Source organism: Nematostella vectensis, chromosome 3 (genome assembly GCF_932526225.1).
Source record: "Nematostella vectensis chromosome 3, jaNemVect1.1, whole genome shotgun sequence".
Classification (NCBI taxonomy): domain Eukaryota; kingdom Metazoa; phylum Cnidaria; class Anthozoa; order Actiniaria; family Edwardsiidae; genus Nematostella; species Nematostella vectensis.
This window is the reverse complement of record NC_064036.1, coordinates 20,035,685-20,179,863: the sequence shown is the minus strand read 5'-3', so window position 1 is coordinate 20,179,863 and position 144,179 is coordinate 20,035,685. Positions and strand designations below refer to the sequence as shown.

At 39.8% G+C, this 144,179-nt stretch overlaps 7 protein-coding genes and 2 long non-coding RNA genes across 14 annotated transcripts; 4 read left to right on the top strand and 5 right to left on the bottom strand.

Moving 5' to 3' along the window:
- Nucleotides 1–11,369: 11,369 nt before the first annotated feature.
- Nucleotides 11,370–21,130, bottom strand: LOC5505298 (tumor protein p63-regulated gene 1-like protein). Of its 2 annotated transcripts, none has more exons than XM_032373727.2 (4): nt 20,802–21,130; nt 19,575–19,666; nt 18,786–18,962; nt 11,370–12,268 (listed from the first exon to the last, which is right to left on the bottom strand). In XM_032373727.2, the coding sequence occupies exons 1-4, from the start codon at nt 21,081–21,083 to the stop codon at nt 11,893–11,895; spliced, it is 927 nt and encodes a 308-aa protein (XP_032229618.1). In that variant the 5' UTR covers nt 21,084–21,130; the 3' UTR covers nt 11,370–11,892. The 2 variants fall into 2 exon arrangements, with proteins under 2 accessions (XP_032229618.1, XP_001626129.2); XM_001626079.3 differs by lacking the exon at nt 11,370–12,268 and adding an exon at nt 17,250–18,187.
- LOC116613107 lies at nt 13,460–16,270 on the bottom strand. The gene is made up of 2 exons (XR_007307268.1): nt 15,325–16,270; nt 13,460–15,273 (listed from the first exon to the last, which is right to left on the bottom strand). It is a non-coding gene; the product is annotated as an uncharacterized LOC116613107 (long non-coding RNA).
- A 1,743-nt stretch (nt 21,131–22,873) lies between the features above and the next one.
- Nucleotides 22,874–30,226, bottom strand: LOC5505282 (acetyl-coenzyme A transporter 1). Its single transcript, XM_032373732.2, has 6 exons — nt 29,599–30,226; nt 26,913–27,404; nt 26,610–26,751; nt 25,751–25,917; nt 24,617–24,841; nt 22,874–24,005 (listed from the first exon to the last, which is right to left on the bottom strand). The coding sequence occupies exons 1-6, from the start codon at nt 30,034–30,036 to the stop codon at nt 23,847–23,849; spliced, it is 1,623 nt and encodes a 540-aa protein (XP_032229623.2). The 5' UTR covers nt 30,037–30,226; the 3' UTR covers nt 22,874–23,846.
- A 6,501-nt stretch (nt 30,227–36,727) lies between these two features.
- On the bottom strand, nt 36,728–78,903 carry LOC5505300 (piwi-like protein 1). The gene is made up of 26 exons (XM_048724979.1): nt 78,721–78,903; nt 76,726–76,776; nt 73,063–73,420; nt 63,579–63,743; nt 63,233–63,337; nt 62,420–62,517; nt 61,416–61,474; nt 61,137–61,169; nt 60,912–60,986; nt 60,381–60,501; nt 60,146–60,267; nt 53,998–54,125; nt 53,732–53,798; nt 53,545–53,625; nt 53,258–53,365; nt 53,009–53,093; nt 52,597–52,689; nt 52,330–52,416; nt 52,167–52,220; nt 51,530–52,045; nt 49,486–49,680; nt 47,055–47,246; nt 41,910–41,986; nt 40,654–40,761; nt 40,439–40,508; nt 36,728–39,330 (listed from the first exon to the last, which is right to left on the bottom strand). The coding sequence occupies exons 1-26, from the start codon at nt 78,757–78,759 to the stop codon at nt 39,244–39,246; spliced, it is 3,174 nt and encodes a 1,057-aa protein (XP_048580936.1). The 5' UTR covers nt 78,760–78,903; the 3' UTR covers nt 36,728–39,243.
- A 145-nt stretch (nt 78,904–79,048) lies between these two features.
- Nucleotides 79,049–82,234, top strand: LOC5505289 (UPF0561 protein C2orf68 homolog). Its single transcript, XM_001626091.3, has 3 exons — nt 79,049–79,331; nt 80,331–80,422; nt 81,867–82,234. Exons 1-3 carry the CDS (start codon nt 79,103–79,105, stop codon nt 81,975–81,977), a joined length of 432 nt encoding a protein of 143 aa, XP_001626141.2. The 5' UTR covers nt 79,049–79,102; the 3' UTR covers nt 81,978–82,234.
- A 222-nt stretch (nt 82,235–82,456) lies between these two features.
- LOC5505290 lies at nt 82,457–94,744 on the top strand. 2 transcript variants are annotated; one of them, XM_001626090.3, is made up of 10 exons: nt 82,457–82,716; nt 83,731–84,943; nt 85,709–85,894; nt 86,778–86,912; nt 87,067–87,516; nt 88,354–88,456; nt 88,703–88,837; nt 91,007–91,093; nt 91,457–91,555; nt 93,169–94,744. In XM_001626090.3, exons 2-10 carry the CDS (start codon nt 83,779–83,781, stop codon nt 93,203–93,205), a joined length of 2,397 nt encoding a protein of 798 aa, XP_001626140.3. In that variant the 5' UTR covers nt 82,457–82,716; nt 83,731–83,778; the 3' UTR covers nt 93,206–94,744. The 2 variants fall into 2 exon arrangements, with proteins under 2 accessions (XP_001626140.3, XP_032229600.2); XM_032373709.2 differs by having other exon boundaries at nt 91,457–91,575.
- A 1,146-nt stretch (nt 94,745–95,890) lies between these two features.
- Nucleotides 95,891–114,220, bottom strand: LOC125561232. 2 transcript variants are annotated; one of them, XM_048725068.1, is made up of 13 exons: nt 113,794–114,220; nt 113,356–113,476; nt 113,038–113,130; nt 105,768–105,989; nt 104,638–104,792; nt 104,367–104,552; nt 103,813–104,026; nt 101,180–101,331; nt 100,470–100,671; nt 100,050–100,210; nt 99,463–99,626; nt 97,064–97,244; nt 95,891–96,076 (listed from the first exon to the last, which is right to left on the bottom strand). In XM_048725068.1, exons 2-12 carry the CDS (start codon nt 113,468–113,470, stop codon nt 97,064–97,066), a joined length of 1,845 nt encoding a protein of 614 aa, XP_048581025.1. In that variant the 5' UTR covers nt 113,471–113,476; nt 113,794–114,220; the 3' UTR covers nt 95,891–96,076. The 2 variants fall into 2 exon arrangements, with proteins under 2 accessions (XP_048581025.1, XP_048581026.1); XM_048725069.1 differs by lacking the exon at nt 113,794–114,220 and having other exon boundaries at nt 113,356–113,670.
- A 1,055-nt stretch (nt 114,221–115,275) lies between these two features.
- On the top strand, nt 115,276–126,789 carry LOC116613108 (galaxin-2). 3 transcript variants are annotated; one of them, XM_032373730.2, is made up of 5 exons: nt 115,277–115,620; nt 119,844–119,973; nt 121,510–121,777; nt 122,353–122,423; nt 125,456–125,594. In XM_032373730.2, the coding sequence occupies exons 1-4, from the start codon at nt 115,518–115,520 to the stop codon at nt 122,377–122,379; spliced, it is 528 nt and encodes a 175-aa protein (XP_032229621.1). In that variant the 5' UTR covers nt 115,277–115,517; the 3' UTR covers nt 122,380–122,423; nt 125,456–125,594. The 3 variants fall into 3 exon arrangements, with proteins under 3 accessions (XP_032229619.1, XP_032229621.1, XP_032229620.1); XM_032373728.2 differs by lacking the exon at nt 122,353–122,423 and having other exon boundaries at nt 115,276–115,620; nt 125,456–126,789; XM_032373729.2 differs by lacking the exon at nt 125,456–125,594 and having other exon boundaries at nt 122,353–123,728.
- Nucleotides 115,629–119,738, top strand: LOC125561296. Its single transcript, XR_007307326.1, has 2 exons — nt 115,629–118,478; nt 118,632–119,738. It is a non-coding gene; the product is annotated as an uncharacterized LOC125561296 (long non-coding RNA).
- Nucleotides 126,790–144,179: the final 17,390 nt, after the last annotated feature.

The window sequence follows — 144,179 nt, the reverse complement described above, 5'->3', positions numbered from 1 at the left end:
TGTAGGGCTGAATTAGGACGATTCCCTCTCAGAACAAAAGCAAAGTGTAGAGCGATCAAACTTTGGCTTAAACTTTCAAACAACAATGGGAATAACGAAAAACTCTCCCGCAAAGCATTCGCCACCATATCTAATTATGAAAACAAGAACTTTTGGCATAGTAAAATTAAACAAATACTAGACCTTGCGGGTAGGAGCGATATTTGGCTGACTGACACAAACACTCCCGAAGCAACTTACAGTTTTCTTCAACAAAGGCTTTATGACATTGAACAACAGACATGGCTTAGCTCTATTCAAAATGACAACAGAAAAGACCAAGCCCAAAAGAACAAATTGCGTACGCTCAGAAAGTTTAAACTGTCCAACAATTTAGAAGATTATCTAACAGACGTAAAAAATATTGACCATAGGATTTCCCTTACTAAATTCAGGCTAAGCAATCACAAGCTAGCAATTAAAACTGGAAGGTATGAAAAGCCATATGAAAACGAAAGAAAATGCTTAGTATGCCAGACAGGTAAAGTGGAGGATGAAGAGCATTTTCTGTTAGAATGTCCGGCCTATAAAGATGATCGGGATAATTTACTGGATTTCCTTAAAACGCATGCAGGTATCAATGTTAGACACCATGCCAACAAAGAAAATAACTCCGTCAGAATTATGGGATTGAGCCGGAATGAAAACGTGAATCGGCGCTCAGCGAAACATATTTTTGAATGTATGAAGGCAAGAAATGTGAAGCTTGATGACGACGTACGGTGACGTCACCTAATCATTCGAAACAAGAAAAAAATGCAAAAGGCAAAGTAAGAAAAACATATTATTTGTGGATTTACGCCGATGTAAATGTTTTATAAGGTGCCATGAATAAAATCTATCTATCTATCTGTGTGGGAGGGGTGGTGTGGGGTGGGAGGGGAGGGGGAGTGGTGTGATGGGGGGAGTGGTGTGATGTTTGTGGGGGGGATGGGGGTGGTGTGTGTTGGGGGATGGCGGTGGTGTGTGTGGGGGAATGGGGGTGATGTGATGGGGGGGTGTAATGTTGGGAGGGGGAGTGGGGCGTGCAAGAAAGTGTTGAGGTACCTCTATGCAGCTATCGTATTGTAATCCCTCCCAGGGATCACAGTCTATCTCCTCCTCGCTTTCCTTGCAACTGTCCTCGTCCGTTGGTGGCCAACACAGCTTGCACGATATCGATAACGCTGTAAAATGTCAAGAGATATTACAAGAGGGAAACAAAAAACAATATTTTCTTCGTGATTTGAATTATTTTTCTTGCAGTGGAGCAGGGGGCACCGGCTTCCCCGTACCCCTCCCCCCTCAGACAGACATTTGTATTGATTTAAGATGCCAGGGCCGTAGCTGGGTCTGTTTTCGGCTCAAAAGGAGGAGGGAAATACAGACAAGAAACTGACATATTAACTTTTTTCAAGATATATGACACCGTACTTGCGGATTGACCCAAGCAGACCCAGGTGGATAAAGTAATATGATTATCCCCACTTTTTAATTTTGATAAGTTTGAAAGCAAAATCCCCTATCGTATTGTAGAGGGGTTCGTGTCCACCAGAGAGCCGAGTCCACCACCTGACTGATATGTTTTTCCTTTCTGAACTTCCACTTTAACATGATAAGCGCTCCACTGGGTTGATATTATTACATGCACCATTACTTAGACTCTTAGGCGTAATATAGCATATCGAATCTCTAAAATCTTTGTGCATTTGTTTGTAATTAACTCAAACTTTCAAGGTGGAAGTAACGTTACTTGATGCACAAAACAACCATAAATATTTTTGATAAAAAACAACTTTAGGCAAATTATTAGCAAATAGATCTCGTCGTTTTACGTGCGTCTTTCTTCTAATATGATGACGTCACAGCGTGTCATGAATATAAAAGTACGCAGCGAGGCTCAGTCTATCTCAGGTCTCGTTTATTGCCAGCTCACAATTTTATGTTGGTTTTTTAGGGACAGGTTCTTATTTTTCATCGTTCTCACACTTTCCCCTCGATATATTAATATTTTGATGTCGTCGTCGATGACGTCACACATCACGTGACCATTTTGTTTTACCATTGTGTCTCACACTCGCATGACATCTTTTATTAAGTTTGACTGCCTGTCGATGTGCCTATTATGACATTTTTTGGGTTTATCTTTCTTTTATATCCCAGTGATGAATTTTCACGCGCGCCCATCGCGAGAATGTTTGACTTCTTTTATAGAATTATCAGAAATATATGTCTTTATAATTTATCCGAATTTATCGCGAAAAAAAAAGCAATGACAAAAAAAACCTCACAACAGCGCGCGCTCGCGGCCTCATTCCCGTGCACGTCAGCGCGCGCGCAGAAGACTTTTTAAAATTGATAACTTTTGCTTCAATTTAATTTCTCTCTCAATTTCCAGCTCTCAGCTTGTAGTTTTTGTTCTAATGAAAAAAACTGTTGCATGGACTTTTATCTTTCGCGAGCCATTTCATCCTTGGCCATTATCCGCCGATATCCGCCAGAAGGGGTTTATTTACTAAATATTTTAATGATCTCATAAATGACGTCACAAATCACATGACCATCCCGTTGCACCCTCCCCCTAAACCTTATTACAAATGTGGCCGTTATTACAAATGTGGCCGTTATTACAAATGTGGCAGGTTATTACAAATGTGGCAGGTTATTACAAATGTGGCAGGTTATTACAAATGTGGCAGGTTATTACTAATGTGGCAGGTTATTACAAATGTGGCAGATTACTACAAATGTGGCAGATTATTACAAATGTGGCCGTTATTACAAATGTGGCCGTTATTACAAATGTGGCCGTTATTACAAATGTGGCCGTTATTACAAATATGGCAGGTTATTACAAATGTGGCAGATTATTACAAATGTGGCAGGTTATTACAAATGTGGCAGATTATTACAAATGTGGCCGTTATTACAAATGTGGCCTTAACAAGGGGCAGACAATGGGAGTCGGAAATACTTTGAGACCCTGGCCCCGCCCACACATCATTCCCAAAATGCTAATCGACTACGTGTTGATTTGAGGCATTATTCAAACATCGGTCAGAAAATCCAAAGAGCGTCACTAATTTAATGCTAGCGTAAATTGTTATTGTCTTGATCAATTGATGCGACAAGAGAAAAAATATTATGTGTTTTAACTTAAAAAATCACTTGCAACTTTGATCAAGTTTATCTAGAAGAACATTATAATTAACATGTAAAGTCAGCTTAACAAAACTTGACACAAGTATTAGCCGATGAAACAGCAATGCTCATTCATTTTTCATATAAGATTCAAGATCTCGAAAGAACATCAAAACAGTATGCGAGATCTAATGAAATGAATAGACACGAAACGTGTATTTTATGCAACAATTCGTTTAAAGCCTAATTCCACAAGTAAGTAGTATCGAAGTACTTGACGTAAACAAGCTACTTGTGCTAATTATTTTTTCTATTTTTTCTATTCAACGATTTTTCTATTCATGGCGGGAGTGTTTAGTAACATTTCGAACTTGTTTCTCAACTGATCAGTGGGAGGTAAAATCTGCTCTTATTGTCACCCATAGGATAACGCTACTTTATTCTAAACTTACAGCCTTTTGACATGGAGTTTAGCAGAATAAAGCAGCAATTGTGATTTCAAGTGTAATATTCAGCCATTTAATTAAGTGATTCTCACTTAAACAATGTGCGCAAGCAAGCACTAAATCCTGTACTCCTTTCTTGGTCAAAATTACACAGTATGTATTTTTGCAGTTGTACTGCAAGAATGTGAAAAATAAGCAAATATTTAGACAATGATTGTCTTTTTTTCTAGAAATCTCACCTGAAATGACCATGGCACTGATGATCAAGCATGCAAATACGATTCGTGTCGCAGTCATCTCCTTGTGTAGGCTCGAGGTGTTTGACTAACAAGTGTCTTTTGGCTGTTGAACGAGTCTTTTGCTCTATCGTTGCTATGTTTTGAACAGTTATAGCTAGTTATGATAAGACGATGGGCGAGATTGGCAAAGACTTGTTTGGCCTGTATAGAGTGGATGTCGCTGTGGGGTACCTTAATCAAATTTACCTATGCGGCTATGTCTCCAATGATTCGCCGGCGAACAATGCTTTCCTATCGCATGACTGCGCTGCAGACAATGCCATAGAATCAAAGAATCAACACAGACAGGCAAACAAACCAGCGAAGCATGTACTTTAGCTTGCATAGCAAGCTTTTCTTTTCTTTTGCTGATATAGAAATATTTGTGACGGACCCAACGCTTTTTTTTGGAAAAAAAACCCGCCTGACTAGTCCCAGGCCCTCTCTAGCTTACGACTTCCGCCTATCTCAATGGCCAGAACTACATATTCGTCTCCTGATATATCTTTACGTAGTAAAGAATACAAGATTGATCAGGGGCGTAGCCAGGGGAGGGGGTGGGTGGCCCACGGGCACAGTAAATGTATGAGACAACTAAAATACAGGAGAAATTGACTTAAACGGGCCCCCTTCTGTTAATAAATTCTGTCTACGCCGCTGTTAACCGTCTCAGGGGAATTGTGGGTTGGGGGGGGGGGGGGGGGGAAATAGCCCATAAAAATAGTCACATATGGTCTATTTGGGTAGAAAACAATAAAATGCTCTCTTAGGGTCTTTTCATGGGTCCGCTATATTCTAGTGTGTTTCGAGCGAATTTTATACAAGAAATAAATCATTCGCTAACCGAATATCCCTTTTGTATCAAGAATACTCTGAAATAGGTCATCGCAAAGTCCAGAAAATTCTAGAAAACCCCAAAAATCGCAGATCAAGGGCTGGTTGAAGTTTTTACTACGCTTCGTTTTGCTTTAGGGGTCGAAATTTCTGCCTGCAACATCTGTTTTGCTATCCCTTGGCTGCTAGGGCAAAAATCTATTTTCTCGACGATCACGCGACTATTTTAGGGGAACCCCATCCTCCACCTCCACCACAGCCCCCTCACCCCAGCCCCCTCCACCCCAGCCCCCTCACCCCAGCCTCCTCCACTCCAGCCCCCTCACCCCAGCCCCCTCACCCCAGCCCCCTCACCCCAGCCTCCTCCACTCCAGCCCCCTCACCCCAGCCCCCTCACCCCAGTCCCCTCACCCCAGCCCCCTCCACCACAGCCCCCTCACCCCAGCCCCCTCACCAGAGCCCCATCACCCCAGCCCCCGGGATAGCCGTCCATCCATGCGCTTCCTGCCGCACTTGCGTACTTGCCTCTAAAAATTATAGGGAGGAAAAGGGGAGAGGGGGGGCCCGAAGACCTCCCCCTCTTGGGCAGCCAAAAGTTAATAAGCAAAACACCGATGCATTTCAAACTTATTTTGTAAATTATGCTTTTTTCCAGTCAGCAAATCCTAGACTTATGTTCGATAACAATAATGATGTGAGGCGAGGAAAGGTAGGGGGAGGTTAAATAGGTTTTTAGATTAGGTATTTTGATTAGGTATTTTGTCAGATTTTGGATATCGACAAAAAATCGCGGGTCTACTGAAAATTAGACTATGGATTACTAATCAGCAAAATGACCGCAAAGTGCACTGATTGTTGAGTGAGAAAAAAAAAAGGCTAGATGTCACCAAATACCATCGCGAATATGGCGAAAAACATGATTGCCAGTGATTGCATACATACATACAATTTATTTAGACACGGTAAAAACACTCAGTACAATTTGTTAATTACATTAAAATATATATAATTAACTACGGTTTTACAGGTTTATCCAACCCTATCTTGAATTGAGAGAGCTGTGCCTCTATCAATAAAGGGTCTTATACGTTAAAGCTCCGATTTCTTCAATATCCTTTATCGTTGCCGATACACCTATTTCACAGAAGGTTGTCAGTGCAAATGTGCGAATGGCAAATGGTAAATGGCTAATGGGTACTAATTATTCAGTAAAATTAAAGGTGTTAAATAAAGTCCAGCAATGTCAGAGCCGAGCATTGGTAAACTTTAAAGGTTAGTTGTTTTTTATTTATCCATATTCTCCGAGACGCATGGTTACTTTCAGTCATAGAAAAAATAGCGAAATGAAAATTGTAAGGAGAGGTTACTATTTTCAAAAATTATAAGGAAATGACAAGTAGGGGCGTGACTGTGCCCCCCCCCCTCCAATACTTTTTTAATGTTTTTGTATTTTGCTTCTCCAAAATTTCGAGGCCTGCTACGGCACTGACAAGACAGCTAAATAAGAGGTTTTTTTCTTTTTTTAAGGCTTGCGTTTTACATATTTATCTATCAGTGTTTTTAGGACAAATATATTGTCGGTGGGACCGTTCTTTTTGCGAAAACCAACTTGTTCTTTTGACGTTACATTGTTTATCTCAAGATAAAAATACAACCTTCCGTTAGCCTACGTAGCGGCTCAAGGGAAAGGAAGGGGGACTGGGGGGAGGGGAAGTCCCCCTCGGCCGCGCGCTCGCTTTTTCTTATCTCGCCCCCTCTCCCCCGTCCCCTCCCTTGAGCCGCTGCACAGGCTACCTTTTCTTTAAGATAGAAGCAAAGCTTGGAAATAGTTATTTACCTAGTCGGAGCTCCCCTTTTTGTGGAGGGGTATAATAAGTGCCATGCCCCGAATTTTTGGCCAATATCCTCCCCTCAGGATTTCATTGAAGATTTTTGTAAGAGGGGCTATTAAATTATTTTGACTATAATAATAATTTCATTTAATATGGTGAAGAACCATGGTGCTTTTCCGTTTTTCAGTTTGCCAAGCGCACAAGTGTCTCAATTTCGTAGTCAAGCAGCCGAGCCTGTTGTTGTGTGTGGCTAAGGGCCTTTTCTTGTATGTATGAGGCATGCCGGATACGGCGCGGGGCTTTAAAGAATCTATGAAATGCATCTAAGGATGGTTGGTTGGTTATCTTATGTGAAGTGTGGTTAAAGGTGTGTTTGATTTTCCGACACGTTTGCGAAATCCAAATGCTCTATTATTTTCGCGTTATATTCATATTTCTTCTTTCTACTTAAGAATTTGAATTTCTTTTTTCTGCTATGAATCGTGTTTCTCAGATCGGAGTTTTCGAGGTCAAGCCGAAAAGCAAGGGTAATCAAAAGAGTTTTCTGTTGCTTGCATTCTTAATCAGGCTCGTACCCAGGGGTTGCGTTCGCACCCCCCCCCCCCCCCCCCCCCCACCACCACAAGGGCCGAAAGTCCACTTTCGGTTCGCAATAGACGTGTTTTTTGTAGACAAAACTATAACAAACATAAGCGAATTAATAAATCTATAAATCAACTCATAAGCTTAAACTTGAACTCAGGAAGTTAAACATGACTTTTTTTTGTTGTTGTTGCCAAATGCGATAGTAAACGTCCAGTGAAATACTGCAATGCCATAAAGAAACGTTTTTTGTTGTCACGGGGTGATCAGATTTTTATCATAAAACTTTAATCTACTCCTTGGTGACGGGAAGAGACGTATCATAGAGCGAAACAAGCATATAATCAAATGTGTTGGAAAGCTGTGCTGTTTTGGGGCCGCCAGTGCATTGCCTTGCGGGACGAGGGACAGTCCAGTGTCAACAGCAAAGCCGATAAGCATGCACATGACAGCTCAATGGAAATGTGATGGGGAACATTGTGAAAGCTCTTAAAAAAACAAATAACAGATCGTGCATAGAGCAAGAGAGGATATGGGCATTTGCTCTTATCCAATGTCACTACTCACTACAACACAGACTTCGACCTAGACGAAACAGACTTCTCACTGCTTAAAAATGGATATCGGTCAGAAGATAAGAATTCAGAAGCATATAGAGTAACAGTCAAGGATGTGTATAGATGTGTTAGAAATTAAATGGAACAGCTTCCCCCCCCCCTTCTCCAGGAGAGGGGGGAGTGGGCTTGGTAGGTCCATTTTTTTGGATCCCCCCCCCCAAGAAAGATCCTGGGTGCGGGCCTGGTTATCCACGTTGAATGGTTTCTATAATTTTTCTTTGGAGTTTTCCGTACTCTAGTAATAAATTAGTAACATCGTGGATCATGTTATCCACATCTTGATATTCGCAATTTATATAATACAATTTATGCCACTATTTTTCTATATCTATCTGTCTCCAAAAGTGAATAAGCTTTCTCCCTAGCAGCTTCCTTCCATGTGAGCCGTCTAAACGGTTGTTTCGAGCATGCGGCGGGCTGCGTCCTATCAGAACGTATTGGTTTTGTTTTTATACGGAGAATAAATTATATGGAGCAGTGGTCAGATAGATATGGTATTAGGTCATTCACTTTGCAGTGACGGAAGCTCGTTAATAAGGACTCGTCGCTTATGATATAATCTACCGTGCTACTGCCATTGTTATTCTACCATTGAAAATCCTAAACCTTAGCTGCACATTTCGATCAATGCTTTGCCTCTCAGTTTTGTTGTCGAACGAAGATCTACTAATCTATTAGAATTTAGGACGTCGGACAAATAATCTTCTGGTAGATCTAGAAACTGGTCGTTGTCATCGGTGACGAAGTCTCGAGAAGTCCTTCAATCCACCCGTTCTCGCGTTTAGATCACCGTAAGATTATTTTTCCTTTGACTGAAAAATCGAGCACTTCTCGCTCTAGGCGTCTAGTATGCATTGCTTGTTGCCTTTGTGATTTTTGTGGCTCAGGTATGTCATTCCTAGAAAGATATTCTTGTCAAGGGAAAAATAATCCTTGATAATTTTGCACCAAATCATGTTGTTATTTGTGGACGGTTTGTATTTTACGCCGTCTGCAATTGATATAAATTGAAATGTCCCCCGCATATCCACTTCCCGTTTATTCCCTGTGCTTAGAGAAGACTTTAAACCTCTCGACTTCTAGATCCCCCGAGTCTGCACCAGTATGAGTCTCAGCAATCCCGAGTATGTCGTGATTGCTGAAAAAAAATGTCTTACTTTTTGCAATTCCAACTTGTTCACGAGCTCCTTACTTTTAACCCCATGTAAATTCCATACGCAGCAGCGTAGGGCGCGCCATTTTTTCGCAACGATCCCGGCATTGTGTCGTGGCTAGAACTACGAACAGAGCAGCTCAGCAGTAGAGACCTTAACGACCTTTTGTGTATCTGTAAGCGCACGAAGCGCCTTAAGAATTGTACTATCTACTTGATATATGTTCGGCGTGCTGTTACTACCTCTGACTTGGTTCAGTCCCATCCTCGGTGCTGGCTCACTGTAGTGACCTCTGTACTGGTTGGGTGCTAAAAGATTTCTCGTCTGTCTGGATCTGAGTGGATTTATGCCGAGGTGTATCTTTAGGCTCGCGGCTAGCTTTCGAATGCCCTTGTCTCCAAGATGCCGCTCATCAAATAGAGCCTCTTCATCTATCCTACCATCTTTGCGCCTGGTCCGGTGGGTATTGTCCATAAAGTAAACTCCGCCGAGTTCATGAGCATGTTATTTTTGTCTGCGCATAAACTGCCTCAATGTTTTTATTTAGCGGCGAAAAGTTATCTCTTTAATTCTTAAGTCCGCTTAATGTTATCTTCGCCGAGGGCCATTTTAGTTGCCCTTCCACCGAGATCCTTAGAGTGTTTTCCTATATAGAGCAATTGATGTCAAAAACCCCGATCTCATTGTTCCTGGTGTGTAAAACCTCATGCTCATATGTAGCATCGTTTTCGTTAGTCATTGTGTTCAAATTTGCAGTAATTCCCGCGTGCCCCCTTGAACATACTCCTTATGATTATTATGCTGACAATTACGGTCAAGTTTCTCAATCAAAATCCTTTGATAGATTGAGTCAGACAGGATAAGAATTGCTTTATCCGTTGTATTATTCCCGCCCTCTTTCTGGGGTTGGGGTTGTCCCGTTGGACTGTTAGGCGTTTTGGCATTTTCGGTAGTATGCGTTCTTGTTGTGTCGGTGGACTGTTAGGCGTTTTGGCATTTTCGGTAGTATGCGTTCTTGTTGTGTCGGTGGACTGTTAGGCGTTTCGGCATTTTCGGTAGTATGCGTTCTTGTTGTGTCGGTGGCCTGTTAGGCGTTTCGGCATTTTCGGTAGCATGCGTTCTTGTTGTGTCGTTGGCCTGTTAGGCGTTTCGGCATTTTCGGTAGTATGCGTTCTTGTTGCGTCGGTGGCCTGTTAGGCGTTTCGTCATTTTCTGTAGTATGCGTTCTTGTTGTGTCGGTGGCCTGCTAGGCGTTTCGGCATTTTCGGTAGTATGCGTTCTTGTTGTGTCGGTGGCCTGTTAGGCGTTTCGGCATTTTCGGTAGTATGCGTTCTTGTTGCGTCGGTGGACTGTTAGGCGTTTTGGCATTTTCGGTAGCATGCGTTCTTGTTGTGTCGGTGGCCTGTTAGGCGTTTCGGCATTTTCGGTAGCATGCGTTCTTGTTGTGTCGGTGGACTGTTAGGCGTTTCGGCATTTTCGGTAGTATGCGTTCTTGTTGCGTCGGTGGCCTGTTAGGCGTTTTGTCATTTTCTGTAGTATGCGTTCTTGTTATGTCGTTGGCCTGTTAGGCGTTTCGGCATTTTCGGTAGTATGCGTTCTTGTTGCGTCGGTGGCTCCTGCGTTTTGTTGTTTTTGGGAACAGTTATTCGTATCACTTCTCTCTTCCTCGGGAACGTCGTTCGCCAGCGGTTCAAATCTATTTGACGTCTCAACGATAAAAAAATTGCAAAGTATCGATGACGGTGTATGTATATGGGCCTCTGCATTCTGGAGCTTTTTCTTTATGCCTAAACTTCTTTTAGCTGATTTTTACAAATATGGGAGAGATAATCAATCTTTTGCAGAGCACCTAACATTTGCGTCAATTTTGTCATCGAGACTTTTAACAGAAGATGACGGTTGAGAGTCGTCTTCCATCTCCTAGTCGCCGTCTTGTCCGCTCGCTTCTTGTCGTAAGCAGCTTTTTCTGGAGGCTGGACTTCTTTTTTGTTAGCTTCCTCGTCCAATATTATCTCTTCCGCGTCAATCACATGAATCCCGAGTTCTCTTCTCTTTTCAATCAGGAAATTGAGACGCTCCGTCTTTAACATTGAAGCTCTGGTGTTGGCCACCAAGTTGTCCTTTGTAGTGATAACTAGATAACTAGCCATTATCCCAGCGTCGGAGTTTGTGTACCGACATAATATTTGTTAACTTTTTTGGTCTTAGTCATTTCGTCTCTACTGCGTGAGTGCCGGCGAACGCTCTTCAACCTTCAGCCATGTTGCTCAGTTATCTCACAATTGTGCTGATAGACTATACATGATAGACTTGCGTTTTTGGAAAGGTCGTGGGGGGGGGGGGGGGGGGGGCAAGAAACGCTTGTACCATCTTTAGTAACATTGCTCAAACAACACCGCACTCATGATTGTTAACTTCGCGGAACATGCCACAGTCAAAAGGGTGTTCAGGATTGTAACTATTGTAGTGAGCTGTAAGTTTTTTTTTTATTTATTCATACGATATTCATAAATCATATATAGTAAATATAATAGTTTTTGTGCGGACCATTTATGCCACAAGTTAATGTCTTATCACCCAATTATCACCAATTAAATTTTTTTTAGTAAATTACCTTTTTTGTGGACAGTATTAATAAAAATGCAAATCACTGTAATTCAATAAATTCTATTTGTCGTAAAATGCATGTGCAAGGGCCGTAGCGGGCCTCGAAATACTGGAACACAGAACTGAAAACTAACGAGCACAGGCACGTATCGACTGTTTATCAATAATCGAATAAATCTAAAATAGTTTTAATTAATGCGACCTAACATCAATAATGACATGCTAACATATTATTTCGCGCAGTATAGCACTATAGCGCTTAGCAGAACAAATTGCCACGGTCGATAGACGGCACTTAGCGTCGATGGAAAATATTTCCGATATCACCACGGTCAATGGAAATTATTTCCGATATCACCACTGTCGATGGAATGCTACATCGGTTAATAGAAAACATTGCCACGGTCTTTACAAAAGCCGAGTTTACTTTGGTTGACCACCATGGCAGACAGGCCGACGTATATCTGAATAGGGAGATCCTCTTCCGTCACCTCGAAGTTGTGCAGTAGCTCTTTGTTGGGTTCAGCTACGCGTGCAGCATTAATACTATCGATAAAATGCCGCTGGAAGTTCGCGATACTGAGGTGGCTCGGGGCGTCCTCGAGTAGTGTTACGGACTGGTGGTCTGTGAACGAGATGAATGGCATGTCGCTGTTGAATGGGTTCCAGTTCTGGAACAGCGTGGGCTCCATGCGGCATAAGTGGATACGGACGCCATGTTGGATCACGCGAGGGTTGTTGTCGGCGTACCCCGTCAGCCTGTAAATCGTACCAGATAAATCACGCGTCAATCTCGCGCTAATAATCGTACCAGATAAATCACGCGTCAATCTCGCGCTAATAATCGTACCAGATAAATCACGCGTCAATCTCGCGCTAATAATCGTACCAGATAAATCACGCGTCAATCTCGCGCTAATAGCGGGGCCAGCGCGGCCGTAGGCTGTGCGCGGAGCTCCATAGGTATAGAAATATGGTATAGCTGTGACTTGGTTTTTGTGGTCATCGCGCGGGTACCCTGTGGTGTTACAATCCATCCAATGCAACTCCCAGGCCCCCATTCGGTCTTACGCTTTTATGTGTTTTACCGCCTCACTTTAGTGCTTCAAAGTTCGAAGAAAAAAGGCAGTTAGAAAATAATATTCAATGAGAAAATCTACGGATTCAAATGGGCTGACTGTGGTCGAGGGAACCATTTTGTCTGAAGAAACTGAGAAGCCTACGTACGAGCCGACAGTAAAATCTACCCTCGAGTGTTCCGGGAGTGAATCCCTCCTTTCGCGTTCTTTTATGACTATGGAGAGGCTCTACATTACTATTATCTTTAAGATGTCACGAAGCAAAATCAAAACAGAGTATTAATGTTATAATATATATTATTTAACAAGATAATTTTTCATCGGCAACCGAGAAAACACCAGTTTGTTCCGCACGATAATTTGAATTCAATGTAAGAAAACGTATAAATTAAATAAGCAGTTTCCTTATATTTATTATATTTGTCTAGTTTTTTCGCTTCAAAATTAATGTGAAAATTTTCACCAAAACAAAATGTTTTCTGGCCGTAGCTTCACATTGTGACCACAACTTTATGATTTTGCCGGTTGTCATTGATTTATCACGTACTTCCACCGTGATTTTGATTGGCTAAGAAAGCAAATCCTTGAACGCTGATTGGTTGCATGCAGTTTATTGGCTTCCATGTCTGTGTGGATCGTGAAAAACATCTCAAAATAATTCTTTCTTCAAATAAAGGCTTATTTTGCTAAGGTAAGGAAGAGTTTAACGGCTAAAATGCTCAGTTACATTGGAGAAATTATGTACTGTTTGGCATAGTCGATTGAGAACTCTATCCGGCTACTTATATTCAGTAGCAAGCGAATGTTTTCGAGATACCACAACATAATTTCGAAATCAGTAGACATCTAAAAAGTATTTTCTTTTTTTTTCTAGTTTTCATCTTATTTTCAAGGGGGTTCTTGGGCTCTAAAATGGGGTTCTATCACTTCTCTATAAAAATATCTATGTTTAGATTTATTATTTGGTACCTATTATAATTTGTTTTTATTTTCTTGTCTCTTTTATACCAAGCTATGGTGAGATAAAAAGTGCTTGCCTATGTACATGCTAAGTAATGACATTAATATAGCTAGTATTAGCTATGAAATGACAAGGTGAATAAAGCAAGGAATTTAGTATATCAAAATTCATTATCCCTGTGGTACGCACTATGAATGTAAGGACTCGAGTTTGAAAGCATGGCTGAAGTAAATCAGTTGTTTTTGAACTACTGGCGTGTTTGCTTAGCCTAAATTACCCCCACAACGATACATGGTGTCAGAATAAGCCGGACCAGCCTCTGGAGAACAGTTTTGGGAGATTCCTGGCGAAATTTGGAGCAAAATAGAGCCGTTTGGAGCAGAGTTTCATTCAGTGACTGACGAGGAAACAAACATGCCGGATCCCGAGCAACCTACAAATCCTCCACCTCCGCAGCAGCAGATCTGTACGTCGAATATCCCCCTCCCCCTCCCACAACCTTTAAACCTGACAGGTGATCTTGCAAAGAATTGGGGGAATTGGCAACAAACCTGGAAAGCCTTTGAGGTAATAACGAATTTATCCTCTTGCCCACAAAAATACCAAGTAGCTGTGGTACGCGCTATGAATGTAGGGACACGAGGTTGAAAGCATGGCTGAAGTAAATCAGTTGTTTTTGAAACTACTGGCGTGTTTGCTTAGCCTAAATTACCCCCACAACGATACACCTGAAAGCATATGTAAAAAATGTTTTTCATATTATTTTATTGTTTAGTATAATTATATTCAATCAACCCACATTCTTTCCCTATAAGCCAACATAATCTGCTCTGAATATTGTTGATACTTCCCATATGGTTTCTGATGCTTGAAGACCAGAGGTATTCTGTACTTAACTTAATGACTGTTATTGCAAATGAACCAGCAAACTGATTGTATTATTCTCATGTGCATTGATTTGCATAGGTAACAGCAGTCTTTTTTCTTGTAAATTGTCCTATGGATTTTTTCAATAATAACTTTATAATAGGAATAATAGGAAAGGTAATAAGCCATGCATTTTTGTGCATTTAGATAGGGCTCATTTTAGGAATACCTGGAGCATAGTCAAAGTGTAGAATCCTGGGTGTGTCTCTCGCTTAAGTTTGGTCTTCGTAGGGGTTGGGAGGAGGGGGGGGGGGGGAATGGGATGGGGACAAAACCCTAGTTAAGAGTGGCAAATAAAGTTGGCTCAGCTTTTAGGCCGTGCCTAAATCTATATATTAATCTAACAAGATATGTCATAACACAGGGAGTTTGAAGATGATTTTCCATAAAGACAACTAATCTAAATGAAATAACATAAAAAAGAGGGTTTCCTGTGAAGATCGGTAAAAATCGCCGTAAAAAGCAAGTTTTCGATGGTCATTTAACAAATCGACTCGTTATTTTGAGCTTTGGAGTTGAGCACTCGTGGCTTGTAAATCCAGAAACGGTTCCTTCTTTCACTTCAGCATAAGTTTTCCTTTTTGTACAAATATTTAAAAGAGCCATGTAATAAATAACTTATTAACCTCGATTGCTCGGTCCGTACTGAGAAATTATAGCCCTTGGTCCCGCGGGCTGAGATTTCCCAGTACGGACCTCGCCCTCGGTTAATAAGTAGTATTTATTGCTCGATGAAACGTAGACCTATTTTGCTCGATGTACATGAATACCTATCATCGCTCAATGTACCTGAAGACCTATCATTGCTCGTTGGACCTTAAGACCTATCCTTCGATAGACCTGAAGACCTATCATTGCTCGTTGGACCTTAAGACCTATCCTTCGATAGACCTGAAGACCTATCATTGCTCGATGGACCTGAAGACCTATCATTCGATGTACCTGAAGACCTGTCATTGTTCGTTGGACCTGAAGACCTATTCTTCGATGCCTATCATTGCTCGTTGGACCTGAAGACCTATCATTGTTCGATGGACCTGAAGACCTATCATTGCTCGTTCGACTCGAAAAACTTCGAGAGAAAGAGGATACCTAGCTTGTCGTGGTAAGGCTTAGAACTGTGCATGACAAGCTTGTACTATTAAAAGTAATCTCACTCCTATCTATCATCATCAAAGTGGTCTGACTCCTCCCAATTATCAGCAAAGTGATCTCCCTCCTATGTATTATCAGCAAAGTGAGCTTACTCCTATCTATTACAGCAAAGTGATCTCACTCCTATGTATTATCAGCAAAGCGTTCTGACCCCTCCCTGTTATCAGCAAAGTGATCTTACCCCTCCCTATTATCAGCAAAGTGATCTCACTCCTCCCTATTACAGCAAAGTGATCTCACTTCTATGTATTATCAGCAAAGTGATCTTACTCCTCTATTATCAGCAAAGTGATCTTACTCCTCTATTATCAGCAAAGTGATCTTACTCCTCTATTATCAGCAAAGTGATCTCACTCCTCCCTATTATCAGCAAAGTGATCTCACTCCTCTCTATTACAGCAAAGTGATCTCACTCCTCTCTATTACAGCAAAGTGATCTCCTCTCTATTACAGCAAAGTGATCTCACTCCTCTCTATTACAGCAAAGTGATCTCACACCTCTCTATTATCAGAAAAGTGATCTCACTCCTCTTTATTACAGCAAAGTGATCTCACTCCTCCCTATTATCAGCAAAGTGATCTCACTCCTCCCTATTATCAGCAAAATGATCTCACTCCTCTCTATTACAGCAAAGTGATCTCACTCCTCCCTATTATAAAGTGATCTCACTCCTCCCTATTATCAGCAAAGTGATCTCACTCCTCTCTATTATCAGCAAAGTGATCTCACTCCTCCCTATTATCAGCAAAGTGATCTCACCCCTCTCTATTTCAGCAAAGTGATCTCACTCCTCCCTATTATCAGCAAAGTGATCTCACCCCTCTCTATTACAGCAAAGTGATCTCACTCCTCCCTATTATCAGCAAAGTGATCTCACTCCTCTCTATTACAGCAAAGTGATCTCACTCCTATGTATTATCAGCAAAGTGATCTCACTCCTCTCTATTATCAGCAAAGTGATCTCACTTTTATGTATTATCAGCAAAGTGATCTCACTCCTATGTATTATCAGCAAAGTGATCTCACTCCTCCCTATTATCAGCAAAGTGATCTCACCCCTCTCTATTACAGCAAAGTGATCTCACTCCTATGTATTATCAGCAAAGTGATCTCACTCCTCTCTATTATCAGCAAAGTGATCTCACTCCTATGTATTATCAGCAAAGTGATCTCACTCCTATGTATTATCAGCAAAGTGATCTCACTCCTCTCTATTATCAACAAAGTGATCTCACTCCTCTCTATTATCAGCAAAGTGATCTCACTCCTCTCTATTACAGCAAAGTGATCTCACTCCTCTCTATTATCAGCAAAGTGATCTCACTCCTCTCTAATATCAGCAAAGTGATCTCACTCCTCTCTATTATCAGCAAAGTGATCTCACTCCTCTCTATTATCAGCAAAGTGATCTCACTCCTCTCTATTATCAGCAAAGTGATCTCACTCCTATGTATTATCAGCAAAGTGAGAAACCGCTCCAGCATTACTCAGATTTTAGATGTTCTTCAAGAATTTGGTCAAGCCTTATAAAAGAACATCCAAACAGACATGGTGTACCTTGACTTTGGGAAGGTTTTCGCCTGTCAACCATTGCATCCTACCAAGCAAAACACGTTCTTTAAAGCATCTTATCACTACATTTGACATTGAACATCTAACAGGTGGTGCTTCCCCTTTGGGTAGACTTCTCTGTTTTATATGTATTACATTGTTTCTGATTCTTAGGAACTAATTGTTGTTGACTCATTTGTTGAAAGAAAATTGTTTTATGAATAAAAATGCACGAACTTATTAAATGGCATTTGTATATTTTTAAGAGACATGACAAAACTGGCTGGTTAACTGATGACAGAATCGTAGGTCCTTGTTTAGTATTAAGTAAAACATTACAATCCTGGTGAGTTTATAAAAGGACAACAACTAAACTTTAAATTTTTCTAGGTAGAGTTTTCCTACTCCTGTTTGTATAATCTTCAGTGACAACAGACAGCTTGATCATATACTCTTCAATACTTACAAAGCCTGATACAACAACATCTCGGATCTAACCACGAATCAAATTTATGCTAAACCCTCTATCTATTTATAAAAAATGCATTATCTTACACCTTAATAATCTGAGATTAGTAATTATCTCGTTTGTAAACTGGATTCACCCAGTAAGCCTTATATTATTAGTGTTTACAGTCTCTTTGTAGGACTAATAGCCAAATGACCCCCTGTCCCTCCTATATCCCAGCAGGCCCCAATTATGGAACATGGGTGAGGCCCCGCAGTACACCTCGATTAGAATAGGGTCACTACTGAACTCCAAGGAGTTCTCTGCAGCACCAGGATGCAGCTCATTTTGAGCTGCCTTGATTGCACTAAGCACTTCCTGCTCAAAATAGTTAAGCTCCATGTAGCGAGGAATTCTGTCCATCAACTCTGAGCCCTTGTGCCTGCCGAATGTCACATGCGGGAGAGCTTTGAACCAGGGATTCCAGTTTTGCAGGGTAGAGAGGGTTTCGTTTTTGCCTGCATAAATTCTCAAGCCAACTTGGAAGTGCCTCGGTCTGAAAACCAAAACAGTTCGCATGTTCAGACATTCAAGGCACCAGGACCCAGAGAGTTGAACAAGTGCGCTACCAGCTTGTCTATTGTGATGCATGTGAGAAACATCATCTACAAATACTATACTGCATGTTTAAGGGCTTTTATAAGCTGCTACTAGTATTTGCTTGAAGCATATAATATCAACTAAACATACTGACATATTACCAGCAAGCTATAGTTTTCTGCCAGTTTAAATTTTATTTGTTCATCTTTTGTCCACTCTCTACTATTAGTTTACTGCTAGCTCAAAATTTACACAAGTTATCTTTCGGTCAAGGGTCAAGGGTAGTAATTAGAGGGTCAAGCATATATATGGTCAAGGATCAAAGGTATATGGTCAAGGGTAGTACATTGAGGATAAAGGGTCAAGTTTATATGTTGAAGGTCTAATAGACTCCCAATAATATGGAAAAGTCTAATTGATAAAGGAATAGCCTATTTGTCAGAGACATTTATACCATCTTACCATCATGTCCTCTGTATGCAACTGCATCATGTAAAGTGACCTCATGTCACACTTATAAACAAAACCAAATCAATTTTCTTACAGATACTCACATCATCATAGTATTCTTAGGGTAGACGAACCGTCCTGTCTGGATTTTGTCACATTTAATTAGAGGGATCTTGCGATGATCATCTACCCTCAGTCCAATAAAATTGTACTTAACGATGACAAGCTGCTTCTCTGTGATGATGACAACACGTTCTTTCTCATGATCCCAGTGGTCAATTCTAATTTTTAAAGGAACCAAACAAATAATACATGTCAGAGTGTAGAAATAGAGTATAAAATTACCTAGTACTAGTGAGTTCATAATAATTGTAATCTAAATTGATTTAGATACATCATCTTCTAGGCATAAAAAATTCTTATTTCTCCCCAATTTTTGAGGAGTTATTAGGAGATTGCAACTCAAAAGAGGGACTTTTTTCTCCATCCTTCACATCTTCTCTTGTGATGCCTGACAGGGTCAGAAAGACCAGCATTAAACTATGAAAGATAGCAAGGAGTAGTTGTATTCATTTGACAAGTAAAGTTACATTAAGTCATAACCCAATACAGAATAAAACCCTAACTATCTCAAGTTATAATTAAAATTTCATGAGTTTCAGATGAGAATGAGAAGGACAATCCCCTTTATTTTGGTTAGATTCTAAATTCATGGCAAAGTCAACCTTGCAACTAATTGGCAAATATCCTTGCCACATAATCTTTCTTATAATTATAGCCAGACTCTGTCCACTTAATTTGAAATTGTGGGGCTATTTGAAAAAAAAAGTCCCTTTCTTAGATTATAAGCTAATTACTAAAGGCAATAAAATAGACTAATGGACATATCTTACTCTGTTAAGAGGTATCCATTTATTATTTTTCCATCTTTTTCAGGGTGAAGAATCTTTTTGCATTCTTCCAGGGCAGACTCAAACTGGCCCTCCTGTAAAAGAATATAAATAAGTATATATACATGGACATCAAAATGGTTTAAGTGATGATATAAGTAAAATAAAGATTTACTTCCATTTCTGTAAATCTGATTTAAAAAAAAAACTGGGCTTTAAAAAGATGGGCTTTACTTAAACATTAAAACGTATTTTTTTCTTGGGATACATTGATTTTCCCATCTATGAAAACATAGAAAGCAAGAATATAGATGGGAAGAAAATGGGTGATTAATAGGAAAGATCCAAATAATATCAGCGAAATAGGAAATAATGTTTAGTATCCTAGGGGAGAAGCTGATATCAAAAATTCTAGAAAAGGAGAAATATGGATTAGCCTAATGAAGTATTCAGACATCGTAGTACTGCTTAAAACTTATAATCATCGATTTATCAGTCTTAATCTGTATAGCTTATCTGTGGCTTGGGGAAAAAGAAATGAAATAGCATGCAATAAATATAATTTATTTCCACCTCTGCTTAATCTAAGATAGCTTTTTATGGGAAATAAACTAACTTTTTATGGAATCAGCCTTGATATTAAAACAAAATTGCATTCCTTTAAGAAACAGCACAATGAGTTGCAGACTATGCTAAAACATATCAATTTGAAAATGTACAAACGCAATTTTGCACACAAATTGTTCAACAATTAGTGAATGGTAGATTAAAAATATGATTCACTTTACAACGACAGAGTCATTCATTTTTTTTAAGCGAGTACGTAAGCGGTCAAATTTCTAAACAAAGAGAGGTAGCTTTTGCATAAAGTTCCTGTCGCAATCTGACGACCGGAGCCATAAATAAATAATGATGTAAGAATTATCAAGTTCTCGATACGAAATGGAACTCAGTTTAGTTGTTAAAGATTAAGTTGCGAAAAGATAGTACTTGCTTACTAGTGCACATAATCCTAAAGTTTGTGCAGTATTGATATAAATATATACCTCTCATTAGTTAAACTGAAAAGAAAATCTGAATTTACGTTCATGTAAACAGTTTAAAATATTTTTCCGCCCTTTTATAAATGTCCCATGTACTTAAGTATATTTTTAATATGCCAACAATTTTCTAACAATTGGTACTTGAATCGTACCTCTGCTTTATATACTACAACAATAAATCACTTACCCTAAGAGAGAAGTACTTCTTTGCTTGCTCTCTCTTTGTCTTTTCTTGTAACTCTTTTAGCTCTTCTGAAGTGAGCCCGCTCGTATCTCCTAGGTGCACTTCGCTGTGGATCGGGTTTCCTCGCACTTCCACGTTTGGAAGATGGTCTGCTCTTTCCTCTGATTGCTGCGTGGACCCTCTGTCGCTAGATTCCTTGTATTGTGGTGGTGTTTGAGTATCCATAGCGGGATGATCGTGTAAGCTCTGTTCGTAGCTTGGTGGTCGAATAACGCCTTCTGCCATTTGAAAACATCGACACGAAAGCCTGGGTACTAACCGGTTGTGATGTACATAGGAAGCCCACACGGACCATCACACAGTGGATGTCAAAACTGACCATACCGTATTATCTAAAACGCCCCCTATCTAAAGTACTCCTCCTAGCTAGTGGGCGCCACCCCCGTTAGCTTGCAAGTTTGTATTAAACGCTCTCCCTACCCTTCCTCCCAGCAAACGGCACAGGGGTTCCGGTAGTACAAATCTGGGCTTGGCTTCTACTGGGTAACACGTTGCTCAATGTCAGGGGCGCTTGCCACCCAGGCTATAATTTGCATTGCATAGATAAAACGGGGCTTAATACGTATCCTGGACTCCTGAATTATACATGCCAAAAACTGCCCCCAAATCGAGACTCGTTGAACCAAGAAGTCTGATTTGACACTCGGTCAAGTAATATAGAAAAAAAACACCCAGAGAAATCAGTGACTTTTGACCCTTTAGACCTCGGAAATTTCTCTTGCCCCCCTCCCACATTATCATCCCCCGCCCGCCCTCGCTCGGGATAATAAATGAACTTCCCCTCATAAATATCATTTGTAAGCTATTTTTAATTTTATTTTCATTGGAAAAAATGCACCAGGATTAGACTTAAAAGGTCCAAATATTTTTTCCCAACGGGAAAAAAATGGATTAGGGAGGGCAGCTCGTTAAATGGGTGTTTTGTTGAAAAAATCAATTTCGTTTAGCTGTCAAATACTACTATGTAAGCCTTGAACACGAACAAATATTTCTTGGATGTGAAAGAAGATACTAAAAGCTTTTAATTAAGGTGCCTAAGTCTTTGTCAAAAAAAAAAAAGATTTAAACCAGGAAAAGTCTGTTATCATTTAATCAAAATAACACAAGCAACTAGGCGCGTTCGTTAAATAGACGTTTGCTCAAAATAAATTTCGACGAATGAAGGAAATTAAAAAATATTTTTTCTGTACACGCGCGTTCTTACTTTGGCGCCATTCAATTTTCGACCAATCAGAGAGCGAAAATCCACAGGAATCCCATCGTGACCACGGAACTTTAAACCACTTTTCTATGACTATTGGGCTCCGCAGAGGCTCCGCTAAAACCACTTGAATTCCACTACGGATTGCAAAGCATTCTGGGAGCTCCAGGAAAAAATTCACGGAGGGAAGGGCCACACAACACCTCTCCCCAAAGTCAGTTGGTTTTTTATGTCTTTTCACCCCGAAGCCAAATAAATCAATTCCAGGTCATACAGACCCAGAATAGCAGTGTAAACAATTTGGAATCAATTTGGTTTCAGAAAAGACAGCATTTTTGAGAGCTGTGGTGATTCATTAGAAAATTATTTTCTCATCAAGGCAAAGCTAAACAAGAAAAAATCACCATGAATCCACCTTTGCTTGCAAGTATCCATAAGCACAGCACTCAATTATGCCCCAGTAGACTTTATGATGTCCTGAGACACTCTCCTAATATGCTCATAGCTGTATTTTTGATGAAAAATACAAGCAACCACCAACTTGTGCTGGCTTCAGCACAACAACGAGGGATTAAAAGTGGGGACCGCAAAGCACTGTTGGAAAGCTTGGATACTGCTGACTAGGTGCAGGGGTATTTGACTTTGACGGGCTGTATGAAACTCAGAATAGGGGGGAGGTATCTGTTTTCAGTCTGTTTTTTTGTAAATTCAGCTCAAAAATAGCCAGGAGTCAATGGGTTAAGTAATTGATGACGTCAAAAATCATGTTACCATATTGTTGAACCCCCTTTACATATACATGACACATACCAAGTTTGGTTGTCATAGGTTTTATTATTATTGGGATACACCAAAAAACTGGTATTCGACTTGAAGTCCCGCTTTTGTAAGCCTGGATGGGTTAGTAATGCCATCCCCTCATATATAATACATAATAATAAAAACATGATTATATTTGATTACTGCAAACCTGATAATGGTATAAATACATAAATATTTAAAATTTGTTATTATTAGAGAAAATGAGAGTATGATCCTTGTTCAGCGGGGGGGGGGGGGGGGGGGGGGAGGGGGGGGGGGGAATCCAAGGGATATGGACCTCACCCTGCTCATGTGATAAGTTGAGTTTGACTCCGGTCGCCTCCTAAGTTGGTACTTTTAAGTACTAAAAAAAAGACAGTTAATTTCATTGGTGCATTTGAATAGAAAAAGTTTCTAGATCTGGTGACCTATTACAAGATGAACTTTTGCCTTGGTAATTGTTCCATAGGCAACTTGCACTAGCTGATCACATGACCTTTTCAGAGGCAAATTTAAGCCAATCACGTCAGAAAATGACAAAAAAATATCTTTAAATGAAATTAAAAAAAAGAAATTTTCTGGCCTATTTGTAAGCACATTATAAAGTGTTTTTACTTGTCGTTACCTTGACACTAAAAAACAGAGTGAGCACACATTTGCAAGACACCTATTCATTTTTGCGCATTCACTGAAAAAAAGATACATTCCTGGGCCGAGCTAGTCTTTTTCTCAAAGGCCATAGATGTCAACTTACCAATTGCACACTTCTAAATATAACCATAAAACAATTATCTTTTGCCTTTTTTTACACCATGTTAAGAAAATCTCATTATTATTCAAAAAGAATAAACTCCAGCAAAAATGAAATAGTGGAAATCCCCTGAATTGTATTCTATTATGTGTCCATATCAAAGAAAGATTAATGTTGCTTGGGGGATTGGACCCCTCTATAAGATACTTATGCTCTCTTGGGTATACGGCATAGCCTAATGACAAGACCATGCTTCTGGTGGGAGCTCTTGCAAGCGCCGACAGTCCCTTGCTTTCCAACGCAGCCATAGAAATCCAATAACAACACAGATGACAGACTCAATATAGTATCCATCAACAGTTATAGCACATTTTCCTCCAGCATCAGTACAAGTCTGAAATGAAAAAAATTAAATCAGTTACTGTACCTACGAAAAAGGATAATACTGTTTCTTTATGGGTCTGGAAAATTATGTAGAAAGCAAGCATTGGTAATTACAAGGTACTAGAGGATATTTTGGGGGAACATCTTATCTCAAATTTTCCACCTATTTTATTCTAACCTCCTTTACTTAACCATTACCTTTACCATTTAATCAGACATTCTGGAATAAGATCCTATTTTTTTTCCAGAATGCCATAATGGTAAGTAAAAGTTTACATACTGTACGTTACATAATGCTTCTGTACCATTTGCTTCTGTACCCAGAAATTTTACTTTTGGGGTCCCAGTGAAAAGTGGCAGATTGGGGCAAAGTCAAAAATTCTATGGAAAACTGCAAATGGTACGCGATTTTTCCGGAATTTCTGGTATCCCGGTGAAAGTGGGACTACTGTACCTCTCAAGCAATTCCACATTTTCCAGCAATTTTCTAGTGGGAGGAATCTTTACCATTTACAAAATAACCAAAAGTACTGGAATTCCCGATTAAACGGTAAACTAGTGTATCTGCACTCTCATAACACAGCATTGCAAAAAAAGTTCCAACATATTCAAATTACTCACTTTTTGAAGTAGAGCGTTACCACATGGTGATTGTTCATCACCAGGTAGCCCTAAACACTGACTCCATGTTAACTCATCCACTAGCCACAGGGCGACAGTAGGGCCCCAGTTGCCGCCAAGGTTAGTGATGGTGTTGAGAAGTGTCATGTATGTGCCACCGACTCTAGGATCGCTTACACGCGCATGGAATGCCATTATAGGCACAAACATAGAGTATAGGGTCATCTGTGAAGAAACATCATACAAATACAGTAAGCTCAGGATCAACAAGCATAAATAAATAAAACATAACAAACAAACTAAACAAATAACTTATGTTATCAGAAAATTAGGTATCAATGCTTTGGAAATTGGTCCAAAATTTTGTCAAGTCACAAACACAATCAACAAAATTTTGAACAGAAAAAAAAATTAATGTACAAATGCTTACAACAGTTTCCTAAGACTATAAAATATGTACAGTAAAATGTTGGAAAATTCGTGACCGTAAAATTTCGGGACCTCTAAAAATTAGTGGTCAGGTCTTTGACCTCGAGGTTTTTTTGACCCCCCAAAATACTACTAATTTACCAGGCTGACGGTTTAAATCGTGCATTTTCCAACATTTACTGTACATACAGCATTCCCAAAAAGATTTTAAGGAGCAGGCATTTTGGAGGCAGTTTAGGTTGCTGGAGGTTTTATTTTCATTGTTAATACCAAAACAAATATAATATACCCTATTTCAATAAAGGTTGTCAGTGCAAATGGCAAATGGTGATTGGCAAATGGCAGTTATACGACAGAAAGTAACCACGCGCCTTGAAGAATATGGATAAATCATCCAAGGTTACCAATGCTTGTCTCTGACATTGCTGGAATTTATTTAACACCTTTAATTTTACAAATAATTAGTACCCATAAGCCATTTACCATTTGTCACTAGCACTGACAACCTTTTTTGTGAAATAGGTGTATACAGTATTTCTGTCTAGATGGTAACTGTCAAATCTCCAAGAGAAAGCGGCTCGTTGAGCTCGGCAGACAGCAGGTTTTGAGAAGGCTTTGTTTAATGAAAACACATGTAATTGCATATTTTCCTGCCTTTGACAACTCTCAATAAACATGTACATCACTATGGTTGCACATAAATACCTGGTGGAGAGCATAAACCACTAGGATTCCAGCATAAAAGTACCAAGGAAAATATTCCTGTCCAGGGCTGCGGACATTCTTGGCCCACCAGACACAAGCAATAAACACCAGACCAAAACATAGCCTTAGAGGGTATGCTTTTAGAAACACATCCAGAGGCCTAGGGCCTGAGAAGAGTAAAGGTACATGGGTTATGAGATGTGGAAGGACTATGGTGTATAACATGCTCATACTGATTACTTGTGTTATTATACATTGTGCTCACTATGTTGATTCCAATTGTCTAATCATGGGCCCATAAAGAATCACACAATCTGAGGGTCTTCACTAATCAGCTAACGAGTGCAATGCATCTCGGCCCTAAGGCGCAAAGACTTGATTGTGAGAAGTAGCAGCCTTTGTGCAAAATAAACAATGTCTTGAGAGGGTAGGAAAGGTAATTTCTAACGTTTTTCTTGTACGAGCACTTAGACTGATAGAGTGGTTTTCAAAAACCCGTGAAATACCATTTAGTTTATTTAGTACAAATACACTGTTATGTCTTTGTGTTCTTTTGATCTGGCTTGACTACTACACTTAAACAATGACATTCAAATCACTAGAAGAATGCGAGAAGGCTGAGGTTAGCTAACAACATTCAGTATTGTGTTACCAAATGGCAATCCTCCCAAAATTTACAATACAAAACAACAACATCTTTAGCATAACACTCAGATTTGTCAGACAGCCTGATAGTGTTATTGCTTTAAAAACCTTGCCCAAGGATTAGGTTTAGAGAAGAATTAGATTAAGTGTTGAAGATTTAGTGTCTGCTCAAGTGTGATCCCCCCCATCCCAGGTGACATGTACCTCCCCATACCTGAAGTGAACTTGCTGATGAAAAGTGGAAGTAGAATTTGTATTGGCACCATGGGTACAGCTAGCATGGCTAGGTTCTCTTTGGGAACACCTGCTTCTACAAGTTTCAGCCCAGTTACAGCATCAGCAGCAGCAAAACCAGCCTATTCATAGAGATCAAAGGGACAAATGTATGTTTATTGCATAGGGAATGTATGCTTACTGCTACCATCTTGGTCACATAAAGTAAGCAACAAAAGTTATGTTCTTTTTCCACAATAAAATAAAATCAACTTTGTGCAAGCAATAAAGATGTCTAACTTACCTTGCAAGTAAGAAGAATGACAATAAACTTGAGTACGGCAGGGAGAGTTACAATCTTCCAGAGCTTCACATACATCAATGCAATGCCATCACTCTGGTGATCCTCGCCATGGAGCTCCTCCTCAGACTTCTCATGCTTGAATATGCCAATAACAGTTGTTGTGACCAGAAACACAATACCCCAGAAAAACAGAAACCCCCCCAGATCCACAACACCCTGTTCCTGAGGTATTGATCTCAAATACTTGTTAGAGAACTCAGAAGAGCTGAGGGCAAGAAAGACTACATTGCCAAGGAAGTAACCGGCTGTTTGTCCTACTGTGTTACAAGTAGATGCCCAACCAACATTCTCCCGCGATAACATGGTCAGTGCCCAGCCATCTACTGCAATATCCTGGGTGGCAGTGAGAAAGTTCAGACAGAAGAACACAGCAGTAAGAAGGAAGACATTTGGAGTGCTCCCCTCAACTTCACCTAGTAAATAACTAACATGCTGGGGAAAAAATAAACAAATTGTGAGAAAGTGTGAAATTTCCTGGAGTTGATTTTAGTTGGTTTTTGCAATTTCATCTCTACTCCATTCAGGGTCTGAATCCTATTTACAACTAACAAAGGACCATCTGAACACTTTTGGGGCATACTGTTTAGCTTTAATCTCAACACTATATTCAAGAACCATAATAGCATGCATCACACTGCAAGTTTGAACCAACTTTATGTGTACAATTGCCTGTACCCATAGAAGGGGGGTTTAAGGGCCTATGATACTATCTTGTTGAAACGAAACACCTTTGCTACGAAAGGTAAAAGCGCTACATTCGCTTAAATAGATTAAAATCGCCACACGTCCTCTAACTTGATTCCGTGGCCCAGTGGTTAGCACCTTTGACTCATAAGCAAGCGCTCCGGGTTCAATTCCCAGTCAAGTGTTTTTTTTTTATTATCATTTTCTTTGAAACTCCTGTTCTAACTTTCATTTTTCTTTTTTTCTGAAGAGGCTAAAATAAACTTTCAACATTTTGTAGAAGAAAATGCAATTTTTATGTTTCTAGAGAATATAAAAACATGATGGTGGCAATTCCGTGCAAGAAAAACACTTAAATTTTGAACATTTTACAACAATTGTGAATTTTTTTTTTCACTCAAACCATTGATATTACCATTCCTAACACATTAGTGCATGGGATTTTTGATTTTTGAAGAAATGAAAAGGTTATTACCAAATATGTGGTTTTCGAAGAACATAAAAATTCACCATTTCTCGCAGTATCAAAATTTTGCAAATCGGATGCTTGAAGTTTTAGAAAATAGTGATGTTAAAATATTGCTTCCAAAAAAATGATGTTAGACTTGAACAGTAGCTTCTCCGATACGTTTTTCTGTTTTGCGTCACGTGACAATTGGAGGGGTCAGATGACATTATGACTTGAGTCATTAATGTCTAAAACACTTATGTTGAAAGTACCAAGAGATTTGACAAAAAAAAAAACAGAAGCTTTTATAAAGCAAACAAATTTCCCTAGCAACGGCCTCAAAAGATAATACCATAGGCCCTTGACGAACACCCCACTCCACTGTAGTGGCACCTCAAATAAAAGAAAACTAAGTACCACTGCAAGTAAGGACAATATTTACCCCCAGAATGGGCAGCTTATGGTGGAGGCCCCCTCCCCCCCGCCTACCCACTTCCAGATGTAGCTGTGCTACAAGAAATAAATTTAACTATATAAAATAAATAAAAATAATAAGAATAAGGGAGAATAAAACTAAAGCAGTGATATCAACCTAACAAAATAATGAATAAATTTAATTAAAGTCAAAATTGTTTAGAACTTAGCCTTTCTTAAATTCATTAACTGACGTGGATTCCAGAGTGGCAGTTGCCAGGTTATTCCACTCTTTTACTGTCTTGCAGAAGAACGAGATTCTAGATGCCACGGTGTTTGGGCTGAGCTCAATACATTTATTTATATGATGTCCTCTAAGTTGACGTTTAGTAACAAGGAAGGGACCTTGAGCGCAGTGTCACCATGGACAGCCTTATAAAATAGAGTTAGGTGGGAATTTCTCCTTCTTTGTTGGAGGGAGGGCCATTCAAGCTTGCTTAGTAGGTTGGTCATTGTACCTGGAGATTGTTCCCAGCAATTTTTTATGTGCTTGGTGAGCCAAGGATCCCTTACACAAATTGCGTATTCTAAATTAGGGCAGACAAGTGACTTATAAGAGAGTTTTTTTTTAAGGATTCAGGACAATTACTAAAGTTTTTTTTGTAAAAACCCAAGCATTTGGTTAGCCTTAGAAACTTTACTATCAATACGGTGGCTCCAGTTGAGAGTCACACAATTCAACCCCTAAGTATGGGTGATGGTCAACAGATTTCAGGGTATGGTCCCATTAAAATTGTAATTGTGAATGACTGGATAAGTTTTACGGGTTTTTCTCTTGACAAAGCATTTAGATGGATTTAAGCTCATGAGCCATTTACTTGCCCAGTTCTCAATGGCAAGGTTTTTTTTTCAAGAAAGAGAGCTGGATTAATTATTTCTCCATGGATTTGCTTATATGTTTTGTTATTTTTAAGCCAAATATCTAAAAATAGCGGGGCAGGGGACTGCTGGGCCCAGCCCTAGATCTGCCCTTGCCAAGCCTGACACACGCAAGTCACAAACGGGTAGGGGTGAACTTACATTTGACAAAATCAGCATAAAAATACCGATCAAGTATTGAACTGGGACAAGCCACGTCTTTCGACGACCAAATCTTGAAAAAAATGCGGCATCTACAATAGGTGCCCAGAGCAGTTTCACGCTATAAGGCCAATAAACAAAGCTAAACATAGCTTGCTGTTTATATCCGACTTTTTTGGCGAGCAACAGAGGAATTGACCCCGCTAGTCCAAGAGGAATCCCTTGAAGAACATAGAGAAACAATAAAACTCCGATACTCCAGCGGTCGTCTGGCGGTATCAACGGTTTTCTATGCTCTTTTGGCTTCTGTTGTTTCCCATTGACTTCGGTCATCACTTCTTGTCGGGTGTTGTTGATGTAATCGTTCTTTTCAGGCGACTTCTCGGTATCGGCGTCTAGCCCTCTCAGCCGTGCGCTTCGTCGAGGGGACATTGCCATCCAATTCAACTTTTCTCTTATACGCAACCACGAATCTCTGATGTGACTCAATAGATGAGGCTCTTTTCATCCAGTCAGTCGACTCTAACATAAAACAAAAGAGGATGTACAGTATTTGATCTCACGGTTTTGTGTTGTTCTCTAAGACCAAACGTGGCGCTTCCTTGCAGCCGGCTCGATATCCATGAGCCGGAACATGAATTGATTACTCTTCATACCACAGGACACCCATATAAGCCACCCAGCCACCCACTACAACAAAAGTCAAATAGTGCCGTATAGCGGTTTTTTTTTTTACGGCGAAGGCCGTGTATGTGATCTGAAACCGCTAATATTACTCGTTCTCTATGAGTCAACAGATAGTCAATAGAATGTTTGACTCATAGAAAACTAGAACGAATAGTCTAAATTTTAACAATTCTCAGTAATCAATAACCGCTTTTGGCGCGAAATACAATTATATACACAAAATTGACCAAATTTGAAGTAACTGTGATTTTTTTGTCTCAAAGTTACCGTTATTTATCCTTAAAATGTATGCCCTGATGTAATTTGAATGAAAATGTTTTTTACCAATGATTAAGCTTTTTAAAATGCCCTGTTTGGGTTCCCTGTGTTTCATCAACGTGACTCAATAGATACCTAACAAGGGTTGTGTTTTTGGTCCTGTGCAGTGATTGTCTTGTGCTTATTTATATACAACAATTTCTTGAATCACTGGGTTCTATTTTTTTCGACGTTTCGGCAATGCTGCCTTCATCAGGATTAACGGAAATTATGACTCGACGTTTCGGCAATGCTGCCTTCATCAGGATTAACGTAAATTATGACGAGCAAAAACCAAACAAATAAAAGTTCCAGTGCGCGCGCACGGGCGCATGGGAGATTGTCTGCGCGTGCGTTCAAATCATGGGCAGTCCTACATCTAAATTTAAGCCGCTCGGCGCCAGGGTGTTGTGTTTGATGATAAGCTTGGACTCCGCTCGTTTTCAGGTATCGGTGTCCATAAGGCCGGCTACCAGCACCGCCACCTTCATATCATTAACAGCATGATTCATTTGATTGAAGTGAGCTGGTACTGGTAGTTCAGACTTGTTGTTTATCACATCTATTCAATGGCTTCTAAATCTATTCCCTAGTCTGCAACCAGTCAGTCCGCGATCAATCTCGCCGATGTATACTTTTGGGACACATTTTTTGCACGAAATGCAAATGCGAGGTGCAGCAATGGCGGCCTTTTATCTGTTTTGTCCCACGTAGCACCATCTGGTGTAAATACCAGAAAGACAAAGCAGACCACACCAATACATTTAAACACTGTGATGATCTGCCATTGGAGATACTGGCCATGGTTAAGCCAGTATATGTTGGGCTAAGTGAAGCAGAAATGCCTACATAACAGTTGTAACAGTTATAACGCTATACAATAAAGTATGTTACAGTTGCTAAAACAACAACGGGTTTCAGTTCTAAACGTATTCCGCCATCTTTGAACCGACGCGCATGCGCTAGTCCCAGTCCAACACTGTCCCCTTTCTATCTAGAAATATGTCCCCATATTTTATCCCTCAGTGTTGTAATCTCTTATCCAAATCGGGGGATGACGAACACGCTGAGGTCTCCTAGGAGCTGGTTCATCATACTCTGGATCATCTTCCTGTGGCTCGTCAGTCATCTCTGCTTCATCTCGGTGAGCAGACTCAACTTCTTCTATCACTGTAAGGTTCCGGTCAGAGTTGTTTGACAACTCTGACCGGGGTCTGATGTTCGTTATGGGCCTGTGGCTTTGAGGCCACCTGGACTTCAGATGTGTCCAGACTCCCCAAGAATGGCTTAAGCTGATTGTGGTGTACTACACGTGGCTTCAGTCCAATATGATTACCCTGACCACTATACTTTATCCGATGCACAACTTCATTCAGCCATTTTGCGACTATCCAGGGTTCACTTCACGGTGATCATAAAAGCTCTTCTGAGACTGATGAGACAGTTGAAGAGTGTCCCTAGCCAATTTATAAGCTTACTGGAGACGGTTCTTCAGTTGCAACGCAAACTCTGCATGATCCAGCCGCACTTCTGGCATAAAAGCGGTGTCAACTAAGTCAGTTGGAAGGCGCAACTCTCGTCCAAACTCCATGTAACTAGGAGTATGTCCAGTGCTTCTGTGAACTGCTGTTGTATGCCAAACAGGTAGAGGATAGGTAGAGATCCAAGTTCTTTTGATCGTCACTCACTACTTTGGCCAACATTGCGTTAACGGTTCGTATACTTCTTTCTGAAGCACCATCAGACTCAGGATGAAATGGTGTCGTCCTTGTCTTCAACACCTTCAAATACTGAAAAATCTCCTCGATGTTCTGGCTGTTTAGATTAGCTGCCTGGTCACTATGCAGTTGTTCGGGTGCTCCGTTTCTTGGAATCCAGTCATCATTTATTCTTTTGGCAATGGCCTCAGATTTCTGGTTTCTTAAAGGGAACAACTACAGCCACTTCGTGAAATGATCGACCATGTCAAGACAGTACTGACTTCCACGGTTGCTTTTGGGATATTCAACCAAATCCATTGTCACCAATTCTCCCGGCCGAGATGTCACGATTGGTCTTAACGGAGCCTTGTATTTCGGAACGGGATTTCGTCTCTGCTGACAGACTAGACAATTCCTACACCAATTTTCCACGTCAGTTGCCACACACGGCCAGAAGAATCTGTCTCGGATCCTTTGGAGTGTCTTAGAGCTTCAAGGTGCGCTGCATCATCATGTAGCATTTGCAACACTCTTTCGTCAGAGTAGATGGAATCACGACTTGGATAACACCTCTATTACACAAGCCGGTGGCTTGTGTAATAACCACAGCTTCACTTCTTTGGTGACCGGACAACTGTCCTGTTGCTCAACTATGTACTCCATCGACCACTCTGCAACATCACTAGTGGTTACATTCTGAATTCTACCCAATGCATCTGCAACCGTGTTCTTCGAGCCAGGAATGTGGTGCACCTTGCACTGAAACTATCTGAACTTATCCACCCATCTCCATAGCCGGCCATTATGTTCTTGCCACCGGTCGCTTGCCACCGCCACCGGTCGCTTCACTCCCTCTCTGTCTGTCTGCTCTAGATAGTATCCGGTGGTCCAGTTAGAGGCATCACACGTCACTGCGAACCGTCCATGTTGAGATGGTAGAGACAGTGTGACTGACGTACACAACAGCTGTTTCAAGCTTTCAAACGCCTGATCACATTCTGGGGACCGGTAGAAGTCCTGCTTATTGAGCAGATCATGAAGTGGGGCAGCAACCTCTGAAAAGCCTTTTACATAGCGTCTCCAGAATGTACACACACCGATGAACTTACGCATCTCTTCTTTGTTGGTTGGGGTCTCCCACTTACGGATGATATCTAACCTCTATGGTTGAGGCCTGACACCGTTCTCGTCAATAACATGACCAAGGAACTTCACTGATCTTGTTGCAAACTGGCACTTCTTACCCGACAGCTTAAAACCAGATGCCCTTACTGCTTGCAGCATCCTCTCTATCCCTCTTAGATGGTCTTAGCTATAGTGGAAACAGATGACGTCGTCTAAGTAGGCCATCATATCAACTGCATCTAGGACATATCCTCTACTACTGATTGGAATGTTCCAGGTGCCCCTGCCAGGCCAAAGGGCATGCGACAGTACTGGTACAATCCAAACGGAGTTGTAAAAGCTGTCTTAGCTCTGTCCTCGGGTGCAACTTTAGCCTGGTGATACCCAGACACCATATCGATCGTTGTCAAGTAAGATGCGTCGGCCAGACGGTCTAAGGACTCGGTGATGTTGGGCAAGGGGTAGCTGGTAACCCGCTTACCTTCGTTGAGCTTTCTGTAATGTACGCATATTCTAAGCCTTCTGTAATCTACGCATATTCTAAGCCTTCTGTAATCTACGCACAGTCTAAGGACTTGAACATGACGCTGAACGTTAGCGCTACATTTTCCTAAGTCTGCGAAAACACATCAGCATACGAGGTCAACATATTTTCTAGTTTCTCCCTTTCATTGGTGCCTAGTTCACTGTCCGACAAGTCAAGTCCAAGCTTTCTCAAGTTTATGCCCTTATCATTGTCAGAAACCCCCCCAGCTACCAGTGTCTCCTTAGAGCTAATGGGCTAGGAAACTGTATACACGGTAGTCAGACCACCCACTTTCTGATTCTTATACAGGGTGACTGATGATTGGGACAGATTAACAGCCTTCACCCAGAACTTCTTGCCTGAAACAAGTGCCTTTGTCATAAGTACCCCCCCCCCCCTTGTGTTGTGGTTCTTTCAAACATCCCCTCTCTGTTCCCATTATCTTTACACCGCAAGGGTATAAATGCCTGATGCCTGGCTGGAAGATCAATGGTACAGAAGGCTACTACAGGGGTAGCATCATCCTCAACCGATACTTATCTGCACTTACTAGAGACAAGCGGGATTTCCTGGCCATCAAGAAAAAGACTATTGCCCCTTAAACCCCACCATTCCCTATGGTGGGCATCAATAAAATCGGCCCCCAATACCGAGTCTGCAAGGTCATCTACCACCAGGAACCTCCATGACATCTCCCTGCCTCCAGCAACAATGTCACTTGGGACTCCCCTCTCACCCCAATGGGTTCACGTGTGATTGAAACTAGATGCACTTTGGACTCTATTATAAGGCCTGGTACTGATGAGCTTATTAGACTTACCTCTGCGCCTGTGTCGATCAAAAAGATGCACTTCACTTGGTTTACTTTTGCCTCAACTTTGTATGAGTGTCGTGTCGACACCGTCTGCACTGTGTTGACCCCCTTTTGTGTTCTCAAGGCTGGTGTCGGGGTGTTCCACCAGCCTTGTTCTCGTTTAAATTATTCCCAGTTACGGATGGGCAGTCTCTTGCCCAATGTCCCTTTCCTTTGCACTTTCTGCATAAATCCGTGGGCCTTGGACGTCTCCTTTGGAACCCGTTTTCCCCTCTTTCTGATAGCTGCCGTGACCTTCTATTCGACAAGTTTGTCAACTAGGTCATTAACCCCATCTTGAATAGCACCCCGTACTTGCTGTGGGTTACTTGCTCTTTGCTCCTCTTCCAGATTAGCAATCCTTTTTATTACTTTTGCTATGGGTTTTTTTTAACAAATCGTCCTGACAGACCAGTATCTCCCTCAGCTTGGAATTTAGCCTGTTGATAAATTGACACAGAATGTCCTCCTTAGCTCTGGTATTATAATACTCAAAAGCTGCTTCCTGTCGGGAGTGCCTGTCCTTTACGCATCAGTCGGGTCTTCTGGTAGCGTTTCAACTACAGGTGGGACATGAGCCCTTGAGTAAGCCAGTCGTAGAGCAGATAAATACGAGTGGAGCGGCTCCCCTTCAGCTCTAATTCGCTCGGCAAATTCCTTTTTGTATTTTAGTATTGCTAGCCCTCCTTCAAATCTGACCTTCAATGCTTTACACAAGGCCTGGTAACTTCTTCTAACTGAATCCTCCTGCTCATGGTAGAAAGCTTTCGCTTCGTCTTTCAGACAAACATACCTGTCAACCTCCGAAAATCTTAAGGCTTGAGAATTTTTTGGGGGAGGGGTGGGGTATATTCATTTTTTTTGGGGGGGAGGGGTGGGTTTAACCTTGTAGGCGTTTGCCGTATAGAAAGCTCTGGCAAACAAATCCACTTATAGCTCTCACGAGGGTGTTAGATAAATTGCGCTACGCAAGGGAATTGTTGTTTCAAATAATTTAATAGAAAATAGGCAAAAGTGACGATATTCTATGGAATAATTTTTCGGAAGCGATAAAAATCGCTAAAAAGCGGGAGATTTGGTGCTCAACGCGGGAGAGCGTCTCAATCAGAACATTTAAAAGACCATTGGTCAAAGTTGATTAAATACCCAGTTTGGATATCGAAACAAAGCAAATTGCCCCTGTTTTATCTTTTTTCCAATACTTCTGTATTCCAAAAACCACAGGGTACCCGCGTCGAAAAGACTAAACAAATTTGAAAATTCAAGTCTTAATCAGAAAATTTCAAAGGTCATTGGACAAAAAATACTAAAGACACAAACTTGAGTATCGAAATAAGGCAAATTGTCCATGTTTCATTGCTATTTCAAATATTTTCTCCACAAATGTATTTCTACATTCCTCGGATCAGTGACTAAAATTGTATAAAAAACAAGTTACATGTGACAGCAACTCAGTAGCTAGCCTATTAGAAATACATGTAATACAACAGTAAAAAGGAACACTTTTGTTTTCTTTTAACAATGGCCTTTTGAATGTTCTGATTGAGACGTAATTTTTTTCCGTTTTAACGACGCGGGTACCCTGTGGTTTTGCTCCGAAATGGAAAAATCACATATTTCAAGATGTCCCACCAAAGGAATGTTTGGGGACTTTGGGTATGTTCATGAGGTTGTATCCCTTGTTCAAAATCCGTTGCAATTAGTTCCACCTGGACCGTAAACATTTCTTGGATTGACTGGAGTATCAGGTAAGTACGAGTCTCTTTTGATGCACCGAATCAAATACCATGCTCAACAGAAACATCCCTTTTGGTTACTTTGTGAAACGTCTCAATCATCGTTGAACCCGATGTATTTGAGTGGATACAAATAAACAAACGCGTGCGCTCTCACGGACGTTCGCTAAGCTAAAGGTTCGAACAGAAAGGGCAAGGGCGCAAATATAATCAACAAATTCTTTTTAATCAACATAACACTAAATTCATAACTATTCAAACATATCATTCACGGTAAAACTTGATTCATTGCATTGATCATTCACAAGCCTTGTTCTGTAGTAATCTCTTGAAACGTCCTTAGATGTTCTATTAATGTCTTGATGAATTCCTAACCCATTTATAATCATTTGGGCTTAAAAAAACGTGGCCTAGGTGCGTACGGAGCGTGACCACCCAGACTTAGCCTAATTTACGTACGGGGCGTGACCACCCAGACTTAGCCTAATTCACGGACGGGGCGTGACCACCCAGACTTAGCCTAATTCACGCACGGGGCATGACCACCCAGACTTAGCCTAATTCACGTACGGGTCATGACCACCAAGACTTAGCCTAATTCACGTACGGGGCGTGACCAACCAGAATTAGCCTAATTCACGTACGTGGCGTGACCACCCAGACTTAGCCTAATTCACGTACGGGGCGTGACCACCCAGACTTAGACTAATTCACGTACGGGGCATGACCACCCAGAATTAGCCTAATTCACGTACGTGGCGTGACCACCCAGACTTAGCCTAATTCACGTACGGCTTAGCCCGCCTAGACTTGGATCACTTGCCCAACTCTTGAAGATCCACACTGGGAATTTTCATTACTATATGGATACCATAAATACCTAACTGAATTGTAAAATATACATTTTCTCTTAATCATAATACTCCACAACATAAAGGTTAGGCTGGGGTAGGATTGAAATTATGTGTACTTGCTAGTGATATAAAAATAAGTACTACATGAAAAAAACTTCATACAATACCTTTAAAGTCCCTACATCAGGTGTAAAGCTTCGAGTGAGTCGCAAACATTTTAAGCCCCGAGATGAAAGTGTACTAAAAACATCCACGCAAAAAAAAAAAAAAAAAACGAAAAAAAAAAAAACGAAACATATTCACCCTGATCAGATCTGTTTTGAGTGCTTAAGGATTGACGTACACTTTGTTGTTCACAACAGTATACCTAGAGACAATTTGTATAAGCACAAGAAAACAATTATATAACAGGCAAAAAAAAAACTTTCTCGAACTGTGAACGAAAACACAGCATTATATTATTATAGACATAGCAACATACTTGTAGACAAACTACACTCTAGGAGTAGGTACAATAGCCATTTTCCCCAATTTTTCACAAAGCTGTTTCGATTACGGTCCATGTCGTATTGTCTCAAGAATAATTGGCCTAATTAAGGTGTCGGTCTAAAAACTTGAATGAATAAAATATCCTGTGATCAAGATCAGAGTAAATATGTTTCGTGATTGGAGGGACGAAAAACTATATTTACAAAATCAAAAGGTTTTTTTCGTTGTGTGAGTTCATGGCTGAAATATTCATGATTCTGTTCGTGATTTTGGCTTATGACAAGATTAAACACGAGGTTCCGCTATAAAAGGGAAAGCTCCTCCCACCCCCGGGCTCAAGAACAATCAGTTATCAATCAGCCGTCAATGAGTCAACATGTCAGGACAATTGCTCTGAGCGCTAAATTCAAATTTCATATTATAAACCAAATTAAATATCATTCCTAAAGTTGTCCACCGAAAATGGTTATATTTATAGTAAAATAATGATATACCAAGCTGTGTGCGCTCTAAAATATGAGCATCTTCATAACAGCGCGAGAGTAATTTATGCAGATGCGCTAGACAATGGTAGCGCGAAATTTAAAATTTTGCACCGAAAACGTGGGTGGAGAGCAAATTACTAATTTATAAATCTCTCTAACACAACTCCCTTGTTACCTGTGCAAAAAGTTTTATTCCAGCCGACAGAGGCTCTGAGATAAGCAATTTTACAAGAGACATATAATTTGTGACCGCTAGCTTGGCCGTGTTCTGATTATACTTGCAAATTCGATCCCGGGGCTGGGAAGGTGCTTTCCCTTTTATAGCGGAACCTCGTGTTTAAGATGAGGTTAAAACATGAAAAAATGCGATAAAATAATTTATTTAAATAATCTGGCGACTCGTTATTAATGTAGACGCAGGCTTTTACCATAGAATCTTTAGGAAATTGGGTAACTGTTGAAAACGTTAAAAAAATCGAAAAGGTTTTGCATAAAAATGCCAGATCGTTTTGTACTGTACTTGGCAATGAACCCGATTCACCCAATCATGGACGATTAGGCTAGGAGTCAGAGGTAGTACCTCGGTGGGCTTAAAATGACTAAGATAGAGGTACCTGTAAACTAAATGAGAAGATTTGTAATCAAAGTTGAAAAATCCTTTATATAAGCGACAGGCAATAGATAACTTGATATTCTTGGAAAATTCTGCAACCCAACGATATCTAAACATTTGATCATTGTCTCCTAACAGTAACGGCATGACATCAGGCTGATGCACCAATCACAAAGCGTGACGTCATTAGATATTTACGTTGATGGACGTCATGAGATGTTGGACCAATCTTTGTTGGATGGCGGAGAGCGTGTTGTGGATGGCGAATGGCCACTAAGACTTATAGAAAGAACAATCTGTCACACAGCTCTTGGCTTGGCTGCCCATGGATGCTCTGACCAACTTGATAGGCCAACTTATGAGCGTACTGAAAGATACAAGAAAAAAAACACTCTTTAGCCCCAGATAGAAACATATATCGAGATACTTGGTCGAATCAATAAAAATTCCCAAACAGTCGCGTTCGTTAACAAGAGTATAAATATTGTTCACCAAAAAATAGAAGTAGACTCTCTGCTAAATTTTCGTCTTGAATAGTAAGACTTCTTCAGGGTCCTGAAGAATTTGGTCGAGTACACGTTAGCGAGTGATAGGCGAATGTATTTGCAACGAGTACACATCATTAGCGAGTGATAAGCGGTTGTACAGGGTGGTTTAAAAGTTCGTGCAATTTTTCGATTCAGCAAAAAAAAAAAAAAAATAGCAGAAGGACAAGTGTTGCATATGATGAAAATACTTTATTGTAGTCTGTGGATACGAGAAATCATTAGCCAGAGTGGCCGCCTTCGTTCTTTATTACATTTTTATGCGCTTGGGTGTGAAGTGAAAATGTCCCTGTGATATATCTACTGATACATTTCGCCAAGAACGAAGGTACCTCTTTAGTTATTCTATCGTCGTCGGCGTTGGATCACTAACTTGACTTGCGAGTGATTAGCGAATGTATTTGCGTCTAGTACACGTCAGCAAGTGATTATCGAATGTATTTGTGTCGAGTACACGTTAGCGAGTGATTGGCGAATGTATTTGTGTCAAGTACACGTTAGCGAGTGATTAGCGGGTGTATTTTGTCGAGTACACGTTAGCGAGTGATCAGCGAATGTATAATTACGCATGTAAACTAACTTGACACACAGGAGCCCACAAGCAGTATTGCGTATATACCTATTTCAAAAAACGTTGTCAGTGCGAAAAGGCAAATGGCGATTGGCAAATGGCAGTTCTAGGACCGAAAGGAACCATGGGTCTCATTAAATTTCTACTAAATGCTGAAGAACATGGATAAATCAAACAATTATCCATTAAAGATCATCAATGTATGTCTCTGACATTGCTAGACTTTATTTAACACCTTTTATTTTGCGAATGATTAGTACCCAGAAGCACCGTTCGGGCTTAGAACTGCCATCTACTATTTGCCATTCGCCATTTGCACTGACAACTTTTTTTGAAATAGGTGTATCAAAGCTTCTTACCTGACAGGGGGCGGGAACTCGTACCGTCCCAGGCCAATTATAATACAGATGCGTCAATTTGTAGGACAATCTGAAAAATAAACAAGGGGAAGAAAGCTGTCATTTAATAATCATATAAATCTTGAGCTGGTTTGTGTCTTAAAAACCATGCCGCAAACAGTTGCTAGTGTGAATAGTGGAAAGATGGGAAACGTAGTCCTTCTTGCATGTCTTACTTCTGCATGATATCAGGTTTCCAGTTGGAGGTATCGTACACAACAACATAGTGAGTGGGTGTGACAGTTCCTTGGCGCACATGCTGGCTGACCAGGAAGAAGTCATTCCTGGAAACAAACAACCGTGTTATTACAGACTAATGTGGACTTGAGACCTGCCTTTTCTGTAAAATGATGAAATCGATATAAAACAGTGTGACAGAAGGTAGACAGAGGGTCGATGTGACAGAGGAATGACCATATGGCGAACTGCCGACGTCCGAGGTATTTAACTGGCTTATTACATGATCTATACCTAGTTAATAACAATTTAAACTGGGGGAAAAGATAATAATAGTTGACTTTTTTGGGGGAAAAAAAACAAGGTTCAAGTTATTAATGACCTGCAAGAAAACCCAGGAGAGTTGGTGGTTGATTGCACAAACTTAAAAAGCTCATTAGTTAAATACTGTACACAATCAAAATTAACATTTAGACAGAGCGGGGCTGCTCCATGCACGGACTCAATTCCCAAAGATGGAGTTGAATTGCAAAATTTTCGTAACCCGGAGTTTCAGTGTGAGCACGCTGCGAGAATGGAGCTCACTGACAGCGAAAAGAGCGACTTATTTTTATTACGCCAAATATCTACTTTCAAAAACTGTAACATCGACGACAATGAACAAGCGGAAAGAGTGAGTAGACGCCTCAGACAGCCACACCACAGCCTAACTTTGCAGGAATAAATTCCCAAAATTGCACATAAAAATTTGGCTGAAATTATTGTTGAAATTCGAGGGTTACAAATACAAATTTTGCTTTCATGACAATTGAATCGCTGCATTTTGTGGCGAAAAAGTGCTGTTTTTTTGCTCATTTCTACTCAAGGTTTAATATGATGGTCCTTCATTAGTATTCAAGGTTAATATCTAGTTTTAAACCTACTACTTTTCATCAGTATTCTAGTTATTAACCTCATTCATCTTTAATTAGTTCATATTAACCCCCATTTTTTCCCTGTTGTTTCCTGTTCTTTAAGATTGTAAATTATTCATAGGTATTTTAGTGAAATAAAGGACTTGCATGAACAATTGAAAAGGTGTCAATGATGTAAAAAAAAAAAAGTTGATAAAGGGTGGAAAAACAGCTGTCCCATGACGGCACATCGACTTTGTCACATGACAATGCTGAAAGGGCTGGTTAATTGCCATATTGAGTATCACAATATTGTTATATAAGTGTTACACCATAAAGCTCCACTGAAGAGTGAGTCTTACCAGTCCTTCCTAGTGACGGTGTGATCCAAAACTGAGCCAGGACCAGGGTTACCAAGTCTGGGCTGTGGGCCACGACCCTACAAAATACAAACATCACAACCATGACCCTACAAAATACAAACATCACAACCATGACCCTACAAAATACAAACATCACAACCATGACCCTACAAAATACAAACATAAACATGACCCTACAAAATACAAACATAAACATGACCCTACAAAATACAAACATCACAACCATGACCCTACAAAATACAAACATCACAACCACGACCCTACAAAATACAAACATCACAACCACGACCCTACAAAATACAAACATCACAACCATGACCCTACAAAATACAAACATCACAACCATGACCCTACAAAATATAGACATCACAACCATGACACTACAAAATACAAACATCACAACCATGACCCTACAAAATACAAACATCACAACCATGCCCCTACAAAGTACAAACATCACAACCATGACCCTACAAAATACAAACATCACAACCATGACCCTACAAAATATAGACATCACAACCATGACCCTACAAAATACAAACATAAACATGACCCTACAAAATACAAACATAACCATGACCCTACAAAATACAAACATCACAACCATGACCCTACAAAATACAAACATCACAACCATGACCCTACAAAATATAGACATCACAACCATGACCCTACAAAATACAAACATAACCATGACCCTACAAAATACAAACATAACCATGACCCTACAAAATACAAACATCACAACCATGACCCTACAAAATACAAACATCACAACCATGACCCTAAAAAATACAAACATCACAACCATGACCCTACAAAATACAAACATCACAACCATGACCCTACAAAATACAAACATCACAACCATGCCCCTACAAAGTACAAACATCACAACCATGCCCCTACAAAATACAAACATAAACATGACCCTACAAAATACAAACATCACAACCATGCCCCTACAAAGTACAAACATCACAACCATGACCCTACAAAATACAAACATCACAACCATGACCCTACAAAATACAAACATCACAACCATGACCCTACAAAATACAAACATCACAACCATGACCCTACAAAATACAAACATCACAACCATGACCCTACAAAATACAAACATCACAACCATGACCCTACAAAATACAAACATCACAACCATGACCCTACAAAATACAAACATCACAACCATGACCCTACAAAATACAAACATCACAACCATGACCCTACAAAATACAAACATCACAACCATGACCCTACAAAATACAAACATCACAACCATGACACTACAAAATACAAACATCACAACCATGACCCTACAAAATACAAACATCACAACCATGACCCTACAAAATACAAACATCACAACCATGACCCTACAAAATACAAACATCACAACCATGACCCTACAAAATACAAACATCACAACCATGACCCTACAAAATACAAACATCACAACCATGACCCTACAAAATACAAACATCACAACCATGACCCTACAAAATACAAACATCACAACCATGACCCTACAAAATACAAACATCACAACCATGACCCTACAAAATACAAACATCACGACCATGACCCTACAAAATACAAACATCACAACCATGACCCTACAAGATACAAACATCACAACCTTGACCCTACAAAATACAAACATCACAACCATGACCCTACAAAATACAAACATCACAACCATGACCCTACAAAATACAAACATCACAACCATGACCCTACAAAATACAAACATCACAACCATGACCCTACAAAATACAAACATAAACATGACCCTACAAAATACAAACATCACAACCTTGACCCTACAAAATACAAACATCACAACCATGACCCTACAAAATACAAACATCACAACCATGACCCTACAAAATACAAACATCACAACCATGACCCTACAAAATACAAACATCACAACCATGACCCTACAAAATACAAACATAAACATGACCCTACAAAATACAAACATAAACATGACCCTACAAAATACAAACATCACAACCATGACCCTACAAAATACAAACATCACAACTATGACCCTACAAAATACAAACATCACAACTATGACCCTACAAAATACAAACATCACAACCACGACCCTACAAAATACAAACATCACAACCATGACCCTACAAAATACAAACATCACAACCATGACCCTACAAAATACAAACATTACAACCATGACCCTACAAAATACAAACATCACAACCATGACCCTACAAAATACAAACATCACAACCATGACCCTACAAAATACAAACATCACAACCATGACCCTACAAAATACAAACATCACGACCATGACCCTACAAAATACAAACATCACAACCATGACCCTACAAAATACAAACATAAACATGACCCTACAAAATACAAACATAAACATGACCCTACAAAATACAAACATAAACATGACCCTACAAAATACAAACATCACAACCATGACCCTACAAAATACAAACATCACAACCATGACCCTACAAAATACAAACATCACAACCATGACCCTACAAAATACAAACATCACAACCATGACCCTACAAAATACAAACATCACGACCATGACCCTACATAATACAAACATCACAACCATGACCCTACAAAATACAAACATCACAACCATGACCCTACAAAATACAAACCTCACAACCATGACACTACAAAATACAAACATCACAACCATGCCCCTACAAAGTACAAACATCACAACCATGACCCTACAAAATACAAACATCACAACCATGCCCCTACAAAGTACAAACATCACAACCATGACCCTACAAAATACAAACATCACAACCATGACCCTACAAAATATAGACATCACAACCATGACCCTACAAAATACAAACATCATAACCATGACCCTACAAAATACAAACATCACAACCATGACCCTACAAAATACAAACATCACAACCATGCCCCTACAAAATACAAACATCACAACCATGACCCTACAAAATACAAACATCACAACCATGACCCTACAAAATACAAACATCACAACCATGACCCTACAAAATACAAACATCACGACCATGACCCTACAAAATACAAACATCACAACCATGACCCTACAAAATACAAACGTCACAACCATGACCCTACAAAATACAAACATCACAACCATGACCCTACAGAATACAAACGTCACAACCATGCCCCTACAGAATACAAACGTCACAACCATGACCCTACAATATACAAACATCACAACCATGACCCTACAGAATACAAACATCACAACCATGACCCTACAAAATACAAACGCCACAACCATGACCCTACAAAATACAAACATCAAAACCATGACCCTACAAAATACAAACATCAAAACCATGACCCTACAAAATACAAACATCACAAACATGACCCTACAAAATACAAACATCACAACCATGACCCTACAAAATACAAACATCACAACCATGACCCTACAAAATACAAACATCACAACCATGACCCTACAAAATACAAACATCACGACCATGACCCTACATAATACAAACATCACAACCATGACCCTACAAAATACAAACATCACAACCATGACCCTACAAAATACAAACCTCACAACCATGACACTACAAAATACAAACATCACAACCATGCCCCTACAAAGTACAAACATCACAACCATGACCCTACAAAATACAAACATCACGACCATGACCCTACAAAGTACAAACATCACAACCATGACCCTACAAAATACAAACATCACAACCATGACCCTACAAAATATAGACATCACAACCATGACCCTACAAAATACAAACATCATAACCATGACCCTACAAAATACAAACATCACAACCATGACCCTACAAAATACAAACATCACAACCATGCCCCTACAAAATACAAACATCACAACCATGACCCTACAATATACAAACATCACAACCATGACCCTACAAAATACAAACATAAACATGACCCTACAAAATACAAACATCACAACCATGCCCCTACAAAGTACAAACATCACAACCATGACCCTACAAAATACAAACATCACAACCATGACCCTACAAAATACAAACATCACAACCATGACCCTACAAAATACAAACATCACAACCATGACCCTACAAAATACAAACATCACAACCATGACCCTACAAAATACAAACATCACAACCATGACCCTACAAAATACAAACATCACAACCATGACCCTACAAAATACAAACATCACGACCATGACACTACAAAATACAAACATCACAACCATGACCCTACAAAATACAAACGTCACAACCATGACCCTACAAAATACAAACATCACAACCATGACCCTACAAAATACAAACATCACAACCATGACCCTACAGAATACAAACATCACAACCATGACCCTACAGAATACAAACGTCACAACCATGCCCCTACAAAATACAAACATCAAAACCATGACCCTACAAAATACAAACGTCACAACCATGCCCCTACAAAATACAAACATCACAACCATGACCCTACAGAATACAAACGTCACAACCATGCCCCTACAGAATACAAACATCACAACCATGACCCTACAATATACAAACATCACAACCATGCCCCTACAAAATACAAACATCAAAACCATGACCCTACAGAATACAAACATCACAACCATGACCCTACAAAATACAAACATCACAACCATGACCCTACAAAATACAAACATAAACATGACCCTACAAAATACAAACATCACAACCATGACCCTACAAAATACAAACATCACAACCATGACCCTACAAAATACAAACATCACAACCATGACCCTACAAAATACAAACATCACAACCACGACCCTACAAAATACAAACATCACAACCACGACCCTACAAAATACAAACATCACAACCACGACCCTACAGAATACAGACATCACAACCATGACCCTACAGAATACAAACATCAAAACCATGACCCTACAAAATACAAACATCACAACCATGACCCTACAAAATACAAACATCACAACCATGACACTACAAAATACAAACATCACAACCATGCCCCTACAAAATATAGACAGAGGCAACGTACGCATTATCAAGACAATGCCCAAATGGATCTTGTTGTATTCCTTACCTCTGCACTGAAGATGCGAGTGTTGATTCTCTTTTGTACAACCAATACAGCCAGCTTGGGTTTGTAAGATTCACCAAACGAGGCAAAGCACTCCTCAAATTGTTGTACCTCATAGCCTGCAACTACTTTGAGTTGACCGTCACCCACGCCATCCCTGTACACGATGATCCTCTCAGGCAACGCATTATTTACCTAGAGACAAGACAAAAGTATTGATGGAGTTCAAAAGTATGCAGTAACAGCTATGTTTTACACTAAAGGAGACTAGGCACATTAGAGCACTTTCGAAAAAATAAGGAAAATATAATTTTAGAAATTAGAAATGAATAAAATTTCAATATTTCATTCATTTTTTCAAAATGCACAGAAAAAAACAAACCACAACTTTGTTTGGTATAAACAGTCAAATAAAGCTCAGGTAAGCTTTTTTCATAAGTCATTTTTAGATATAAGCACCACCCTAAAAAACACCATCCCTCAAATAATCATCACACTTGAGATATGAACAATGAAATAAGCATTACATCAATTATTCATGTAAATACAGTATGCTAATTAGAGAAAATGAATCTTAGTCATATCTTGAGGAGACACACAAACATTGAAGATAACATACATCATGCCACTTCCTGATGGCCTTGATAAAGACACAAACATTAAAGATAACATACATCACTCCACTTCCTGATGCCCTTGATAAAGACACAAACATTGTAGATAACATACATCATGCCACTTCCTGATGGCCTTGATAAAAACACAAACACTGAAGATAACATACATCATGCCACTTCCTGATGCCCTTGATAAAGACACAAACATTGAAGATAACATACATCATGCCACTTCCTGATGACCTTGATAAGGACACAAACACTGAAGATAACATACATCATGCCACTTCCTGATGGCCTTGATAAGGACACAAACACTGAAGATAACATACATCATGTCACTTCCTGATGGCCTTGATAAAGACACAAACATTGAAGATAACATACATCATGCCACTTCCTGATGGCCTTGATAAGAACACAAACATTGAAGATAACATACATCATGCCACTTCCTGATGGCCTTGATAAGGACACAAACACTGAAGATAACATACATCATGCCACTTCCTGATGGCCTTGATACAGACACAAACATTGAAGATAACATACATCATGCCACTTCCTGGTGGCCTTGATAAGGACACAAACATTGAAGATAACATACATCATGCCACTTCCTGATGGCCTTGATAAAGACACAAACATTGAAGATAACATACATCATGCCACTTCCTGATGGCCTTGATAAGGACACAAACATTGAAGATAACATACATCATGCCACTTCCTGATGGCCTTGATAAGGACACAAACATTGAAGATAACATACATCATGCCACTTCCTGATGGCCTTGATAAAGACACAAACATTGAAGATAACATACATCATGCCACTTCCTGATGGCCTTGATAAGGACACAAACATTGAAGATAACATACATCATGCCACTTCCTGATGGCCTTGATAAAGACACAAACATTGAAGATAACATACATCATGCCACTTCCTGATGGCCTTGATAAAGACACAAACATTGAAGATAACATACATCATGCCACTTCCTGATGGCCTTGATAAAGACACGAACATTGAAGATAACATACATCATGCCACTTCCTGATAGCCTTGATAAGGACACAAACATTGAAGATATCATACATCATGCCACTTCCTGATGGCCTTGATAAAGACACAAACATTGAAGATAACATACATCATGCCACTTCCTGATAGCCTTGATAAGGACACAAACATTGAAGATATCATACATCATGCCACTTCCTTATGGCCTTGATAAGGACACAAACATTGAAGATATCATACATCATGCCACTTCCTTATGGCCTTGATAAGGACACAAACATTGAAGATAACATACATCATGCCACTTCCTGATGGCCTTGATAAGGACACAAACATTGAAGATAACATACATCATGCCACTTCCTGATGGCCTTGATAAGGACACAAACACTGAAGATAACATACATCATGTCACTTCCTGATGGCCTTGATAAAGACACAAACATTGAAGATAACATACATCATGCCACTTCCTGATGGCCTTGATAAGGACACAAACATTGTAGATAACATACATCATGCCACTTCCTAATGGCCTTGATAAAGACACAAACATTGAAGATAACATACATCATGCCACTTCCTGATGGCCTTGATAAAGACACAAACATTGTAGATAACATACATCATGCCACTTCCTGATGGCCTTGATAAAGACACAAACATTGTAATTAACATACATCATGCCACTTCCTGATGGCCTTGATAAAGACACAAACATTGAAGATAACATACATCATGCCACTTCCTGATGGCCTTGATAAAGAAACAAACATTGAAGATAACATACATCATGCCACTTCCTGATGCCCTTGATAAGGAGCATCTTGAGTCCATCAATCAGCTCCTGGCCTGGGGACTGGAAGCAAACATCTGAGTACCAGCGGGTGAGAGACCTGTTCATGCTACAGACCAGGCCACCAACAGACCTCCCTCCACGGGCCTTGTCATGGTAGACATCAATACCACATACCATCAGGCTTCTCTGTTGAGAGGATAGCACAGGCAAATCAAATCTTGGAATGTTTCAGAAGTTTAGAACTTGCTTGGAAATTTCTAACTGCAAAATAGCCTTTTGGCATCTGCAGTTACATTCCAGCACCTTGCATTTAAATGCTGATTAATAAAACAATAACAAATGTAACACTATTTGGGTAACAATTAACCCATTTGCTCCTATACCGCCCTGAAATGCCCAGCAGAAAAACTTTCATATTTCCCTATACCGCCCTGCACTGCCCGGCTTTCACGCATGCGAGAAAAGGCCACTCTAGCTCCCCTCCCTGTCGAGTAAAGCTTTTGAAAATTCAGCGTGACAAAGAATTGACCAATCAAATGAGCTCTTTTGCGCATCTCCTAGCAATTGAATAGAACAATGCCTTGTAGTAAAATCACTTGTCTCGCGCGACCGCCATGTTGACAGCCCTAGAGAGGATAATTACAGCCCGTGAGAGGATCGTTTCGTTAAAAAATGACAGGAAACAGTGCATAAAGACATCAGAATTCACGCGGGATTCTGACAGCGAAATTTCTTACAGTGGAGATTTTGCAGTGTTTCGAGAAGTACCTTGCCTCTAGTCTGGTGAGAATTAATTATCTACCCACTAAAAGTCTGCTGTATGGATAAAGGCTTCTTATTTTCGTGAAAAGATTGGTATAATGATATCTATTTAGCTAAATCAGGCCGGGGTGAATTAGAAAATTTGACCACGTGTGATATACATGGTTGCACTCATCTCAAAATACTTCATTTCAGGAGGTCAAATTGGTACAAAAATAACCTTAACATAACATCTGCTAGGTAAAAAGGATGCCACAAAGGGTTTTTTAGATGGATTAACTCGAATATTTTGCATGTTACTTTGCTGCTTTGAGAATGATGGATTTGACTAACAAAATCAGTGCGAACGATCTGCATCAATTCTATATTCCCCCGTTCTTGGTAAATAATAATTAAGGAAAATCAACAATTAAACACTACCTTTAATTGATTGTACATTGAAGATGTTGTGAACTGATTACGAGTTTAGGAAATCGATGGAAAGCACTAAGATTTTGTTCTCTAAACATAAAACCGATTTAGAAAGGTCAACTGTCGCTGTGTTCAGAAAACGCACTTTGAAACCGTGAAACACTGGTTGATAAAATGTCTTTGTTTTACCAAGTCTTAAAATCTTATCTGTGGAATAAACTCGTGGAATGTATTCAGGGATACGGTGAGTACATTTATTTAAAATATTGTATTGATTTGTGTATTTATTAAAAAAAGAATTTTGTCAAAAGAAGTTGTGTTTTGTTTCTTTGTGTTCACTAAATTGAACAAATTTGAATAAACTTGTTAAATAATAGTCTAGTTTTGATATTTTCCTAGTTGTTTACAGATTAATTTGTACACCATCAGATTCCTCATCTTTTCCTGAATAGGATGGACTATTCGCTTTTATGTAATATTGTCCCGCAAATTACTGCACTTATGTGTTTTGCTTTCTGCTTGAGGGAATTTGCAAAACTTGCGAAAACTCCCAGGAAGAGGGCGAATCGTGCGCGCTATTATCCCGGGAGTGAATGGGTTAAAAGTGAGGAAGACACTGTTAGCTGGAGTTCACAATATATCAAAAATATCAGTAAGAGACATCAACAAATATTAAGGACAGACGAAAAGTTTAATAGTCATGTAGTTGCAGACAAGTTGGACAAGCGAAACGAGTTGTAAAACATCATAATATTTGAAGCATCTAAACTCTAATTTAATAAAAATCCACAGTGTTGATGGTTCTGTGCAGCGATTGTAGTGATATGCTTATTATATGCATAAAATTACTTAAATCACTTACAGATGGTATGTCAAGTGCCCAGAGTTCTCCACCCAACTTGACGTTGATCTGCAGGGCAATCTTCTGGACCACACTGCGCAGCTTAGTGGGGTTAGAAATGGTCTTGGAAATGATCACCTGTGATGGCACAGGGCTCTCCACACAGCACAACTTCTTAACAGCAGCATAACGGTCATCCCTGGACGTAGGGAATATGACAACCACAACCTGAACTTGAGGGTGAAGGTTTTCACGGATGCTCCTTAGGTAGGTCTCTGTCCTGTCATCTCGCAGTTGGTTCATCTTAGGTTGGTTTACCTGGATGCCCATAGCTGGAGCGCACTTGTTCATGGTCTGAACAAAGTCATTGGCCTTGCCACTGTCTCGCTGGGTGAAGAACACCATCCAGTTGTTCAGGTTGACAGCACTGATGACCTTCTCTCTGGTGGCATCCCGCCCCCAGTCCGCCTGGTCACCAGCTGACCCTGTGGTGTTACCATAGATGATCTTCTCAGGGGGAAACTGCCGGCCCTCTGTCTAAAGTGACAAATAAACAAAACACAATGATTAAAGAATTTCGCTACCAGTCAATGGTGAGGATAGTGCCTGTAGGCTTGGGTTGAAAGAAGTATAGCAATTTGAACAGGCAGTCTCTTACCATCAGTGTTGATGTGTCCAGTCGTAAATTCCAGGCAGTAAGTTGTTCCAATGCCTAAAGATAAAGAAATTCACTAACAAAATAGGGCCAGAATGAATGCAAATGTTCTAAAAGGTAATTCTACAAAGTGTTTACAGTATGTTGATACTGTAGCAAAACTCACCTCTGGTGTTGAATTAATACTCATGACAAACTTCTTCATAGCTTCTTGCCTCTGCATTGGGTTCACTCTAGTATGTGCAGCTATATCCTACAAAACGAATGTAATCTGTCAAATAATTTGTTATATGTCCCAGGGCAAACGGGTTACATCATAAAGTCATGCTAAAAACAAAGTGCCTCAAGTTCTTTCAGACTAGGCTTAGTTGTAGCAGCTTTTGTCAAGTCTATCTTCAGAAGATCAACAGTACATTATCATTAGTACACATACCTTCATAACCCTGAAGTCTTTCCTCATAGCATCATTGAGTCCAGTCAGTTTACAGAGCTCTGGGATGAGTAGGATAACCTCTACTTGAGGTCGCTATGAGATTCACAGTGTACCTCAGCAATGACTATACATAGTTTGTTCTATACCTGATTCTATAAAATGGAGAGGATTCCTATGCTGTTTAGACATTGTAAATGTCCATGGTTGTGAATGGGTGAGTTGAAAAGTTTGTGAAATGGTTTCTCTGTGTCACACATTATGAAAAAGGATCGTACACCCAATCATCTTAATCAAAATAAGTCGTTTTCTCAAGGTTACAATATTGAAAAATACATTATAGAGCTTATTCATACAAACACATCATAGAGCATGCGTGTGGACCTAGAAAATAAGAATGGGGGCCTTCACTCACCCCTCCCCTCTTTTGCTCAGTCTTCTTTGGCCGGTTGACAATCATTGGTTGGTCTAAGTCTCTGATCTCAATTTCATAGCTTTTTCTGTGGTAAAAACCAAGATGGTAAGTTGCACACAAAGAGTTATTAAAAAAGCATAAGAACATAATGCAGGTAGTCTAACCTGTACTTAAGTTAGAATTTGAAAATTACATGCCTGGCATTCATGTGTGTGTGTGAGTTCTAGTGAGAAATGATCTATGACTTACTTGTAGTATTCTACGAAGGTCATCTGTTCCCCGTTGTGGAAGGTGAAGGTGCTGGTGGGTCTCTTATTCCAATCTATGTCATCAACTCTGTATGTCTTGTTGTTGTAACTACATTTGACAAAAAAATGTCAGACTAACATGAAGTGTTCATATAGCACACACTCTCTAACTGTAGCTGTCTTGGTCAAACAGTCAATCCCATTTCATCCGTTATTAGGACTTTTTGAATACTGTTTTTAAAGAAGATTTAAAACTATGGGTATAAAAAATGTGTATACAGTACTTACGTTGTAAGAACCACACTGCCAATTAGCTCCTTGGAAACCTCATCTCTGAATCTATCCCCAACCTTACTGTGCATGTTGAGCCTAACAAATACATAAATATGAAGTTTCTTGTGGTCAGTGTCCTTGGTCACACTAAAATGCCTGATAAACAGTGACTGCACGATTGTAAGCACCATATTTTACTTACATATAATCAAGGCAGGAGTCTGTTCTAAGCAGTCTGTGGTGCACATCGCACAGCAGCATCAGACCACCTAAACACAATTCAGCCCGGCATTAGGAAGCGGATAACTAATAACATCTGATAATCAACACCTAAAACATCTTATCATGCAAAAAGACAATAAGCAATAATATTCAACTATATATACAAGGCATCCTTTCAACAACAAACACAGCATTTCGTCAATAAGTAGACCTAAGCCCTGGTGTCATGTTTGGAAGTATACCCACCCTCGTAATGCTGCAGAGATGTAATATAACCTGGCCATAGGACCAGGTTGTGTTGAGGGATGTGTGCAGGTGTTTTAGGGTTGTAGAAGTACCGCCCAACTTGCTGCATATCAAGTATTTTCATCACTCTAAATAACACAAGACACAAAAGAATCAAAGATGCCTAGTATTTCTGATGTTATAATACTATTTTCTAAAATCTATATTTCTGGTAACAACTTATGAAACTTCAGTTTTTTTATTCCTCTCATTTCACCCCGTACAATGACAGACTGACCTTCTCCTGACCCCCCAAACATACCTTTGCTATTTTCCTTATAAGATACAGTACCCATTTAGGCTCTCCCCCCCTCACTTCTCTGTTTCTGCAATTGTATTAGACGTTTGTGCCTGATATAATTAATGATTCATTCGGGCTCCATGTAGAGTGGTGCATTTAAAATTCCTTTCTTTCATGAGGAAGAAGGGAATCTCATTGGCTTGTTGAATGGGGAAACCTGATGTTAAATGTACAATAACTTCAACATCATTTAGGAAGGTATGGTTTTTAATACTTGTTTTCCTTTTTTTCAGAAATTTCATTCTGAAGATCCCTGCAAAGCTTTATAAACTCAAATGATAGAATATGTTCTATTATTTTATAATTTCGATTAGATTAATCTACAGAAATTATGGCAAAGTTGTTTTAATGATTTTGGCTGTCGTATTTACTATTGTGCACTATATCTATGTAAAGTTGCTTGCATTATCATTCAGCCAAAACCCTTGTCTTCTGCTATTTATGGCATTCTCAAACCCTTGGACCTATGCATTTTCATCCATTCTCAAACCCTTGGACCTATGCATTTTCATCCATTCTCAAACCCTTGGGCCTATGCATTTTCCTCCATTCTCAAAGACATGGAGTTGCTCTCCTTGATGACATTTAAGTTTTAGGTTGTTTTGATAATGATATCATTATCAAAACAACCTAAAACTTAAATGTCATCAAGGAGAGCAACTCCATGTCTTTGAGAATGGAGGAAAATGCATAGGTCCAAGGGTTTGAATGTTCCAGCTAGTCTGACCTGTACAACAACAACAACTCAAATGCACAGGAAGAGGAAAAGCTGTTTAACATATTGCAGGTGTAAAAATTGAACCACACCATGGACACAGGAATGGCACAGAGTGTCACCTGCTAACTATGACAACTTAATGCATAACAAATTAGAATAAGAAAATAAGAGTAAGTATGACCACTGTATGTATAATAAATGAGAATAAGAGTATGACCACTGAATGTATAATAAATGAAAATAAGAGTTAGTATGACCATTGAATGTATAATACATGAAAATAAGAGTAAGTATGACCACTGAATCTATAATAAATGAAAATAAGAGTAACTAGGACCACTGAGTCTATAATAAATGAAAATAAGAGAAAGTATGACCACTGAATGTATAATAAATGAAAATAAGAGTATCTATGACCACTGAATGTATAATAAATGAAAATAAGAGTAAGTATGACCACTGAATGTATAATAAATGAAAATAAGAGTAACTATGACCACTGAATCTATAATAAATGAAAATAAGAGTAACTATGACCACTGAATGTATAATAAATGAAAATAAGAGTAAGTATGACCACTGAATGTATAATAAATGAAAATAAGAGTAACTATGACCACTGAATCTATAATAAATGAAAATAAGAGTAACTATGACCACTGAATGTATAATAAATGAAAATAAGAGTAAGTATGACCACTGAATCTATAATAAATGAAAATAAGAGTAAGTATGACCACTGAATCTATAATAAATGAGAATAAGAGTATGACCACTGAATCTATAATAAATGAAAATAAGAGTAAGTATGACCACTGAATGTATAATAAATGAAAATAAAAGTATGACCGCTGAATCTTTAACCCTTTATAGACCATAGGCCACTCAAGTGGCTCTCCTAACAAGCGGCCATAGGCCACTGAAGTGGCCAAAGCAATACAACGACTTTGTAGCCTGCTATTGGTCGGTAAAACAATCGCTTTTATTTTGTTTGATAGTCCCACCAATCAGAATAAAGATCAAGGGTCCCTTGGGCATTAGACCATGTGCTCACGTTGTGTATGCGATTTTATACGAATTTTTGAAGTGCGAGATAGAGCGAGATTATAACAACATGGCAGCGTGCGCAAACATATTCGATAACGATAGCGATGATGAAGAGTTTTACGGTTTCACAGCCAAAGATATTGGCAGGAGAGTGGCAGAAGATGATGGGCAGGCTAGTGGAGAGAGTGATTTATCGTTTGGAGAAGAGTCGAGTGAGGAAGAAGAGTTGGAGAGCGGAGACGAAGGAGAAAGTGATGAGTGGAGTCGGGAGCTACATGAAGTTGAACTCGCTCCTTTTGATCGTGTAGTCGGTCCTACAAATATTCTTCCAGCTGAAGCGAATGCCACCGATTTCCTTGAACAGCTCTTTCCCCCTGATTTAATCGACCTGATTGTGGAAGAAACAAACAGAAATGCCAGGCAAAAGGATGCTGATCCAACGTATTGGGAACCCGTGAACGCGAGCGACATCAAGATATATCTCGCGATAAGACTGCTACAAGGAATCAAGTCTGTACCGTCAGAGCGTGATTACTGGGCCACAAGCCCGTTTCTAGGGGTGAAAAGAATCAAGGATGTAATGTCAAAGAACAAGTACGTGAAGATAAACCAGTATCTTCATTTCAACGATGCTGAGAAGGCCAAACCGCGTGGTCACGAAGAACACGATAAGTTGTTTCATGTTGGCCCGCTCATCAAACGATTGTCTGAGACATTTCTCGAAGCCTACAAGCCCAATCGGGAAAACGCAATCGATGAGGGATTGATCAAATACAAGGGAAGACTTGGATTCAAACAGTATATGCCTCTGAAGCCAGCGAAAAGAGGCATAAAAGTTTGGCTCCGGGCTGACTCACACACACATTATGTGTCGGTGTTTCAAGTCTACACCGGACGCCCGAAGCAAAACACAGCTGAAACCGGCCTCGGAGCCAGAGTCGTTACTGACTTATCCAGAGATTTAGTCGGAGGACACTATCATTTATTTATGGATAATTTTTTTTCAAGCTTTGATCTTTTAAAAAAGCTTAAGAACGATGGTATTTACGCCACTGCAACGACAAGAACAAACAGGAAAGAGTTTCCGGCTGAAGTCAAGTCCGCCAAACTCGCAAATCGCGGCGATGCCTATGTAATGCAAAGGCAGGGGATCCACGCCACAGCATGGAAAGACAAAAAAAACGTTTTTTTCTTAAGCAGTGGAAGCCAGCCAGAAGGCCAAGAGACTGTAAACAGGAAAGGGAAGGATGGCACAATAGAGAAAGTGTCCGCGCCGCCGTGTGTTGTCACCTACAACAAGCACATGGGCGGCGTGGACTATGCCGACCAGAAGCGAGGAGACTACAAGATCCCCATCAAATCTCGCCGGTGGTATCGCTATTTATTTATATTTCTATTCGAGACTGCGGTGGTAAATTCGCATGTTCTACGGAATTTGTCCCCAAACCACAAGAAGATAACGCAGCTGGACTATCGGCTAGAACTTATCGAGGGGTTGATCGGCGGAAACTCGTCGAGAAAGCGCAAACGTGCTTCTACAGAGATTGAGGTGGTTGACGGAAAGTCACATTTCCCAGTAAAAGTGCCAATAAACAGATGTGTGCACTGTGCTGCTGGATCGGAAAGAAAGCGATCAACCTGGGGATGTGTTTTATGCAATGTCACGCTTTGTGTTGGCTGTTTCGAGCCATTTCATTTGAAGTGAGTGGAGCGAATCGGAGCGTACCACAATGGCGGCGCGAAATTTGAATCTTGCCTTGAACACTAAACCCTGGAAATTTACTTATTTCTGTGAAGTTACACTCTTGATCTCTAGTTGAACCAATTGAACAACATTGTAAGGATACATGTTTTATATTATGAGGTTTGAAAATGTAGTGTGTTTGACAAATTGTTATAGTATACAACAACAATTGTAGTATTATCAAACTTTTCAATGAACTCTCTATTCTTCAAATATTTTTCATAGCTCATGAAGTGGACTTTTCCCACTAATATTTGCTGTAAGTGAAAGAATAAACATATGTGAGTCACTGTATTTTTTTGTGTTCACTTTGGTGGTATATTGAAAGAGATATAAAGAAAAGAAAATTAGAAGGCATGGATCCCCTGGCAATCCCCAATTAGCACTGGTCATAGGGACCACCCTTGGGATTTGGAGTCTGGTCTATAAAGGGTTAATAAATGAAAATAAGAGTAAGTATGACCACTGAATATATAATAATTGAAAATATGAGTAACTATGACCACTGAATCTATAATAAATGAAAATAAGAGTAACTATGACCACTGAATGTATAATAAATGAAAATAAGAGTAAGTATGACTACTGAATCTATAATAAATGAAAATAAGAGTAAGTATGACCACTGAATCTATAATAAATGAAAATAAAAGTATGAATACTGAATGTATAATAAATGAAAATAACAGTAAGTATGACCACTGAATGTATAATAAATGAAAATAAGAGTAAGTATGACCACTGAATGTATAATAAATGAAAATAAGAGTAACTATGACCACTGAATCTATAATAAATGAAAATAAGAGTAACTTTGACCACTGAATCTATAATAAATGAAAATAAGAGTAACTATGACCACTGAATCTATAATAAATGAAAATAAGAGTAAGTATGACCACTGAATGCATCATAAATTAAAAGAGTCTAAATACAGTACTGACGGAAAGTAATGCAAAACAAATTGGCTGAAGTTCACCAAATTACGTCCTTTTGTTTTCAATCCGAAATTTCGGATGTTTTTGACGAAGTTCGGTTACGGTATTTTCGGCTGTTTAAACCAGCTGAAACTTCGGCATTCGAATTTCGGCGAAGTTTTAGGGCTATTGTTTTCGATTTTTGTCTGAAGTGAGCTCTTAATCTGTACACCGTACTTTCCTAAGGCCAAGACAGCATTACGGAGGCTCTATATTATTTAGGAGAACAGACACATGCGATCATCGAACAACACACGATTTTCGCTTCAAGGCAAGTAAATTTAACTTAACGTCTAAAAACTTTTAAGCGTGGACAAGCGTGGAAAATTTACTTCTTCTTATCGTTAATGTTAGCTTTATTATCGAAGCCCCACACACACGTGATCATCGAACAACACATGTGACATAAGAAATGTGTTAAGCATGAAAAATAGATTTCATTCGCATAAAAATTGTTCGGAGTTTGATGTTTACATGTGTAATGTGATCGCCGAAAGCATGTCGCTGTTGCGTAGTCCAGACAATGAAAATGTCATGCATCTCAAGATCTTTACATTCATCTCGCTGTTCTAAAACTTTATTATAACAATCAAGTAATGTTAGTCTAAAGTATTTTGTTTTCCCCTAGTCTAAAAGCTATTGTACAGCTCGATCATATTTGCAAAACGCGACTTGATATTTTTAGAACTCGCGGGAAGAGACGGGGAAAAATTGTTATGGTTAGGTCGCGTCACGCTGTCGCGACATTCAAATCTCACTCTTTCTTTGAGAAACACATAACATTTCCGTAAATGAATACAGTTATTAACAAGGGTCTCCATTTGATTCGAAATAATTTTTGTTTTGCTTGAACCGCATTTCGCGTTGGTGTCTTGGAGCTTTATTTTTTACAAATCAAATGATCTCATGTTTATTCTATGAACTAACGGATTCGCGCGGCTTTCGGGTTATTGATTTTGAAATCGATTAACTCGAACTGAAAATTGGAAAAAGAAGTGTCATGGAGTGTTCGGTCCTGTTAGTTTCTTCATAAAGAAATATTCCCGCAAATATACAAGAACAACGGTATTCGCAAGTGATTACGTGTTTTGATTTCCCTTCGTTTAATGTACAGTATCCCTCCTTGCTGATAATGATAAAACCCTGTGTAGCTCTGCCAACAAACATTTGTATCTGTAGATTCTCTGGATTTTCTGTACATAAATACGGAGAAATTTGGCTCATTTAAGGCTCAAGTACTGTAGTTATATCTTTTAGTTTTCCAGACTAGTGTAGTGTAGAAAAGTGGTGTAGAAAAGTGGTGGTAAGAATAGCCAATTCACCTTCTGAATAAAATATTGTATACTTGGAATATAGCATCATCTGGAGGTACAACACGTGTAAATGTAATTGTCACAGTAACTGGGCTGCCATCACTTCTTCGTGTTGACTGCAGTTGAGTCACCTAAAACATCAAATAGGCCATGATCAACCAAAAATTGGCACTTTGATTGCAGCTACAGAGGAATAGGAAAAATTGGGAAAACCCTTAGAAGGTTGAGCTTAGAGATAACATACCGGCTGGGGTAGTCTTCGTGGTAGAAAAAGCATGGTGCTGTCAAAAGCTTTCTGTGGGCCCCTGAACTCTGGGTGTTGCTGCAATAGATGGAACCTTTCACTTCTGTTGTCAATCTCAGGGCTTGAATAGAGAGCAGACAAACATGTATAGTTAGAAGTTTTAGAAAACCAGTAAGACATACTGTTCAAAGGTGAAATGAATTATCCATGGTTCCCGCAGCTGAACAGCCAATAAATTTAAGAACAAATTTAAGACCTAGAATTCCAAAATCTAATAAAAGCATGGACAAATATAACACTTGTAAGCAACACCCCCAAAAATATTGCTTAAAACATAATCTTTGCTAAAAATTGTTAACATTTATCTGGAACTTAAGTAAAATAAGTATTTTTAATACATTTAAAGGCTTTTTAAGAACCCATGAAAACCATGTGATCTATTTGTTGTTAAACAAACAACTGAACATCAGGGATAGAACAGCAACTGCTTTATTTGAACCACAGAGGCATAAAAAAGATACAGGAGCTCACCTATAGCTGACACAGTACTGGAATACAGCCTGCTCAGGGCAGTGGATGCGGATATAATTACAGCTGAGTGGGATTCTATTGTGAAAGGCACAAGCACAAATCAGTGATATTCCTAATACACAGCTGCATCAGACCAAATCTAGTTGAACAAGACTAGTTGACATGCACTATCATAACAAAAATCATACTGAAGATAGTTTAATGCATGTGCAGAACAACACTCACACTTTCCCTGCACTTCCCTTCTCGGCAGTTTGTCTGGGGAAAAATAAGCCAAATAAAAATTAGCCTAATTCCATTCTTAGTCATGGATACAATATTTCGCCCCACATGTACACATGTTTCAACCAAAAACAGTCAAATGGAAGACTCAATGCAAGTGCTAGTCATGATGCTGGTCGAGACATACTGACAAATTCATAAGTGGGTATAAATCGTTAAAACCTGATAGTGATCACAACACAATTAACACAGTTTTACTGATGTATATTCTCTATTACGCACGTTTGAGCTATTGGTGGAGAACCCCTGATATTCATCCTTGACATTTGCTGGGTGGGAGCCTGAAGAAAAAAAAGAAAAAAAAACACACTGGGGTCAGCCTCTGAGCTCAAAATAAGTTCCCAACAATAATTCACTTTTAGCAAAATTTAATTTACCAGCATCATCGACCAAAGCTAACACAAAATTTGTTGCCATGGAAGCGGAGCTGTCTTAATGTGGCAGGTTTTAAAATTGTACCAGTCCATGGAGAGAGGACAAGCACAGTGTGACCTGCTTAGTGATGCGAATTGCGGAACAATCGTCCCAGAGTAGCCTGGTCTTCATCACAGTTGAGCATGATCCCCCACTCAGACAACGATTGCCCTATATTAATAATGTCCATCTTTTGAAGCAAGAAAGTCATGCAGAAGAATATTCTCGATCATGGTAGTTATTTTAATGAAGCAACGGCATATTTTAAAGTTAAGTTTTCAATAACATTACCAATAACATTTCATTAACATTTTGAAGCAAGAAGCAAATATTCTCGACCTCACTACAGAAGTAGTGTAGTTCCTTTGATCCAGCAAAGAAGAATTTCAACTTTTGGGGGTTTAGCCGACCCCCATTTGAGCCCTTAACCTATTGACCCCTCAACCGGCCTGTACCAGCTGTCGGAAAAAAAACAGCTTTTTTCCTTAATGGCCTGTACCAGCAGTATTTCGCGCATGTGAACAAAACCTTTCTAGCTCCCCTCCCCTGTAAGGAAAACATCTGAAAATTGAGCTGGGGTATGACAAAACCAATCAAATGAGCGCGGGAGCCACATTGTATTTCTGGCGACCCAACAGCACTTGAAGATTGAAATATTTTCTCTAGTTTCATGCTTTCATGGCTAGGTAAAATGAGATGATTAGAAAACTTGAAATGATGGTTTTCTAGAGTGCTATTGATTCAATCATGCATGCACCATACATCAGTATTTTAAACTGTAAAAAGTTAACTTTGTTGTTTGTTCTAGTGACCTGGGGTTCTGGCTGTTGAGAGGATGTTGGTGATGGCTGTGATCGTACACTCCCTTGAGATGAACCAGCCGGGGACTGTCTGCCATAACTTGGGGCTCCTAAAAACAAATCACACTTTTATAAACACTTAGCATTATATTGTTTTATCTGTTGTTAGAAAACATTTGCCACGCATCAAGTCAGCATTACTAAAACATGAAAAGAATGCTGTAATAACATTGGATAAAAAAGCAATCATCACTAAAGCAACACAGTACAGTACAGCCTGTGTTTCACTGCCATGCCAAGACACAAAAAAATGAAGCTCTTTGTTCTTTACATCTAGAAAAAAAATATTTTCCGCCTAGTTGTTCTAAGCTACTAAGCCAAACAAATTATGTTAGTCTTATTTGTGAGAAGGGAATTGACGATGTGTAGGTTTTACAACAACATACTAAGTCACACAATCTAGTCACTATATACAAAGCTGGCTACTTGTGCTTTCTAGAAACTGTGTACAAGTTGTGCGAGGTAGTAAAGCACTACTGTATGTGTTGTTTTTCACTTGCATGGCATGATGTTGTATCAGGATCTAGGTCTTTTCCTAAATTTGGTTTGCTGAAAATGCTTAACTATTGACAAGTTAAAAAATGCTTGCAGAGATTTGTGCTATATTTTGAGAAACAATGTAAAGCCCGCAAATAGATGTCAAACAAGGGAGGGGCATTAAGGCTGTGTCAAACATCACTGTTCTTAGCAGCCCTACTGACTGTAGAGCTGCTAAGAACAGTTCAAACCTTAAAAAATACACACAAAAAACATGCTGTACTTTACCTCCCACATGTGCAGGAGTTTCTCCTGTAGGGGGAGGCTGCTGCTGCACCGTTGTAGTTGGACCCCCTCTTCCATAACTTGGAGGTGGGGCTTGACCTCTACCTCCTGAGAGAACAGGCATTGATCAACGGCAGATAATGTTCCCCCTCAAGCCCCTTATAACAGGTGCAGCAGAGGGGATTTACAGGATGGGGGCTTATAAACTAAGAGGAGCTGCAGAACTGTGGAAGGGGGGTAGGCCTATAACAGGAACAGCAGTAGGCTGGAAGGGGGTGGGCCTATAACAGGAACAACAGTGGGCTGGAAGTAACACTAACCCTCCCTGTAATGGACATTAATATTGTACCTTGCTGATTGGGGTGCTGAGCTGTTTGCTGATAGGGCCCCCTAGATTGTTGTTGTTGCTGAGGTGGCTGTTGGTAGGGAGACTGTGCATAAGGCTGCTGCAGTTGACCTCTTCCTCCCTGTGAAGGCTGTTGTTGATAGGGCTGTTGTGGAGCTCCTCGACCACCTGGACCACGGAAGCATGCATCAGGTTTAAAGTAATAAATCAATCTGCCGTAATTTAAGCTGCCATCAATTAATCTACCATAAACAAGTACGTCTAAAGTGTGCAAGAGGATCACACATCTATTGAAAGGGTTTAGGAGGGTGACACATCTGTCTAAAGGGTGCAAGAGAATAACATCTGTCTAGAGGGTGCAAGAGGATGACAATTTGTCTAAAGTGTGCAAGAGGATGACACATCTGTCTAAAGTGTGCAAGAGGATGACACATCTGTCTAAAGGGTGCAAGAGGATGACATATCTGTCTAAAGGGTGCAAGAGGATAACACATCTGTCTAAAGGGTGCAAGAGGATGACACATCTGTCTAAAGGGTGCAAGAGGATAACACATCTGTCTAAAGGGTGCAAGAGGATAACACATCTGTCTAAAGGGTGCAAGAGGATGACACATCTGTCTAAAGGGTGCAAGAGGATGACACATCTGTCTAAAGTGTGCAAGAGGATGACACATCTGTCTAAAGGGTGCAAGAGGATGACACATCTGTCTAAAGGGTGCAAGAGGATAACACATCTGTCTAAAGGGTGCAAGAGGATGACACATCTGTCTAAAGGGTGCAAGAGGATGACACATCTGTCTAAAGTGTGCAAGAGGATGACACATCTGTCTAAAGGGTGCAAGAGGATGACACATCTGTCTAAAGTGTGCAAGAGGATTACACATCTGTCTAAAGGGTGCAAGAGGATGACACATCTGTCTAAAGTGTGCAAGAGGATGACACATCTGTCTAAAGGGTGCAGGAGGATGACACATCTGTCTAAAGGGTGCAAGAGGATGACACATCTGTCTAAAGGGTGCAAGAGGATGACACATCTGTCTAAAGGGTGCAAGAGGATGACACATCTGTCTAAAGGGTGCAAGAGGATGACACATCTGTCTAAAGGGTGCAAGAGGATGACACATCTGTCTAAAGGGTGCAAGAGGATGACACATCTGTCTAAAGTGTGCAAGAGGATTACACATCTGTCTAAAGGGTGCAAGAGGATGACACATCTGTCTAAAGGGTGCAGGAGGATGACACATCTGTCTAAAGGGTGCAAGAGGATGACACATCTGTCTAAAGGGTGCAAGAGGATGACACATCTGTCTAAAGGGTGCAAGAGGATGACACATCTGTCTAAAGGGTGCAAGAGGATGACACATCCGTCTAAAGGGTGCAAGAAGATGACACATCTGCCTGAAGGGTGCAAGAGGATGACACATCTGTCTAAAGGGAGCAAGAGGATGACACATCTGTCTAAAGGGAGCAAGAGGATGACACATCTGTCTAAAGTGTGCAAGAGGATGACAATTTGGCTAAAGGGTGCAAGAGGATGACACATCTGTCTAAAGGGTGCAAGAGGATGACACATCTGTCTAAAATGTGCAAGAGGATGACAATTTGTCTAAAGGGTGCAAGAGGATGACACATCTGTCTAAAGTGTGCAAGAGGATTACATATCTGCCTGAAGGGTGCAAGAGGATGACACATCTGTCTAAAGGGTGCAAGAGGATGACACATCTGTCTAAAGTGTGCAAGAGGATGACACATCTGTCTAAAGGGTGCAAGAGGATGACACATCTGTCTAAAGTGTGCAAGAGGATGACACATCTGTCTACTAAAGGGTGCAAGAAGATAACACATCTGTCTAAAGGGTGCGAGAGGATGACATATCCGTCTAAAGTGTGCAAGAGGATGACACATCTGTCTAAAGGGTGCAAGAGGATGACATATCCGTCTAAAGGGTGCAAGAGGATTACATATCTGCCTGAAGGGTGCAAGAGCATGACATATTTGTCTAAAGGGTTAGGGATATGTCTAAAGGGTTTAGACATATCTGTCTAAAGTGTGCAAGAGGATAACACATCTGTCTAAAGGGTGCAAGAGGATAACACATCTGTCTAAAGGGTGCAAGAGGATGACACATCTGTCTAAAGGGTGCAAGAGGATGACATATCCGTCTAAAGGGTGCAAGAGGATAACATATCCGTCTAAAGGGTTAGGGATATGTCTAAAGGGTTTAGACATATCTGTCTAAAGTGTGCAAGAGGATAACACATCTGTCTAAAGGGTGCAAGAGGATAACACATCTGTCTAAAGGGTGCAAGAGGATGACACATCTGTCTAAAGGGTGCAAGAGGATGACATATCCGTCTAAAGGGTGCAAGAGGATGACACATCTGTCTAAAGGGTGCAAGAGGATGACATATCCGTCTAAAGGGTGCAAGAGGATGACATATCTGCCTGAAGGGTGCAAGAGCATGACATATTTGTCTAAAGTGTGCAAGAGCATGACATATCTGTCTAAAGGGTGCAAGAGGATGACATATCCGTCTAAAGGGTGCAAGAGGATGACACATCTGTCTAAAGGGTGCAAGAGGATGACATATCTGTCTAAAGGGTGCAAGAGGATGACATATCCGTCTAAAGGGTGCAAGAGGATGACACATCTGTCTAAAGGGTGCAAGAGGATGACACATCTGTCTAAAGGGTGCAAGAGGATGACATATCCGTCTAAAGGGTGCAAGAGGATGACACATCTGTCTAAAGGGTGCAAGAGGATGACATATCTGCCTGAAGGGTGCAAGAGCATGACATATTTGTCTAAAGTGTGCAAGAGGATGACACATCTGTCTAAAGGGTGCAAGAGGATGACATATCCGTCTAAAGGGTGCAAGAGCATGACATATCTGCCTGAAGGGTGCAAGAGGATGACATATCTGTCTAAAGTGTGCAAGAGGATAACACATCTGTCTAAAGGGTGCAAGAGGATAACACATCTGTCTAAAGGGTGCAAGAGGATGACACATCTGTCTAAAGGGTGCAAGAGGATGACATATCTGTCTAAAGTGTGCAAGAGGATAACACATCTGTCTAAAGGGTGCAAGAGGATGACATATCCGTCTAAAGGGTGCAAGAGGATGACATATCTGCCTGAAGGGTGCAAGAGCATGACATATTTGTCTAAAGTGTGCAAGAGGATGACACATCTGTCTAAAGGGTGCAAGAGGATGACATATCCGTCTAAAGGGTGCAAGAGGATGACATATCTGCCTGAAGGGTGCAAGAGCATGACATATTTGTCTAAAGTGTGCAAGAGGATGACACATCTGTCTAAAGGGTGCAAGAGGATGACATATCCGTCTAAAGGGTGCAAGAGCATGACATATTTGTCTAAAGGGTTAGGGATATGTCTAAAGGGTTTAGACATATCTGTCTAAAGTGTGCAAGAGGATAACACATCTGTCTAAAGGGTGCAAGAGGATAACACATCTGTCTAAAGGGTGCAAGAGGATGACACATCTGTCTAAAGGGTGCAAGAGGATGACACATCTGTCTAAAGTGTGCAAGAGGATAACACATCTGTCTAAAGGGTGCAAGAGGATAACACATCTGTCTAAAGTGTGCAAGAGGATGACACATCTGTCTAAAGGGGGTAAGAGGATGACACATCTGTCTAAAGGGTGCAAGAGGATGACACATCTGTCTAAAGGGTGCAAGAGGATGACACATCTGTCTAAAGGGTGCAAGAGGATGACACATCTGTCTAAAGGGTGCAAGAGGATAACACATCTGTCTAAAGTGTGCAAGAGGATAACACATCTGTCTAAAGGGTGCAAGAGGATGACACATCTGTCTAAAGGGTGCAAGAAGATGACACATCTGTCTAAAGGGTGCAAGAGGATGACACATCTGTCTAAAGGGTGCAAGAGGATGACACATCTGTCTAAAGGGTGCAAGAGGATGACACATCTGTCTAAAGTGTGCAAGAGGATGACACATCTGTCTACTAAAGGGTGCAAGAAGATAACACATCTGTCTAAAGGGTGCAAGAGGATGACACATCTGTCTAAAGGGTGCAAGAGGATGACACATCCGTCTAAAGGGTGCAAGAAGATGACACATCTGCCTGAAGGGTGCAAGAGGATAACACATCTGTCTAAAGGGTGCAAGAGGATGACACATCTGTCTAAAGTGTGCAAGAGGATGACACATCTGTCTAAAGGGTGCAAGAGGATGACACATCTGTCTAAAGGGTGCAAGAGGATGACACATCTGTCTAAAGGGTGCAAGAGGATGACACATCTGTCTAAAGTGTGCAAGAGGATGACATATCCGTCTAAAGGGTGCAAGAGCATGACATATTTGTCTAAAGGGTTAGGGATATGTCTAAAGGGTTTAGACATATCTGTCTAAAGTGTGCAAGAGGATAACACATCTGTCTAAAGGGTGCAAGAGGATAACACATCTGTCTAAAGGGTGCAAGAGGATGACACATCTGTCTAAAGGGTGCAAGAGGATGACATATCCGTCTAAAGGGTGCAAGAGGATGACACATCTGTCTAAAGGGTGCAAGAGGATGACATATCCGTCTAAAGGGTGCAAGAGGATGACATATCTGCCTGAAGGGTGCAAGAGCATGACATATTTGTCTAAAGTGTGCAAGAGGATGACACATCTGTCTAAAGGGTGCAAGAGGATGACATATCCGTCTAAAGGGTGCAAGAGCATGACATATCTGCCTGAAGGGTGCAAGAGGATGACATATCTGTCTAAAGTGTGCAAGAGGATAACACATCTGTCTAAAGGGTGCAAGAGGATAACACATCTGTCTAAAGGGTGCAAGAGGATGACACATCTGTCTAAAGGGTGCAAGAGGATGACATATCTGTCTAAAGTGTGCAAGAGGATAACACATCTGTCTAAAGGGTGCAAGAGGATAACACATCTGTCTAAAGGGTGCAAGAGGATGACACATCTGTCTAAAGGGTGCAAGAGGATGACATATCCGTCTAAAGGGTGCAAGAGGATTACATATCTGCCTGAAGGGTGCAAGAGCATGACATATTTGTCTAAAGTGTGCAAGAGGATGACACATCTGTCTAAAGGGTGCAAGAGGATGACATATCCGTCTAAAGGGTGCAAGAGCATGACATATTTGTCTAAAGGGTTAGGGATATGTCTAAAGGGTTTAGACATATCTGTCTAAAGTGTGCAAGAGGATAACACATCTGTCTAAAGGGTGCAAGAGGATAACACATCTGTCTAAAGGGTGCAAGAGGATGACACATCTGTCTAAAGGGTGCAAGAGGATGACATATCCGTCTAAAGGGTGCAAGAGCATGACATATTTGTCTAAAGGGTTAGGGATATGTCTAAAGGGTTTAGACATATTTGTCTAAAGTGTGCAAGAGGATGACACATCTGTCTAAAGGGTGCAAGAGGATGACATATCCGTCTAAAGGGTGCAAGAGGATGACACATCTGTCTAAAGGGTGCAAGAGGATGACATATCCGTCTAAAGGGTGCAAGAGGATGACACATCTGTCTAAAGGGTGCAAGAGGATGACATATCCGTCTAAAGGGTGCAAGAGGATGACATATCCGTCTAAAGGGTGCAAGAGCATGACATATTTGTCTAAAGTGTGCAAGAGGATGACACATCTGTCTAAAGGGTGCAAGAGGATGACATATCCGTCTAAAGGGTGCAAGAGGATGACATATCTGCCTGAAGGGTGCAAGAGCATGACATATTTGTCTAAAGGGTTAGGGATATGTCTAAAGGGTTTAGACATATCTGTCTAAAGTGTGCAAGAGGATAACACATCTGTCTAAAGGGTGCAAGAGGATAACACATCTGTCTAAAGGGTGCAAGAGCATGACACATCTGTCTAAAGGGTGCAAGAGGATGACACATCTGTCTAAAGTGTGCAAGAGGATGACACATCTGTCTAAAGTGTGCAAGAGGATGACACATCTGTCTAAAGGGTGCAAGAGGATGACACATCTGTCTAAAGGGTGCAAGAGGATGACACATCTGTCTAAAGGGTGCAAGAGGATGACACATCTGTCTAAAGGGTGCAAGAGGATGACACATCTGTCTAAAGGGTGCAAGAGGATGACACATCTGTCTAAAGGGTGCAAGAGGATGACACATCTGTCTAAAGGGTGCAAGAGGATGACACATCTGTCTAAAGGGTGCAAGAGGATGACACATCTGTCTAAAGGGTGCAAGAGGATGACACATCTGTCTAAAGGGTGCAAGAGGATGACACATCTGTCTAAAGGGTGCAAGAGGATGACACATCTGTCTAAAGGGTGCAAGAGGATGACACATCTGTCTAAAGTGTGCAAGAGGATGACACATCTGTCTAAAGGGTGCAAGAGGATGACACATCTGTCTAAAGGGTGCAAGAGGATAACACATCTGTCTAAAGGGTGCAAGAGGATGACACATCTGTCTAAAGTGTGCAAGAGGATGACACATCTGTCTAAAGTGTGCAAGAGGATGACACATCTGTCTAAAGGGTGCAAGAGGATGACACATCTGTCTAAAGGGTGCAAGAGGATGACACATCCGTCTAAAGGGTGCAAGAGGATGACACATCTGTCTAAAGGGTGCAAGAGGATGACACATCTGTCTAAAGGGTGCAAGAGGATGACACATCTGTCTAAAGGGTGCAAGAGGATGACACATCTGTCTAAAGGGTGCAAGAGGATGACACATCTGTCTAAAGTGTGCAAGAGGATGACACATCTGTCTAAAGTGTGCAAGAGGATGACACATCTGTCTAAAGGGTGCAAGAGGATGACACATCTGTCTAAAGGGTGCAAGAGGATGACACATCCGTCTAAAGGGTGCAAGAGGATGACACATCTGTCTAAAGGGTGCAAGAGGATGACACATCTGTCTAAAGGGTGCAAGAGGATGACACATCTGTCTAAAGGGTGCAAGAGGATGACACATCTGTCTAAAGGGTGCAAGAGGATGACATATCTGTCTAAAGGGTGCAAGAGGATGACACATCTGTCTAAAGGGTGCAAGAGGATGACACATCTGTCTAAAGGGTGCAAGAGGATGACACATCTGTCTAAAGTGTGAAAGAGGATGACACATCTGTCTAAAGGGTGCAAGAGGATGACACATCTGTCTAAAGGGTGCAAGAAGATGACACATCTGTCTAAAGTGTGCAAGAGGATGACACATCTGTCTAAAGGGTGCAAGAGGATGACACATCTGTCTAAAGTGTGCAAGAGGATGACACATCTGTCTAAAGGGTGCAAGAGGATGACACATCTGTCTAAAGGGTGCAAGAGGATGACACATCTGTCTAAAGTGTGCAAGAGGATGACACATCTGTCTAAAGTGTGCAAGAGGATTACATATCTGCCTGAAGGGTGCAAGAAGATGACACATCTGTCTAAAGGGTGCAAGAAGATGACACATCTGTCTAAAGTGTGCAAGAGGATGACACATCTGTCTAAAGGGTGCAAGAGGATGACACATCTGTCTAAAGGGTGCAAGAGGATGACACATCTGTCTAAAGGGTGCAAGAGGATGACACATCTGCCTGAAGGGTGCAAGAAGATGACACATCTGTCTAAAGGGTGCAAGAGGATGACACATCTGTCTAAAGGGTGCAAGAGGATGACACATCTGTCTAAAGGGTGCAAGAGGATGACACATCTGCCTGAAGGGGGCAAGAGGATGACACATCTGTCTAGAGGGTGAAAGAGGGCGACACATTTCACTTACAGTACAGGTCTAGAGTAACATAACCTCCACTCGCGAGTACTCGAGACTCATGCATATTCTACTCAAGAGTGGCTCGAGAGTATCGACTCGCCGAACTTTCATAAGCTCGAGCGTGTTTGCGAGTGATTCATTTCGTTGTTCTCTAATCCGTGTTTTATTCTATGACATGAAATAATTAGGACTGCGTGCGTGGTTAGTGAAGTGAACTCAGAAACAACAAACAATATTTTTTATCTCGCGAACTTTAGCAAAACAACTTGAATTTATAAACGAACACTCCTGGGTTTTCGCTTTAGATATAACAGCAAGCAAATAAAAATAATTCCTAATAAAACGTAGAAAGGGCTCCAGTTATTTTTTTTCTAGAGATTATTTACCAATTTGCGTAAAGGAATGCAAACACGCTGTAATGCAACGATGTGAGTCAGTCATACTGTAAAACGAATAGCAAATAACACTTGATCCACTTCGAGAACAGGGCTAAAAACATCTACCTTTAAGTCATCATCCCTGCTTGCATTTTAAGGCATCGAAGAAAATTAGCCAAATAAGCGAAGTTGCCGACTTCGAAGCAAGTTGTTAACAATTACATGTAGTGAAAGTCTAGCCAGAGAGACTTTGTATACAGGGACTAGACTGCGTGACTTGGAGCATTCGTTTTTCACACATTTGTCGATCTTGTAACTCCACGGGTTAGAATTAAACTAACACATCAGACACAAGTTATTGGATCCAGAAGTTCAGACAAACTAAGACAAAGCAAGACTTATTTAGAAACAGGAAGGAGTGCAAACTTCTTATTCGGGTTGGTTTTGCTTTTGGCTTGACAGGGCGAGTATGGAATCAACACAAAGCGAGAATTGCATTGGTTTTCCACTAGGTTTTCGAGAATTCATAAATTCAAAACACTTGCTTTTTGGAAGAAATATATCTAATCGCCTTTGCTTGTAAGTACAGGAAAAATTATTGAAAGCGAACAATGTTTTGTTAGATCTGACTTTTTGTAAACGCAACAACGAAATGTCAAAATCTTTTCAGGATAAGGATATTGATTGACAAAAGCCAATAACCTATGCTTGGATCTTTTCCAAATGTGTGTGCGATTCTCTTCGCTTCTTTGTTTACTAGTATTGTTAGGGTGAAATCCGCAAGTATCGAGAAGGCATGGTGACAATAAGATTGTTCAAACGTTCAAAGTCTCGCAAACTCAACTTAGATTATCTTTCAGAATTTGATTGACCAGCGATAATCTCAAAGCAAGTTCCAGCTCAACGGGAAGCAAAGGACACAATGTTTCCCATGAATCGAATTATTTGCCAAGCAAACCCGACTACTCCATGAACGTCTTGCACACTGGGTCATACTGCCATTACTCACCATGAATGGAATTATTTGCCAAGCAAACCCGACTACTCCATAAACGTCTAGCACACTGGGTCATACTGCCATTACTCACCATGAAAAAGAGGAAATTATTTTCAACACAACCTTTGTTTTTTAAAACCTTTTAATAAACAAGTAAGAGTTTGAGGTTATTAGAGATACTCTTTTCCTTTTGCGAAGTAAATAAAATATTTCCTACGAACATGTTAAAAGTGTGAGTCTAGATTCTGGAGTGGTGAGAGTGCTTATAAGGACTCGGCACTCACGAGTGGAGGTTGTTACTCTAGACCTGTACTGTAAGGGTAGAATCAAGCAGACAAACCTGGTGGTTGCTGGTACTGTAAGGGTAGAATCAAGCAGACAAACCTGGTGGTTGCTGGTACTGTTGGGGTAGGTAGGGCCCTCTCTGCAGAGGTGGCTGCTGCTGATAAGGAGTTTGCCCCTGGTATTGTTGCTTCTGTTGAGGTGGTTGCCCTTGGTAGGATGGTTGGTATGGTCTCTGTCCTTGTTGAGGAGGCTGCTGATTTGAGGCCTGCCCTTGTGGCTGGTATTGGGGCTGTCGCTGCCCCTGGTAAGGCTGTTGTGGTGGTGTGTTGTATGGAGGCTGGTTCTGTTGGTATGGTGACTGACCCTGTGCTTGGTATGGCTGCCCTGGCTGGCCAGGATAACTGTGGCTTTGTTTTTGATATGGATTCTGATGGTATGGTGCCTGTGGTCTTCCTCCCTGTTATTAATATAGGTCATTCAAATTAAGCAAATAATTCTGTTATGTACTCTGTCAAAATTTTGAAGAAGAGAGATTGCAGGTGGATTTTGGAGCTGCATATTTTGTTTTGCCAGGAGTGACTCCTTTTGAAAGTTCACTCAACTTTTACGGAATCTATCAAAGTTGACTGAGTCAAGAAACTGTAGGAAGAAACTGTTAAAATCCGATATTTTATATGAACTTATCTTCACATGGATGAGGTTGTTGAAAAGCTAAAACAAGGACTTGCCTAAAACATGCTGGAAAGCAAACGAGCAGTGTAATTTGTGAAATTTATTGACCTCTCCAGGACCTGTGCACTCGATAACTAGCTTGAATGGGAAGGAAAAGGAGAATAAAAAGACAAAAAAATGAGTTTTACTTTTTGTAGTTCAGGTTCATTCAAAAGTTGTAGTAAATAGTTTGCTGCTAAAGTCAGCACGGCATATTATTATCAAATCCCCTCCAATAGTTTATTATATAGAGAAAGTCCTTGTTCTTAATTTTGATAGAAAACCACAACTGAAAGTATTGTATTTTGCGCAAGAAAGTGATCAATATTTTTTTTGCCGGACCTGATGAAATGGCTCTCAACTTCTAATTCATTTAACGGGCTATATTATTATTTTGAGATTGGGACTTGTGATTATTATTCTTTGATAATACAGAGTCTTTTTATGGGTTTTTCATTTATTTTGAGAGAGAACACTGAAAATCATAGTAGCATTTATGTTAGAGGCTCTGCACAGCTTGGAGGTCTACTGACAACTAAAATCATTTTGCCTATAGGCATGCAGCTTTTATACCACAGGTCCTTCTTTAACCCTTTATAGACCAGACTCCAAATCCCAAGGGTGGTCCCTATGACCAGTGCTAATTGGGGATTGCCAGGGGATCCATGCCTTCTAATTTTCTTTTCTTTATATCTCTTTCAATATACCACCAAAGTGAACACAAAAAAATACAGTGACTCACATATGTTTATTCTTTCACTTACAGCAAATATTAGTGGGAAAAGTCCACTTCATGAGCTATGAAAAATATTTGAAGAATAAAGAGTTCATTGAAAAGTTTGATAATACTACAATTGTTGTTGTATACTATAACAATTTGTCAAACACACTACATTTTCAAACCTCATAATATAAAACATGTATCCTTACAATGTTGTTTAATTGGTTCAACTAGAAATCAAGAGTGTAACTTCACAGAAATAAGTCAATTTCCAGGGTTTAGTGTTCATGGCAAGATTCAAATTTCGCGCCGCCATTGTGGTACGCTCCGATTCGCTCAACTCACTTCAAATGAAATGGCTCGAAACAGCCAACACAAAGCGTGACATTGCATAAAACACATCCCCAGGTTGATCGCTTTCTTTCCGATTCAGCAGCACAGTGCACACATCTGTTTATTGGCACTTTTACTGGGAAATGTGACTTTCCGTCAACCACCTCAATCTCTGTAGAAGCACGTTTGAGCTTTCTCGACGAGTTTCCGCCGATCAACCCCTCGATAAGTTCTAGCCGATAGTCCAGCTGCGTTATCTTCTTGTGGTTTGGGGACAAATTCAGTAGAACATGCGAATTTACCACCGCAGTCTCGAATAGAAATATAAATAAATAGCGATACCACCGGCGAGATTTGATGGGGATCTTGTAGTCTCCTCGCTTCTGGTCGGCATAGTCCACGCCGCCCATGTGCTTGTTGTAGGTGACAACACACGGCGGCGCGGACACTTTCTCTAATGTGCCATCCTTCCCTTTCCTCTTTACAGTCTCTTGGCCTTCTCGCTGGCTTCCACTTCTTAAGAAAAAAACGTTTTTTTTTGTCTTTCCATGCTGTGGCGTGGATCCCCTGCCTTTGCATTACATAGGCATCGCCGTGATTTGTGAGTTTGGCGGACTTGACTTCAGCCGGAAACTCTTTCCTGTTTGTTCTTGTCGTTGCAGTGGCGTAAATACCATCGTTCTTAAGCTTTTTTAAAAGATCAAAGCTTGAAAAAAAATTATCCATAAATAAATGATAGTGTCCTCCGACTAAATCTCTGGATAAGTCAGTAACGACTCTGGCTCCGAGGCCGGTTTCAGCTGTGTTTTGCTTCGGGCGTCCGGTGTAGACTTGAAACACCGACACATAATGTGTGTGTGAGTCGGCCCGGAGCCAAACTTTTATGCCTCTTTTCGCTGGCTTCAGAGGCATGTACTGTTTGAATCCAAGTCTTCCCTTGTATTTGATCAATCCCTCATCGATTGCGTTTTCCCGATTGGGCTTGTAGGCTTCGAGAAATGTCTCAGACAATCGTTTGATGAGCGGGCCAACATGAAACAACTTATCGTGTTCTTCGTGACCACGCGGTTTGGCCTTCTCAGCATCGTTGAAATGAAGATACTGGTTTATCTTCACGTACTTGTTCTTTGACATTGCATCCTTGATGCTTTTCACCCCTAGAAACGGGCTTGTGGCCCAGTAATCACGCTCTGACGGTACAGACTTGATTCCTTGTAGCAGTCTTATCGCGAGATATATCTTGATGTCGCTCGCGTTCACAGGTTCCCAATACGTTGGATCAGCATCCTTTTGCCTGGCATTTCTGTTTGTTTCTTCCACAATCAGGTCGATTAAATCAGGGGGAAAGAGCTGTTCAAGGAAATCGGTGGCATTCGCTTCAGCTGGAAGAATATTTGTAGGACCGACTACACGATCAAAAGGAGCAAGTTCAACTTCATGTAGTTCCCGACTCCACTCGACACTTTCTCCTTCGTCTCCGCTCTCCAACTCTTCTTCCTCACTCGACTCTTTTCCAAACGATAAATCACTCTCTCCACTAGCCTGCCCATCATCTTCTGCCACTCTCCTGCCAATATCTTTGGCTGTGAAACCGTAAAACTCTTCATCATCGCTATCGTTATCGAATATGTTTGCGCACGCTGCCATGTTGTTATAATCTCGCTCTATCTCGCACTTCAAAAATTCGTATAAAATCGCATACACAACGTGAGCACATGGTCTAATGCCCAAGGGACCCTTGATCTTTATTCTGATTGGTGGGACTATCAAACAAAATAAAAGCGATTGTTTTACCGACCAATAGGAGGCTACAAAGTTGTTGTATTGCTTTGGCCACTTCAGTGGTCTATGGCCGCTTGTTAGGAGAGCCACTTGAGTGGCCTATGGTCTATAAAGGGTTAAATGGGATTTTTAACTCTTGCCATTGGTTACAGATAATCCTGCTTTTGATTTAATGGCAATTTCTCTTAAATAATTTATAATAAAGTAATATTTACCTGGCCATTATGTGCAGCCTGTCCAGGTGGCCTGTTTGGTTTTTCAAGAGCCTGCAAATAAAGAGATGGGAAAATAAGCTTAAAACAAGCAATTTCCAAGCAACACCCATTTGTGCAAATGGCAAGGGGTAGTTTTCATTTTTTGTATAGATGAAGATGATACATATGTAAGCCAGTAGCATGATTTATTAACATTTTTCTGTATTTAGTTTAAATATGTCCCAAGGTATTTTCAATTCTTGGTTTGCATTTGACATGGCACTCATTAGCATAACCAACCAGCGGCCATGATAGAGGTCAAAACACATTTCACGGTGCTAGTGCAAACACGCAAAACTTTTATAATAAACTCTTCAAAAACAAACAGGAGGGGAGTTTTGTTGTCCTGTTCTTGTAGCTGTACAAGAATATTACCCAAATGTTAGCCCGCTTGATGGTTAGTCGAGGGGATCCATACAAAAAAACAAACACCAAAACAGGCGTTTTGTTACAAGAGTTACAGGAGTTTTTTTACAATCATTTCATTTTATCTATTTTTTGAAGTTTAAATTTTTCTGTCCCTTTTCCATATTTTCCTTTGTTCAGATTGAGAAAGTGATTGTTTTTTGGATGTCACATGTAAGATTGTAAATGAAGTTCGGAAAGATTATTTTCGTGAAGGAATGTTTGAATGCCAAAAATAATCGCTAAACACATGAATGTCTGAAATGCTGTTTAGTGTGTCTGCATGGAAAACGGTGCTTGGTAAGTTGTGCATTAATTCTAAAAAGCGAAGGGTTGCAAATCAAAAGTCATCAATGCAAAAAACACCTATTGTTAAGCGTAAATGTGTGACATTAGGATTTTTATTAGGAAGACAGTGATCTGCGCAATGCTGAGGGCAAAACTATAAATAATTTTCTCTCATGCACCGCAAAACGGCGATTGAAATCCTCTCTTTGACGTGAATACGTGAGGACGAATCCGACATTTAGTTGTTCATCTCCCAGGATGCTATTTGGCCTCTGTTTCCGAAGACACTTCGGAATAGCTCGAATTGTTCGTACCTAACCTCGGTGCCCTATTATCGGACAGTTGAGCAATCATCGAACGATTCAACGTAAATTTGAGCGATCGATGAGCAAACACGCATTTTGCCGTGCAGTTTGTCACGCACGTGATGCATGTGTTTTGAATCGCTTGCTATGGAGAAGAAAGAGTCTCAAACTAAAAACTATCTTGAGTTTTGCAAAGTACATATGTCAACAATTATTGTCTGCAGTATTTTAATGAAAATGAAGCATGATTTTGCTGTTGTTTTTTGAGAAGAAATCTGCTGTCCGATAATAGGGCTAGGGTGTCCGATAATAGGGCTAGGTATCCGATAATAGGGCTTCACAACACGTCTTACGAACGATTGTTTTCTTCCAAATTTAACCATCGAATTTTTGATAAATCGGTCGAATTATATTGTTTAATAGTCAGTGATTTCTAGCTGTAAAACCTAAGACTCAATTGTGTTTTGTACGTGAGATATTTTAGCGTAAATCTTAAGTGTCCGATAATAGGTACCATTACCTCATGCACTTCAAGAGTCAGTACATCCATAAAGTTTCCACAGACCCATTTAGGAAATTAACAATTTCATACAACATTGCTTATCCAACCTACTTGGGCCACTTTCCATCATCGTTTTGTCAACCTTATTTTAAATAGGTGTATTTGTTTTGCGGAAGGAAGAAAGTAATTTGCTCTTTGGTTCCTATTTTGTAAGGACCAAGCCATATAGACCAAAGCAAGGATGAGGACTATTTAAGAAAAACTATGAAACACATACTAAAATTTAACCTATAACAAAGAATTCCAGATCTATAAAGAAAAGATGATGCTTCATACAGTGAAGTAAAAGATATCTATGTAAACAAAAGAACTTCGTTACTCCTCTTGTTATGTAGAATAGAACATGTAAAAAGTCAGCCATGTTTCTTAACCGACCACAACAACTTTCAACTTTACCTGCAAAAGAGCAGCCCCTCGACCACCTCTGCCGGCCATGTCTTGTTATTATACTTTTTTGTACTCTCAGCTACAGTTCTACTCCCTTTCAGTGCCTTAAAACGAAAAACTAAAAGGTAAAATCTGTGCCCAAAGCACTTGAAATAACGCAAACACTGCAAAACTCGTGGGGCAATCTGCCTCGGAGTGGCGGGACAGACCATAATAAAGCTGCCGTGTATAGACTAACCAATCAGAGATTCGACAGATATGTCGTATGCAAAATCGGAATCTTTCCGGAAAAACAAATATTCAATGACGTCATGATCGATGCTCGATTACACTCCGAGTATTGTAAACCAGAGTGTGTGACTTTGATAGACAAAAAGGTTGTAGCAACGCGATGGCGGGAGACGCAAATTTTACTCGTGAAACCGTGCCGAAACTGGACACGAGCCATGGATTTGTGCACTCTATTATCAAGAACCAGATAGACCGAGACGAGTATGATAAAGAACAAAGAGTTCTCGCTATGCAGAAGGAAGAGGCGAAGCGGCAAAGACGAGAAAGGCGTGCTGCACTACAAGTCTATGTCCCCCCTCACCAGCGAAAGAGGGCTCTCGGTGCTTTTGGTAATTATGCAAGCGAATACTGTTTACTTCACTGTATTCAAGGATTCTATTTCTGTTAATTTTGAGTATGTACTACAAGCTTATTTTAGGTCCTTTCTGCCTTTGTCTGTTTTCACTGCAGTACCCCCCCTTCTTCATTTAAAATTCTTTTTTTTACCATTTTTGGGTTCAATCGACTTTCTTGCTTCAAGATGGAGTTGATGTATCAGCCTATTGTTAGAGTGTCAATCACAGACATGTATGTTACCCAGGGGCATGGATTTCCCGGTCTGCCAAAAGTGGGTCATGCCCATCTGACAGGACGATTCATCATATGTTACAATACTTCATCATGTAATAATGTTTTCCTGATTTGCGTTGAAAAATCCAGATACCTTTAAACCTATACAATATTGTAAAACCTATCAAAACCTATCTAATCCTCGCTTTTTTGTTCTGTTTTTTGAAACAGAAAGTGTTTCAAGTGGTTTTGAATAGATGAATATTTCAAATTGGTTGTTTGTATATTTCAAAAGAGTGTGCACGCTGTTTTTGAATTTCTTTTTCAATTTAAACAAGTGGGCGCTGTGTTAAATTTTAAGTACTGTTTTTGCTCTTGTATTTGTAGAGAATGGCCTCCAAACACTTTCCCGAATATTCCTTATAGCTCTTTAACACTCTTTTGTACTTTACAGTTGTTAAAGTTTGTTGTACGGCTTTACTTTAAGCATGTTTTGTTCCAGCGGTTACAGAGGTCCACACTCAATGAAGCCTAGTTTTGAATGATGGCAACTTGCGTGAGAGCTTGCGAAAAGGGGGTGGAGCTATCCCTTTTATAGTGGCGTTCATGTTTAAGAATTCTTTTTTGGGGAGAGGATGTAAGTTGCCCTTTAAGAGGGAGGAGTGGGATTTGTTAGAATCTCAATTTCAAAAATCTACAAGCTTAATACTCTTTATTTTGAGATCCTTTAGCGTGTTTATGTTCTTGATACAAACTGTGGACTCTGATTTATAAAACAGAGGAAGAAAGCACAGATTCACCTTGCAGGCCTTTGCTGGAGGTAGAGTTTGAGGCCAAGGACGGGAGCATCTTGTACCTGACACTTAATAAGGTTTGCATTTTAGTTTCAGAAAGCATGGTACTGTACATATACCCATTTCAATAAAGGTTGTCAGTGCAAATGGCGATTGGCAAATGGCAACGACCGAAAGTAAGAAGAATTGTCTTGAAGAATATGGAAAAATCAAATTGGTTACCCCAATGCTTGGCTCTGACATTGCTGGACTTTATTTAACAACCTTAATTACACGATTAATTAGTACCCATAAGCCATTTGCCATTTGCACTGATGCACGGGCCCGGATTTCGGATTTTGACTGCTTTGACGGTCCAATTTCGGATTTAAAATGAATTTCAATCGATGCTATTGTTTATCTGTGAAATCATGCGGATCTAAAGATATCTGCGGATCCACGGATTTGCCCTGGAAATGTAGCAGATCGGCGGATTTACATACCCCTATTCACCCCCCTTATAGTTAACAATGTATGAAGATTTTGCAAGAACTTGGGGTGAAATGTGAGGTATACTTTTCACATAGTTTTCTTCCTGTGACGTTGTATTTATATTGTTGAAATGGAGATTTAAAAAAAATAACATGCAAAATGTAAACATAGATTTCACACATGACCATATACATGACACATACCAAGTTTGGTTTTCATATGATGTTTTGTTTCGGAGATATAAATATAGATAAAAATTCGTGAAGTTTTAAAAGTGACGTCATCAATGATGTCATGCATCACATGACCATATCTTGGCACCGCCCTTGACACATACATGACACCTACCAAGTTTAGTTGTTATATAACGTTTCTTTCACAAGATATGAATGTTTTTATTTTGATGACGTCATTGATGTTGACACCAACATGACACCTACAGAGTTATGAATATAAATATTTTTTATTTTGATGACCTACCTATTTTTACCTCTATTGACGTCACTGATGACGTCACAATCACAGTTTTGCACCTCCCTTGACACATACGTGACACCTGCCAAGTTTGGTTGTCATACGATGCTTTTTGGGGACAGATGGATGGACGGATATCGGGTCCCAAAAACTCTAGTCGATGGGTTACCAATATTTGTTACCATATTTTTCTTGTATACCACTTTTGGTTAAGTATGGAGCTCCTCTTATTATTTTCTTATTTTTGCATTTTAATGTTTTTTTTTTTTTTTTTACATATTTACCATAATTAAGTGGAGAGCTTTGGGCTACCTGTAGCCTGCCAGCCAGCTCTCATTTGGGCTTATTCAGAAATGTTTTGTTTTCGAATTTTGGGAATTCTGCATTATTTATAAATGCAACCTCCTAAAGAGTTCTCTGTACCTTTCACGAGCAGTTTTATCATCCTTTGGTTCATAGGGAAAATGTGTCTTTTTTTTAAGATAATAATAACAAGCACCCCAACCACCAAAGAGGAGAATAAGGTCAAATCCATCTGGAAAACAGCATATTATTGTCTTTGATCCTTGTTTTCAGGGAGAAGATCTTAAAGAAGCAGTAAAGAGATTTGCTGTCCAAGCCAACCTGGAGAACCACTTGCGTGAGGCACTATACCAAAGACTTTTAAATGAAGTGAAAGATTTGTGACAAATAGATAACTTGTTTACTTTACATCCTAGAATAGCATCTATATTTGACCCTCTTTATATCTCCCAGACCGAAGGCCATATATTTCTCAAACCTGTTTTGCCATAAACTTGTGAATATTTTGTAAATATATTGTACAGTTATAGACAAAATGATTTTATGCCATCTAGCAAGATAAAGATGATGCTCATGTTCTTTATGCATTTATGTTGAATGTGAATAATAGTGTTTGAATAAACTGCTTTTAATCTATAAAATATGCAATCTCCATTGTTCTATAATATTTTTTATCAGGCCCAAACTACTTTGTCTAGGCCACAGTTAATTCAATGTGTTGACATTCTTGAAAGAAGCAGAGAATAACATGTTTTTCTGATTTGTCTGTTTGTAATTGTTGGGTTGCCTGTGGCGTAATTTCCATTCTTATACCTCCCCAGATGCTAAATACGAACTCGATTTGTTTTTCTTATAAAGAAATGTCTTTGAACGACCGTTTCTATATCTTAGCAAAGATCTTTTGTTCAATTCTATTCACATATCTTTCTTTATGCAAGCGATGGCTTGTTTGCTTATACCTCCCCAGATGCTAAAATACGAAGTTTTTTTTTCCTTTTTCTTTTGGTCACTGAGGGGGGAGGGACGGGAGTTATTTTCCCCCACTTATGCGCTGTGCTGAGATGAGTTGAACGGAAGAACGAATCCTCTTAGAAAGGCGCTGATGTCGCAAACTAAATAATTGGTAAGTTGTTTAATTATCATGATTTGAGTTTTTTATATCCTTAACTTATTTTCTTTTCACTTTAGCTTTCTATCCGGAAAGGTTCCTTTCTTTTGCTCGAATTCATGTTGTTCGAAAGCGAGCGAAGAGAGGAGCGGTGGAAGAAAATAGAACTTCGTCGAAAATAGAACTTTGCTAGAATTTTTATGGACATATCCCAGCCAAATACAAGGTCGCCCTGGTAAGGAAATAATTCCTGATGAAGTTTCCTAAATAAACCAAGTCATATTATCATCAAATTTATTTTTCAGGAAGGAACACCGTGAAACCCTGTTGACACTCGCTCTATATTTAGCATTTTCCGCAGTCAGGGCTATACAAATGATATCAGGCTTGTTGTTAGCCACTCTCCGGTTGATAGTTCCTCCCTAGCCATTCCATTTTGTGTACAATAGTCAAATAAATAGTTAGATATGGCGCGGTTTACTACATCTCTTTTGTATAAAATCAAGAAAAAGGAATTACTTTAAGCTTAAAAATTCCTAATTTGTTGATACTTATGATGACTCGTCTAGTTACTTATATATTCTTTAAAACTTCTCGATAACGATTCTCGATATCCGATGCGGACATTCAGTCAATAAGCGGAATTATACTTGGATAACTCTATTACATTGAGCATGATGGAAGTGTAGAGGCAAACATTTATTATCTTAGCACCCTGATCAAAACAACTTCAACCCTGGTTTAGCAAACCGAATAATTAGTGATTTCAGGTACTTAAGATCGTAAATATACGAATTTCCGAATTTAGCAAACAATTGTTTTGGCTAACATTTTCACCATTCATTCCTATCATCAATTTAATTCCAAATATCAAAAACTCCAACTTAAACAATACAGCAAGAAGATGACAAAGAAAAACTTCAAATCTGTTGCATATGCACAAAATGATAACAATATTGCTGATATATAAGGATTGCTTTTATTCCAAATTATTTTACTTCTTTTAAAAATTATTTTTGCCTCTTTCAGGCAATGACCCAAAACTTGAAGGTTCACAGTTAGGGCCTGTTACAAACCATGGCATCCGCTCATGCAGAAAGTGAGGATGAACCAAACAATCAAATGCCTGAGGCAATCCAAGATGAGAGATGTAGGCCTCTTGAAGACACAAAAGATGGCCTAACAGAAGATAGTGGCTTTAGCGAGAGTCGAGAAAGAGTATCTCGTGTTGTTGTTGCTCAAAATGATGATGATGATAATGATGAAGATTCTAAGGATATTGATGAATGGCTGGATCAACATGGTCATCATGCAGACCTCTTAGATTCCAGTCCAGTAGTTGGGTCTGAGAGTGAAAGCTATGGGCTTCCACAAATTGACTCATTATCAAAACAGAACAAGGATGAAGCTAGTCTGAATATAGGACTTTTGGAGGAGATATGTGAAGAAGCAGCAAACATGACGATCAAGGAGGCCTTAATATTCTCTCTTAAGCCTAATGTTAGAGCTGGAATATCGCTTGGGAATTTTGAACTTAGTGAGACAGAAATTCTTGAGCTTGAACTCTACTGTGAGAGTTTTATTGGAGGGCTGATAAAGGATGTATTGAAAAAGAACACTCTTTTGGAAGGTGGAAAGTCAACAGATGATGTCGACATTGTTGGAGAAATGAAAAAGCAACTGACGGGTGTTAGTCTGTTAGAGTTGAAACTAAACTGTGATCTTTTTGTGCGTAATATCATTGCCGAATCTATTATAGACTCTAGCATTATCACTGCCAAGGCAAGACAAGATACGGAAAAAGAAATAAAGGATCCTTCATCACTAGGTGTTGTTTTAGATAGCATACATAACTCAGAAGAGTTACAGGGGTATTTTAGTAAGGTGACATCTGAAATTGTAAAAAGAGCTCTTGAAAAAATTGCACATATAATTGAAGAAGATACTGTTGAACCAAGGTTATTTTCTATTTCCACAAGCATGAACTATGAGCAAGATGACACAGCTAATAAAGGCAAGTGTGTCGAGTTAGATGAGGGGGTGAACTATGAACAAGATGACACAGCTAATAAAGGCAAGTACGTCGAGTTAGATGAGGGGGAAAGAGGCTGCTCACTTGAAGTTCCTGAGTCAGAGGGTGGCACCATAACACCATCATGTAGTGACGCGGGTGACATGTCCATGGAGTTTGATATGGATTGGGTTAAAGGTGTTCTGCACAACATCAAGACGAAAGATGAAGGTGAGATAATGGGATAATGAATCTTTTTAGTGGTATTATATGTTAATAGAGTTTAATGGACGGGATACAGTAGGGTCGAATTACAGGCAAGCATTTTTTGCTTTGCTAGCCCTAGCCTTGGTCTTGGTTTATCGCTTGCTGTTTCTTTATTGTTACTTTACCCATTCTCTTGATCGTAATGTCCCCCCCCCCCAAAAAAAAAAAAAAAAAACTCGAAAGCAGACCTGCCCAGGCTGCCATCAATCCAAAGCGGAACATAACTCTGGGCAAATGAGAAAGTTTTGCCTCGGTCCGGAGCCCGACTCTGACTCAAACAATGAGGTCAATGCGGGAGATAAGTCAACAACATCCAACCAAGCAGATCTCCTAAGCTCCATCACTGCCCTTTCTAGCCAGATTCAGGCATTTTACAGGCAAGCATTCTTCGCTTCGCTAGCTCTAGCGTTGTCTAGTGTTATCACTTGCTGTTTATTTATCATTACTTTATCCTGTTACTGCTCGTTGGTGCTTCGATTAGTGGCAATCCCAATGAGGGGCTGGCAGTATAGGTAGTATACGCTTCTTAGTTTCTCCAATTAGGGGCTGGCAGTATAGGTAGTATATGCTTCTTAGTTTCTCCAATGAGGAGCTGGCAGTATAGGTAGTATTGCTTTTTAGTTTCTCCAGTATACATGGCACTAAAATTTAGAAAAACACTGTCATTTGATAAATGAACAGACAGATGGGCAAACAGACTAAACTATAACTGTGATCATCTATTCCTAGGTCCCAAGGACAAGTTTGTGATGAAGGAACTGGAGTTTGATGAGAATGTGAATGTTGGTGGGACTGAGCTCCTTGCCCCAGTGTTCCTTGCCATTGCTGAGGAGAATGACGATGATACTGAGTTCCAGGGAATGAGAAGAAAGGCCCAGTCTATTGAGGATTTGTTAGGGAAGATTGAGGAGAGAGGTACATTGCCCTTAGTCATCAGATCATCAGAACTACCAAAATAAGAATAAAAATTGGGGGCTGAGCTCCTTTTTTTTTATTCTGAGAATTTTGCCTAGAACCTGGACTTTACTCCTAGACCTGTAGATTTTTCTTCTAGACTGGGAGATTTTTCCTCTTGACTTGGAGATAGTTTGCTCTTGACTGGGAGATTTCCCTCCATTTTTATTCTAGGCCTTTGTTTAAATGACACCAGAAAGTGGTCTAGCAGTTGGAAATTATCAATAAGAATTATTTAACACATTGACCCCTCAATCAGCCTGTACCGACTTTGAGAAGTACCCACAACCAGCGACAAGGGATTAGAGATGGGACTGCAAAACACTGTTGGAAAGCTAGGATACCTCTAAGTGCAGCGGTGTTTGACTTTGACACGTTGAAAAAAAAACTCAAAATAGGGTAGAGGTATTTGTTTTCGGTCTGTATTTTGTACATTGTGTAGTTCCAGAAAATATCCAACCCCCCCCCCCCCCCCCCTATTGAGGAAGCACCCCTCTGGAATTTCTAATCCCATGAAAAAATAAATAAATACAGTAACTGTTAAGGAAAAAGGACATTTTTATCCCCCCCCCTTTCACCTGTGGAAATTCCTGGGCGTTTGAACATCCACCCCCCACCCCGTAATTTCCAATCCCCTCAATAGGGGGGGGGGGGGGGGGGGGGGTATGGACATTTTCTGGAAACACACATTCAGCTAAAAGATATTGAAGAATGGGTTAAGATATCTCTGAATTACAGACAAAGTCTTTTGCTATTGAACTTTTCTCTTTATAATGTCCTGCCTTTTCTGGCCTTGTCCTGATTTTCTCGTGATTTTCTAATCCTTATATTTATCTTGCCACAGATCCACTTCAAAGAAGATGTCAGAGCTTGAGTTATTTAAATCATACCCCTGTCACCAAGCGACTCGCCCGCTCTTTGGAAAATAACCTCGAGCAGCTGGACTTAGCAGACTTCCTTGAAACAGAGAGCATCAGAGGTAGGCATCATCATCATCTTTTTGCACTGGCGGGCGCGGTAATCAAGTCTGAATTCTTGGTGGTTCTTAAGAGCATGTGTACATACGTATTGAGAGTCTTGTATATTACACTCTATAGTCTAGCTAAAGATCGCTTCTTCCTCTTTTTTTAAAGATGATTCATTGACGTCAGAAGATGAGAATTACTCAGAAAACGGAGATCTTTTCGACAGAGGGCGTGAATATGACAATGATGTCGAAGTAAGTGAATACGATGGTGATCATCTTGAATACTACGAAGGTGACCCGACTCCAGAATTTGAAGCAGAGCCAGATGACTATGATTACGAGGCCTATCCAGATCTGGACGAGGATGAATACAGCCACAGGAAAGACCCAGATGGCGACTACTACGAGGAGCAAGTAAACGACTACCAAGAGGCTGAACCAGGACACTCTTCAGATGAACACGAGGAGTACACTGAAGATAAGGAGGAGCACAACCCCCAGGGATTAGTACAGAGAGATGAGCATTACCGATGGCACACTGTCAGGGTGAACAAGAGAGAAAAAGTGCTTGACCTAAAGCTCTTGGAGCCTTACATGAAGGTCATTACTCATGGAGGTCAGTGACATCACTTAATTAAACTTTCTGCTAGGTTTTGGTTATTGGCCATCGTTAAAATGGCCACTTAATATAAACTTTATCAGTTACAAATAAAGCTTGCGCATGGGCGATTTAAAAACAGAAAACAAATGAAGGAAACATGCTGAGTGGTTCGAAATTCTAGAATTCATTAAATGCTAAGGCCACATTAACTGTTACGCATCTAGCTTTCACTTTGATTTTGAAGTTTCCTATCGGCCATGTTACACAATAGTTCTTACAATAATCGACCAAAAGGAAACACAAGACTTGAGACTTTAAACATTAAAACATACAGTAGCTTCCATATCTCCACGAATGGCGGATTGTTAAATAAATTGTCACCCACTGAAAACATGATTAAAATCACTTATTTAGCCTTTAATATATTCTAATGTTGGACGACGTGGTTGGCATATGTTCATACGGTCCTGAGCATCTTGATGTTGTTCTCAATGATCAGAACGTCTTGATGATGTTCTCAATGATCAGAACGTCTTGATGTTGTTCTCAATGATCAGAGCGTCTTGAGGATGTTCTCAATGATCAGAACGTCTTGATGATGTTCTCAATGATCAGAACGTCTTGATGTTGTTCTCAATGATCAGAACGTCTTGATGATGTTCTCAATGATAAGAACGTCTTGATGATGTTCTCAATGATCAGAACATCTTGATGATGTTTTCAATGGTCTGTGATGTTGCACGTTTTTGTGATTTTGGCGAGCAAAAATGAATTTCTGTCGTTACTCAATACCGTTAAAAGCACCAAAGTCAACTAAACTTGTAATACTCGATATTGTTTGGTTCCCATCAGGTTTTCACTGCCCTGAGCGTGCCGTTATTGTTGTGATAGCTGCTTGCTATCTCCCGAGTAAAGCAGAGAAGAATTACGACTTTCTCATGGAGCAGGTGTTCTTGTGAGTAGAACTGCCATCATTCCAATCATTGCCACCATGTTACTTTTTCATCGTTGTTATACAGGGTTATTAGCTGAATCCAATGACAGTAGTCAATGTAACAAAATATGTTTTCTCCCCCATTACCATCTTCAATCCCCCTCTCTGAAAAAGCTATATATAGTACTCCCCTGCATGAGGTAGATTGAAGACATGACAGCCAATTATATAAGTGTGACTTTGTCGTCGTGTTGTTTTGTTCTCCAGCTATCTGATAAGTACACTTGAGCTCCTTGCCACAACCGAAGAGTTCTACATTGTGTATTTTAACGGGGGTACGACACAATCAAACATGCCCGCTCTCACATGGATGAAGAGGTTTTACCAGCATGTAGAGGGAGGGTAAGTTAAACAGCATGTAGAGGAAGGGTACGTTAAACTGCAAGTAGAAAGGGGCTAAATTAAACAACATGTAGAGGAAGGGTAAGTTAAACAGCATGTAGAGGGAGGTCAAGTTAAACAGCAAGTAGAGGGGGGGCAAGCTAAACAGCATGTAGAGGAAGGGTACGTTAAACGGCAAGTAGAAAGGGGCTAAATTAAACAACATATAGAGGAAGGGCAAGTTAAACAGCACGTAGAGGAAGGGTAAATTAAACAGCATGTAGAGCAGGGCAAGTTAAACAGCAAGTAGAGGAAGGGTAAGTTAAGCAGCATGTAGAGGGAGGGTAAGTTAAACAGCATGTAGTGGAAGGGTAAGTTAAACAGCATGTAGAGGGAGGGTAAGTTAAACAGCATGTAGAGGGAGGGTAAGTTAAACAGCATGTAGAGGGAGGGTAAGTTAAAAAGCATGTATAGGGAGGGTAAGTTAAACAGCATGTAGAGGGAGTAAATAGCAATATAGAGTGAGGGTAAGTTAAACAGCATGTACAGGGAGGGTAAGTTAAACAGCAAATAGAGGGAGGGTAAGTTAAACAGCATGTAGAGGGAGGGTAAGTTAAACAGCATGTAGAGGGAGGGTAAGTTAAATAGCAAGTAGAGGGAGGGTAAGTTAAACAGCATGTAGAGGGAGGGTAAGTTAAACAGCAAATAGAGGGAGGGTAAGTTAAACAGCATGTACAGGGAGGGTAAGTAAAACAGCAAGTAGAGGAAGGGTAAGTTAACCAGCATGTAGTGGAAGGGTAAGTTAAACAGCATGTACAGGGAGGGTAAGTTAAACAGCAAATAGAGGGAGGGTAAGTTAAACAGCATGTACAGGGAGGGTAAGTTAAACAGCATGTAGAGGGAGGGTAAGTTAAACAGCATGTAGAGGGAGGGTAAGTTAAATAGCAAGTAGAGGGAGGGTAAGTTAAACAGCATGTAGAGGGAGGGTAAGTTAAACAGCATGTAGAGGGAGGGTAAGTTAAACAGCATGTAGAGGGAGGGTAAGTTAAACAGCAAGTAGAGGGAGGGTAAGTTAAACAGCATGTAGAGGGAGGGTAAGTTAAACAGCATGTAGAGGGAGGGTAAGTTAAACAGCATGAAGAGGAAGGGCAAGTTAAACAGCATGTATAGGGAGGGTAAGTTAAACAGCATGTATAGGGAGGGTAAGTTAAATAGCATGTAGAGGGAGGGTAAGTTAAATAGCAAATAGAGGGAGGGTAAGTTAAACAGCATGTAGAGGGAGGGTAAGTTAAACAGCATGTAGAGGGAGGGTAAGTTAAACAGCAAGTAGAGGGAGGGTAAGTTAAACAGCATGTAGAGGGAGGGTAAGTTAAAGAGCAGGTAGAGGGAGGGTAAGTTAAATAGCAAGTAGAGGGAGGGTAAGTTAAACAGCATGTAGAGGGAGGGTAAGTTAAACAGCATGTAGAGGGAGGGTAAGTTAAACAGAATGTAGAGGGAGTGTAAGTTAAACAGCATGTAGAGGGAGGGTAAGTTAAACAGCATGTAGAGGGAGGGTAGGTTAAACAGCAAGTAGAGGGAGGGTAAGTTAAACAGCATGTAGAGGGAGGGCAAGTTAAACAGCATGTAGAGGGAGGGCAAGTTAAACAGCATGTAGAGGGAGGGTAAGTTAAACAGCATGTAGAGGGAGGGCAAGTTAAACAGCATGTAGAGGGAGGGCAAGTTAAACAGCATGTAGAGGGAGGGCAAGTTAAACAGCATGTAGAGGGAGTGTAAGTTAAACAGCATGTAGAGGGAGGGTAAGTTAAACAGCATGTAGAGGGAGGGTAAGTTAAACAGCATGTAGAGGGAGGGTAAGTTAAACAGCAGGTAGAGGGAGGGTAAGTTAAACAGCATGTAGAGGGAGGGCAAGTTAAACAGCATGTAGAGGGAGGGCAAGTTAAACAGCAAGTAGAGGGAGGGTAAGTTAAACGCTTCAGACTTGTATTGTTTTCAATGTCAGGGAAATGTCTGCTTATACTGGACAGTACTGTCCCACAGTCATCAGTACTATCACTGACAGGCGTCCTATATCATAATCTCTTTTACCATCTGGACTATTATCCTCATTGTCGTCATGACCATATCACTGTCTTCGTTATCAGTAGTAACAACATTAATGCAAAGTAATCTGCTTTATTATTTATTTTCTAGACTGAAGAAGAACATGATCAACATGTTTATCGTTCACCCAAATCTCTGGCTGAAGACGGTGGTCAGATTCGCCAAAGCTTTTGTCAGGTATTTTGTCAGATATCGCGGTAGTACGTTGTATGGTACGTCATAGATATCTCGGTGGTACGTTGTATAGTATTTCATAGATATCGCGGGAGTACTTTGTATGGTATGTCACAGATATCGCGGTGGTACGTTGTATGGTATGTCACAGATATCGTGGTTGTACGTTGTATGGTATGTCACAGATATCGCGGTAGTACGTTGTATGGTAAGTCACAGATATCGCGGTAGTACGTTGTATGGTATGTCACAGATATCGCGGTGGTACGTTGTATGGTGTGTCACAGATATCACTTTAGTACGTTGTATTATATGATTCAGCTTGTGATAACGTAGACCTTATTATTATTATTATTATTCTTTTAGTACGAATTTCTGGTGCAAGCTGCAGTTCGTGAAATCCCTGAGAGATCTGTCTGAGCTGATCCCCATTGAGTACATCTACATCCCTGATGAGGTGATCAGGTACGCGCGGTATATATCAGGTATATACATCAATCATACTATATCATATACATGTGTGTAACACATAACACACCTACATCCCCGATGAGGTGATCAGGTACGCGCGGTCTATATCAGGTATATTCATCAATCATACTATATCATATACATGTGTGTAACACATAACACATCTACATCCCTGATGAGGTGATCAGGTACGCGCGGTCTATATCAGGTATATACATCAATTATACTATATCATACACATGTGTGTAACACATAACATATCTACATCCCTGATGAGGTGATCAGGTACGCGCGGTCTATATCCGGTATATACATCAATCATACTATATCATATACATGTGTGTAACACATAACACATCTACATCCCCGATGAGGTGATCAGGTAAGCGCAGTCTATATCAGGTATATACATCAATCATACTATATCATACACATGTGTGTAACAAATAACACATCTACATCCCCGATGAGGTGATCAGGTACGCGCAGTCTATATCAGGTATATACATCAATCATACTATATCATACACATGTGTGTAACACATAACACATCTACATCCCTGATGAGGTGATCAGGTACCCGCGGTCTATATCAGGTATATACATCAATCATACTATATCATATACATGTGTGTAACACAACACATCTACATCCCCGATGAGGTGATCAGGTACGCGCGGTCTATATCAGGTATATACATCAATCATACTATATGATACACATGTATGTAACACATCTACATCCCCGATGAGGTGAGGTACGCGTGGTCTATATCAGGTATATACAACACGATACATCAATCATACTATATCATACACATACACATACATGTAACACACAACACATCTACATCCCCGATGAGGTGATCAGGTACGAGTGGTCTATATCAGGTATATACAACACGATACATCAATTATACTATATCATACACATGTATGTAACACATCTACATCCCCGATGAGGTCAGGTACCCGCGGTCTATATCATTCTTTGTCATACACATGTATGTAACACATAGCACATCTACATCTCTGATGATGTGATCAGGTACGCGTGGTCTATATCTAGTTCAAGAATTGTTGTCAGTTTAAATGGCGAACAGCAGTTCCAAGACCGAAAAGTGCTTATTATTACTAATTATTCGCAAAAATAAATACATGAATTCTAGTGCTAGACATTGATGTCTTTAAGTCGTACGATTGATCCATAATTTACCTACATTTGGAAGAAATATAACGAGACCCAATGTACCTTTTGGTCCTAGAGCTTCCATTTGCCAATCGACATTTTTTTAATACGTCTATAGAACACGTTACATCAATCACATATAATACAAGACTGTGTAACACGTAACACGTTACATCAATCATATATAATACACGGTGTAACACGTTACATCCATCATATAATACAAGTCTGTGTAACACGTAACACATTTGCATCCTTGACGCGGTAATCCGGCTTTCAATACTGGATTATTTAGAAACTCTTAAAGTTACCTCCTGAGGCGTTTCGGGGTAATTTTGCATCTTTTCAAAAAGGTGTTATGATAGATAATAAGTGATACATTGTAATATTATTCCGCATTGTGGTATGCTTTGCTCAGAGTCGACCCGAGATATCGAAGAGTGCATAACCTCTGATGAGGGAGCCATGGGATACCACCCTGACAGCAAGACTGAGCAAGCGATGGAGTTACGAGGAACATATATGGGACATTAGGATACGATCCTATAGCAAGCCATAGGAAATATTAAAGTTACCAGGGACATTTGAAGTCCTTAACCAGGCAAAGCAAATCGTAAAGTAACTTAAAATCACATAATGTATACTGTATAAGGTCAATGTTAACGATGAGACGGAGCAATTCAATGACGTTATTAAAATATTTTATCCAAACATTCACCCAGACGCATTTCAGTTACGCTGTGATTGTGGACATTTGGTGCGATAGTTCTATGGAATGGTTGTTGAAGGCGATAGTTCTATGGAATGGTTGTTGAAGGCGATAGTTCTATGGAATGGTTGTTGAAGGCGATAGTTCTATGGAATGGTTGTTGAAGGCGATAGTTCTATGGAATGGTTGTTGAAGGCGATAGTTCTATGGAATGGTTGTTGAAGGCGATAGTTCTATGGAATGGTTGTTGAAGGCGATAGTTCTATGGAATGGTTGTTGAAGGCGATAGTTCTATGGAATGGTTGTTGAAGGCGATAGTTCTATGGAATGGTTGTTAAAAGCGATGGTTCTATGGAATGGTTCTTGCGGGAGTTTGGTGTGATATTTCATGTTACATATGTGGTAACACACCGTTTATAGTAAATTGATTAATAAAAATAACTAAGTTGAGGTAAGAAAAGCAGTTAATAAGTTTACGTTATCAAATTATTTAAGTACGAGTCTGTTGCATAAAATGTGTTTTTTCGCAACAAATTCAGAATAAGGGAAATATAGCTATTTAATTTTGTGCGGTTTATTTAAGGGTTTTAAAGTCCTTGATTTATCCTATTAATATTTAATTTTTGGTGATGATGTTAACCTCTAGATGGGATTAAACAGCATAGACTTATTCAATGGCGTTTAAGGTCGCTCGCGCCTTAATAAACATATCATAAACAGAGGGCGTTATTAATTTTAAACTTCGCACAGAACAGTCAATGTTTATGCGATTGCTCTAGATTTTTTACCAAAGATGACGCAGTGTATGGAGAGTGCACCATTTAAGAATTGTATTTGTATTAACACGCAATAATGTAGTAGCACATAAAAAGTAAACAACATTACATATTTGAGACTGACGCAAAATTGAGCGTTAGCTTTTTGATGACACTACCAGAATCAGTTCAGTATGTGGTTATACAGCCTCTGTGAAAGTTAGAAAAAAATCTGTTTAAATTGATAACGCCCTCTGGTTGTGATCCGTTGATTAACGCGCGAGCGAACTTAACTATACTGTAAATTCCGATGAAACATCGTAATTGTACTTTGTTAAGGCATTTAACTCCAATTCATGCGCAAGTTTTGAAGAATTTTTCCGTAAACGTTTATGAAGTTTGAATCCTGTCTTATGATGTACCATGAAAAGAGATCACTATAATATAAATATTGCCGTAGTTGGATATAAGTGAAATGTAAAAATAATTTGAGGTCAACGTTTTGGAAAATAAATAAAAGTAATCGTGTATTTCTGCAATTTACTGAGTGAAAGCTGCGCATGTTGTACGCATGCGTCTACACATCTACGACAAACACATACGTGTACACATCTACGACAAACACATACGTGTACACATCTACAACAAACACATACGTGTACACATCTACGACAAACACATACGGTGTACACATCTACGACAAACACATGCGTGTACACATCTACGACAAACACATACGGTGTACACATCTACGACAAACACATACGGTGTACACATCTACAACAAACACATACGTGTACACATCTACGACAAACACATACGTATACACATCTACGACAAACACATACGTGTACACATCTACAACAAACACATATGTGTACACATCTACGACAAACACATACGGTGTACACATCTACGACAAACACATACGTGTACACATCTACGACAAGCACATACGTGTACACATCTACGACAAACATACGTGTACACATCTACGACAAACACATACGTGTACACATCTACAACAATACATACGTGTACACATCTACGACAAACACATACGGTGTACACATCTACGACAAACACATGCGTGTACACATCTACGACAAACACATACGTGTACACATCTACGATAAACACATACGTGTACACATCTACGACAAACACATACGTATACACATCTACGACAAACACATACGGTGTACACATCTACGACAAACACATGCGTGTACACATCTACGACAAACACATGCGTGTACACATCTACGACAAACACATACGTATACACATCTACGACAAACACATACGTGTACACATCTACGACAACACAAACGTGTACACATCTACGACAAACACCCGTGTACATCTACGACAAACCTGCCGCCGGCATAAGGTACCTGAGTTCTGGTAACGAGATTGCGACCAACGACTTTAAATAGCCAAATAATATTATTCAAACACTTGAGAAAATGCGTGTACAACTGACTTGCTATACAAAAACTCTGAGACAAACGCTGAGACATCTGTGACATCAACCACTCTCAAAACACTTGCAATACAAAAACACTAGCGGGTAATACTAACAATACCAAATCCCCCTCCCCTCACAGGGGTACAATGTTCTCTTTCCCATCTTGCACCCATTATGCATAAGAAGGTTTCAATGACAAACTCTGTTTGCTTAGACCTGTAACTTTTAATAATCAAATATAGTTCTTGTCTCATTTACACAGGTTTTCAATATCTAACTATTTATAGCCCAAGCATCCACTGAACATTAGATATTATTCACTGAAATGCTATTCTGATTTTGGGTCTCTTTGTTGTATATCCTTGGGTTTGATTTTTGGATTTGAGCTGATCTGAAAGGCACAAATAGAAACTCTACAATTAGCATGTCTGGACAGATTACCAAAAAGAGAACGATCTAGTGCGGGTAATAAGGGGATATGACTGGGAGTCGACATTCCCTCTCGCTAAATTCCGTTTTTTTTTTAATATATTTGATTTTCTAAAAACATCCAGCCCGATATCTAATTAGATCTGAAGGCACAGCGATTATTCGGATTTTGGGAGGGTTTTTGTTTACGATAAGTGTGGGACGTGAGTCTTCCATAGCTTTAAGTAAACACTTGAAAAACAACCGAAACAGAATAAAAAGGATAGCCGAAATAATCAAAAAAATAACCGGCTAAATGTTGTGATACAGGCTAATTAAGGCCGATAACTGCTGCCGACCACACTCAAACTGCTATCCCATAAGGGTTGAAATTGATTTTGCCGACGATTACCCCTTCTTTTTCATGAAAGTCTCCCGTTTTGTTAGGTCTTCGTCTGGACTTCGTATTGCAAGCATTGTATCTCCTAGTTATTATATTACTTTATCATTTACACTACAGGATTTTTCTATAGGGGTTATCCCAGGTTACTGGGTTATCGTCGGTAGGTAGTTAGGGGTTCACCTTGACTTGTACTTATCTTGTAGTTGATCCGATCTGTTGTTCCTCTTCATCATTTAAATGTTAATTTACACGACCCCCAACGGAAAGTCGAAAAAATGATTACCCCTCTAGTTTCATTCTACAAATACGCTATGGATGAAAATAAAACCGGAACAGCTAAAAAGCACGGAAATTGGTCGACTCACAGTCATATTCTTATAACATAACTCGTCCCCCTAAACTCACTTAACCTTATGAAAAGCTTGATAGAACAAAGTATGATAAAATAATGCAATAGTGAGGCTGACTAAGTCTTGTTTCAGTTGTGAAAATATTAATAATATAACATAACAGTAGCAATAATATAAGTTGTAACAGACTTGCAGGTAGAAAGAATCTGCAACTGACCTACGGAGGGCATTTGACGGCCTCCACTAGCTCGAGGTCTAATTCCAAATCCTCTGCAATTGTCTTGTTGTCATTTTTGCGCTTTCTCATCTTGCACACTGTCCTTTCGTCTTTTGGTGTTAGGCCTCTCTTTGGACAGTCTTCTGTCAGACTTTTTACCTGCTCCAAAGTCAACTTTAACCTACAGCGGAAATAAAATAAATGAAGAAAACTCTAGCTGTTGGGATTAAGTTATTACTAGAAGTTATATCGCCTAACATCCACTCGATGCCGTCCAACAACTTAAGTATTTGCAGGGGTGGATCCATGGGTTTAGCATCACGTAACGCGGTACGTCTGTATGTTTGTCGCGTAATCTGTTACGTGAAGCCTCGTGTCTATCGCGTAATCTTTTACATGAAGCCTCATGTCTGTCGCGTAATCTTTTACGCGAAGCCTTATGTCTGTCGCGTAATCTGTAACGTGAATCCTTATGTCTGTCGCGTAATCTTTTACGTGAAACCTCATGTCTATCGTATAATCTGTTACATAAAGCTTTATGTCTGTCGTGTAATCTGTTACGTGAAGCCTAATGTCTGTCGCGTAATCTGTTACATAAAGCCTTATGTCTGTCGCTTAATCTGTTACGTGTCTGTCGCGTAATCTCTTACGTGAAGCCTCATGTCTATTGCGTAATCTGTTACGTGAAGCCTCGTGTCTGTCGCGTAATCTGTTACGTGAAGCCTCATGTCTATCGCGTAATCTGTTACGTGAAGCGTCGTGTCTGTCGCGTAATCTGTTACGTGAAGCCTCATGTCTGTCGCGTAATCTGTTACGTGAAGCCTCGTGTCTGTCGCGTAATCTGTTACGTGAAGCCTCATGTCTGTTGCGTAATCTGTTACGTGAAGCCTCGTGTCTGTCGCGTAATCTGTTACGTGAAGCCTCATGTCTATCGCGTAATCTGTTAATAAAGCCTTATGTCTGTCGCGAAATCTGTTACGTGAAGCCTCGTGTCTGTCGCGTAATCTGTTACGTGAAGCCTCATGTCTGTTGCGTAATCTGTTACGTGAAGCCTCGTGTCTGTCGCGTAATCTGTTACGTGAAGCCTCGTGTCTGTCGCGTAATCTGTTACGTGAAGCCTCGTGTCTGTCGCGTAATCTGTTACGTGAAGCCTCATGTCTGTTGCGTAATCTGTTACGTGAAGCCTCGTGTCTGTCGCGTAATCTGTTACGTGAAGCCTCATGTCTATCGCGTAATCTGTTAATAAAGCCTTATATCTGTCGCGAAATCTGTTACGTGAAGCCTCGTGTCTGTCGCGTAATCTGTTACGTGAAGCCTCATGTCTGTTGCGTAATCTGTTACGTGAAGCCTCGTGTCTGTCGCGTAATCTGTTACGTGAAGCCTCGTGTCTGTCGCGTAATCTGTTACGTGAAGCCTCATGTCTATCGCGTAATCTGTTACATAAAGCCTTATGTCTGTCGCGTAATCTCTTACGTGAAGCCTCATGTCTATCGCGTAATCTGTTACGTGAAGCCTCGTGTCTGTCGTGTAATCTGTTACGTGAAGCCTCGTGTCTGTCGTGTAATCTGATACGTGAAGCCTTATGTCTGTCGCGTAATCTTTTACGTGAAACCTCATGTCTATCGCATAATCTGTTACATAAAGCTTTATGTCTGTCGCGTAATCTCTTACGTGAAACCTCATGTCTATCGCGTAATCTGTTACGTGAAGCCTCGTGTCTGTCGTGTAATCTGTTACGTGAAGCCTCGTGTTTGTCGTGTGATCTGATACGTGAAGCCTTATGTCTGTCGCGTAATCTTTTACGTGAAACCTCATGTCTATCGCATAATCTGTTACATAAAGCTTTATGTCTGTCGTGTAATCTGTCACGTGAAACCTCATGTCTATCGCATAATCTGTTACATAAAGCCTTGTCTGTCACGTAATCTGTTACATGTCTGTCGTGTAATCTGTTACGTGAAGCCTCATGTCTATCGCGTAATCTGTTACATAAAGAGTTATGTCTGTCGCGTAATCTGTTACGTGAAGCCTCATGTCTATCGCGTAATCTATTACATAAAGAGTTGTCTGTCGCGTAATCTTTTACGTGAAACCTCATGTCTATCGCATAATCTGTTACATAAAGCTTTATGTCTGTCGTGTAATCTATTACGTGAGGCCTCATGTCTGTCGCGTAATCTGTTACATGTCTGTCGCGTAATCTGTTACGTGAAACCTCATGTCTATCGCGTAATCTGTTACATAAAGAGTTATGTCTGTCGCGTAATCTGTTACATAAAGAGTTATGTCTGCCGCGTTAATCGTTGTGTCGCCAATAGCGTTGTCGTAGTACCAGGGAAGGACCTAATTCCTCATTTGGACCAAATATTTTATGCCTGCCTGCTGCAAATTATACTTACATCTCCGCAATTTTGTCCGCGTTGTATCCCTCATTTTGGTACTCGCACGCCTGTGTTTTCCTTAGAGGAGAGTTGAGCACACAGTCCGTATCAAAGCCCTCCTCTCTCGCCATTTTCTCTAATCCTTTGTGCACGGAGTACTTTTCCAGGTATGTGAACCCCACCTTGCAAGATAAGATTTGAAACTTATTCTTGGACTTTATGCTTTAATAGGACTGTATGTGAAGGTTCAGTAATTCAAATCAACTTAACAGTTATTATGGAGACCCTGATTATCCAAACAAAAACAAATTCAATGACTAATCTGTTATTCATTTTTTTATTGTCTATTATTTAAGGAGAAGTTTCTTCCAAAGTTTTCTTTAAGTGCAATTTCACGTTGTCAACGTGGAACAGCGGTGGTGTCACAAATGTACAATGGGCTCAGTAGCGCCAGCCTCGTCCCTAGAGTCTTCTAGACGCCATTATAAACAATTCCCAGAAGCCCTGGGAGCGAGATTGATAGTGCGCATGATATAAGTCAATCACCATTTAGAGAGTGAGTAATAATAAGAGAAGGTTTCTGTTGGATAGAGTCAAGCCACTACCTTGTCCTTGCACTCCTCAGCATTTGTGTCGAAGGAAGACAGGCCCATGTCATAGAGCGCGTCAAACGAGTCGTCTCCTCGTTTACAGCCGCGAAGCACGTAGTCCGCCATCTTGACTTTGTTGGTGTAGCAACTGAGAGTGAACGGAATGGAGGTGAGCCCTGGGGAACGAAAAGGTCATTTCGTCATCTGATCAGCTTCGTGCAAACGTGCAACTAGCTTTGCTGGTTAGACATTTTCTATTACAAGGCCAGCAATGTTTTGTTATAAGGGGAAGGATAAGTGTGTTTGTAATACGGATACATGCCCTCGTCAATCAAAGATAATTTGAGCGTTTTGGCGTTGACAGGGTATACATTTTTGCTTAAAAATTAAATCTGTATAATAAGTCTAAAATGGGCTAAATAAATATTAGATTACCATTCGCAAGTTCTTGCACTAAATTGTAAAGTTCTTGATAAGAGGAGGCGCTGCCGACATTGTCAATATAGGTCTGCACCTTCTCCACTGCATCTTGCAAATCTTGGCTTTTCTCAGAAACGCTAGCAACAACGTTTTTGACTTCTTCTAGATCCTTTATAAGCGCATCTTCAGATAGACCCTTGTGAAGTTCCATCCAGGCCTGCAAAGATGCATTGTGTAGAGAGAAATGCCGGTAACGAATAAACGGACTGAACAGTTGCTTTTACATCAGATAATGCTTTTCATATCAACATTATTCGTCAGAATAATGACAAAATGGATGATGATGAGGATTGCCATACTCTCCCACCATTTTTACACCCCATGCCTACCGATGTCGACCTCAGTGCATTAGGCTCGACCATCTGATTCAGACGTCGCACTAAATCACTCGCGCACAAAGTTTTATCTGGCCAGTGAAGTAATTGTTGCACGAATCAAAACGAATATGACATTTGATTCGTCACAAAAACACTCGACTCGCTGTCGTATTTTTACCGTGTCGCACTGTCAGTGCTTTGCCAAACTCATTTATGGCGTGTCGAACTTTTGATTAAAATTTATATAGACGTTAAATCGTTCATCTGCCCAATCAAAATGATAACGCTTGGCACGACAGAAGTGCGAAGTATGAATCAGGCCTGAAGGACTACAGGGGTGGCACACACCTTTTCAAGGATTGTTTTACTTTTAGTTGCATTGGTGATAGCTTCGTCCATAGTCGCATCCGCTTTCTTGAACTCCTCCAAGGCTTTAAGGACCTTTCTTTCCTTGGCATCACAATCTTCGAAGCTCTTAACAATGTTATAGATCCCATAAGCTGGAAATAAAGACAAAGGAAAGTTAAAGGCCATCTAGAGCCATCTAATAATATTGTTCTTATATTTTCTGACCGAAACTAGAACCGTACAATGTTGGATAAAAATGGATACAAATGGATAAAACCTAAAAAGATAAAGAGTTCACCTTTGCATGGTCGGTTGATTCTTCAAAAAGCCTGGTCTTTGTTTTTCCAGAGGCTTAATACCTCAGTCGAGTATTTCTAGAAGGTTACCTTCGTTGTTGATATCCAGAGGGGTGATATCTGGGCTGTGTATTTCCCAAAGGGATTATATCTGGGCTGTGTATTTCCCAAAGGGGTTATACCTGAGCTGGGTATTTCCCAAAGGGGTTATACCTAAGCTGTGAATTTCCCAAAGGACTTATATCTGGGCTGTGTATTTCCCAAAGGGGTTATACCTGAGAGGTGAATTTCCCAAAGGGGTTATACCTGAGCTGTGTGTTTCCCAAAGGGGTTATATCTGGGCTGTGTATTTCCCAAAAGGGTTATACCTAAGCTGTGTGTTTCCCAAAGGGGTTATACCTAAGCTGTGTATTTCCCAAAGGGGTTATACCTGACCTGTGTATTTCTCAAAGGGGTTATACCTAAGCTGTGTATTTCCCAAAGGGGTTATACCTGAGCTTTGTATTTCCCAAAGGGGTTATACATGAGCTGTGTATTTCCCAAAGGGATTATACCTAAGCTGTGTATTTCCCAAAGGGGTTGTACCTGAGCTGGGTATTTCCCAAAGGGGTTATATCTGAGCTGTGTATTTCCCAAAGAGGTTATATCTGAGCTGTGTATTTCCCAAAGGGGTTATATCTAAGCTGTGTATTTCCCAAAGGGGTTATACCTGAGCTGTGTATTTCCCAAAGGGGTTATATCTGAGCTGTGTATTTCCCAAAGGGGTTATATCTGAGCTGTGTATTTCCCAAAGGGGTTATACCTGAGCTGTGTATTTCCCAAAGGGGTTATATCTGAGCTGTGTATTTCCCAAAGGGGTTATATCTGAGCTGTGTATTTCCCAAAGGGGTTATACCTGAGCTGTGTATTTCCCAAAGGGTTATACCTGAGCTGTGTATTTCCCAAAGGGGTTATACCTAAGCTGTGTATTTCCCAAAGGGGTTGTACCTGAGCTGTGTATTTCCCAAAGCGGTTATACCTAAGTTGTGTAATTTCCAAAGGGGTTGTACCTGAGCTGTGTATTTCCCAAAGGGGTTATACCTGAGCTGTGTATTTCCCAAAGGGGTTATACCTGAGCTGTGTATTTCCCAAAGGGTTATACCTGAGCTGTGTATTTCCCAAAGGGGTTATACCTAAGCTGTGTATTTCCCAAAGGGGTTGTACCTGAGCTGTGTATTTCCCAAAGCGGTTATACCTAAGTTGTGTAATTTCCAAAGGGGTTGTACCTGAGCTGTGTATTTCCCAAAGGGGTTATACCTGAGCTGTGTATTTCCTAAAGGGGTTATACCTGAGCTGTGTATTTCCCAAAGGGGTTATATCTGGGCTGTGTATTTCCCTAGGGGGTTATACCTGAGATATGGATTTCCCCAAGGGGTTATGTCTAGCTGTGTATTTCCCAAAGGGGATATACCTCAGCTGTGTATTTCCAAAAGGGGTTATACCTGAGATATGGATTTCCCAAAGGGGTTATACCTGAAATATGGATTTCCCAAAGGGGTTATACCTGAGCTGTGGATTTCCCAAAGGGGTTATACCTGAGCTGTGTATTTCCCAAAGGGTTATACCTGAGCTGTGTATTTCCCAAAGGGGTTATACCTAAGCTGTGTATTTCCCAAAGGGGTTGTACCTGAGCTGTGTATTTCCCAAAGCGGTTATACCTAAGTTGTGTAATTTCCAAAGGGGTTGTACCTGAGCTGTGTATTTCCCAAAGGGGTTATACCTGAGCTGTGTATTTCCCAAAGGGGTTATACCTGAGCTGTGTATTTCCCAAAGGGGTTATATCTGGGCTGTGTATTTCCCTAGGGGGTTATACCTGAGATATGGATTTCCCCAAGGGGTTATGTCTAGCTGTGTATTTCCCAAAGGGGATATACCTCAGCTGTGTATTTCCAAAAGGGGTTATACCTGAGATATTGATTTCCCAAAGGGGTTATACCTGAAATATGGATTTCCCAAAGGGGTTATACCTGAGCTGTGGATTTCCCAAAGGGGTTATGTATTTCCCAAAGGGGTTATACCTGAGCTGTGGATTTCCCAAAGGGCTTAAACCTGAGCTGTGTAATTCCCAAAGGAGTTATACCTGAGCCGTGTATTTCCCAAAGGGATTATACCTGAGTTGTGAATTTCCAAAAGGGGTTATACCTGAGCTGTGTATTTCGCAAAGGGGTTATACCTGAGCTGTGTATTTCATAAAGGGGTTGTACCTGAGCTGTGTATTTCGCAAAGGGGTTATACCTGAGATATGGATTTCCGATAAAGGTACACACGCACCCTCTTGTCCTCTTGTATATTTTATACCTGTGCTCACGTATCCAAACACGAGTGCCAGTCCATCGCTGACTTTCTTGAAGATTCCCTTAATCCCGCCATATTTGGTGTTTATCTTCTCTCGGTAGTGATCCATCTTCTTAGAAATCGCCGTCTTCGTTTTCGCCATCCAGCTTTTCAGGGCAGACGCTTTGGGGCTAGATGGAGGGGGCTTTCGCAGAGCATTATCCAAAGAATGATCGAGCTGATAAGGGAAAGTATCACTAGTGAAGACGGTTGTGTAGCTCCTTTAGCAATTGAGTGGAACGTCACAGACACTTAGCCTCAAACTAGCCAAGTAGATTGAGAAACATAGCTATTATGACCGACCGTGATCTAATATAAAGAATATTCATAAATTTGGACGGAACCATTATATGTTCTGTCTATTAGTTCGATGAGAGCTCAAACATATTTCTTCTTCAAACCTGCACTTAAACCTTACTACACCTATGGTAAATACAGCATTAAACATTCTGACATTTGTAAAGATATTAATTAGAGGGAGCTCGACCAATTTCCGTGAAGTGTTATCCAATACCCACCACAAAGGTCTTTTTAATTCCTAGCCTTTTCTTGGCAAAGTTGATCATTCCCGGGATGCTTGGTATGATTGAGCCAAATATCGGGATGCTCAGACCGAGAGCCGCTTGTAATTTACCAAGATACATGTTCTGCGCCTCGTAATAGTCCAACTTGTCACCTGTCGAGTCCTTCTCCCTGACGAGTTTCTGAAAAACATCGAGAAAAAAGCACATAAATTACATAATTCCCTACCCAGTAATCATAACATTAAGATGATAATCACGAAAATACCTTGATTTTTCTTGTCTCGTTCGCGAGAGCTACTGCCACATCTGGAGTCAGTGCGCCCGCGAATGTTTCAGCGTTATCCACGATAGTGTTTAGTTCAAAAAGAACAAAGGCGAACTTGTCACTGGTGGACTCAATGTACTCTTGGATGTTCTTGGCTGAGAAAGAAGGGCACAAGTGGAAGATTAATTTGAAGGCTATGAAAAGTAGTGGATGTGCTAAGAACAAAAACAAGGATTCCAGCAAGCATAACAAGCAAGAACCAGCAATATTGAGCCAAAGCACGAACACCAAAACCACCAAGGTCATGGCAACTATGGAATATCCAACACCATAACGTACCTTAGAACATGATCTTATAAATTATCCCATATCTATACTATTTTAAGTATTATTGGATTAGCTGAGCAGTAGTATATAATATACATGTGGCTCTCAGAATATTATTAATTATTACAAATATTCATTATCATAATATAATGATAGCAAATCATTATATTAACTAATGTTTTAAAATGTTTTTAATAATGTTTTACAACTAATGTTTTACAATAGTATTAAACGAAACAATTTTCAGCAGGAACAGTATTTATATGTTTACCTAGCCTTTAGTGCAGTACTGAAGGTTGTAAGGGATTTGCTTTACCTAACATTCAATAGAAGAGCGTTCCATGCTTTGGCCCCACCAAAGGCGAAAGTTCGTTGTCCGAGAGTGCGATGGACACGAGGTAAACTCAGGCCTTCGCGTTTGCTATTCCTTGTATTGACCGTATGAAACATACTGCCTGACATACGTTACATTATTGCTTTACCCCACCAAATAACACAAGATGGTCTGCTGTTTTTAGAAACCCTGGATTCAACAATACTATTGCTACTCCAAAATCAATGCGATGGATAGAAACATACTTAGAAAGGCAAATCCTAAATATATCTCTAGATATTGCTTGGCTTTAGTCACAGAATAGGGAAAAAACAGGCGCTGTCTTCCGCAAGTACTCGAGAACTCTCTTTCTCTTCTCTTGTATTTTGTAGCATCAAATCGTACTCGTAGACAAAGCTTTCTCTCCCTTAAGTATTCCTTAAAAAAATCCACGTCATTACAATCAGGACTGTATCGTACGACTACCCACCTTCTAACTCAATCTCGTCCAGCTTGTTAGCCTTGCGCTCCACATCTCCCCTCAGCCTCTCTATTTCCTTGTGGCCGCTGCAAGCTTTCGGGTTTTGATGACAGCAGCCTTTTATTGCTCTGTACACTGTGTTACTGATGGCAGCAACGGTCACAAGCTTCGGAAGCACCTGGTTGCCGAGCTTCAGAATCTTGATGCCGTTCTTAATAAGGCCTCCAAACCCTGGAAAGTTATATATGGGAATTATGACTAACAGTTTGAACTTTACTAAGATCTATGAAGCTTAACCTTCATCCACATCGTTTTTGTTTTCTTATTTTGTGTTCCTATTGTTATTATTATTATCATTATTATTATTATTATTATTATTATTATTATTATTATTATTATTATAATTATTATTATTATTTCATTATTATCATCATCACTATGCGTGATGTGTCGGTAGATGTGCTTACAGGTGTTATGTGCCATTTCTTTCGAAATTCGGTGATGCCCCCCCCGACAATGGCCAAAAAAACAACCTCCATGATGGTCGATTTATCAACAAGCCATAACCCCCCCTGAAAACAAGAGGGGGCTCAAATTTTGTAAAAAGGGAGTCATGGCCTTATCCAAGTTTCATTGAATTTGAACACTCAAATTCTGTATGTTCTGTAATTATGTTGTATAAGACCCTAGGGGAAGTGTATTCCTGAACAAGACTTGACTTTTTTGTAAAAAAAAAATCTAATTTTCATAAATGTAAAGCTATAGCAACCAAGTTTGGAGGGTAGTTATAACTTGCAAAGATCTCTGTGTGCTGTGAAGCGCAATTGTTGGGGTGCGCATGCGCAGGAGATTTTGCATTTCGCTATTCGGGTCGAATTATCAAAATGAAAGTGATTTTTTACAAGAAAAACCTGTTCTTTGTGGGCTATTTTAAGCTAAGAATAAAGAATGAACCACCCTTCTAGATACTGCTCAAATTAGATCAGTATCGCCTTTAGTTTTTCAGATGACTTTCGTGGATCACATGCTAATGTTGATAAATCGACTTGATGCTTTTACCAATAAAGTTAGTAAAGTTACAAAGAGAAGAGGCGTTTATCAGTACTAGGTCTTTAAATGTAATTTCCCAACATGATACCTAACCTCAATTTAAAACGTTTTGGGTCTAAGGCGCATTACTAGCTAAAAATTATGACTTTTAGGATCGTGGCCGGATTCTTTGACAACTATAACTGGGCAGTTTAAAGATAATTTATGACTAGTGGCGGCTTGTTAAGAGCATGAAGGTCTGGGAACAGGACGGTACATAACACATGCAAACATGTATACCATACATACATACATAGAATCGTGTCCAAAAGTGCCTTAGTACTTTTTTCTGTTGATCTTAAAGTTATCACCCTCTTGTACCTCCGGGCGATAGAGGTGTTTGTACCGCACCACACACTTTTCACAATTCGTTGAACCCCGTGTTCCTTTCTGTTGTTTGTACCGCACCACACACTTTTCACAATTCGTTGAACCCCGTGTTCCTTTCTGTTGTTTGTACCGCACCACACACTTTTCACAATTCGTTGAACCCCGTGTTCCTTTCTGTTGTTTGTACCGCACCACACACTTTTCACAATTCGTTGAACCCCGTGTTCCTTTCTGTTGTTTGTACCGCACCACACACTTTTCACAATTCGTTGAACCCCGTGTTCCTTTCTGTTGTTTGTTTGTTTTTTTATTATTTTACAAAACAAGAGTAATAGAAATATTAGTGATAAGGAATTAACATATATAACAAATAAAGTTTTCTTTTGCGGAAAAGGCTCAAGAGAAACCATGGGACTTCTGAATACTCTTAACAGGAAAGGGTAATCTATACACACGGCCTAAACTCGGGGTGCCACCGATGTTGTAGCATTCTGTGTAACTATAACTCCCCTTGGCTGCGGAGAAGAACGTATGGTACTATACTAAAGACTGGATTTACTTTGCCAAGAAAAGTGCACAAAAGTGCACAAGCACCTTAGTTTCAAGTTCTGTGCATCTCCACAAACCATATAAGTGAAAATAGTCTGTTAACATTCTATTCAACCAACACACACATATATTTTATGTCACTATATCTTTCTTGAGTTGCATCCATCGTGTGATGATATCTAAAATTTGTCGAAAAGGTGCAATGCAGCTGTTATGAGACCATTTGCCAATATCTCATAAATATGTGTTCTAGAAAGTTCTACGATGGTTCGCACCTGTTTTTAATATTGACCTGCATCACCGTTTCACTGTTCACCCTGAATACTAAGTATGCACTTGCTAGTCAGAGGCTAGTCATACAGGTCATGCGCAGTGTTACTTATTCCAAAACCAGTTTAGTGTTTACTCAAGATAAACATCTAATTTCCAGATATGTCCAACAAGCCAAACGTATTCCGCAGCCTCATTATTCTATAGTATTTTACATGATTATTGTTTCTAGTACATTAACTGTTATTCTAACACCGACGGACTCTCGCTTTAGTAATCATTATTTCTAAAGATCAACCTTAATTTGCAATTCTTGCATCACCTTCGTTAGAGCAGTCAAACCAGTATTTTGCTGAATTGTTAATTAGTCAGTAAAATATAGATTTAGGCACTGCCTCAAGCGGAGCCAGCATTGAACACCTTTTGTGTTGACTAATTGAGGTATTTTTGAGGGGATCTAGGATCCTGCTCATTACTGAGATTTATTTACTGAACCAACCAAATGGATCCAGGCCTTATTCTAAAATTTATATTATGCAGTACATCAAAGTTGCCAAACACAATTCCTGGTGTGAATATGGCTGTCAAAGTTGTCAAGAGTCTAATGGTAAATTCTTATGTCCCATCATAGAAGTTCCATTATGAATATATATTTTTTAATCAAAACAATACTCCGACAAGCTTTGCCCTTGTGCAGAATATGTCATGGATGTAACATCATTCCAAAGATTTGAAATAATATGTTTAGATGCCATTCTCTCCTTCATTGGACCGAATATTCAGAAAAATGTCTGGAAAATAAAATCTAAAAACATATCTCCTTTAATGCATTACATATTGGAGCACCCACCCTTTACCATATAGTGGCCTTGTTGTTGTTGGCCTACTCCAAAATGAATGCAATGAAGAAAAACAGATTGATTTCGGAAGCAAATCCTGAAAAAAAACATCTAAGGCATCACTGACAGTGCTAAAATGCTAACTCCTAATTTCAAACCAAACCCTTTCATTGATCTATGTTTGGGGTAGAGAGGAAGCAAAGAATATCAATTGACTAAAAAAATAGTCGAAGGCAGAGGAGATATAAAGGAAATTGACTCAACTTGAAAGGTTTGGTGAAAAAAATATAACAGTATGAAAATAATTTGATTGAGCATTTCTTGACATTTCCCATTATCTTAACCCTTTCACCAACACAGGCCTCTAAAGAGCCCATGTCTATGCTATCCAAGCTATGTGAACAGAATTCTATTATTAAAAAAGAACAAGGTTGTTGCTAGTGTTATAAAGTTTAAGTATCTTGCCCTAAAAAACCCTTCCCCTTAACAAAAATTCCATTAATGTACATTTGTAAAGCTACATTCTGATAATCTTTGTCCTTGCGAAGAACAAGTAATGGATGAAACAGGATTTCAAAGATAGAATATAGTGTCAGACACAATTTTAGATAAGATGCAATACTGAAATTTTAATGTACCAATTTAAGTGGTGATTTTCCATCACCATGGGAATTAATATATAACAAATATACATCCAGTAATGCATTATATTTTGGTGTTTTTAGAAACCCTGGATCCAACCATTCCAATGAAATAATTCTAAACCTCTAAAATAAATGTAATGGAAAAAAAGACTTGGTAAGGAAATCCTAAAAAGAAGATATAAGTGAAAGTACTAAATGAAAATTTCTAATTTAAAAATCAAATCTGTTCATTGATTTATTTTTGGTGTAGATAGGAAATAGCAAAGAGCATCAATTGGATAAAAATAGTCAACAGGGAGAAGGAAAAGGAAGAAATATGACTCTTCTTTAAATGTTTGAAAAGAAAATATAATAACAATAATGTGATAATTATATTCGTACTTTCCTAAAATATCCCCTTTCCCATTATCTTTAGGTTGATAAAAAACTGTTTTCTTTAGATATTTATTATTCAAAAAGCAAAAGTTTGTTTTTAGTTTTATATAATTTAATTATCTTGTTCTAAAAAAAACCTATTGAGTGTGTACTGCTGAATCACATGTAATGCCCTAGTCATTTGAGCCCCCTCCCTTATGGTCCTGGGGAAGTCAGGGGTTAATGTGGGGTTTTAGATTACTTTTTAACCAGAATATATCAAGAGGGGTGGTGGTTAATTGACTGTTTTTGACTCTTAACTTGGAAACAGGCTTTTATTAACGCCTAATCCCCCACCCTTTCCTGGGAACATGTGTGTGGGGGTATCAAATGACTAGTGAATAAGAACTCCCTACTGTTATCTTTTAAGATATGGTTTTCAATTCTTATGTCTTCCAGTCTTTAGCATTCATCTTGGCCCTCAGGTAGTCCCTGGTTCATAAGAGTGAAATTTCTTTCAAAACAATCTTTTCATAAAGACATTTATAATCTGACTAATTTCCACAACTATTAAAAAAAAATAAACACATGAGATGCAAGATGCAGACAATAACAACAATACATATTGGCAATAGGGGTTGAATTTGTGTTTTTTGCTCTTCTCTTGTAAGTTGAAAAAGTTGCTGTATCTTCTAAGGATAAGTATTTTCTTAGGACTAAGAGCACAGGATATAAAGACAAGAACGGTCTTCTTTAGCAGTATATGACAAATGCAACACGATATTGGTTAGCCTTTATGAAATATTTCAACAAAATCAATCCAGAAAGAAGAATGTCAAAACAAAAAGGTGTTATGCTCAAATAATTTGATTACTAAGTTAAGTACTCGCATTCTCAAAGCAAACAAAAAGGACAACAAAAAGCCCAATAACTGTCATATCTTCAATAGACAATACAAATCGTCGTCCAAAACTCACCTTGCATTGTTTTTGTCGCTTTCTTGTGGTCGTGTTCGCTTTTTAATGTGAACTGTTACTTACTTAAATTTACTAGCTAAAACCAGACATATCCTTACATAAATCTTGACATGAATGAATATTAGTAGATATCCTCTAGTTGACTTTATCCTTAAGTCACAAAATTTGAGGCAAAAAGAAATAATCATCGCATGACAAGAATTCTTTTCCTTGCTCGGTGCTTGAATTTAGCCATTTCGGGGCCGAGTGGGGCCTGGGAGTTGCGCGGCTGACTGACTGGCTGACGAGTGACACCACAGGGTACCCGCGGAATGACCACAAAACCAAGTCGCATAGTTATACCATATTTCTATACCTATGGAGCTCCGTGCGCGCGCGGCGCGCTGGCTCCGCTATAAATAGGAGTTTACTGTAAAACATTGCACTACTTGTAACAACGACAGCTTGCTGCGGAGGCTATCGAGTAAGTTCTGTTGGCTTCGTGAAGACAATCCCTAGTCAAGGAAGAGGCCTTGTAACGATTCCCTTCTATCAGCCTCACCTTCTGAGAATCGTCTGATCGTTGTCTCCTAGAACGAGCTCGAATACCTCTCTGCTCGCTAAGCGTGGTTGCTTTTACAATAAAGTTGTTGGTGAGGAAACGGAAGCTACCTGGTAAACGATCCCGGAGAAACCCCCGTTTTTACACAGCGATAGAACCTGCTTAAAGACTTTCTGGTCCGTGCTCAGATCAAGACGGAGAGAATGTAAAGTGTAATTCAGCATCTAGATGTGTAATCTTTAAGGATAAGTTTCTAAGAATGGGTAACACTTTTAATAGTCATACTACGGGAAAGACATACGTTACCAACCATGACCTGCACTGTTACAGTGATATAAAAGTTGTTTATCTGCTCTCTGTACGACGTGTGCGATTTCCAATATGTGGCTTTACTAAAACCAAGTTTTAGATACACTTTGATAGCCATAAAAGCATAATAGTTAACCACAGCCTGGTGTACAGGCACTTCAACTCGGATGGACATAGGGGACTAGCGGACTTGACACACCCCATTTATACGCGCCAGACTGATCAGTCTACATCTGTCCCGACGGTGGTAGCTTTAGTAAACACAGTTGCGGCTTTTAGAAAGTATCCGTGCTAGGAGTACCCTGGTCCCAGAGCCTCGAACGTCTCTCTATTGGCCAGCGAGTAGGAGCTCAAAAATTGTAGAAAAAATGTCGGGAAAGATCCTTCCTTCAGATAGTTGTATTTATTACGTACTAAGGCTTTGGATTAATCGCGTCTTCTATGTTTTTGGATGTGGATAATGTTTGGGAATAATGTTTTGACCAAACATTGCAGCTATTTTAAATCTTTAGTTCCTGCTGTGCCCGCGATAAGAATCACGGAGAATTATATTTTCTTAAATCTAATGGAGAACTATCGTCAACGAATTGCCGAAAGATCTTTACAGTATTCAAACTTTTAGTACCCTACATGCTTTAATTAGATCGGAAGAAAGCATTATTTTCGCACTTAGCTACATCCTATGACATGATCGACCTCCCCTGCTTTAGCAAATGCAACGAGTTGTTGATGTTGGCTGGTAGCGCAGGTAATAGACGTAATTTAACTTTTCAATTAATTATATTTTTGTAAAAAACAATCAGCTTACAGTGATCAAGAATGTCTGTTTTTTTTGCGGGTTTGTATAGGCTCGTACACTTTGTGTAACCAATAATCATTTATCGAATGTTTATCCTTGGTCTAAAATCTTGTGGTCAGCATATAAATTCTTATTTGTATCGATTACTTATTTCAGGAAGATTTAGTATCTTCTCTAACAATCAAGTCGAATGATCAAAAATTCAGTTATCAACTGTCGAAGTCGAATTATCAACGGTCAAGTCGAATTATCAACAAATCCATGATGTCCACTTCTGAGCCACAATAAAAACAACCGAAAAAGACACAAGAAGGCTCTGTTAGTAATAAAGTGAACGAATCCCTTTCTCGGTTCAAAATGGTTCAGCCAATCACAACTAGATACACCATTTTTAGTAAAAATGTTCTGTCATTAACGTAATGATTGGATACGGTATTTTACCTTTTTTTTCTTCAGCTATATTGCTTACCTAAATATTTCCGAAATGCCCTGATTTCTTCCCTGATGCTTTTCAAGTTTTCGTTTACCGATTCACGACTATTATCGTAGTGTAGTTATTTGGCTTTATTGTAACCCACCTCTTTTGCTAGGATTCTGATATTTTTTCTCGTGTTCTTTGTTGCTATTTTCTTTGTGCTCTGGATGATGCTCTTCCGCGGAATCGCTACCATCTGCGATAGGACAAGAAAATACAAACGCGTAGTGTATACCACTATAGTGGATACAAAGGATGATAACTCACAGGATTGTTCTGGTCATCTTGTTAGCAATTCTAACAAGCATGAGAAGAATGGGGTATGATGGAGGTTCGGGCATACGAATTGCGCGAATGATTACCCTCTATTGCATTATGCACCCGTCATAAGAAAAAAAAAAATGAAAACTCTTTTACTGACCTTGATCTTCTTCTCTTAGCTTCGGGCGTGGGACATGCGCGACATGCGCCGGCCCAAACTCTTGAAGGAAAAGAAGCAGACACAGGAAAACCACAAGGCGCGATTTACGAGCCATATTCACCTACAAGGCGAAACAAAACGACGTGGCTCTGAGAATGCTGGCCTAGAAATGGCCAAGTCCCTCAAATATCTACTGAGTTAATTTTTTTGTCCCTGTTTTCACCATCCAATCCTTGCTAAATTCCGATATCGCTCCTGGCTAATCCAAAAACGACGTCCTTCATTTTAGATTGCCAAACTAGTAGTACACAATTTCAGGTCACGCTTTGTCTCTATGTAGTTGAATGATGTAAATGACGTTTTCCAAAAAAACCGTTATTAGGAATCGTCATCAATAATTATCTTTGCGTTGCTGGATGGACCTATCGTAATACTTACCTATTCGTATCGACAGGGGGCAGTGCCGTTATGCTCTAAAATGGAAGAGTCTGAAGAGTCTTGTCATTTTGCCTGAGTTGAATGCTACGTCATGTCTAAATAGTTAAAGACAGATAAAATATACATTGTTTACATTGGAGCTGGTCATATCTTAGACCCCTAAGCACCGTAAAGGACGTTCTTGGAACAGGGCAGGTTAGCACTCGAACTCGACGAATCGAATGTCAGCGCATCTGATAAAGCTCACCCAAACTCTATATCCTTGTCATCTTTATTGGATTTCTGTTTACTTAGTAAAAGGGTTCTTTGGCCATTTTCGTGTTTATTGGCTCTGACCTTTGACTTGTATTGTTTCTTTCAAAGATGAAGTTGTTTTCTTTTTAGATAGATCAGACACGTAGCCAGGATTTTGAGCGGGGTGGTTCGTTTTTCCATTTCAGTAGACCAAATAACCGGTATACCCCTCTCCTCGCCTTATTACATAAGGTAATCAATCTTGTATTTAAAATGTTATTAATATGGTGCTTTTTTTAAACATATATCGATAATAATAAAGATAATTATTATAAAAAGACTTTTATAGTCATTTTAAAGATATATTGATGTGCACGGCATATCTCCAGCCAGTTATATATTTTTGTTTGTTCTGAGCCGGGTGGGGGGGGGGGGGGGGGGTTCGGACGAACCCCCCCCCCCCCCCCCCCCCTGGCTACGGGCCTGTAGATTGTTTATCTTGTGCTTAACTTTAATGAAAAAAAAATTTACAATTGATATTAAAAGAAAAAGATACCAATTGAAAATGATATACTGGGGAACAGGGGCTAACGGTAACGATCTGGTTTGTATTCATAGTGATCTTGTTTGTATTCACAGTGATCTGGTTTGTATTCACAGTGACTGTGTAAACCACCTGCTTAATACGGAGAGAACTAGAGAGAAACTCCGTCTGCCACAGGGGTCCCGAAGCCTCCGCACGGACAAATCTCCACAGGTTGCCTGACGTTCTAGGTGGTTGTCTGAGGCAGATAAATAAACCGCAGTGTTACTATGATAGCTAAACAAGATACGGAATCATATGGACCAAATGAAGTTACCATAACGAACCTTGAACTTTTGATGACTTCACAAGATTCTATCGTTATCATGTTGGCAGTCTCAACCGATGACATGAGAAAGCAACGACGAAATTCGCACGGTACCATAAAGGCCATCAGTTAATACCAACTATTATAAATACCATGTTTATTTTACTAGTATCATTGCAATTATAACACAATTACGTATCTTGATATAATTCGGTAACACTCGAATAAATCGAATTCAGTGCTTAAGCCGTGCGCAAAAGGTCACACGTCCGCAACCAAAGCCATTAATAGCCACTTCCAAAAAGAGCGCGCCGACTGTCTCTGAACTCTCCCTAAGCCAACCAGCTCGCGTCAATCAAAACGTCTAAGCAAGGGATGAGGCATTAGCCGTAAAAGCGCGCATACATGCGATGAGGACAGATGCAAGTTGTTGCGTGCGCCTCACGCGGCGAGTTGTTATCTCTATTCGCCGCATGTCATCAGTCGGATTACGAGTCCCTAATGGTCGCATCCGTAACATGATAACCCTTCGACGCGGGGATAAGGCAACGCGCACTAAATAAAAACACTACTTCAGACACAGACGAAGCTCGGAACGCGCTAATTAGCCAAACGTGCCGCGCTCCGGTACCGAGGAGGATGTGGGCTTACAGTCCGAGCAAAGTATTCATACTCAGCGGTTTCTTTCTGTTCTGTGCGCTGACGACCGAGGTACAGAGCCGTGGGGATAGAAAAAACAGAGGTGGGTCAAACCTTGCGCGGGAAGCACAGGGTGCATCATCAGATTGGCTGATATCAGGAGATTACCTCGCAGACAATATCGATAGAAAATTATCATCCATTCATCCTTCTTGGTGATTTCGTAGCAAAGCATAGCAAAGATTATGCCGTCTATGTATATACAAAGGTGACCTTAACTAGAAGAGAACGCGTATGCTGGGTATACAATACTATCAGAAAACAGATAATTAACGTCGGGTGTTGATACGAGTTCGAGTCCACTATCCCAGCTGTCAATACATGGCCAGAAGTCCTTTGCGATAGAGCCGATAGCCGCTGTTTTTGGCTCTTTTAGACAGTCTATAGTCCTCTGCAGTTTGGCATTAATTGGCCGTCTCGTGTCTCTAGTGTTTTAAAGCGTTGAGTAGTAGCAATAAGAGCTTGTCGTCACTTGGACCTGTTTTGCGCCAAAATAATAACCTCTTTGTGAAGACTCATAAGGAGTAGACCTCAAGGTTGCTATAGGCTTGAGTGCCTCCGACCAACACTTCACTTTGTGCGCGGAGGAATAGCATTTGTGTATGACTAAAAAGTGCATCCGAAAGGGTAAAAAAGAGAACTTAATTTTGGCCGGGACAAGATAGCCAGGATTTGCTAAGAGGAATATGCTGGAATTAATATTATGTGTAAAGTGCTACGATGGATTACAAGTTATGGGGCTTATAGCTATTAAGAACAGGAAAGGGGAAGGTTTATAAGTTATGGGATTTATAGCTACTAAGAACATGAAACAGGGATTTGGGATTTAGATAAAGCCTGGGAGACGGAGATGGGGATGTGCAACATCGAGTCCCGAGTGTTAGCGGCATGCAATCTATTTCTAACCAATTCCCCGTTTCCACTTCATCCTATGTGGATCTTGTTTTTTTTTTTTTCGAAGAGTCCGTTGTTTGTTCCCGGAAACATTTGTATATACTGTACACGTTTCTCACTTTCCCGACTTTGCCAGCGATTATTCATTAGTTTTAGGCTTTCAGAGTTGGGTGAAATGAATCAAATCTAATGGTTCAAATCTGACACTTTAAAACTCACATAACTCACGCAGGAAAAGAGTCCATTCTATGCTTGCACCGGACGTTGTGCCGTTGATCACTGTTCGGATAGTGACGGAGTTGTTCCCTGTTGCATCCTGCCTTCCCTCGCCAAATTAGAGGCGGCACATTTTGTATTTCTCGACTGGAATATTTTGTATTTTGTACTAAAATGTACTTAGAGCCTCCGGCTGACGTTTGGGCTAATTGAAACCTTACAAATTTCTAACACATTTATTATGATAATAATAAACGTTTTGATTATTTAGGCAACGAAATTATTCATGGGCGCGGTGCATCGCGGGCTAGGATATCCAGACCATCTTCAAATGCATTGTCTCCAAGACGGGGAGAAATATCGCACGAGAATTCCACGAACGGCCAGTAATAACAACTCGTGTATGCACCAAGCATCTAGAACATTCTTAAAAAGCAACAGCTTTACTTCCATTGCCCTTTGCCACCAGAATCGATTTTAGATATGAGGAATCGTGTTCCTAATATTTCCGGCTGTACAGACTCATCAGCAGTTCATGATCTCGGTGTCACCAAGACTCTGCTTAATAAGTCAGTCCACGTGAAGGGCTTAGCGCAGTTACCCTTACAGTGTTACAAATTGCACAAAGTTAAAGCAAAACCACAAAATAATCTACTCGATGATTTTACGATCTTTGATGTAGAAGGATCATTTCCATTTCTGGCCCTTTTAGAGCATCGGGGCGACGATGATGATGGAGGGATAACGGAGGATTTTAGTAATTAACACATTCGTTTCAAATATAAGACTCGAATGATGCAGACCGTTATAAGACTACACTTATCACGCATATCTAAGACTCAAATGATAAAGACCATGATAATAAGACTACACTTATCACGCCTATCTAAGAATCGAATGATGAAGACCCTTATAAAACTACACTTATCACGCCTATTTAAGACCCAAATTATACTTAGTTCTTTGGCGAACACATTATTCCTTTTCCAGAGTTGAATGGAAACAAAAAGAAAGTTGTGGCTGACAAGAGCTCTTTCAGATTTCGCCGGAGCATGTAGGGTCTTGTACAGCAGCAACATTTAGACATTTTTTTCAGGGTCTTGTATGTGGTCTATGTGGAGGGTTGGTTACTCGACGCGTGTTCGCAGAGCACCATCCCGAGATGGGGGCATTTCATTGTACGAAACACCACACATTGATAACCTCAGGCTCTAAGTCATATGTTGGTTTAAAGGGGCTATATCATATACTGGTTTAAAGAGGCTAAATTCATATGCTGGTTTAATTGGGCTAAAGGGGTTGTATCACATGTTGGTTTAAAGGGATTATGTCACATGTTGGTTTGAAGGGATTATGTCACATGTTGGTTTAAAGGGGATTATGTCACATGTTGGTTTAAAGGGATTATGTCACATGTTGGTTTAAAATGGCTTATGTCATATGCTGGTTTAAAGGTATTATGTCACATGTTGGTTTAAAGGGATTATATCACATATTGGTTTAAAGGGATTATGTCACATGTTGGTTTAAAGGGATTATGTCACATGTTGGTTAAGGGATTATGTCACATGTTGGTTTAAAGGGATTATGTCACATGTTGGTTTAAAGCGATTATGTCATATGCTGGTTTTAAAGGGATTATGTCACATGTTGGTTTAAAGGGATTATGTCACATGTTGGTTTAAAGGGATTATATCACATGTTGGTTTAAAGGGATTATGTCACATGTTGGTTTAAGGGGATTATGTCACATGTTGGTTTAAAGGGATTATGTCACATGTTGGTTTAAAGGTATTATGTCACATGTTGGTTTTAAGGGATTATGTCACATGTTGGTTTAAAGGGATTATATCACATGTTGGTTTAAAGGGATTATGGGACATGTTGGTTAAGGGATTATATCACGTTGGTTTAAAGGGGCTTATGTCACATGTTGGTTTAAAGGGATTATGTCACATGTTGGTTTAAAGGGATTATGTCACATGTTGGTTTAAAGTGATTATGTCACATGCTGGTTTAAAGGGATTATGTCACATGTTGGTTTAAAGTGATTATGTCACATGCTGGTTTAAAGGGATTATGTCACATGTTGGTTTAAAGGGATTATGTCACATGTTGGTTTAAAGGGATTATGTCACATGTTGGTTTAAAGGGCTTATGTCATATGCTGGTTTAAAGGGATTATGTCACATGTTGGTTAAGGGATTATATCACATGTTGGTTTAAAGGGCTTATGTCATATGCTGGTTTAAAGGGATTATGTCACATGTTGGTTAAGGGGATTATGTCACATGTTGGTTTAAAGAGATTATGTCACATGTTGGTTTAAAGGGATTATGTCACATGTTGGTTTAAAGGGATTATGTCACATGCTGGTTTAAAGGGATTATGTCACATGTTGGTTTAAAGGGATTATGTCACATGTTGGTTAAGGGATTATATCACATGTTGGTTTAAAGGGCTTATGTCACATGTTGGTTAAGGGATTATATCACATGTTGGTTTAAAGGGCTTATGTCATATGCTGGTTTAAAGGGATTATGTCACATGTTGGTTTAAGGGGATTATGTCACATGTTGGTTTAAAGAGATTATGTCACATGTTGGTTTAAAGGGATTATGTCACATGTTGGTTTAAAGGGATTATGTCACATGTTGGTTTAAAGGGATTATGTCACATGCTGGTTTAAAGGGATTATGTCACATGTTGGTTTAAAGGGCTTATGTCATATGCTGGTTTAAAGGGATTATGTCACATGTTGGTTTAAAGGGATTATGTCACATGTTGGTTTGGAAGGATTTGTGATATGCCATGTGTTGCAGGCACAAAAACAAAAGCGCTTGAAAAAACAGGACCCTCGATAGTCAGAATCGAATTTTCCTTTAGCACAAGTGTTATTCTATGATCGCCTAAGGGGTCTGCCTAATTTGCCTTCCTTTGCCCTCGACTCGACGTCTACTCTTCTGTACTTCAGTATTTCACCTTCAAGAAATGTGATTAGCCTCCAAAATGTCTTTTATTTAGCCTGATTACGAATTATTTGCCCCAAAATGACCGTGTAACATAGGTAGTGTGAGAAAAAAAAATAATACAAACACCCGTGGCCCTTATCTTGAACTCTTTGTGGTCTAACTGAGACTGGCATATTTTTATCAGATATAATAAGGGCTGATAGACAGAGGAGGTCGCTCTGCGACAACGACTTCTATGACTCCAACTTTTACATCTGCTGTGACGGCTACATCTCTTGGAAACCCAGCAACGACGCGCAGTGCTGCAGACACAGGTAGACTGATAAGAGTAGCACTCCTTGGGCTAGTAAGTAAGCCCCCCCCCTAAAGATTGTGGGAGACATATATTATGTTCAACCCCTATCCATAGTGATTCCAAAAATATATGTTTACGTTTCAAAAAATTATGGGTGTGGCCGTACGGCGAAGTTATTGTTTCCGGGTAAAAACTAAAGAGTACCAACGTCAGACGTTTTCGAAAAAAAAAAGGGTTTTTAGAAAAATGAAACCTAGCATTACCTTCGTTTCTATTTAGATGACTGAGTAACTGGTACAGATAAGAACCTGGTAATGCCTTTTTGTACCACATATACCCATATCCCTATTTTAGAAATTGATTATCACAGCTTTAGATTTCGAAAAAAAAAACCGCTTCACTTGTTCCATTCACATCTTTTTCAATCCGTTTTCCTTAATGAAGTTAAAATCTAAAACACAAATGACCGATCACGTGAGTGTATCCTCGTGGCCGTTCCGCCTTGGATGCCTTGACATTTGAGCCAAGATTTGAGTTGTGATCATACTGCAGTGGCAATGAAAGGTCAGCGAACTAGCATAATACCTTGAAGACCACTTATCTCTCAATCTGGTAATACATTTGTGATACAGCCAAAGCCAAAAGCCCCCACCCTTCTATGGGTAGAGCGGTAGGCCTTATCACCTAAGTTTTTTGGAATCCCCATGGAAAGGGCTTTCACATATTATATGGGGGGGGGGGGGGAACTCTTTGGCACAAGAACGACTTGTATATTATTAATTATATATTACTTATATAATTACACAAGTAAGAGCTACACAGGAAGACGGATAATTAGAGATAGTTATATAGGCAGACCAACAATCTGGGTAGTTACACAGGTAGACCAATTATCAAGGGGTAGTTACACAGTTAGACCGACTATCAGGGAGGATAACAAAGCTACACCGACTATCAGGGTAATAACAGACCAGGAGTGGAGAATCATGTTCACTGCAAAACTGGGCAAGAAAGGTGGAATACAAACTAGGAGGCGCAACATAAAGGCCACACCGACAGGATATTAACAATGAAAGGAAAACAGCAAAACGTAAAAAATATCGATGCCAAAGTAGTGCGATAGTACCATAGGCCCCTAAAAAAACACTTTATTTTACTAGGCTGACATTACAAGCCCACCTCTAACAACAGTATCCCGTCATGCTTTTTAGAGCGTACAACCATAATACCTATCTCTGCTGACTAGGCTGACATTACAAGCTCGCCTTTAATAAGATTATCCCGTCATGCCTTTTAGAGCGTACAACCCTAATACCTATCTCTGCTGACTAGGCTGACATTACAAGCTCGCCTTTAATAAGATTATCCCGTCATGCCTTTTAGAGCGTACAACCCTAATACCTATCTCTGCTAACTAGGCTGACATTACAAGCTCGCCTTTAATAAGATTATCCCGTCATGCCTTTTAGAGCGTACAACCCTAATACCTATCTCTGCTGTCTAGGCTGACATTACAAGCTCACCTCTAACAAGAATATCCCGTCATGCCTTTTAGAGCGTACAACCCTAATACCTATCTCTGCTGTGGAGGGTATGTATCTTGGATGGGTAACACGAACACAGCCTGCTGCGGCCAGCGGTCATACAACCCTCGTGATTATGACTGCTGCGGTGGAAACCTGATTAGGAGGGATGGCGACTCCGCTACTGGCTGCTGCAGAGGCACTGCCTACGACCCGAGGTACTTCACCTGTTGTCAGGGACACTTGACCTGGAGATCGGATTCCGGGTCATGCTGCGGAGGACGGTTCTACGATACACAGGTATACCGAAAATAGGGCTCGCATGGGAACATGGGTAGCATTTGGGTCCGACGATACACAGACAGAAAATGACCATCAATTTTTCCTGCCTGCAACTTGCAGAAAAGTAAATAAAACATTTTGCAGATCGCAAAGGCAATGAACGCTTGCAACTGGTTCGCAATTTGCGATGTGCCTGCATATGAATTATAATTTACAGTGGTCACCTATTTCCCCGATAGAAATGAAGCGCTTTGATTGGCTAAGTTCCTGAAATGTTTTTCCAGGTTGCATTGCGAGTTGCAGAAACATGACAACACAGGGCAGCAACTCACAACGCAACAAAAATTGCTGTGCAAGTAGCAGGGAAAATTGTGTCGTGTAACGTGGCCTTTTAATCGATACAAATTACGGTGTTTTCATTCCCAAGAAGGAAGTATGGTAATGCTTTGTTCTTCCTGGGCTTCCAATTCGTCCATTTTCTAGGAGATGGGTAGGGGAATGCACACAAAACTTTCCAGCCTAAAAACAAGTTTAAGCCCTCTAATACCTTTCCCTGCATCGGCTTCTAAAAGAATTTCTTTCTTACGCGCCAGGATGATACTGCCAGGAAAGGGTTTTGACATACCACTGCGACACGGGTTGGTAAAACTTCTGATAATGAACGGTATGATGTCAGTGCAACATTTTGCCAAATATTTTGCAATACTTAGTATGGGCGATGTATCTCCGCAAACTGGCAAGTGCTTTCTGTCTTATTAAAGGATCCTGAGCAACATTTTGGGATTCCTGTGGTTTTCTGTGTTTTCATCGGATGGCGGCCATTTTCGATGCCATCGAAAATGGCCGCCAATGAAACATTCCAATGGCGTCTATATAACGCTCCAAATGACTCCCATCTTACGTTAAAGTACTAAAAATTCATTTGGGACACTCCTCATTACTTCATCTGTTCTTGGCAATGCTTTTTGTCAGTTTTTTTTTATGATAATTTATTTTGAGCGAAGAAACATTCAAGATGAAGTTCACTTCTCCAAAAAATATCACCAAACATCGAGCAACAAACCTCCATGAAATCACGAGAAGGGGTATAATGGAATATCGCCGACATGGAAGGGCAATATGACTGTCAGTTTCCCAAGGAAAACACATAAGATTAGCGAAGAAATCGATGACAACTGTTAGGATCGAGTGATCGCAAGCGTCGTGGAGGTAAAAAAGTTGTAATCTTCTCCCTCTTACGTAAAATAAGGAGGAAACGCTCGAACACTACGCTGAACTGTGTGCCGTGTGCTGTGTTACAAAGAATAGAATGAAAGCATAACCAATGCATTATATTCCCCAAACAAACATGATAATTATTTAAATCAAGCTGATATCTAATTGATAACAATAAAGTGTTGGGGAACAAAGATTGTCTTATTAGTTGTTTTATTTTTTGCTAGATAGATAAAGTATTTTACCCGTAATGGTATAGTATCCTAACTGACCTAACTCTATTGTCCAATACATCCTGTTACTATGTCTGCTGTTGGGTATCAATTTTATTTTTATTTGTATAAAAGAAAATCTGTGAGCGTAGATCTATGCTCAGAGAAGCAGCAGTCTTTGTTACTTTGTGTAAATCAAGCCCCCCCAAATGTTGTTTTGTCTCAAAGCCCTCAAAGGCTGTCCCTTGAAAAAAGTTTTATTTGTAACCTCTGTCAACTCCTGTTTTGGTTTTCCATTTTTTCTCAAAAGCCTAAAACATCACACTGCAAAATGACCTGATGCCCCTTTTTGTCCTCTGAGCTGGAGTAAGTTTTAGTGATTTTAATGCGGATCAAATTTAGTGTTTTGTTACGCCCCTTACTTAGGTTTATTTGTAATACAGCAAGCAAAGGGGAGATATGAAAGCAGGTAGGTAAAAAATAGGCAGAAACCCTACCAATAACCTAACAATACTCAGTTTGTAACATTGTTTTGTTTGAAATAACATGAAAGAAAAATAGCTTGGCAGACATGTTTCCCCAAAAACTACACAAGGTATTGATAAAATTTTAACTCTTGGTTGGGTAATAGGTAAATTTTCCTGGCTTGGCCTGAGCAAGGATTTTTCTTATCTTGGTTTAGAATAAGCTAACCATGGCCAAGTGTTTTTTTTTTTCAAATACAGCACCCAAGCTTGTACTGTCATAAAGAAAACACATGTAGCCAGATATTTATGATTGACCATCTAAAAGCAAATACTTTCATTTGATTTTTGTATTACAATAAAGCAAAAACTCCATGTAATAATGAAGTTTGTAAACTTGGATAATAAAAAAGATACGCTTATTCAGTATATTTATTGTCATTAGAGTACTTCATCTGAGTGAATATCATATCTAATTATCATATCTGAGTGAAGATCATATATTTATTTGGACATTATATGGGAAAGGGTAAATGTACTTATTCAGTACACATTTGTAAGCATAAGATAACTACATCTGAGTGAATATTATATTGTATTCATTTGGACTTTATATGGAAAAGGCTAAAATCTGGCAGTCTGCCAGATCTGGCAGACCTTTATTGTAGTTTTCTACACATAGCAGTTGGGCAGGTGGGTCCGACAGCAGTGTAGAAATGTTAGCTCTCTTACGCCATCAGTTCCCCAGGATTAGGCAGGAAACTACTTTAAATCACCTTTACTCCACAAAAAATGTCCATCAAATTACAACCTCCTTTGGCACAACCGAGATCAGCTTTAGATTTCCAGTAGGTCCGTTGGAAGGACCATTGGATGACATTGTGGACTTATTGTTGAATATTAAAATAATCATACATTAGTATATTTTCATATCATCGCAAATTGAAGAAAGATCTTCTATCCCAGCTGTCTGTAGGGGGGCTGAACAATATGTTATTGGCTTGAGGCGATAGCATCCGCGCGTTGGAGTTCCAATAAATACAATGCAACAAATTCAAGATGGCTGGTTTTGGAGAGACAACACAGTAAAATTCGCTTGAATATAAAACAGGCTCTGGTAGGTTTCCTCTGGTATAATCCACTGGGCCTCTAAAGACTCACAAGTTATGGATGTTTTTGTTGCGTCGTTTTCAAGAAAAAGCTCAGTTTTTTGTTCGATACCAGCGTCGTTCTCCGGCTGACATAAACGGTTGAAGAAATAGCTGAATTTTCGAACTTATCCCAAATGTGTGATTTAAACATCCAAAGAAAAATCGAATAGAAGAAGGACTTCTGCTTTTCCATAGTGCAGAATACGATTCTAACTTGACGATATCGACGAGTATCGCGATGTGAACCTCATCGCTTGAATGCTACAAGGTCAGCATAGTACTTTATGGAACCTGAAGATAATGTGTCCCAATAATAGAACACATAATATTTTGGTTTCATTAAGTACCAAGCCAAAGTTGATTCCCCATATGTAAACAAAGCTCGAGGCGCGCGGTGCACTAAGTTGCTTAGGATCCTTTAAAAAAAGTTTCAATTTACCTCAACATTGACACGTTCCATCAGTAACGTATTCATCTTCATATCTTGTAACGATTAACCTTCTTTAGTCTGCCCTGTAGAAGTCTCGAATACCAGTTTTTGGTGTATCATCTTCATATATATAGATTTCCCTAAAAATAGTAAAGTCTATGAGATTATATTTTCCTGTTATGGTTGACAGTGCTGTCCAGCTGACCCAATTTTTGTTATGTTAGATGTACATCTGTTGTCGTGGTCGAATAATCCCTCGCCGCTCTGAGCATGATAGGTGTTGCGGCGAGCGAGCGTACAACACGCAACATTTCGTGTGTTGCGGCCACACCCTTAACTGGCGTCCAAGTTACCGTGACTTGGAGTGCTGCGACCAGTCCGTCTACATCAGGAGGTACTACCAGTGCTGCAGTGGAGCAGTGCGATGGCGGACATCCAGCTGTACATGAGCTTATCAACTCGTAAATAACCTCAGGGTTTAGCAGTAAATAACCTCAGGGTTTAGCAGTAAATAACCTCAGGGTTTAGCAGTAAATAACCTCAGGGTTTAGCAGTAAATAACCTCAGGGTTTAGCAGTAAATAACCTCAGGGTTTAGCAGTAAATAACCTCAGGGTTTAGCAGTAAATAGTCTTTTTTCACCCCTGCCATGCAATGCGCTTGAGCTCAAGAAAAAAAGGCGAAAGTTCAGTGCCAAAAAATCGCTTCTCAAGCAATTCAAAAACTGGAAACTGTGTATTTCTCCTGGGGTCGTATGACTGGAGATCCGGTTTTGTTAGAAAACCGCTGTAAAAGGAGGATGTGTCCGCACTTGAAGCATCTAAAACTTTTCCATAAAAGACAGCATAGTACGCCTTGAAGAGACCCTGAACCAAATTTTGTCTTTATTTTTCGAATAAACCCTTCTCTTAGTGACAGGGAAAAGTTATTATTGGATTCATTGTTTTAACATTGTAACCATCTTTAATTACGGAGTCTTGTATAGCGAAGAAATAGGAAGTGTGTACAATTTTTCACGTCAGCCAATGAAATTAAGTCACCACAACAAAATCGATAGCTATACTTTAATCAGGGGCTCTTTAAATACTACACTGAATGAACTGCCTTAATCAAAAATTCAATTTAGTCTATCCCTAAAATTCTTGATAAAGCCAGCCTTTTTCATTTCTTTTCTAAAGCGCATTGCATAACATAGGTTAGAACGATACTCTATATACATACAATATGTTTGTTCGGACACTTTTAGCGCTAACCCTCCAAGAATAATACATTAATTCAACGTTAAGTTAATACGTTAAGTTAACACTTTTTGGATGGTTGCCGAGGATTGATATACTAAAGGCTTTCTTTAGTAAAAATCATGACACGCTCTTTAGATAGTTAAAACTAAGCATACTTAATGTTTTAAGGTGGTGTCTTTTGATCTGTGTAACCAGATGATGTATCTTGGGGCCCAGAACATTTACGTCCTGTTTCCCTGCCCTTTCCAAGATTTATGTAACGCAGGGCAATGCAAACAGCGTATACAGAATTAAACGCTTTCCCAGGCTGACACAAAATGTTTCTTAGTATATCATTAACTTGCCGTTGGAAAGGACACCAGAAAAGTCCCGGATGTTAAATATGTTAATGCGACAATCGTATGGTCGAACTGCATACTCAAGTTCTTTTTCTCAGCAATAGCTAAATAGAAACATTCGACGGCCTTGCCACATGTGTTTACTACTCACGGGATGTGTTGACGCCGCATTGTCACCAGTTTACTTCCGGAGGTACGACGGAAACCTAAACCGTTAAGAGACAAAAGAATGTACGCGCTATTTAACAGATCATCCCCTTCCACATCTAAGAAACCTCAAATAGACACACTGCTTTCACAATTTTGAAATATTTTTTCGCATTTTCCGTTTCAAAACTATCGGATATTGTTAATCGACAGGAAGTACACTGGTGACAATGTGGCTTTAACTTTACGTTCGCTGCGTGTCCGGGCAGTCGTTTTCATACTTTAATTATGATATGCGACCGTACTTATATACGAAAACTCTGACGATAATAATTTTTTTAGCGGAGCCGGCGCGGGTACCCTGTGGTGTCACAATCCATCTATCCATCCAGCCAGCCATAAGTCAATCATGCAACTCCCATTCCCCCACTCGGTCTAACGCTTTTACGCCTTACTTTAGTGCTTCAAACTTCGTATGTTCACAAAAAAAATGCCATCTAGAAAATGATATTTAATAAGAAAATATGCGGATTTAAATGGGCTGATTGTGGTCGAGAGAACCATTTTGTCTGAAGAAACTTAGGAGCCTACGTACGAGCCGATAGTAAAGTATACCCTCGAGTGTTCCGGGAGTGAATCCATCCCGTCGAGTTCTTCTTCAATTGTAGCCGCAGAGAAATAAAGAGAGGCTCTACATTACTATACTCATCAAGATGTCACGAAGCAAAATCAAAACAGAAATATAATGTCATTATATGATTAACAAAAGAATTTCTCATCGGCAACAAGAAAACACAAGTTCCGCACGATAATTTGAATTGAAGGTAAGGGAACGTATAAATTATATTAGCAGTTTCCGTTATATTGTCAAATTTTTCGCTTCAAAATTAATGTGAAAATTGTCACCAAAACAAACCGTTACTTGGTTGCAAGTAGTTTATTGGCTTTTATTTCTGTGTGAATCGTGAAAACCTCAAAATTCTCCCCTCTACAACTAAAGGCTTATATTGCTAAGGTAAGTAGGAGTTAAACGGCTAAAATGCTCAGTTACATTGGAAAAATGATGTACAGTTTGGCATTGACAGTTTGGAGAACTATATCCGGCTATTTATATTCAGTGGCAGGCAAATTTTTTTTGAGATAACACAACATAATTTCGCAATCAGTATTTTCTTTCTCTCTAGTTTTTATCTTATTTTCAAGATACTTGGGCTGTTATATATCGCGATTTAGTTTGTTTGTTTTCTGTAATATATTGGGATGAGCTCCCTGTGGAAAAAGTCACAGAGAAAGTTCGGGCTGTTGTTGATGCTCCGGCGCCAACCAATGTTACCGAGTTGAGATCAAGTCCAAACAAGTTGAGATGAGTCCAAACAAGTTATGACGTCAATCTTTAATTGGCTTGTGATGCATCACCCTTGCATCAGCGCAGCAATTTCAAATGTTATTCCTGGAGACGAGGAGCGCCCAATTGCTTTTGCCTCCAGAACACTCACTGGAAGTGAGGAAAATTATGCCCAGATGGAAAAGAAAGCCCTGTCCATTATTTACGGAGTAAAGAAGTTTCATCAGATTTTATATGGAAGGATATTTATTTTGGAGACGGATCATAAGCCGCTCTTGACAATCTTAGAACCCAAATTGGCAATCCCCACTCTGCGGCTCGTTTACAGACGTGCATTAATTTTAGCATCCCACCAGTATGATAACGTTTACCGTAAAGGTGTCGATCACATCAATGTGGATGGGCTGTCGAGACTTCCTGTTGATAAGCCAAGTGAACACGAGAAAAGTGAAATTTATCACTATGTGGATGACCAACCTGTCACTGAGAAAGAAGTTGATATGGAAACCAGAACGGATTCTGTGTTAAGCAAGGTACTTCAGTATGTGAGAAGTGGCTGGTCACAACAGGTACAGGAGGTGGAATTTTGTCATTATTCTTATCGTCGATTGGAACTGTCTGTGGAACAGGACTGTCTTATCTGGGGTCTGCGGGTCATTATTCCAGAGGCTCGTCAGGAAAAAATCCTGCACGATCATCACGCAGATCACCCAGGTATGTGCCGCATGAAGTCTCTCGCACGGAGCTACCTGTGGTGGCCAAAGCTCGAGAACATGCACAATTGTGAGGCATGTCACGGAAGCAGCCTGCCCCATGGAAATGGCCTGTTAGAGTTTGGCAAAGAGTGCTTATGGGTTAAAATCAAATGAAAAAGTAAGTCTAGCAAAAGCATCACAACATTATACATCTGTGACGAATTTAACGAGAAGGCCAAGCAATCATCATTTGACAACTTTAAAGCAAAATTTCCCCGCAGTTTATCTACGATTGTAAAATGGTTTATTCCAAATCTGAACGTCTGCCTGTTGAGGAATCGGCTGCTTTCGGAACATCTTTGATAGCAGGGATTTCCTCTTACTAATAGCGGCCTCGGTAGCTTCACTCCAGTCAAATCCGTCGTTGTCCATTAGGTTCTTTCGTGTATCCATGATTCTCTTGTAAGAGGGGTCCTTCCGTAAAGTACGCATCCATTTTAGATGTTCAAAAAAGTACTTCTCTTAACTCTTTTCGATAGTAGGGAACAAGGTCATTTGTTGCGTGGGCTTCAGCTACCTCTGTAGCGTTTCCTTGCTGCTCATATTTTGCAACAAGTTCTTTCCAATGGTCATGGAAGCGACCCAGACATTTGGGACAGTATCATCTATATTTTCGTCTGAAAAGGACTCTTCATTTGTAGTATGATCAGACTGGGTAGATTCACTATCCGAATAATCTTCAAATGTTCCTGTCGAGACGTTGGATTCGTCATCTGAGTAATGTCCAATAGTTCCCATACTAGAGTGGCCTTAACTCTATGGCGTCCAGAGTAGAATGAGGAATCTTATAGTCTTCTTATAGCTTGTTACAATACATTTCAAATTCAAAATGATTTGAATTCTGTTAGGGCGGGAGAACCTACGGTGACGGTCTTGTGCTCGGACCTTATCAGAGATCATACATTTTGTAGCATCTGCTCGATGCTCAACAAATCAGATTCGAGGTTGAAGTTTGGCTTCTTGTAGGTACCATCACCGCTGTGTACCATCTAAAAGATGTACATCTGCCAGATTGTTTGCAAGTCTAACTAGCTGTTTCGCTCCGCATTCGGGTAGGTACAATCTTTGCAATATCGCTTTACCATGCTTTCAACGAGATGACTTAATAAGAATGAACCTCGTTCCGGTAATTCTTGTCTTAATGTAGGATTTTTTTCTAAATCATTTTTTTTATTTTGTTTAGGATTTGCATTTGTCTATCGTAAACTAGAACTTGTCACACCCATTCATTAACATGGGTAGAATCGTGATAGGAGATCGAACTGACCAATAGGTTTGTCGACCTTCCAGATGTGGCGTCCCTGTTTGGCTCCTTTTGGCCTGTCTCTGTCCCCTTTGGCCTGTCTTTGTCCCTTTTTGCCTGACTTTAGGCCTTTTTTGCCTGGTCCTATCTCGGCAATCTTCATCTATGTAACCCAAAATTAAAGACACTAAGGGACAAAACCACATTGTTAGCTTCTTGTGAAGGGGGGCAATGGCAAAAATGGTTTTATTAAAAAAAACATCCTACTGCTTATAGTATAGATACAAGAGAAGAAATGATTTGCATACTGTACTATGAAAAGTTGAGGGCGAGGGTCAACATGATGGATATAGTCTTTTTTCACCCAGCACATGACAGCAAGCTTAGCCATGGTGGACATTGCATTATTCTATTATCTATTTGCACCGTGTCATTTTAGGGGTGGAAGGAACATTGACACGTCAGTTGTTAGGCCGTAATTTTTGCAGCTTTTGTGGCCTCGGGAATCCGCAAAGTAAACTTCATACCGGCTTGTGTTGTGGCCATGACCGTCGCCTTCTTTTCGCGCGCTTTTTCTTTTCCCGCTGAGCAAGCAACCGTGTGACGTCACAAAGCCCTTCAAGATGTCGCACTTGATAGGACAAAAACACCAACTTCACGCAATATTTTTCCCAGTGGGTTCATGTGGATCGAAAAAGCTTTGAAATGTTGTTTCTTTTATATTTAAGGCTAAAAAATATGATATAAAAAGGCTATGTTTCCTTTCGCTTCAGAAACACTTAAAGGATGTTCGTATATTTTTGAACATTTTGTTCGCTCTGAAGATTGAGGACACAAACCCATTGTGTTTTTCCACACAACGCTTTTCAATAACCACGAAATTTAGAACCTCCAATGAAGACATTATACGGATTTTGACAACATTATTTTGTAGACTCATTTAGTTCCGTTTGACACATCGTTTTCACGAATTTGATCGTAGAAATGTTTTTTTTTGTCTTTCGCTTTGAATCCTCCACAGACGATAAGTGTGATTTACAAAAATATTTATCTGTACATTGGTAATACATTAAACAGGCTTAATTTCAGTAACTCACCGTTTTCCTTTGTATCATCGCAAATAAATTACAGCAAACTTGAAATTGTCGCGCGCGTTGCAAAACCACTTCGGCGAGAAATTGTCGAAAACACAGGGAGTTTGAAGCCGATTTTCCGTAAAGACACCGAATCTATATTAATTTGAGAAAAATGACGTTCTAATGTAAAGCTTTACAACTTCGGGTGTAAAAAGGAAGATTTTTTAATGGTAATTTCACAAATCGACACATTATTCCGAGTTTTAGCGGTGAATACGGTCCATTATTCCGAGATAGCGAACCAATCAGAGCGCGCGTTCTTATGAAGCTCCTGCCAAGTATACACCTATTTCAATTAAGGTTGTCAGTGCAAATGGCAAATGGCGATTGGCAAATGGCAGTTCTACGACCGACCGAAAGTAACCATGCGTCTCGAAGAAAATGGATTAATCAAAACAATTATCCATTAAAGGTTACCAATGCTTGGCTTTGACATTGCTGGACTTTATTTAACACCTTTAAATTTACAAATAATTAGTACCCATAAGCCATTCCCCATTTTTTTTAGAAATAGGTGTATACTAAAAAGAGATATTTTATTTTTAGATGTTTTTTTATTAAAACTTTAACCAAAAATGCACTTGATGAGATATCGAGTTATAACGAGGGTGTTTTTGCTAGCTCGAAAAAAGGGTAAAATTCCTTTTTGGCAAAATATTAAATTTTATCATTCTTCAAGAATATCTGAAAAATAAGTAAAAGCTGTATGATTGCCAAATACAGCGTAAGCATCTCGCATATAGTTCCTTTTTATATTCAAGAAAAACTAACTTCATATCTAGTGTTGCACTCGTGTGGTGGTTTGGATTATAATACCCCCATAATTTGAGGTAAATTTGGTGATCTTTTTGCAAAACAACCCTCGATCCAGTTTCGCTATTTTCAGGAAATTGGACAAACTCTGCAACGAAATCACTCTAAATCAACAAAAGTAATTCAAATAAGCGATATTTTGGAGTGTGTTTGGTATGGATGACCCTTCGAGTATTGCCAGTGTAAGTTGTAGAATATAACCTCAAAGCTGATGGTACACACTACTTGCTTGCATATTTGTCTTAGGTTTTAGCTTTCTTTGAAAATAGACAAAGGCAAAAACAATCTATTTTATGCATTTGTATTAGTGCTTAGGATATAATATAGTACCATATATGTATAAGTGTATTAGATATGAAATGACTAGCTGGTTCTTCACTTTAGTTTGGCCTGCTGGTTGAATATTGGAGAATTGAAAGGGAAAAAATAATATTTGATAGCAGTATTATGCACAACTGCACTAGAAAATAGGAATTTGTCAAATCAGTTGAGTAGACTAATGTGTAGACAAAATAAAGAGGACAAGCATCACTAACTCTATCATGAAGTGCTAAATTATATATCACGTGTCTAGTCTCTTCAATCACTTTACCTCAACCCAAGTCTCTGAGATGCTGTTTCTCAAATTCATAACATATGCTGTACTTAGGAAACTGGATACACTTGCATAATGTATATGTTTAGTCACAACATTACCTTCCAGAAAATACTAAATGCAAAACAGTTTGTCGATGTGACATGGGGGATGGCCTAGAAATGCATATTTGCCTGTTTTATTGTTGTGCCATGGTGTTATTCAATCTAGACTTGGGCAGAAACAATTAAAGCTATTGTCCTCTGTTATGATTTTAAATTTTCAAGTGCCAGGTAAGCATAAACCCTCAGATCTTTCACAGCTCCTATTTTAAAGGCATTGATAGATTTAACATAGGATTGGTTTACACTCAGTTTTGTGTTAATTTGATTGTGCTTTCTATTGATCTTTTATATCACAGTGCCTAAAGGTTGTAAGTCTTGCATGAATTATACTGCAGCAAATAAAATTCTTGATTCTCTCTATACACCTGTACTCAGTGTATGGGACTTCAATAATGTTACATTCAACTCAATGTATGGGGTCATTTTATAATTTCCTAATTGGTACTCTTCCCTAACCATGTATTGTGAGGTTGGATAATCATCCTTTATGGGCAGTAGTTATTCAACTTTACAAGCTAAGGGATAGAACAGGGAGAGAGGGGCACCAGGTGATGATATGATTCGAATAATAAATGAAAGCAAAACAAATTTTCAAAAAGTAAAAGCAATCAAGAAAAAAAAAGAAAATACAGTTACATGTCAGGCAATTATAACATGTATTCTAAGCCTTTATACAACTTTCAATAAAATATACTAAAATCAAACCATGTAACTTGAAAGGCTTTAATAGAAAGGATGAACACATGGATCAAGGATTCTTGTGGCTGCTTCAAGCTACAAAGAGCAAGTGGAGATTTTAAAAGAAAACTCCCTATAACTATTTCTGTCTATAAATATACTTATATATAAGAATTGCAGTTCTTTCTTGTCCAGTGTTAATGGAATGTTTGATGAAGAATTTAGCATTTCATGACTTGTTGAGTGGGGAATGATGCTCAATGTTACTTGTACAAGGGAGAGAGTCAGCAAACACAGCTCAAGACACAAATAGATACCTTTATTCTGATCCTCCAGGTTCATTTCCATGGCCTCAAAACACAATGTCCACTCCTTGAAGGCTTGTAAAACCACGAAGATGCCTTAACGGATTGAAAAGCATTCTGAGAGATCCAGGGAAAAATTCACGAGGGGAGGGCCAGTCAACACTCCTCTCCCCAAAGTCAGATGGTTTTTTATAAGTCTTTTCACCCCGAAGCCAAACAAATCAATTCCAGGTCATACAGACCCAGAATAGCAGTGTAAACAATTTTTGAATCAATTTGGTTTCAGAAAAGACAGCATTTAGGAGAGCTGTGGTGATTCATTAGAAAATTATTTTCTCATCCAGGCAAAGCCAAACAAGAAAAAATCATCATGAATCCACCTTTGCTTGCAAATATCCATAAGCAAGGCACTCAATTATGCCCCAAAAGACTTTATGATGTCCTGAGACACTCTCCTAATATGCTCATAGCTGTATTTTTGATGAAAAATACAAGCAACAATCAACCATCAACTTGTGCTGGCTTCAGCACAACGACGAGGGATTAAACGTGGGGACCGAAAGCACTGTTGTAAAGCTTAGATACCGCTGACTATTTGCTTTTTGCTTTATTACTCGCCTGTGAAACCACTGAACTATCCTAAGAGGAGCTCAGCTTTATAAAGGACGCAATCGAATCCTACGAAAAAGGTCAAATCAAAGGGATTCAACGGATTTGTTATCCTAATCATGCCGTAGGTATAAAGCACGTGCGGTCGGTGATTCTATGGGACCCCGTACGACAGATCGACTGCGAGCAAGTCTCCGCTGCAACCCTGGGGATGGAAACGTCGCCATTCTAAAAGAGACAGACCACGAAGCATTTACTGCATCCAGGATTACTCTGGTTTCTTGTGTTTACTTATGCGAAAGATCGCACCATGAGATCATTGCACACGATCCTTCCATTAATTTGGAATTGAAGACATCGCATATAGAGACACCTTTTGTTTTATTTCACAAGTCTGGGGTGACAAAAGAACTGTATGATTATGTATCTATAAGCCTGCAAAGTGGGATAAGTATCTCGGATATTGAGAGCCTTATAATCAATCTACATAGGGGACACCACATGCAATCAAGCGAGGTTCAGAACTACCATATTTTGAAGTCAATAAAACGTTTCCTGGAAAGAAACTTATTACTCAAATGTTGATGAGGTCTTTTCTCGATACAGAATACATGTACTGGCAGCATATGAGTCAAAAACTCGGAAAGTGGATTTCATTAGACCACACTTTTAAAGCCTCTGCAAATGTCGGTTACTGGGAACATAAAGCTTGGAAGAAAATGTTTGACTGTCTTTTCATTGTTATGAATGAAAATAAGTGACATTTTAGGATGGAGATTAACCAAAGGAACATTTTTAGACAATGTCAAATGACTTCTCCAAGGACTTCAAATTAGGTTAGCTGACGAGAAAATTGAGGGCTGCGTAATTGACAACTGTTGTACCATTCGGAAAAAACTTCAAGAAATTTTTGGAGAAACTCTTAATGTGAAACTTGACATATTCCATGCAATACAGCTCATTGTCTTAAAGATCCCTAAAAGGTCTTTAAGCATGCTAAAAATACTCGGAAGATTCTTTTAAAGGATTTAAGACTTTGTTTTCGCCAACAAGATGATCTTGGAAGTCAAAGAAATAAGCACACTCCCTGTCCAAAGACCATCGAGTCTAATCTTTTGCAATATATTGCAAAATGGGAAACACAATTAGTTGACAATGACCGCGTGTTTCCACAGGCTGCTGCTAAAGAAATTAAAAAAGCATTAATACGGCTGCATGTAACTAAAGGATGTTTGTCAGACATTCCTCCTGGCATTGGGACAAACAAGAATGAAAGTTTGCACAAGAAGATAAGAAAGTGGATGAACAAAAGCCGTATCGGGATATGTTTAGCTGTTGCCCTATTAAGTTTTATATTTTACCTTCACATGGAGAACAAGTCACATATCAATGGTAAATATACAAGAGGACTGAAAGTTATAACACCAGTCTCTGAATGGTTTCGGAATTATCTTGCAAACGGGGAACTTCTTACAAAAGAAAGATTTGGAATTGGTTGTGAATCTGTTCAGCTTGATAGGCAGTTTTTGGAAGCAAATCGTAGTTATGAAACCAGTTTGCCTAGTTATGAATCTTCCAGTTCTGATGGTGATTACGACGATGAAATATCAGACAGTGGAATGAATTCAGTTGATGAAATAGTGAACATCAACAAAAGAGCTGAAGTTATGAATGTGATATCAGAAACTACAAGGCTCCTTTAAAGAGTAACAAAAGGGTCTGGCTTGATTCACATACCATTCTAAATCAATTTACTCAAGAAAGTGTACAGCCAGGTGATGACTATGGAAAACTTGATGGGATAGTAGAGAACTATGGCTTTACAAGAATTCCTATCAGTGGTGATGGAAACTGTTGCTTTGCTTCCATTTCTTATGGAATAGCAATATTTGTTGGATGATAGCAGTGTTGCTCTCCGCCAACACCTTAATGGGCTACAGTTGTTTGCAGGACAAAAGGAAGAAGAACGAGTGACTTTGCTACGGGAACTTGTGGTACAAGAATGGCTTGGAGACAACAGTGAAGAATATATTGACTTTCTCCTGAAGTCAGAACAAAGCTTATATGAAGATTTTGCAAAACGCTTCCTGGAATCTGGATATTTTGACTGTGATCTTGGAAAAAGTGTACCAAGTGTACACATTTTACGGTGTCCCATTGTTTGTTACAACTATATGTGACTGTCCTGTTCTACCACTTGTACCTAGACAAGATGCCTTATCAGCCATTCCAATTTATGCACTATACCACCAGTCATATGTACACTATGATGCTGTCGCAACTTGCACTATGTCAACAAGAAGTGAAGAAGTCTCTATACCTGCACCTGAATCAATCAAATCAACTGAGCATGTACTCATGTGTAGCTGTGGCCGTGGACATTCTACAAGCAAGATGAAGTTGTCCTGTAATGCGTCCAAGTCTAGATGCAGGTGCTACCAACAACTATATGGCTGTGGTGATCATTGCAAATGCTTTTACTGTGCCAATCCTTATGGGAAGAGAATACCCAAAGAATCTAAAACAGAAGGCCAACGAAAGAGGAGAAGACATGATGAAAAACCCAAAACATCGAAAGAATATATGGAACAAAGTAAACTAGATTTAGCTCCAGAAAACTGGCCAAACTACAAATGTTTTATATTACAGCAAATTATAGATTTAGTTGACAAACATCCTGAGGAAGATAGTGTTAATTATGAACTTTTATATCAGATTTACCTGGCTATTTTTAAAGCTGAGCCAGTAAACTTTCCTAAAGAAGTACGCTCTCTGAAATATATATCTAGTAAAGTGGATCAGCTGATTCAGGAGCAACACATTTTCAGTGCTCTGTTTGAAAACACAATGTAAACAATATATTATTTCAGATATCCCATACCCTCTAGTAAACTAACAACATCTGTGGCAGGTTTGGGGTAAAACATTATGCCTTCAGGCACTCACTCAGACATATTGTTGTTGATTACATGCTAAGGCATTGTTTCAAATCATTAAAAAATTTTTTTACTGTTACTCTGTCCTCGGTTTCATTCTGTTACTGTCTTACCATAATGATTTGTATGAGTAAAATCTATTTTTCACTTTATGATTACCAGTAATGTTCAGTTTCTTTAAAAGCTTTGAAATGAATTAATTAGGAAGTATTATCTAATGAAGTTTATCTGTGCTGTTCCAAAATTTAGAACACGAGAGTTATGTTTATAATGATAAATGATTTTACTTAAATGATTGTTCGAATATAATCAGTTTGAAATAAATTATCATAAAAATGCAAAAAAATATATATAATATGGCAAATTGCAAAGATATTAATTGGCAATTGTCCTATATGTAGATCCGATCTTCCAGGAAACCATAAATAAGATACAAAAACAAACAATGGAAAATGTCCTCGAGCTTTATGAAAATTATATTACAAATAAAAATTAAACCACTATGGTAGTATCAGCTTTCCTCAGGGGTGTGCCTTCAAGGTCTCAAAAACGGACCCCATCAAAATCAAAGCAGAATTTTGTTATTCATGTAAAAGAAACTGTCTTAACAAAACTAAATACAGCATAATTATGATCAAAATTTGTTATTAGGGTACCCATACTGAAAAACATACCCTATTAGAGACCTCATGGCAAACATCTGCATGGTACCCGTATGAGCCAAGTTTGCTTCCCTCTGGATGATTTTGTGCCGGTAAACATCAGCGCTTGGCTATCTGCCTTCGCTGCCAGCAATGGAACCACGTGCAAAATGCTGTTGTGTAGTGCGCTAACTTCTACCAGCGCACTAATAGACCACACGACTATCAAACTCTTTGGCACGTACGAAGAAAAGGGCAATCTGTTCTTTGTTGTGGTTGCCCCCTCGGGATCGGACAAGATACAGCCTGCCAGAAGGGTTGCATCGACCCGATCGTGCGGGAACTCGAAGACAAGATTGAGCAGAACATTATTGTGGATAAAACTTCGGCAAATGGACTGTTTCACCATTACACATCTGCGAGTGCGACAGCTCCACTGCTCTGTGTCGATGAGGCGTTTTCTTTATTCAATAAGATAACGGCCAATACGAAGAGTTCACAGGCAGGTATATCAAGGGAGAGGCTTTGCAACTGTTACGACGGGGACTATTGGTATGTAAATAAAGGAAACTAGAGCGGGAAACGAGTAGGCGTGTCATCAGCTAAGCTGGCTATGTTGGCGTTCACAACACCCCATCAGTTTTTGGAGTCAGCATGGCCGAAAATTGTGGCAGCAAAGAATGGCTCAGCTTACAGAATTCTGCTGTTCTTCCAGAGAAGAGAACAGGCAGTTGACCTCAAGGAAATGTCAACGCAATGCGATCTGTTCGACGGATACAATCTGAAATCTCTTGGTTCTGTGTTCGAGAACATTTATGCTGAGCACAATGCTGACACTTTGGTGAAGTATTCACTCAGCCCTAGTGCAAAGGAGCTTTACTTTAAATTCTCAAAGCCTAACGAAGATGCTCCTCTGTGTCAAGGGGCTGCTACAGCTGGTAGTGTGGTGAGCAGGCCAAGCTCAAAGAAAACAAAAAATGGTCTAGCCTAAGACCCTTAACTTGAAAGTTGACCCGACACCAACTAAAATAACAGCAGACACCATGCAAAGGGCCATTACACTTGCGGAAACTCTTGAAACAATCAAGGGCATTTCAGAACTGGTAAGTATTTTACCAAATTATAGTTTGTGCCAGGGGGGTTCTTCCCATTTTGGCATGTTAGGGGTGCTCGTCATATTTTAGGGGGTAAAAATTGTCAATCTGGTATTTTTTAGGGGTTGTAATTGAAAAGTCCATTTTTGGGGGGTGATGTATTTTGAAAGGCTGATTTTCACTTGCGATGGAAGCGCTGAAGGAGACGGTGAAGGAAGGCACATATTTTCAAGTGAAAATCAATCGACAGTTCTGGAAGCAGTGATGGAAGCATGAAGGAAGAGGAACAGAAGGTTTCCTTTTTGTTACGTCTCTGTCACAGCTTCCTTTCTAAACATTTTCACTAGAAAAATATCCTTCCTTCACAGTCTCCTTCACTGCTACTGCATCCGTCGCAAGTGAAAATCAAGGTACAAAAAAATGAAAAATATTTTTAATGATTTCTTCATTGCAATCTTTGATAATCAGCATGCAGGGCTTTTTTGGGGTGCATAATTCCCAACAAGACCTATCTTTCAACCTGGAAGAACCCCCCCTAGTTTGTGCTTCCATTGTAGATTTTGATTCCTTGTATAAAACATTTTTGGGGGGGGAGGGGAGGGGGTCTAAACTAAGAGCTGGTCTATGGATATCCCCTTAGGGTACATTAGGGCCTTTTATTAGGCCTCTGTAATCACAGATAGCAGATGATAGTAATCGGATAGCAGACATTGTTAACTTGTTCTTACATATCACTTATATAAGACTGGGATCCTATGGCAGTTTTTTACTATGGACTTACATTTGCCCGTAAATAACTTATTTATTGCTGGATAAATATTACTTCACAAAGTTTAAGTTAACTCATTATTACATTTGTTTGTCTTTTCTAGTCATGTACTCTGAAGACGACACAGGCTGTAAGGGTTGGTGTCTGTGCCGAAGACATAAACAAACGTGTTGTCAGTCTACCTTGGCCTTACGTCACAGCATGCAGGGTGGTTCGAAGCTTTTCTTCAACGCGCAGACCTTCGGCAGAGTTAACTCTGGAGGTGATAAACACCCTTCAAGGTTTAGGTGTTATACTGCAAGTCAACAGACAGCAGGTATTTTTCAAGAAACTGCCTGCTGCTGTTAACATGTTAGATGTGGCAGCTTGTGGTATAACACCTGAAGAATTCAACACGTTCTTCATGGCACGAGATGATAAGCTGACCACAGCGCAGCATCAGATGTTTATGGCTGCCCAACCTCAGAGGCAAGAGGTAGAGCAGCACCTTGAGGCAGACCTGAATATCAGGGTCAACTGACGTGATTTTTGTTTTGTGTATGGTATGTTTTTGGACTTTGTTTAAAAACAAGATTTATAAATCAAAAATATAGATAGTCAAATGATTACTTTTGAATACATATATAAAGTGTAAAAGTTACTGTCACTGATTATATGTTATTTTGCAATAAATAAAAAGGCATACAAGTTTAAAGAGCTAAAGAATTATTTATTTGTACCTTTGAATGCCTTTTGTATTGTGAATTTCGCGGTACAGAGAGATGCAGTTAGATGTCAATTCTTTGACAGCTTATTAATAACTGATTCTTCTCGGGCCCAGGGGTGGGCGGACCTATCCCTTTATACAGGCACCTCATGTTTAAAGTGCATATCACCCCTGAGATGATAGCACTCTGAAGCTTGAATAAACCTCAATACTAGAGGTGATACGCACTTTAAAGGGATTCTCCTTTTCACAGTTCCCTGCAAAAAAATTGAAAGGTAACCAAGCCTTTCTTTGGAAGGGAGGCAAACGTTGACCAAGCATTGTTAGGGACGTGTGAAACAATGTTTTAGAGGTCTCTAACTATCCTTGGTTGCTTGTGTACTGTCCACAAATTATCTGTTGACAAAATAGGAGGGGTGGGGTGGGTGATACGTTACATGCATGCAAGTGAAATCCAATGTAAGATGTGGGACCCATAACAGTGATTGATGTACCTCCCCCCCTCCTTGATCTAAATAGGCTCTGGAAGTTGTAAACAACGCAAAAGCATTGGCACAAAATGCAGCATGTGGCTTACTGCAAGCTATTAGCTGTTGGCCACTCAAGTTATTGTTCAACTATTTCATATGCTGTGAGTACATGTATTCTGTATCGAGAAATGACCTCAACATTTGAGTAATAAGTTTCTTTCCAGCAAACGTTTTATTGACTTCAAAATATGGTAGTCCTGAACCTCGCTTGATTTGCATGTGGTGTCCCCTATAGATTGATTATAAGCCTCTCAATATCCGAGATACTTATCCCACTTTGCAGGCTTATAGATACATAATCATACAATTTTTTTGTCACCCCAGACTTGTGAAATAAAACGAAAGGTGTCTCTATATGCGATGTCTTCAATTCCAAATTAATGGAAGGATCGTGTGCAATGATCTCATGGTGCGATCTTTTGCATAAGTAAACACAAGAAACCAGAAGAATCTCGTCCTGGATGCAGTAAATGCTTCGTAGTCTGTTCCTTTTTGAATGGCCACGTTTCCATCTCCAGGGTTGTAGCGGAGACTTACACTGTGGGCACACAATCCTGACTTGCTCGCAGTCGATCTGTCGTACGAGGTCCCATAGAATCACCGATCGCACGTGCTTTATACCTACGGCATTGATTACGATAACAAATCCGTTGAATCCCTTTGATTTGACCTTTCTCGTAGGATTCGATTGCGTCCTTTATAAAGCTGAGCTCCTCTTCGGATAGTTCAGTGGTTTCACAGGCGAGTAATAAATCAAAAAGCACAATAAAAGCAAGAAAGAAATGATTTTCAAAGCATGATTTTAGAGTCGCCATTTTGGATTTAGATCTAAACTAGCCTTCCAAAGCCTTCTGGGTAATGGTATAGTAAATTACCCAGAAACCACCATCTTTGATTGTTTTGGGGTATGAGGGGAAAACTTGGGCTACCTGTGTTACCCAACTGACCCAACTGTCCCAGGGGCCCAACTGTCCCAAGTGACCCAACTGTCCCTAGTGACCCAACTGTCCCTAGTGACCCAACTGTCCCTAGTGACCCAACTGACCCAACTGTCCCTAGTGACCCAACTGTCCCTAGTGACCCAACTGACCCAACTGTCCCTAGTGACCCAACTGACCCAACTGTCCCTAGTGACCCAACTGACCCAACTGTCCCAAGTGACCCAACTGTCCCAGCTGGCCCAACTGTCCCAAGTGGCCCAGCTGTCCCAACTGGCCCAACTGTCCCAAGTGGCCCAACTGTCCCAAGTGGCCCAACTGTCCCAAGTGGCCCAACTGTCCCAAGTGGCCCAACTGTCCCAAGTGGCCCAACTGTCCCAAGTGGCCCAACTGTCCCAAGCGACTCTACTGTCCTTATTGTCATGATGATAACTGATCGATCCTGGATTGATTTACTGACCCTTTGTCCCCTTGTATGTATAACGTTGATTAGCCATTGTTTGACCTATGACCTATTCGGGACTTGGTATATGGAGCATGGCCCCATTGAAGTTCAGACTCTTGACTTGCATGTCAATTTTTACTCTTTAGTTGTCTTCCCTTTCCAAATCCAGAAATTCGAACAAGACTCCTTCGAACTGCCTTTGCCGCCATTTTGATTTCTGAATGTTTTTTGGCGGATAACCGCTGAATTTTGCGAACGCGAAAGCGTCCATTTCGGCCCCTTTTCATCCCAGCGTGTATAACTCGTCAGTTGAAGAAACTGAACATCAAGTAGTGTGTGGATCGAGATGATGCTGGCGACGCAGCAACTGACTCACGACAAGCTACTAAAAGTTCCTACTCTAGTGGCTGCTCAAAACCTCAGATTGGATATCGAACTGATGAGGAAAAAAATAGAGAATCTTAAAATAAATTCAAATCTTCCCGCTGAAAACCAATCAAGCATAGCGAGCAGTCATATGCAAATTATCGAAAGATTGTAAAAAGTCGAATGTCTTAGCCAACAGCTATCACTCCAGGGTTCTGTGAACAGACAAAAATAACCCACAGCCGAACAAAGACAACAGAACCCCCTAAGAATGATGTAGGATTCAGTATAGGTGAAGCGCCAAAGGGAAAGAAATAGAAGCAGAAAAAAGATGATGGAACCGTACTTGAAGAGGAACACGAACAGGGAGCAACAACCACAAAACAATACGTAACGCTGTTAATCGGAGACTCCATGGTACAAAATGTAAAAGTTTCGAACTTGGGAAGCAGTCGGGCACCGCGTGGTTAGTTAAATTATTTTCTGGGGCAACAAGTGCGGCAATGACACACTATATCAAGCCGAACTTAGAGGTTAAAACCCGACGAAGTGATTTTACACGTAGGGACGAATGATTTGAAAACCAACACACCCGAGCAAGTCGCAGTTAAGATCGTTGATCTCGCCCGACAATTGGAGGGTTCCTTTGAAGCTCGAGTAGTTATTTCCGCCCTAGTGACCCGAAAGCTTGATCAAGCCGTAAAATCAACAAACAAGCAACTAAAGAAGTTCTGTCAAAACGGATGGAAATATCTCGCATAGTGAACTGAACAAAGGCGGTCTGCACCTTAACTTTAAAGGAAACGATCTGTTTTGTAGCAATTTAAAGACCTTCCTAGAGTAAGATAGTGTGTTTCCGTGAACGTCGTGCAAGAACAAATAATCAATGATATGCCGAAACTAGGGGACGAAAGCCCCGTTTCAATATTGCCATCTTTGCGCGAATTTAAATTGGATTCTCTAAATATTTACAAATTAACGACACATATCGATATGCTCCTAAAGAGTCCTATTAACAATCAATGATATAGACATTATTTCTATTAATGAAACTAAACTAGACGAAATGATTCGAGATAGTGATGTCCATATCCCGGGATACGAGATAATTCGCCGCGATAGGATAACAAACGGTGGTGGAGGGTTATGTTTCTACGTAAAAAATTCAATCAATTTTTACAATACGATCTGACCTACATATGGATACATTAGAAA

Excerpts from the sequence above, each read along its gene's own strand:
- LOC5505282 (XM_032373732.2), bottom strand. The coding sequence starts at position 30,036 with ATGGCAATGTCCCCTCGACGAAGCGCACGGCTGAGAGGGCTAGACGCC. Across the intron at positions 26,752-26,912 it reads TCATTCTTCTTACTTGCAAG|GCTGGTTTTGCTGCTGCTGA; the intron begins GTAAGTTAGACA and ends CTCTATGAATAG. Across the intron at positions 25,918-26,609 it reads CATCAGCAAGTTCACTTCAG|GCCCTAGGCCTCTGGATGTG; the intron begins GTATGGGGAGGT and ends TACTCTTCTCAG.
- LOC5505290 (XM_032373709.2), top strand. The coding sequence starts at position 83,779 with ATGGCATCCGCTCATGCAGAAAGTGAGGATGAACCAAACAATCAAATG. Across the intron at positions 91,094-91,456 it reads TTCGCCAAAGCTTTTGTCAG|TACGAATTTCTGGTGCAAGC; the intron begins GTATTTTGTCAG and ends TTATTCTTTTAG. Across the intron at positions 91,576-93,168 it reads GTACGCGCGGTATATATCAG|AGTCGACCCGAGATATCGAA; the intron begins GTATATACATCA and ends TGCTTTGCTCAG.
- LOC5505298 (XM_032373727.2), bottom strand. The coding sequence starts at position 21,083 with ATGGCAGAAGGCGTTATTCGACCACCAAGCTACGAACAGAGCTTACAC. Across the intron at positions 19,667-20,801 it reads AGAAGTACTTCTCTCTTAGG|GAGGGCCAGTTTGAGTCTGC; the intron begins GTAAGTGATTTA and ends ATTCTTTTACAG. Across the intron at positions 18,963-19,574 it reads AATGGATACCTCTTAACAGA|AATTGACCACTGGGATCATG; the intron begins GTAAGATATGTC and ends TTTAAAAATTAG.
- LOC125561232 (XM_048725068.1), bottom strand. The coding sequence starts at position 113,470 with ATGGCTCGTAAATCGCGCCTTGTGGTTTTCCTGTGTCTGCTTCTTTTC. Across the intron at positions 101,332-103,812 it reads GTTTGGATACGTGAGCACAG|CTTATGGGATCTATAACATT; the intron begins GTATAAAATATA and ends CTTTATTTCCAG. Across the intron at positions 100,672-101,179 it reads GTAAAACAATCCTTGAAAAG|GCCTGGATGGAACTTCACAA; the intron begins GTGTGTGCCACC and ends GCATCTTTGCAG.
- LOC116613108 (XM_032373728.2), top strand. The coding sequence starts at position 115,518 with ATGTGGGCTTACAGTCCGAGCAAAGTATTCATACTCAGCGGTTTCTTT. Across the intron at positions 115,621-119,843 it reads TGGGGATAGAAAAAACAGAG|ATATAATAAGGGCTGATAGA; the intron begins GTGGGTCAAACC and ends TATTTTTATCAG. Across the intron at positions 121,778-125,455 it reads GACGGTTCTACGATACACAG|ATGTACATCTGTTGTCGTGG; the intron begins GTATACCGAAAA and ends TTGTTATGTTAG.
- LOC5505289 (XM_001626091.3), top strand. The coding sequence starts at position 79,103 with ATGGCGGGAGACGCAAATTTTACTCGTGAAACCGTGCCGAAACTGGAC. Across the intron at positions 79,332-80,330 it reads GAGGGCTCTCGGTGCTTTTG|AGGAAGAAAGCACAGATTCA; the intron begins GTAATTATGCAA and ends TTTATAAAACAG. Across the intron at positions 80,423-81,866 it reads TGTACCTGACACTTAATAAG|GGAGAAGATCTTAAAGAAGC; the intron begins GTTTGCATTTTA and ends CCTTGTTTTCAG.
- LOC5505300 (XM_048724979.1), bottom strand. The coding sequence starts at position 78,759 with ATGGCCGGCAGAGGTGGTCGAGGGGCTGCTCTTTTGCAG. Across the intron at positions 76,777-78,720 it reads GAGGGGCTGCTCTTTTGCAG|GCTCTTGAAAAACCAAACAG; the intron begins GTAAAGTTGAAA and ends CTTTATTTGCAG. Across the intron at positions 52,417-52,596 it reads AAGACTTCAGGGTTATGAAG|GATATAGCTGCACATACTAG; the intron begins GTATGTGTACTA and ends TTCGTTTTGTAG.